The sequence below is a fragment of the Natator depressus genome, chromosome 20 (assembly GCF_965152275.1).
Source record: "Natator depressus isolate rNatDep1 chromosome 20, rNatDep2.hap1, whole genome shotgun sequence".
Classification (NCBI taxonomy): domain Eukaryota; kingdom Metazoa; phylum Chordata; order Testudines; family Cheloniidae; genus Natator; species Natator depressus.
Window position 1 is genome coordinate 26,411,123 of NC_134253.1, and position 136,098 is coordinate 26,547,220.

A 136,098-nucleotide genomic window follows, 5' to 3' on the forward strand; every position below is an offset into this window, starting at 1 on the left:
AGCTCCTTGCCAGCAGGGTGGGCGGATGTGTGGGTGGCTGTGAAAGTCCTTTGCTCTGTTTGGAATGATTCATGGCCCAATTCCAAACTCAAGAGAAGTTGGTCTCTGGGAGATGGGGGAAGAATCACTGAACTGGCAGGAATGTGAAAACTCCCAGAGGCTCTTTCAGAGCCCGAGGCCCTTCTGTCACTTGCTAGCACTAGTGCTTAGCTACACATCTGCTCCTCTAATCCAGCCTTTGGCACGACTCTAGCCTGTCTTTTTGTATTGGGAACGTGGTTCTGAAGAGCATGAATGAACGTATGAACCTGAATTAGTGGGCTTGAGCCTTTACAATATACCTGCCTAGCTTATTGTTCCTTATTTCTATTATTGTATCTAGGGGCGGCCCCCTTCCCCCCCCCCCCCCATGGAGCAGGACCCTGCTGTACAAACACAGAACCAAAGGGGGGGCCCTTTCCCCCAAAAGCGGATGCTCTCAGCATAAGACGAGCCATCAGGTGAGGATAGCGAGGGGTGTACAAGGAAACACTGAGCCGTTGCTGGTCAGCATGACAGGCAGTGCTCTCAACGCACCAGCACAAGACTGATTTATTTTTTTGTCTTCATGCCTACAAACAAAAGCCAGCTCTTAAGGAGGGCTGTGAGGGAGGCCAATGACCTAGTCTGAGGTCGTTCTGCGAGAGCCCGTCCTGCGTAGGAGGGATGGTATGGAAGAAAGCATAAAGGAATTTATTTGCTGCTTGTTCCAGCCTGTCAGTGAACTGTCCCTCTGGCCAGGATGGGCATGTGGGTTGGTGGGGTTTAAGTCCGAGTTACTTTGGTCTCCATCGCTTAAATTATGCACCCCTTCAGTGCAGGAAGGGATGAATAACCCTGTATTCAACTGCTACACCGTGGAGGCCGGGGAGAAAAGAAAGAACATTGCTGTCTTAGCCAAACTGCAATACACGTGGTTCTAACATCCTGCCTCTGCTGAGACTTGGCCTCTGCTGGTCTTGCTGATGAACCATGAGCAGTTGCTGTCGGACAGTCCAGCTGCAGGTGGAGCTGCTGACAGCCAAGATCTGAGGAACGAGTGGCTGCTAATAGATAATGTCCTTCGTCCGAAGCTCGGTGGGAGTTCTGAGAGCTGAGACATTTACGCTTCTCTTGCTCGGACTGAACTTTCCTGCTACTGTGTATAATAGTTGGATTCACATCTCAGCAGAGCTTCATTGTGGGCAAATTAATAAAATCCACCACCTCTTAATGTCAAGTATCAGGGGGGAGTCGTGTTAGTCTGTATCCACAAAAACAACAAGGAGTCTGGCGGCACCTTAAAGACTAACAGATTTATTTGGGCATAAGCCTTTGTGGGTAAAAAACCCACTTCTTCAGATGCAATTTAATGGTGAAGCTATAATCCAGTGCATGACCCTCTCTCTGGGGCTGCTGTAGAATCTCTACTCCTCTCCCTGTAGGTTAAGAGCAGGGCTCACTAGAAACATCTGCTGGCTTAGTTTACCTAACATGTATTTTCCCAGTGATTTTCCGTAAGCGCTCCCACCCATCTACAGTGCTTGAAACCCTGACCCTAGAAATGGTAGCTGCACCTTAACAGCTGATCTCTGGTTGCACTAACTCACTGAGTCAGAACAAAGTGTCTTGTCTCATTCGGTCTGTGGGCCCAAGTGGTCGTTTGCACTGCTATAGTCTCTCTATTGTCAATATGGTAACGGACTGGGGCAGGCCGGGTATAAACTCCTTTCTACTTTCTCCGAGAAACTGCAGAACTGGAATTAATTTGCAAACTGGACACCATCAAATTAGGCCTGAATAAAGACTGGGAGTGGATGGGTCACTACAAAAAGTAATTTTCCCCCTGCTGCTACTCACACCTTTTTGTCAACGGTTGGAAATGGGCTACCTTGATTGCATTGGCCTCGTTAGCATTACAGAAGTAATTCGCCCCTTGTCTACTGTGGAGACTAGGCCACTTCCACCTTAACGGAATTGGCTCATTAGCACTGACCCCCCACCTGGTAAGGCAACGCCCATCTTTTCATGTGCTAGAATATATCTGCTGCTCACTGTATTTTTCACTCCGTGCACCCGATGCAGCGAGCTGTAGCCCCCGAAAGCTTATGCCCCAATAAATGCGTTCGTCTCTAAGGTGCCACGAGGTCTCCTCGCTGTTTTATCTCATGGCTGCGTGCCTCGGTGTTCCCGCCTGTAAAATGGGGACCCGGGACTGCCCGCTGCGGATGGGTTTGCTGACCGCCGAGGTTTGTAAAGTGCTGGGGGGGGCCTTTCCTAAGGGACTGGGCATGAGTCTGCAGCGGGGCGCCCCGGGCCCTGTGCGCCGCGCTCACCGGAGCGGGGATTGCAAGGGGCACCGGCCCGGCCCGCCCCCCCCGCCGCGCAAAGGGCCCCCGGGGCCCCGCTCCCGCCAGGGGCCCCGCCCGGCGGCCATCCAGCGGCGCCGCCCCCTCCAGCTGTGGCCGGGGGCGGGGCCGGCTGCGGCCGCCAATGAGCATCGGCCCCGCGCCTCTTGTGGGCGGGGCGCGCCCGTTGCTCCCGCCCCGCCCGGCCCGGGCCGCTGGGGCGGGCGCCGCCAATGGGAAGGCCGGACGTGGGAGCGGCCAATGGGAGCGGGCGGCTCATGGGCCCAATGGGAGGCGGCCTCACAGCGGGGCTGAGCTGAGCTGAGCTGAAGGCGCTGGCGCGGCGGCCGGGCTCGGGCCGCCTGGGGCGGGGAGCGCGAGCCGGAGCGGGGGTAGGTGGGGGGATGGGAAGGGGGCGGTGGGCAGGAGGGCGAGGGCCCTGGCAAGAGGGGGGATGGGGTGTGGGGAGGTGGCAGGGGGAGGTGAGGTGAGGTGGGGGTCAGGGGGTGTGGGCAGGAGGGGGCTGGGCGGGGGCAGGGGCTGGCTCTGGGAAGAGGGGGGATGGGGTGTGGGGAGGTGGCAGTGGGGTGGGGGGCAGGAGGAGGCTGGCCCTGGGAAGGGGGGGATGGGGTGTGGGGAGGTGGCAGGGGGAGGTGAGGTGAGGTGGGGTGGGGGTCAGGGGGTGTGGGCAGGAGGGGGCTGGGCAGGGGCTGGCTCTGGGAAGAGGGGGGATGGGGTGTGGGGAGGTGGCAGGGGGAGGTGAGGTGAGGTGAGGTGGGGGTCAGGGGGTGTGGGCAGGAGGGGGCTGGGCGGGGGCAGGGGCTGGCTCTGGGAAGAGGGGGGATGGGGTGTGGGGAGGTGGGTAACGGGTGGGGGTGTGGGGAGGTGGCAGTGGGGTGGGGGGCAGGAGGAGGCTGGCCCTGGGAAGGGGGGGATGGGGTGTGGGGAGGTGGCAGGGGGAGGTGGGGTGTGGGCAGGAGGGGGCTGGGTGGGGGCAGGGGCTGGCTCTGGGAAGAGGGGCTGTCTGTAGGGAAGTTGGGGGGACATGGGGAGGTGGGTAGGGAGTGGGGGGGCAGTGGGATGTGGGGGAGGTTGGCTCCCCCTGGGAAGAGGGGGGATGGGGTGTGGGGAGGTGGGTAACGGGTGGGGGTGTGGGGAGGTGGCAGTGGGGTGGGGGGCAGGAGGAGGCTGGCCCTGGGAAGAGGGGGGATGGGGTGTGGGGAGGTGGCAGGAGGGGGCTGGGTGGGGGCAGGGGCTGGCTCTGGGAAGAGGGGCTGTCTGTAGGGAAGTTGGGGGGACATGGGGAGGTGGGTAGGGAGTGGGGGGGGCTGGCTGGCCCTGGGAAGAGGGGGGATGGGGTGTGGGGAGGTGGCAGTGGGAGGTGGGGTGGGGGGCAGGAGGGGGCTGGCCCTGGGAAGAGGGGCTGTCTGTAGGGAAGGGGGAGGGTATGGGGACGGCAGGGATCTGTGGGAGGACTGGGGTGGCGGGAAGTGGGGGAGGATGCTGGGTCGGGGTCAGAGAGGAAGGGCTGATCGGGAGGAAGTGGCAGGAGGGGTACAGGCAGGGGGGCCAGGAGGTGGATGAGGGGTGTCAGGGAGTCGGGGGAAGCGGGCGTAGGTGGCTCTGCTGCTGGAAAGCGTGGGGGAGTGATGGAGATGGGAACGCCTCGTCTATCTCCTTCCTCTGTCAAGTCTAACCCCTCTGGCCCTGGCGAGGCTATCCGCTGCTCTGGGACGGGAGAGGGGCCAGGAGGCTGTGGCGCAGAAGCTGGGAGAAGGGGTGTCCGGCATGAGGAGGAGTCAGGCTGGCTGCAGCAGAAATGGGGTGTTGTGGGGGCAGTGGGGTGTCAGTTGCAGGAAGATGCCAGCTCCCCTCCTGTGCTAGTGGGGAGGGGCACAAGAAATGTGAACCTCCGACAGCTGACTTGCTTGTTGAATGCAAAACAGCTGCCCTCCCCAGGGGCCAGGGCGCTGCCAGCATGCCCTCTGACGCCACCTTTCCCATGGACTTCTTTGAGTTGGGGTGCTCTCTGTCTGACCGTGGGCCCCCCTGCTCCACCCTTCCTGGAGGTGCAGGATTCTCTTGATATCCTGGCTGGTGTGCGTCTTCCCTTTAATTTTTCCTGGGTGAAGCTCTTGGGTTGTGGGAGCATGTGGCTCATCTTGGATCTGTTTTTATTCTTTCCTTAGCCGAGCAGAGAACATGAGCAGCAGTTTCAAATGGTTCCTTGCCCTGAAGCCCTTGTGGGCTTAACCTTTGGGGGGGCTCCTCTAATTTCCAAGGCAAGGGAGAGTACAGAAGGCTGATCCTCTAGGCCTCGTAGTGGGTCCTTGCCTAAGGGAGTAGATAGTCTCCAGGGTAGACTCAGGTGAGACTAGCTGGTCCCAATGGCCCCTTCTGGGGTGAGAATCAATTGAGCTGACTTGACAGGCAAGAGCAAAATAGACCAGATTCACTGGTTCAAAGCCTGGAAGGGACCATTCCCTCTCTCTGGTCTAACCTCCTGCAGAACATGGGCCATGGTACTTCCCCAGATTAATTCCTCGTTTGAACTAGAGCAAAAATCCAATTTTGATTTTAAAATTGCCCATGATGGAGAACCCACCCCAGGCCTTAGTAAGTTGTTCCCATGGCTAATGACCTCCATGGTTAAAACTTTGCCCCTTGTTTCCAGTCTAAATCTATCTAGTTTCAACTTCCAGCCATGGGCTCTTGTAACCTCCGCCGGGAAGAGCCAAAGGGACTTTGTGGTTATTCGGTGTAGGCAATTGTATGTCCAGGAGGTTCCAAGTGTATTAATATAAAGATTAAAGTGTAAGCGCTGGGGGCCGGAACCTCAGCGGGTGTCAGTGGGCCTAGCTTCACTGAAGACAGTGGAGTGGCTGTGTCTATTTACACAAGGTGAGGCTTTGGCCCTCCTTTGGCAGGGTGGTGCTGCAGAGGTGAGTCTCTTAGGGGTGCTTAGGTCGAAGCCAGAGTGAAGGTTTGGTGAATAGAGGATCGCCTACCTGCCCCAACTGCGTTTGTTTGGCTTCAACTGGTTTTAACCAATTGATTAAATCGGTGCAAAAGGCTGAATGGACACTGTTCTGTTGGTTTAAGCTGGGTTCATTTTGATTTATCTTAAGTCCATCAGGAATCCGTTTAACTCAAGCCCAGATGAGCCACTCTTAAACCAAAATAAGAATGTCCACACTGGTAGGCACTGGCTTAACTAAATTGGTTTCAAAAACAGTTTAAGGTAAACCAGTGCAATTTGTGTGTGTAGACAAAGTCTAGGTTCCTGAAGGGGTGTTGCTATGAAGAAGGGAAGTGCCTCCCCTTTGGCTTTGGTGGTCTGCTCTTTAGTTTGTGTCCAGTTCTTCTCCCCTGAGCCTTGAGTTTATGGTTGCTTAAGATTTGTCTGCACTGGAGACATGCCCAGTTGCAGCCATTGGTGTAGATTTACCACTGCAGATCTCTAGCGTAGATGGGCAAAGCCGCCGTAAGCCATGATTTGCAGCCATGCAGCTGTACCCCAGTTGCAAGCAGGGGGGGACTCACCACATTGCAAAGTGTGGTGAACAGCAGTTTTGCCTGTCTGCCCTAGGGGCTTTCTCTGGTGACAGGTCCCCAGGCCTTCATGTGGGTGAAAATAAACCACAGACATTGAGGATGTGTGCTTCTCACATCTTGCCAGCTTTGCTCTTGCCCTAAGGTCCGGAGGCCTGAATCAACAGGATTCCTGCTCTCCAGGAACAGCAAACATTTTGGAGCATTTGTCCCTGTTACAAGGGACAGGAGAGAGGTCACCGGTGAAAATGGGGGAAGCCAAAGGAAAACATTTAGGGCAGTGGCTGTCAATTGCTTCCATTCTGAGACCCCTCCACACTTCTATTTAGCAATATGGGAGGGGCAGTGTGGTCACAACCCTGGGGCACCCCCAGGGTCCTTAAATCAAGAACCCCCAACTTTGCAGACCAGTTTGGGTTTCCCCAGTTCCTGTGCCTCCATACTGTTATGGAACTTAATGAATACGAAACAAACCCCAGACTCCTGTAATTGTCAACGTTTTTCCTGTGTTTTGCTTTGTCAAACTGTTGACGTTGCAACTTGAAAGCTGGAAAAACCCTTTGAGCTCTTCCCCAGAATAATGTACTGCTGAAAACCACCATCTCCGTTGCTGCCAGCGGGTAGCCTGCCTGCAGGGCTGATAAAGGTTCTCATTTTTCAAAGGTGCAGTGCACATGCCCTGTTGGCTTCTGTGGGAGCATGGGGTGCTGGTGCCGAGTGCCCGCAGCTCCTTAGAGTTGGAGGCATTGAGCCCTCCTGCCAACTGAATGCAGGGGCAAAGCCAACACGAGGGAAGCAAATCTTCACATTGCCTGGTTTATAGAAATGAGGAAGCAAGGCTTTTTGAGAGGAGGAACAGCTGTCTGTTTTGGATTCCATTCTGGTCATTGGCAGGGGTGGGGAACTGTGCCACGGTTTAGCGTGAGGATGTCTGAGGGATCCTGTTACGCACTGAGGTTTGAGAGGCTTTGTCCTCTGAGCAGCAGGACAGAATCCAAAGGAACCCGTCTTTCCTCCACTAGGTCCCCCGTCTGGAACCGGGTATGGATGAGGAATCCCTAGAAAACTGCTTCTCACTGTCGTTTTATCCTCTCTTCTCCCCCTTTCCTCTTCCCCAGCAAGAGTAAATCAAACCCGGCAGCCCACGCTCCAGAAAGTGACACTGGTCTATGCTGTGCCGCGTTCCTCTGCTGAGTCAATAGGAGGAACATGACCTGGCAATAATTTAACCTTCCTGCTCCCTGGAGTAACCAGCCATGCAGTAGCAGCTGTGCCGTGGGGGGAAGGAGGGGGACGGACATATCTGATGAGCTCCCCCAGGAGTGAGGGGTGGCTTGAGATAAGCCTACTCACTCAAGCACAACACCCACCCTCCCCCCACAATCTAGCTCCTGCGGCAAGCCACTGAAATGCACAGAGCACTCACAGGGAGCAGACACCTAGCAAGGTCTCTGGTGTATTTGCTTAAAAACCTAAACAGCTGCATTTTCTTCAGCTGTTTTGCTGACAGCCGCCTCCTCCCCCAAACAGAAAAGGATCAGCCAGGCTTTATCCTGGGAACCGGTACTGCGCGGGGCTGTTTGGCCTTCCGGAGTGGCTTAATCCACTCTGGAATGGGGGTGTGTGTTTTACTGTGTGGCTCTGTCTGCTCCCATCTTCAGCACAGGGCGTGTGCGTGCGGATGTCTAGTTTCTGCACATCCAGGCCCTATTGTGGCTCCATGGCGGCATGGCACATGCAGTCTCTGTTGTCACTGGGACTAGCCCATTTTTCTGAGCTCCCCAGGCGTGTCTGAGGTCAAAGTGAGCCCTGCACTTATATCCTGTTCTGTGGTCGCACGTGCTTAATGCTCATTGTGGTATCGCCTGCCAGAGATGCAAAACTACAGACCCAAGAGGTTCGCCTTTCTCCCCCTCCTGAGTTACTCTGGAGACGAGCCCCATAAATCTTGCGGCAAGCTGCTGTTGCACTGGGTGTCTGTGTGATCCGTTGTGTCTCTGGGGAGCAGGATTTTTATCTCTGCAGTTCTTCAGTCTGCTTATCGGCTGCATGGTAGGCAGGACCTCCTCTGTCCCCTCCGGCCCTGTGGTGTTGGCTCTGGTGGGGAATGAATACAGGGGAATGGTAGGATACTGCCTTTCCTATGTGGGAGTTCCCCACTGAACGATGTGTCTAGAGCTGGCAGAGGAAGCCAATAGCTGTATGCTAAGATCGGTCTTTAGTCAGCAAAAGGCACCTGGTGCATGTTTGGCTGAGTATCGAGGCCAAGGCCTGCCTGGTTACAAAGACACAGCTCCCACTGCCTTCTCTAGGGGAAGCACCCGTGTAACTGTGGGCAGAACTGGGCCCTGGCTTAGAGTGTTGTCTCCTGATTAGAACAGGAGAGAAGGGAGTTGGGACTCCTGGGTTCTCCCCAACTCTGGGAGGGGACTGGGATCTAGTGGGTTAGAATGGGGGGTGGGGCTGGGAGCCAGGATTCCTGGGTTCTGTTCCCATTTCTGTCACTGACTTGCTGCACCCCCTTATCTAAGTCCTTCCCTCTCTTGGCTCAGTCGAGAAATGTCTTTGGTCTGTATCTTACGCCGGGTCACGTGGTGTGTTCTGCTGGGCAAAGTGCTGTTAGACTTGGATCCAGCTGTGTTTTGTCTGCTGGGGTTGGGGGGGGCCCTACCTGTGAGGCTGATGGATCCTTTGTTGTGTGAGCAGAGCGGTGGACCCTGGCCCACTGTCTCATCACCCACGAGAGAGAGAGAGCCCCACCAGAGAGTGAGGGGCAGGTGGGGGGCAGGGGGAGGACATCTTTGCTTTTAGGGTTCCGGACGCTGACCCCTTGCTTCCCCCAGTCGTTTAGGTGGGGTGCGGCAAGCTCAGCTATTGCAGAGTAATTGGGTGGTGGAGCGAGGGCCAGAGTATGTCCCTGTTGTAAGGCTTATGGGAGGGTGACTGGGCTTTGGGGGGCTGGTGTTCCTCCACCCTGGGGGAGGGAGTGTCGTAGGGACCCCATCACTCAGAGGCAAATGTTGGGAGCTGGCCCAGGGCATTTGTGGTTCTGTGTTGAAGCTTCACTCCTCACTGGATGGCTGGCTAGTTCCTCTTTCTTCTCCCTGCTGGACTTGCTGCCTTTCTGGGGCCCTCCTAGGACCCCTCCCCTACTGAATGCAGCCATGGCAGGCTTCTTCCAGCTGGCTGGTCCCTGACTGACCCAGAAGGAATCTGGGACACAAGCACCCGCAGCCACATGTCTCACCAGTGAGCTGGAGCAGCAATGTTCCTTTGATGTCGTCAGGCCCAGGGACACTTGCAACACTGCCCTGAGTCCTACCAGAGATCGCCCCACCCTTTTCTTACAAACGCTTCCCTCTCTCCTTTCAGGCATCGGCGAGATGTCTCTGTGCCAGTGCGCGGTGAAGCACAGTGAGTCAGACGTGGAGGGCTGCTGCTTCTCGGTGGGCGGGGGCCTGAAGGTGTACCTGCACTGGAATGGCGAGGAGGAGGAGCGGTGCCAGACCTACACGCAGGGGGTGCTGAGCGCAGAGGAGATCTGCATCAACATTGCCCAGAAAATCGGTGAGCGCTGGCAGCCTGGAGTGTCCCTGGGCTACTGCCTCTCCAGACAAGCCTACGTGAGCCTGCCCCAAAGGCAGGGCTCTGAGCAGTCGCTTGGGCTTAACGCTGCTGGGTCTGCCAGGGAGGGTCACCGCCCAGCGCTGCATTGGGGTGGGAGGTCATGTGGGCTGATTCCTCGCTTCAGACTCAAAGACGAAGGATTCCTCTGCTTCCCTATGATGCTGGCAGCCCGCTGGGCCAGCTGGCAGCGCAGGTGTTACGGCAGAGCCAGTGTCGTTATAACGTTTTCCTCCTGCCCTCCCTGTCTGTTGCTGCCCCGTGGGGTACGATCCAAAGCTGGTTCTTTCCTTTAGCTTCAAGGGGCGGTTGGGGCCAGTGTCCTCCTGAGATACCAAGAACTGTGAACTCGTGTGACCCTGGGTTGCTAGTGTGCAGCCACTCCGCAAGCCACCCTCTGCCCTGTCTATGAAGGCAGCCGCGTGGCCAGCCCGGCCCTGGCACCCTCTACATGTGCCCACTGCGCGTGCAAGGAACCTTGTCCTCTGTGTCACCCTGAGCTCTCGCTGGCCAGTGCTGTCTGCGATGATGTTGCTCTGTCCCCTGGGGATTATGAATCACGTCATTAGGACGATACCAGCAATGGGCTGCTGCTGTAGAGCTGAAAGGGCTGTTACTCCATCCCCTGATCACCTCCCCGCTCTGAGCCAACCAGTCCCTGACCAGAGGCAAAAGGCTCTAATTCCTACCTTCCCCTGTCATCACCGAATCTCCCTGGCTATGTGTTGAGAGTTCACATTGCCCGTAGAAGCTCTGTGTCCATTAGAGCTGTAGCTCTTACTAATCAGGACCATGGGCTCTAGCCTCCTGTGTCTCTGGCATTCCTAGGCATTGGGATGAATCTCCCTCTTCCCCTGTGCTCTGGCTGTCACGCCTTTACTGGAAGGCTGAGGTACGGAGCATGACTAGCTCGAGTGTGGTGACATGGCCTCTGACTCGTTGGCATCCTCGCATGATAAACACTCTGCCGCTCTCCGGGGACTTTCCTTGGTGAGCCGCAGGAGCCGTAGATGTCATTGGAGCCTGGTTCTTAGGCCCCGTCAGAGCCGAGCTGCCAGGGCTGCCCTGACTGTCTGTGCAGGGGTATTTCCCTGTCCGCTGGGAGCAGGAAGGAGCGGTTGAAGTGCCTGTTAACCCCAAGTTTGCTGCAAACCCCCTTTCCTCCTGTGTGAGGCCAGCTGACAAACCAGGCTGAGGTAACATCTCCCATCGTGGTGTTTTCTGCTTGGTGAAGTTTAAAAAAACCCCAACCCCAACCACACAAAACCCGTCATGCTGCTGAGGGGCTTGTCAGGCCAACTGGCTGCCTCTAAGCAACCAGACTGGGGTGTGACGATGTCTCTGGAGGATGCAGTGTGGCCTAGTGCAGAGAGCACTGGACTGGGACTCAGGAGACCTGGATTCTAATCTTGGTTCCACCACTGGCCCGCTGCTGGGTGACCTTGGGCAAGTCACTGTCCCTCCGTGTGTCTGTTTCCCCATCTGCAAAACAGAGTTAATGATACTGACCTGCTTTGTAAAGCCCTTAGAGATCTGCTGCCAAAGTGCTATTTAAAAGCTAGCTATGAGGATTATTGTTAAAAGCAGGCTAGTTTTAATAAGTACCTTTAAATTCATGAGCTGTCGCGTGATATCTGCATGGCTCAGAAAAAGCTAATTCCGTTCTCGCACTGTGGGACTTGGGCCTAGATCTTGAGTCTCAGAGCACAGGCACTACGCCTGCGGCTGGCGCTCAGCGAAGGAGTCTGTTACCAGTAAAACCCTGTAACGGGGAGGAGAGCACTGGGAACAGCTTTCAGGACAAGACAATGAGAGAAGCAGCTTTGCAGCAGCTATAAAACTGTGCAGTTTAAAGCAGGGGCAGAGGGGAAATGAGCCCCTGCCATCACACAGGAATTCTCTTGTCTCCTGCAGGGATCACGCCGCTCTGCTACAGCCTCTTCGCGCTCTGTGATGTGCAGACCAGAGTCTGGCTCCCTCCCAACCATGTGTTTGAAATCAGCAAAGACACCAACCTGAATCTGTTCTTCCGCATGAGGTGAGAATTGCTCCCTGGGGGTCACAGGTGGCTCCCCACACACTCTCTGCTTTTGCCAGCTGCAGTTCCGGGGTGAGGGGCCCCTTGGCCAGATGCTATGGGGTAATGTGCCAGGCATTTGAATAGGAAAGCTCATGCTGGGGAGAGGCATCCCTTGGTGGTTTGCCTGGTTACCTGGGAAGGGAGGCAACAGAAGCAATTAAGAAACCTGGATGAAGGTTGGCGTCCAGTCAAATAGCGACCGGGCAGCATCTCTGGGGAAGTGAGAGGCTGTGCACGCCTTTCTGGGTCTCATTTGGGCCGACTGCATGGCTGAGAGCTGGACGGTGCAGTGGAAATCTGTTCACAGGGTTCTTTGTGCCCCTCAATCCCAACCCACATCCCCTGCTGTTCCAGTCTGTGCTCCCCACAGTCAGCTCTGCTTCTGCTGTTCCAGACTTGGGCTTCTCCTGAGCAGAATCTACCAGTCATGTTATTACATGGTGCTGGCGATGTGGACAAAGGCCCAAAGGGAAATAGGCTAAGACCCACCGAACTCATTCTACCTGTGACTGGGGGGCAGCTTGTTGATCTAGGTCTCCAGGTATGAAGAGAGTAGTGTGTGGGCTCTGCTTATTGGTATCCTCTTGGTGAGGCTTTTACATACCGTGGGAATCCGGCTGCATGACCCAGCATATCCTCCTAGAATGCAGTCACCAGTGATCGGATCAGCAGGGCTTTCAGGCTCATTTTTATAGTGTCTGAGTCCTAATAAAGGCAAAAGTGACCAGCAATTACAGGTCTGGGATTTTATTAGGTCCTGTGAAGCTCCCCTCTGGCAACTTTCCTCCTTGGCATCAGTGCGCTGCTAATTAGAAAGTGGAATGTTTGCTTGTAGGCCTCTCGGATGTCACTGTCCGGTATGCAGGTGCTGAGGACTGCGCTGACCAGTCAGAGACCATCTGACTGGCACCGCGCTGCCAGCCTGTAAATCAGCAGTGGCCAAAGAGTCTGTGTGGGAGGGCTTTGGCCGCGTGCATTGCCATGGTACTGGAGTGTGGATCTTGGGCTTCTAAGAAGCAGCCTGTTGCCAGCCTCCTCTTCAGCGCAGACCACATATCCCAGCATGCTTAGCTGCTCAGCTCAAGATGGGACAAAGCATGCTGGGATATGTAGTTTTTGTGTTGCTCTAAACAACATCGCTTTAGGCCACAATCTCTGCACCAAAGGTGAGGACACACGCAGTCTGAGTGCAGATAGAGCATAGGTCACATTGACAACGGACAGCCTGATGCAACAGCCCCATCCAGCCCCAAGATTACAAATGGCTCATGTTGGATGCTACGATCTCCCGGCAGCCGCGCTCTGTTTCCTTCCCCTCCGAGGCAAAGCTAGGTGCAGCTCTGTTGCTGCTCTGTTCTCAGCCCGGATGGGTGGCTAAGCCGCCCACAGTGGAGTGCGGCTGCAGGAAATTGCGTCTCTGTGTGTGTGAGCGTCAGAATACCTTCGCGCTCGCTACCGCAGACTGAGCTGTGGCTTTGCGGGTTCTGGGGAGGACGCGGGCAGTGGAAACAGAAACTCGCTTTGGCTGCAGTTTGTGCCTCTGCCCCATTTCCATAGCGACTCTCCCATATGGGTGTATGGGGTCCAGCACAGCAGGGTCCTGCTCCGGGCTAGCCCCTCTGGATACAGTCCAAAGAGCAACACGTCCGTGGTGGTCTTTAATAGCGGAGCAGGGTGCTGGGGAGAGGTGCTGAGCAGGGAGACTGGAGGCCTCTAGCCACAGTGCAGGCGCAAGACAGCTGGTGAGCTGACAGTGCTCTGGCTACGAATTGTGTGGCCTGCCAGTCTTTGTACAATGTGCCTTTGTTGCTGTTACCTCCTCCCTCCCCGGCTGCCGCCTCTTGCCTTTCAGACCGTGAGCATTCTGGGGCAGGCACTGTTGCTGTGTCTTCAGCAGCCAGCATGAGGGGCCTCCGGGATGCAAGCGGCAGTGCTGCAAGCTTCCCTCTCCTAACTCATCCAGCTTGGATCAGAGCTTTGCTGTGCGAGATGCTGGACAGTCAATGTGAGATGGTGCACTCTGTGCTTCGAGGAGCCCCTGATTCTACCCACACCTGTGTCCGGAGAGGCCTTTGGCAGGCTTAGGGCCTGTGACAGTAGCTTGCTTGCCGCACTGGTTGTCGTTTGATTCCGTTGCTCTTTAAGGGCTCAGGAGCCTTGCTGTCCGTGCAAGTCTTGCTGCTGAACCATCCTCTTGGCTGAGCATCCCTGTGTTGATTTCTGCTTGACGGGCTCGGGGACCACTTGCGCTGCACATAAGTGACTCCTGTCCTCAGCAGCTCTGGTGCTGCAGTGCCTGCTGGAGCAGGCTTGCCCTGGGGAAGCACTCTTGTTTTGAAGTGCTCGATGGAGAGTCATGTTCTTGCCACTTTATAGGCAGGGAAACTGAGGCCCAGAGAAGCAGCATAGCCTGCCCCAAGGTGACTGAGTCAGTGGCAGCACTGGGCGTAGAACCCAGGAGTCCTTTGCTCTGAGGTATCTCTGCTCTGACTGAGACCTCTGATCCCAGGAGCCTTTGTAACCCCATCTCCTCTCTGCGCCCCGAGAACAATTTGAGTTGGGTGAATGTGGAGCTGGGCACTGAAAGAAGAGGGCACTCTTAGCCAAGTGAGCGCAAGGCAGGTGAACTGCATTCCTTTGGAAGAAGCCAGCTGCACCCCAGAGGTGTGTGTAGTCTGGCGCATTTCCCTGGCCACAAGACCCGGCCCCTGGAAACACAAGCTGGAGATCTGGGTGGGAGGGTCCCTGGATCGGGGTGATGGGCAAAGAGGGTGCAGGGCTGTGATGTGCGGAGAGCCATTCCTGTTTAGTGGCCTGGATGGGGTCTTGGTCCCCGTGGCCAGTGCAGCACTGCCCCCCTCGCTTGCAGCCCGAGTCGGTCTTGTCCCTGCTGAATGGGCCTTGAGGTCTGAACTCCTCCGGCGGGGCCTTGCTGGCAGAATTGGGGAAAACGTCCTGTCGCTGTCGCCCTGCTGTTGCTCCGGCTGAATCTCTGCTGTAATAGAGGCTTTTGGTCCCCAGCTCACTGCATTGACATGGGCGCTGTCTGCCAGATGTAAACCGCCTGCACATTGGGCGAGCGCTGGCTCGTGCCCTTCCTCGCTGGAGCATGGGCAGGCGTTTCTCTGGCTAAGCTCCAGCCCTCGTTCATCTGTACGGAGCGGCCTGTAGTGTGCCGCGGCTCAGGCAGCAGCTGTGGGGTGCCAGTGCAAGGGGCGGAGACCTCAGCCCTGACCAGGAAAGCACTTGCCTGGGTAGGCTGCGCCAAGCTGCACCTGGAGGGTCCGTGTTCCTTTCTACGCTCTCCCTGCAGCAGTGGGGAGGCTAGTGGGGTCAGGTCCTTGCTGGTATAAATCCCTGAAACTACTAGTTTGCACCAACTGAGGAGCTGGCCCTTAACTCTAGCAGGGTGTAGGTCTGCTTGGCTGTATTGCCAGTCTCAGAGGGGTGGCTGTGTGGTTTAGTGGAGGGAGCACTGGACTGGGACCCAGGAGACCTGGGTTCTATTCCCAGCTCTGCCACTGATGTGCTGGGTGACCTTGGGCAAGTCAGTCCACCTTTATGTGCCTCAGTTTCCCCAGTTGTAAACGGTAGTAATGATACTGGCCTCCCTTGGAGATGCACTAGTGAAAAGCTGGCTGCATGACCGTCAGAGCTGAGCCTCACAGCTGTGGCTTTCTGTGCTGCTGTGCTGTGGAGACCAGGCTCTTGCCTGCTGCTCGGGGCAGCTTTGTGGGGACTGACTCGGACAGGAGTGCCAGAAGGAGAAGAGGGAGGATTTTGTAGCCGGGGTCTGGCAGCTGCTGAACCACTGGCTCTGTGTTGATTCCAGCAGGTGCCTGATGGGCTCAGTGGTGCTGTGGCCCTTCCCGCCTCTCTCAGGCTTGTCTGTGTCTGTCTCCCACAGGTACTACTTCCGCAACTGGCATGGGATGAGCGACAAAGAGCCGGCCGTCTATCGCAACGTTCCCCGGCAGAGCGACGTCCCTGAGGACAAGCTGCAGGGCGGTGCGCTTCTGGACAAGTCGTCCTTCGAGTATCTCTTTGAGCAGGTGGGGGCGCCGCTCTATGCGAACCGGAAACCCCGGTGCCGTGACTGGGACGTTCACCTCTGAGAAGGGCTGGCGGCCTGGAGGGTTAGATAGAGACCCTTGACTCCCTAGGGATGAGGGCCACTTTCACCAGCGCTTCTCGCTGGACGCCTCTGATGCTTGGCTATGACCGTGCCGAGTGCAGGATGAGAACCTGTGTAGAATGGAACAGACAAGGATCTGACACCTGCCACAGTGGGGACTTGGACACGGATTCCCAAGTGCGCTGGCACAATGTTTTCTCAGCTTCCCCGTCACCCGAGCTGGCGCTCCGATCTGCTGTGCGTGCATTTCCGAATTCAGTGGTAGGAGGTCACCTTGCCTCCAAGCTGGGGGCTGGGGAAAGGTTTAAACAATGATGTAGAAATGGCCAAACTGCATCAGAGCAGGGGCCCATGTCCCTCTAGTCTGGTATCCTGTCTCCGACAGGGGCCGCACCAGCTGCCTCAGAGGAAGGTGCGGAATATCCTGCCCCTGAAGGAAATTTCCTCCTGAGCCCTGATAACTTGAGGTCAGGGCGCCTGCCCTGAAGCAGGAGGGTCTGCAGCCCTTCCAACACAGAAGAAAGTCTTTAAGGTTTTGCCTCATTTGATTTAAAGATATTCCAAATATGCTACAGGCCGTAGGAGCTGATCAAAGGGCTCCCTCTGTGAGGCTGAGAAGGAAGAAAGCTAAATCTGAGTGGATGCTTTGCGTCCCCTTTTCTCTTTGTATAACACTTTTTTTTTTAATTTTGGTTCCCTTTGCAGGGGAAATATGAGTTCATTAATGACGTTGTGTCTCTGAAAGACCTTCAGAGTGAACAGGAGATCCACCGGTTTAAGAACGAGAGCTTAGGCATGGCTGTCCTTCACCTCTCTCACATGGCTCTCAAACGAGGCGTCTCTCTCGAAGAAGTGGCCAAAAAAACCAGGTGATTCGCGGGGTGGATGGGCATCGGGGCTGTGCTGTCCACCTCCTTCCCAGGCACTGCAGTGCAGCTGGTGTGTGGCCACTGAATGGCAGCCTCTTCTGGGGTGGAGCTTGCCTCACTCCAGTGCTGAAAATAACACTGCTTTCGTGGAGGTTGTTTCTGGAGCACATCATGGTACTCGCCCTGGCAGCCGGTGTTGGAATTGAGTTGACCCCAGAGCACACTTTCACATTGCATTGCTTCTCCTTGAAGGTGGTGTGACAGTGCAAAGGCTGTGCCCTCATCCAGCAGGCCCCCTGCGATCCAGGGGGGCGGTAGGGCCTAAGACGCATCGCACTGCGACGGGTACTAGGGTTCGTGGTGGAACAGCGTTGCGTGACTGCAGCTTCCTTTCTGCATGCTCTGATTTGCCATTTGCTCTCCCTCCTGTGTGACGCCCCTGCTGTGCTAACCTTCCCCTCTCTCTCTCGCAGCTTCAAGGGCTGCATCCCGCGCTCCTTCTGCCGGCAGATCCAGCAGAACAACTACCTGACCAGGTTCCGCATGAGGAACGTCTTCAGGAAGTTCGTGCAGCGCTTCCAGCGGCACACAGTCAGTGCTGGGAAGCTGACGGAGCAGGACGTCATGTACAAGTACCTGGCCACCTTGGAGAACCTGGCCCCCCGCTTCGGGAGCGAGCTCTTCCCGGTCCTTTCCTTGGAGACGGCCTCTGAGGGCGAGAAGGTGCTGCTCTATGTCAATGGAGGGCACACGCAGCTGGAGGGCGGCTGTGTGTCGTCTCCCAGGGACAGGCCCGCCACCCACGAAGTCCTGGTCACTGGCACGGACGGGATTCAGTGGCGGACCGTCCCTGTTGAGGTAGGCTTGTACCCGGCTCCCCTGCCATGGGGGGCCACTGGCTCCTACAAGAACCTGCCCGGCACAACGCAGATAGCACTGGCTCCTCTGCCTTGGGGGTCGCAATGGGCGGTGCTGGCCCTGTTCTAGCTAGGGCTTGACCCCCTCTCGTTCAAAGGCACTGTGGCCTAGTGGATAGAGCCCAGGGCTTGGGCTCAGGAGATCTGGGTTCTATTCCTGGCTCTGCCGCTGGCCTGCTGGGTGAGTCATGGCTCCACTCTGTGCCTCAGTTTCCCCATCAGTAAAATGAGGGTGATGGTCAGTGTTCGGTCCAGGCCTGGGTAGGAGCGCCCCAGCCGTGGCAGGTCTGGCCCAGGGGAGGGGCACCCCTCTCCCCGGCAGGTCCCTGGGCGGGCTCTTCTGCACCGCGCAGGCGCTCACATAAGTGACGGTTCTGACCTCCTGTGAGAGCTGCTGCTGAAAAGTGCTAGGCAAGAGCCAGGGAGCGGCTGCTAATGGTATGCGCCTGGGGAAACCCCCCTCTCCGAAGGCACAGAATACCTGGCCCAATGAAGGAGGGTGGCATCGGGCCAGTGTGTTCAGTGCCACGCAAGTGTTGCTAGCCCCAGGGACTCGCTCCGCTCTGCAAAGCATGTTTCTAGCCCTGGCAAGTGCTGAGAGTTCGCCCTGGAAATGGCACGCTCAGTCTTGCCTCAGCGCTGGCACGAGCCGTGCCTGCTGCTGGAGTTGAAAAGGCTGCCTCTGGAAGAAGGGGCAAGCCCAGCTTCCTGGGGCGTGCAGCATCCGAAACCTCCAGGGACGGCACCTGCTAAGGCCGAGTCAGAACTGATGTGGGACAAAGCGGTGGGGCGGGGGGTGCATGTGGCGGGGTGAAGGGCTAGATGCTCGCTGGCGGGAGCTGACGCCGTGAAGCCTGGAGGAACACTCACCTGTACTCATGCTGTGGGAGAATGCAGGCCAGGTCTGGCCACCGCTTCGCCTGCCCTGTGGATACTGCCCAGCTGCCTGGAAAGCCGGAGCTGTGACCCTGCTTTCTGTCTTCCGCAGAGTGCAGAAAGCCACCCCCACCGGAGTTATTTTGGGAGGAAGACTAGGGCCAAAGAGCTGGACCCCAAAGGGCTGTGTCAGCCAGTGGAGAGGAGCGAGGCCAAGTGGGTGCGCTTCTGTGACTTCCAGGAGATCACGCACATTGTCCTCAAGGACTGCAAAGTCAGCATCAACCGCCAAGACAACAAGTGCCTGGTGAGGGCTCTCCCTGCGTGATGGGTCTCTGGAGCGGGGACTGTCTTCCTCTTGCCGTGGGGGCTAGTGGGTTAGAGCAGGGGGGCTGGGAGCCAGGACTCCCAAGTTCTCTCTCCGGCTCTGGACGGGGTGTGGGGTCTAGTGGTTAGAGCAGGGAAATCCTGATTTCATCCCCAGCTCCACCTTGTGGGCTTGGCCAAGTCAATCCTGCATGGGTCTATTCCCTGGTAACTGGAGGATGTTACCACTGAATGTCTGTCCCGTGCCTTGAGACCCGTGGCTCCGAGACAGTGCGAGTTGGGGGAGTATTTTTCCTTTCCCATCCCCCTGCCCCTTGGCAGCAGGGTCAGTCCGTTGGAGATGGGAGGGGGCTGGCATTAGAGGGCAGACCAAGGAACAGCTACTGGCTCCTGCCATCTCCAGGATGGGGGGGTGCCGGGGAGGGGACCTAAGGGAGCTGTGGGTCGTGTGCAGAGGGGGTGGGGGGTCAATACCAGAATCTTGGGGCTTTCCCATAGTGCATCAGGATTCCACAGGTGTTACTGTTTGTGACCTGCCCAGCGGGGGGGAGTTCCAGCCCATGTGTTGAGTGCTCGGGGCTTGATCCTTGAACCACTGGCTGGCTCAGAAAGCAGAGCTTGGACGGTGAAGGGGGGGATGAGGCCTGGGCAGCCTCTCAGCCAGCCAGTGGTGACACCCTGTGGCTGTTCTCCCCCCCCACCCCCACCCCACCCCAGGAGCTGGTTCTCCCGTCACATGAAACGGCCCTGTCCCTGGTGTCGCTGGTGGATGGCTACTTCAGGCTCACGGCTGACTCCAGCCACTACCTGTGCCATGAGGTGGCCCCGCCACAGCTGGTGATGAGCGTCCTGAATGGCATCCATGGGCCAATGCAGTAAGTGGCGCCTGCTGCCGCGCGGGAGACCTGGGGGCTCTGCAGGGCCTGGGCCTGTCTGACGCCTTTCCCGCCTCCAGGGAGGAGTTCGTCTTCGCCAAGCTGAAGCGGGAGGAGCAGGATGGGCTGTACGTCATCCGCTGGAGCGTCCTCAACTTCAACAGGCTGATCCTGTCAGTGGTGAAGAGGGACCATGGCCAGGTAAGGCAGGCGTGGGGTGAGCAGTGTCCATCCGAGATGGAATCGAATGAGCAAAGGCCCCGTGCGCGTGACAGCTGCTGCGTTGGCTGTACGTTCTTGCGCTGTGCTCAGAGCTCCTGCCAGCATGTGTGGGTTGTGCACTCATCCTCTGCAGAGGGAGGACTGTGTGGGCGGAGGAGTGTCTTGTTTTGGTAGGGTTTGCTGGCGGGGGGAGGAGGCAGGTTAGAGCAGTGCCCTGGCACTTGGAGTGGTGTCGGGGGAGGGTTGGGATGGTCCTTGGTCTCACGGCGTCCCCGGGCGATGCTCTGGAACTGCTCCCTTGGAAGCCAGTCAGGACTCTGGGGAAGTCTCCTCTCTGGGAGCAGCCTGTCTGCAGGACACACAGCTCACCCGGCTCCACCTTCCTGGGTCTGACCTCGGAGCATTCAGCATCCTCTGCCCCTCCCTGCGCTTCCCACAGCGAGTCCGCCCAGGCGGGGTCCTGGGGAAGCCAGAGGGTCCTGCCCCCCAACTCCGCAGTTGGGACTCTCAGCCAGCCAGTAAAACAGAAGGTTTATTAGATGACAGGAACATGGTCTAACACAGAGCTTGTAGGTGCAGAGAACAGGACCCCCTCTGCCGGGTCCATTTTGGGGGGCAGTGAGCCAGACAACCACGTCTGCCCTTCACTCCATGTCCCCAGCCAGCCCAAACTGAAAAACTCTCCAGCCCCTCCTCCTCTGGGCTTTGTCCCTTTCCCGGGCCAGGAGGTCACTGGATTCCTTTGTTCTCCAATGCTTTAGCTCTCACCTTGAAGGGGGAAGGGCCCAGGCCATCAGTGGCCAGGAAACAGGGTGTCGGCCATTCTCAGTGTCCAGACCCCTGCACACACCTGCCCTCTAGGGCTCTGCAACGATCATACACCCTTATCCCACCCCCTAGATACTTAAGAACTGCCTAGGGGAAACTGAGGCACCCCTACAGTATTCAGAGGAAACATTAAGAACAGTCCTGCTTCGTCACACTTGGTTCCCTGGAGAAGTTTGTTCTCCAGTCCAGTCCCGGCCCAGCCCAGCCCTGTCTCCCACCCAGAGACTTGGTCTCGTTCCTGGGACGCCCTGCCAACTGCATGTCAGAGACCTAGTTTTCTGGTCATGAGACCCACTTGTCTTGAACCGCGTCGGAGCCGGCCAGTGGCTTCGGGTGCAACAGGGGTTTGGGAGTGATGTGCTCCAGTTGGGCGCAGTCTGCGGACCCAGCACTGAATGTGGACTCCACGCGTTGGCGTGGCACGCAGCAGAGCCGGTCTCGCTCTGGCTGGTTTTTACTGCTCCCCCTGCATTTGGAGGGGTTGGGCCAACCTGTGTCTGATCCGGGCAGCTCCAGGCATGCCAAAAATATGTGCAGCCACCTTTGGGGTGGAAAGTGTGGCAACTAATGGACACAGAACACAAGAGTGGGGCAAAGGGAGACTTAGAGCAAAGACACTGGGGTGAGCCAAGGGATTTTCCCAGGACCCCGCGGGGCCCAAACAGGCGCAGCAGACGGCATCTTGTCTGAAAGTCTCATTAGTCTCGCTCAAGTACCTGCGTGTCCCAGCATGCAGCTGCCATGAACGCAGGGCTGCTTGGGCATGTGCCCTGCACACTCCCTTTCCCTGGCGCCTCCAAGCCTTGCGTGGCAGGTCCCTAGCGCAACCCTCCACACAATCGCCCTGGGGAACGCAGGCCACGATGCCAGCAGACACAGGGAGCCTGGGGGCGGCCGGTGCCAGAAGGAGCCTTGGGAGGAAGGCTGCAGCTGGTGCAGAATCTGGGCGTGCCGCGTATCCGACGGGAACGTAGGGGCTGCCCTGGTGTCTCACTTGCAGTAAGAGTGAGTGCGTTCTCCTGAGCCGACCCAGTTACTGCAGGAAATGCTGGAGCCGAGCAACAATTTCCTTCCCGGTCTTGGGCGTGCTGGAACGGCCGGCGTAGGGCAGTGGCAGCAGACAGGCTTAATCGAGAGGCAGAGACCTCGCCCAGCCACTGTCGGAAATGGCAGCACTGCCTGGAACCCTGCTGCAGTCTCCTTGGTGAGCCTGGGGTGTGGCCAGCTGGCTGCAGCTCACATGGGAGAGATGCTGCTGGGCTGACTGCTTGGAGAGAGGAGCTGGAAGGAATGCAATGAAATCTAGGCAGCCCGTGGTGGTGAGACGCTGGTTAGCCAAGCGCAGGGGCCTGACCTCAGACCCTGCTGGAGCATGGTACTCTGAACCAGCAAGTGACTAGGGAGAAGCTGCAGGCCCCTGCTGCCCGCTGATGGGTTTTAGTGGCATGGGTGGGTGACAGCAGGGTCCGCGTGCTCAGGCGTAAGACAGTCAATGGGGCATGTGCGTGCTGAGCAGGGGTTCCTGGAGCCATGGACTTTGGGTTGCCCTGTCACAGCAGAGTCTCTTTTCCCCTTCCTCCCCCTGCTCCCGGGCTCCGGGACACAGACCACCCCCATGTATAGGCAGTTCCGGATCCAAAAGAGAGGCGCCTCCTTCGTGCTGGAGGGCTGGGAGCGGGAGTTCTCCACCGTGCGGGAGCTGATGGACGTTCTCAAAGGCTGCACGCTCAAGTCGGGAGAAGAGAGCTTTGCTGTGAGGAGGTGCTGCCCGCCGAAGCCGGGAGGTACGAGCCCCGTCCCAAGCCCCTGGGGAGTGAGATTCTCCCCAGGAGCCTCTGGCAGCAGCCGCGGCTCTGCCCCAGCCCAGAGCTCCCATGTGCAGAGAGCCAGAGCTGAGTCTCCGAAATGGCTTGTGTCAAGGCTGATGGGGTCTCTGACCTCCTCTTCCTGTGGGCCTCTCCCCACAGAGATTTCAGACCTGATCATCGCCCGGAAGGTGAAGGACAGCACCAGGCAGATCCTGAACCTGACCCAGCTCAGCTTCCACCAGATCCGGAAAAATGAGATCACCCAGGTTGGCCTCCCTGACAAGTGCTCGGGGGGAGGCTCCAGGGAGACGGGTCGGTGTCCTGGAGGAGAATCAATGCCCAAGGGAAGCTGAAAGCTGGTGCAATGGGGAGGACTGGGGAGCAGGTACTGGGCCTGGCCCAGCAACCCCATCAGGAGTGGGGGCTCAGCAAAGGCAGCACCTTCAGCCTAGGGCCGGTCTCCCTCTGGACATGGTGGGGGGCAAGCAGGGTTCTCCCTGCGGCACCGAGTGACCCCCTTATTGCTGTCTCCCGTGCAGAGAGCTCACCTGGGCCAGGGCACCCGCACCAACATCTACGAGGGCGTGCTGCATGTTTGCGGGGGCGCTGGCGGGGACGACGAGGCTGAGTACTTCTCCACTGAGCAGAACAACAACAGTCGCGAGATGCACGTGGTGCTCAAGGTGCTGGACCCCAGCCACCGGGACATCGCCCTGGTGAGCAGAGCCCTGGGGATGGCGGAAGGGAGTGCTGGGCACCGGCTGCCTCACGCCGAGGTGCAGAGCCCAGCCTGCTGGCAGCTCAGGGCCCTGCCTGGGAGCCTCCCGATGGTGCCGTAGCCCAGGGGACCGTGGGGCGAGGAGGGGGGTACTCTGAATGCGGGGAGACAGCCCTGGATCTGGATAGGAGCCTGCGGGAGGAGGGGTGAAATGGCCACACGCTGGCTGCAACTGCGGAGCTACCCCCTCTTCCCCACGCTTCGGTTAGCTGGCCCAAGGTGGCTGGCTATCCCAGGGGCTGCACGCCAGTGCCTGACTTCCCCGCTCCTCTCTGCAGGCGTTCTTCGAGACGGCCAGCCTCATGAGCCAGGTCTCGCACATCCACCTGGCCTTCGTGCACGGCGTCTGCGTGCGGGGCTCCGAGAGTGAGTAACGGCTCCCCAGCGCGTGGCCCTCCCCTGCACCATCCCTCCCTAACAGCCTGCCTGGCCCTTTGCCCCTGCTGAGAGGGCAGAAGTCTTCCTGAATGCCTCCCCGCCCCATCCGGCCTGTGCAGGGGGGGTCTCATCCCAGCAACAGTTGATCAGGGTGCAACTTGCCAGCATGTCTGCCCTGAGTGTCCTCACCTGGGCCCCAGCCTGCGGCCCTGCCTGGCCCTCCAGTGCCAAAGAGCTGGGCTGGTAAGGAACGGCCTCTTCTGCCTCTCAGATATCATGGTGGAGGAGTACGTCGAGCACGGCCCCCTGGATGTCTTGCTGCGGAAGGAGAAAGGCCGGGTGACCGTCAGCTGGAAGGTCACTGTCGCGAAGCAGCTCGCCAGTGCCCTGAGTTACTTGGTGAGAAGCTGTGCTTTGGAACTGGGCTCTTTCCCTGGGGCGTGCCCTGGGGCGTTCATGTGAGGCTGCTCTGGAGAGCCCCGGGCTTCTTTAGGCACCTTTTTCCCCTGCTCCAGTCCCCAGGGAGCACCATCTGCCAGCACGCAGCTGGGTGTCCACTTCAGCAATGCAGATAGATCTGGGTAGGTCCTCAAACCCTCTCCCTCGCCGCAGTGTCCCAGCACCTCCCCACCCCTGGGAAGCACCAAGCAGAGGAGCGACTCACCCGAGGTCGCCCAGCAGGACGCTGGCAGAGCTGGGGCTTGAACCGAGGCCTGGCCCAGCCCCCTCGCCAAGGTGCACCGCTCGGTCTGAAACCTTGTGACTCCTCTGGTTACACGTGAACCACGCTCCCTGGTCCGAGCGAGGCCTGGAGGCTGGGGAGAGCCGGGAGTGGACTGCTGCTGCCTCCCTTCCCTGCTAGGAGCGTGGTCAGCGGCTGAGGAGTGCTCCCACGCTCAGCAGCCGCTTGGAAAGGCTGTGGGTGGCGGGACGTAGCCCTGTGCAGAGCTGCACGAAGGCCGGTTCGGCCTGCTCCTGTTCTGCCCCCACGCCTGTTTCGCAGAGGGGGACAGAGGCAGGAAGCGAGTGCCTGCGTGCCGGAGCTGTGGTGAGGACCCAGGAGTCTGGTGCCCTGCTCCTGGCCTTGGGGCCACCTTCCCAGCCTGGTCTTCAGACCCTGCAGAGCACCTGGGAGTACCTAAAGGGTCGGGGCTCCTCAGCTCTCACTGTTTCCTATTTTATTTTTATAGGAGGACAAAAACCTGATGCATGGCAATGTGTGTGCCAAGAACATCCTGCTGGCCAGGAAGGGGTTGGAGGACGGGTTGCTGCCTTTTGTGAAGCTCAGCGACCCTGGAGTCAGCTTCACGGTACTCTCCCGAGAAGGTACCTTCTCCTCCTGCCTAGTTCCCTCCTAGTTCCCAACTAGTTCCTAGTTCACAGGGCCCTCCCTCCAGATGCCCGGCTTGTCGGTGGCTGGGGCTGGGCTGGGCTCCCTGCAGCTCCTGTGCGGGAGGGGAAATCCCAGAGTGCGGTCACCTCCCCGCGGCAGCCTGTGCTTTCTCGCCAGGCTCTGCAGCGGGGATTCCTGTGAGTTATGCATCAGCTGGGCTGAGTGCAATCATCCCAGGTTTCATTGGGAACACGAGCCAGGCTTGGCTCATGTGCTCCTTTCTGACCCTGAGCGGAGCTGCGTGAGTCGCCCGCTCCGGCATGGATCCCATAAGCAAACAAAAGGCCTTTCTCCAGCACCTTCCCACCCAGGGGGTCCTCGAGCAGTTGCCAAACTACTCAAGGATTCGCTGCATCTGCCCCGATGTGCAGCCACCTCTGGGGTCTGCTGTCGCAGCTGTTGGAAAAGCGCACAGCAACGCTACATACCAGCTGAGGACAGGAAGTGGAGGGATCGTTTTCGGTAGAAACAGTCGGGAGAATTGGATGCAGCACGTAATCATCTATGCTAGAATTTGGCCAGGGCCCTGGGGCCAAAAGAGGTGTGGGATTGGCTGTGACCAAGATGTTGCATCTCCACCATCCCCTGAGCACCATGCTGGAGTCCTGAGATCTGAGCCCCACTCCCTGCAGTGCAGGCCCCCGAGCCACACTGGGCTGAGCAATGACGCTTGGGGCAGAGCGCCTCCTACTGAGCCACCCATTCCATTTCCTGTCCCCTACCCCTGTCTCTGAGGAGCACGCCCTCTGCCTACAGCCCGGCTCACCTTTGTGTGAGATGTGACAGGATTGGCACACACAGTGGTGTGGGTTACACGCCCGTGGGTGACTCCGGCCACCAAGCCCTGCTCGTGGGACTTCTGTTTGGTCGGTGTTTGCTTTGTCCTCTCCTAGCCAGGAGCCCGGCCCCTCCTGCTCCCCCAAGCAGGGCTGGGGACTCGGCAGCTCTTCCTGCCAGAGCTGCACATGTGACTGGGCTTGAAACTGCCCTTGAAATGTGACCGGGCCGACTCCTTTGGCGTCTCTGAAATTCCCAGCCTCTGCCCCATTCCTGAGTTGCCGCTGCAAGGGGCTCTCCCCAAACCCGAGTTCTTAGTGGTGTGCATGGTCGCTCAGGCAGTGTCCGTGCAGCAGCTATGAACCCCTCTTGCCTCTTCCCCAAAGAGCGAGTGGACCGGATCCCCTGGATCGCCCCCGAGTGCGTCCAGGATGTCAGCAGCCTCAGCACCGCGGCCGACAAGTGGAGCTTTGGCACCACCCTGCTGGAGATCTGCTTTGATGCGGACGTCCCACTGAAGGAGCGCACCCCCTCCGAGGTAATGCCTGTACCCTCCAGCCTGGAACGCACCTGTCCCATAACCTCAGCTATGCTCACGAGCTGCCCTCCGGCTAGTGACAAGGGTAGCTGTAGCGGCTGGAAACGCTCAGACTCTAGGCTAGCATCTCTTCCGAGGCCGGCGTGGCAGCGGGAATGGGACGTGTTGAGTGGGGTGAGTATCTGGGGCTCTAAACCCCACTGGGAAGAGGCTGGTCTGTTCTGTGGCAGGCCAGTGCTCCTCTGGGCGCCGGGGGGCTGCAGAGGAAACATTCACCGAGTGTCTTGAGAGACAGCAGGAGTGGGGGCCGTGTGCACTGGAGGGCTTGGGGGGGCTGGGGGACACTGTGTGGCTCGCCGCAGCTGGGGTGCGGCTTGCTCAGCCCTGGGAGAGCTCAGTGGGACCCTCCTTTCCCCTTAGAAAGAGCGCTTCTATGAGAAGAAACACCGCCTGCCCGAGCCATCCTGCAAGGAGCTGGCCGCCTTGATCAGCCAGTGTCTGACATACGCCCCCAGCGAGCGGCCCTCTTTCCGGACCATCCTGCGGGACCTCACCCAGCTGCAGCCACACAGTAAGCCCTCCTGCCCCCCGCCAGTTGGCAGAGCCCGTGCGGGGGCTGGAAACAGACTGAGGGAGACTTCCTGACTCCTGGGCGGCTGCTCTGCTCTGTTTCAGGCCAGGCAGGGAGGGTGAGGGGCCCTCAGCAGGGATTGCAGCTCTGCTGGTGTCTGCCCTGCGTCAATACGTGACTCTCCCTCCTGGCCCTCAGTAGAAGGGAGGACCCAGGCAAAACAAACCTGCCACCCCTGGAGCCTAGCCAGGCACGTGCAGCTACCCTCAGCCTAGCCCATGCCTCGCACCTGGTGCCCCGCATCCTTCTGGCCACGAGGGAGCTCCCTTTGCTGCTCCTCGGCTGGCCGGAAGAGGTCGTCACTGAGCAAAGTGTCGCACTGGTGTCGTGTGGCTCGTGCCAGTCCTGTCAGCCACATGGCTCTTCTCCTTGTGTTCCAGACCTCGTCGATGTCACCTCTGTGAGCCCTGACTTCCCTGTCTCGGACCCCACGGTCTTTCAGAAACGCTACCTGAAGAAGATCCGAGAACTGGGGGAGGTAAATTGCATCCAGAGCAACCCTTGGCCCTGGTTCAGTGGCACCATGTTGATGCACTGACAGAGGGAGGTAGAAGTGGCTGCGTTTCCCGAGAGCTTGGCGGGTTTCACAAAAGGATCTGGGATTTTCGCCCCGTCGCTTTAGCGAGGATAGACTGTATGTCAGGGGAGTGAGAGCAAAGCCGCTGGCTGAGGCCCCGCATCAGGAGGACGCTTGCCCTATAGGCAGGTTAGGGCGTGACTGCTGGCTGAGGGCTCTTGCACCACTGTTGGAGAGAGTGCTTGGATAGATGAGCCTCTCGTCTGCTCCAGCCTGGGCCGGCCTGTGTTTTTAGGTCCACTCTGTGCTGCCCTGTCCCTGGGAAGCTGGGATTCCCTGGCTGTTACTGTTCATTTCCAGCCCAGCGTGGGGCCTCCACCCATCTCTGTCTAGCAGTGTTCTTTGGGCACTGCTCCCAACCTGCCACGAGCAGTCCTTGAGCTGGCTTCTGGCAGAGGACATTTCCACTGGAGACCTTTCTGTCTGAGAAGCTTTTCTGCCCCAGCTAGTGCATCCCACTGGGGCCTCTCCCTGCATCAGACAGCTGGAGCCCTGCTCCGTGGCGGGATCTCAAAGCCCCATTTCTGTCTCTCCCAGGGTCACTTCGGCAAAGTGAGCCTGTACTGCTATGACCCCACCAACGACGGCACCGGGGAGATGGTGGCCGTGAAGTCGCTGAAGTCCGGCTGCAGCCAGCAGCTTCTCACCAGCTGGAAGAGGGAGATTGAGATCCTCAAGACGCTCTACCACGAGAACATTGTCAAGTACAAGGGCTGCTGCAGTGAGCAAGGTACAGCCCAGCCTCCCCTGCGGAGTGGGGCTCCTGGGGGAGGATCGCGGCAGAGCGTTGTCTCCTAGTCCTGTGTGTGCTGCGCTGTACATGGCTCCCTCCCTAACAGCCCAGGGCACGTGCTCTATGGATACCCCTCCCTCTGTAGGCTGAGCGTGCTGTGCGGCTCCTATGCTTCCCCCAAGGCAGGGTTAACTATGCATGTGCCCCCCGAGGCTGCGGCTTGGTGCCAGAGGTTACGTCTCGAGTGCGAATCCCCAGGCCAGAGCAGAACAGTTGCACCCCTCAGTCAGCTGGCAGAAGGGAGCCCTAGGCACTCCCTGCAGAGGCTGCCCAGGGGTCACTCTCCAGGAGCGTGGGACGTAAGGCGTGAAGCTGCAGCATTGCAGGAGGGGGCTTAGCCTCTGGTAGGACAGTGATGAGGATTCGGGCCATGGCTGCGTCCCCCTCGGACGTGCCTCTCTGCTCTGCTGCCTGCCGCAGCCCATCCCGCCGAGTGCATCGCTCACATCTGGCTCCTCTTCCAGGGGAGAAGATCGTGCAGCTCATCATGGAGTACGTGCCCCTGGGCAGCCTGCGGGATTACCTGCCCAAACACAACGTCAGCCTGGCCCACATCCTTCTCTTTGCCCAGCAAATCTGTGAGGTAACGACAGGGCCCAAGCCAGGCAGTGCGTGGGGGACTGTGCTGATGCTGCCCCTGCCCAGGCGAGAAGGGGCTACACCGTGTGTCTGCCGCTTCAGAGCTGGGGTGGGGGCTGGGGAAACCAATGATTGTGCAGTGCAATGTCCAGGGGAAGGAGTGGGGTCCAGTGGCTAGAGTAAGGGGTCTGAGTGCTGGGACTTCTGCTGCCAGCTGTGGGAGGGGAATGGGGTCTAGTGGCTAGAGCAGGGGGGAATCTGGGCTTTTGGACTCCTGGGTCCTTTCGCCAGTTCTGTCACAGACTCTCCATGTGACCTTGGGCCAGTCCCCATCTCTCTGGATGCTTCATGTTCCTGGCTGCAGAATGGGGATAATCCGGTGTTTGCTCTCCACAGGGCATGGCTTACCTGCACTCCCTGCACTACATCCACAGGGACCTGGCTGCCAGGAACGTGCTGCTGGAGAACGAGAACGTGGTGAAGATCGGTGATTTTGGACTGGCCAAAGCCATCCCCGAAGGGCACGAATATTACCGCGTCTGCGAGGACGGAGACAGCCCCGTCTTCTGGTAAGTGTTGTGGTGTCCCAAGAGAGCCCTCCCAGGGGTCCCCACCTTTTCCCTCTGAGGGCAACGCCGGTAGCTTGCTAGCCATCCCAGTGCCTTGGTGAATCTGCATTGTGTGGAGCTGACTAGCTGGCCTCCTCTTGTTAATAGAGAGGGTTGGCCTGATGAAAATACAAGGCACAGCACAGCTCGGGTTGGAGCATTGCATGCTGGGACCTGTAGTCTTTGAGAGCCACACACAAGTACGTGCCTGTACACTCCATTGTACATGCCACGTGTGAGCTGTGGTGGAAGCGCAACCTGCAGGCTCAGTGCACGCGGGAACACCTGCAGGCTGTGTGCTCTGAGGGTTGGTCTGAAGCGCAGCCGTGGCAAGGACGATGACGGGTAACCAGTGTCTTCGGCGACTGCCAGAGCAAGTCTGCCCAGAGACTGCGTCAGAACGTGACAGCTTCCGTCTGTCCGTTCTCTGCCATGCCAGAGATGTGCCTAGGAGGCCCTGAGGAATGGGATCCTGCTGTCCGTGCAGGGTCTGGCCTGGGACTCTCTGGGATGCTGTGCAGGGCCATGGTGCAGACTCTCTGTTGTGAGCCCCTTGGAGCTCAAGTGCCGTTTGGAGGGATTCTTGCCACGCTCTGGCTGTGGGTTCCTTGTGCTGATGCCCTGTGGTTGCAGCTATAGCTTGATGGTGCCTGTCTCCCCTGCCCCACCCCGCAGGTACGCCATGGAGTGCCTGAAGGAGTGCAAGTTCTATTACGCCTCCGATGTCTGGTCCTTCGGCGTCACTCTCTACGAGCTCCTGACACGCTGTGACTCCAGCCAGAGCCCCCCGGTGGTGAGTGGAGAGGGACTGATGGGGGGGGTTTCCTGCTCCTGGGGTTCGAGTTTGCTGAACAAGTAACAAGCAGGGCCCACCCCCACCAACCAGCTTTGTTCTCCCTCCCTCTTAGAAATTCATTGAGATGATCGGAGCGACTCAGGGTCAGATGACAGTGCTGAGGCTGATCGAGCTGCTGGACAGGGGGAAGAGGCTCCCAAGCCCGAAGGACTGTCCTTGTGAGGTGAGGCTGTTGTGGTGTAGTCAGCGCTGAGTGGCGCTTGTTAATAACTTCACGTGGTGCTCCAGCCCATTCCATCCCAATGGAACCCCAGGTGCTTCACAGACTGTACAGGGATTGCTTCTTCAGCCCCTGGACTGCAGCCACCTCTCATGTGGGACCTGATGGCTGCTTCCTGCTGCTCAGCAGCCTAGGACAGGAAGTGAAGAATCCACTGACGCGGCAGGGGAACGCAGGGAAGCAGAACTGACTCCCTTTCCCCCATGACGCCAGGGAGAGCACCACAGCTGTACAGGTGCTGGGCTCGGGCAGGCCCTCGATGAGCGGAAATACTCGGTATGTCACAGACTGACATACTGAGGCAGTCTCTCTGCCTGCCCAACGGGGGCTTTGCCTCCAGAGGGCCTGGCTAAGGATTAATTGCTTTCACTCTGATTAGGAATAGAAGCAGTAGGCTGGCCTTTCCCCTACATGCTGCTAAAAGAATGCAGGGTGAAATCTGGCCCCTGCTGAAGTCCAGCGAGAGCTCTCCCTGGGATTCCACTCAGACTGGGCAAGCTTGAAGTCTCACCCGCCAGCCGCCCTGCCCTCGGCAGGGGCTCTGTCCTCCAATGCCCATGGCCACAGGCAGAGAGAACCCTCAGCTAGCGCAGTAAGGGAGCAGTGGTGGCTTCTGTTACTTGGGTTTGGTTTTGACAGGCTTTGGAGCAGGGGAAGGTGTATGTCGGCCAGAGAGCCGTTCCACGGCTGCCTGCTCACAGGCCTGTTCCCAACTGCCTTCTGGCTCGGGGTGGGGGTGGCTGCGTTGTGACGTGGGTTTGAGATGTGCTCCGCCTGCCTTCACCTGCTCTTTCCTTCCTCAGATCTACTGCTTAATGAGAAACTGCTGGGAATCCAAAGCATCCTTCCGCCCAGCGTTCAAAAACCTCGTCCCCATCCTGAAGAGCTTCCACGAGAAATACAAGGCTCAGGCCCCTTCGGTCTTCAGCGTGTGCTGAGTGGGATGCTTGAGAACTTGCTCGGGGAAGGACCACGGCTGCCTTCAGCTGGAAACCCTCTGATGGAGAGGCCCTTCAAAGTGCTGGGGAGGGTTGGGACTTCACCACTTGCTGCCTCGGTGCCTGCTGCTGCATGGAACCGTCCTACGCGATCCGGTTTTCCACCTTGTGCCTTGGAGTCCCGGGAACCCTGTGTAAACAGAGATGGCTGGTGAAGCTTCTGTTGCCACTTCTGAAGTATGGACCTGCTGCTTTGGCCTGGATGCTTAGGCTCTCCAGTCAGGTGGATTTTAATCCCGGAAAGTGATTTCCTTCTAGGCAATGCAGCCAGAGGAAGCTGTGGGGCTGTCTAGCAAAAAGGGCAAACTGCCTTCCTGGCGCATCTCATCTTACCTCTTGGCTTGTGTTGGAGCTGTGCAGCCAGAGCATTGCGTGTGTTGAAAGGGGCAGACGTGTGCAAAAGCCTCCTTGGAGCCTAATGCGCCGCACCCCAGGCCGCTGTCAGGAGCTCCTGAAGCCTTTGCAGGGAGCTGTGGGGGAAGAGGCTGGAGCTTGAGGGGTGGGTACAGGCCTGAATTTAGCCCTGTAATGCCGCATCTGGCGCAAGGGGAGGAGGAGGGTGTATGGTTAAGACGGCTGCCGAGTGAGGGCTTGAAGCATCGTTAAAAAAGATACTCTGGGCCCGCGCCTGCTCCCTCCTCCAGCCGGACGGGTTCCCAGCCTGCCCTGCTCTGTGGTGCTTTTGCAGCTCGGGAACGGGCCTGTGCCCTGCCCGCTCTTCACTGATGCTTTGGTCTTTGAGCTGGGGAAACCTCTGGCCCATCCCCCAGCTGCTTGGGCTCTTGCCTGGTTTGTACCATAAAGCACCACAGTGCCTGCTTCCGCTGGCAACCCCCGAGCCCTGGCAGAGGGGCTCTGCCCCCTGGCCTGTAACCCCCTGTGCAGCTGCCTGTGCCCCCCTCTGCTCCCATCTCTCCTTGGGCGGAGAGACGTTCCCCTGTCAAAAGACCCCTGGGGGCAGGTGCAGGCAGACTGAGGGGGGCTGCCCTCTCCGCATTGCCTGCGGGGCCTGGCTTTCTCCAGCACCGTCCCCTCTTGCTGTACAGCAGCTGACCATGGCCTCTGCTGGCCCTTCAGTCAGAGGCCTTTCTTTGCTCCAGGGTAGCCCTTTGATGCACTCCTGCAGCCTTGGCTGCCACCCAGCGAGCAATGAGGGGAGCTCCTGTGCCCCCCGTAAGGGCTGCTTGGGGTCCACATCTTGGCCACTACCCCCATTCACAGGGAAACCTCCCTGAACAGGCAGCAGCTGTCCCAGCCTGTCCGTCCATGTCTCTCGAACGCCTTGGTGAGCGACGCCCTTCTGTGTCCCCCAGGGCTGCGTGCTCCAAAGGGACGTACCAAGGCCATTCGCTCGGCTGCCGCTGTCCACATGTCAACCAAAGGTTTTTCCCGCCTCTCCCAGGGGCCAAGCACTGTGAATTAGATCATGTGGTTGGGGGAGTGGGCTGGAGTCTGCTGGCCTTAAACCAAATCCAGATCACAAGACACGAACTGCCTTTATCCGCTCACCAAATCACAGTCCCGTCCTGTCCTCTGGCTACCTAACGCCAGTGTTAGCCAAACTGGTCCTGAAAAAGCCAGTATGCCCTGGTTGTGGGGCTGTGTCTAGAGAAGCAGGGCAAACACCATCCAGTTGAATGCCCTCTTGAACAACAGGGACTGCTGGGGTTGCTTGTGTGCTCGTCTTGATGTCTCAGATTCATTCTCCATGCGCTGCAGAGACTGCTGCGTTGCCATCTTCGGTTATGTTGCAAAACCCAGTGGAGGGACAGCTCAAGCCTTGAAAGAACAAGGCCGTAGCTCCATCCACTGCCAACATCCACTCAACCAGCATGCATGTAGCCTCTAGTGTTAGTTGCTCACTCTCTCACCTAAATGCCTGGAATGTATTTTCCTAAGGAAATGGGTGTGGGCTGTACCCAGCCCATCTGACTCTGCAGAACGTTTGGGGTCTGTTGGTTCTCTCTCCTCACCAGGGATGATCACCGGCTTTGAGCAAGTGAACATTTGTGGCACTTTATTACTAAAGAAATGTTAGCAGTTGGGTGTCTCAGTTGGTTGTGATTTCTGGAGTCCCCTATCCCTCAATCTCTTGTAGCCACAGGCTCGAGAGCAGGTGATATGGCCTGGTGCCCAGCCTCAGAGCCAAAGTCAAGATGGTGCCTGCACCAAGGGATATAGTCACTCAAGCGCCAATCCCACTGGCCCTGAGGTGTTTGCAGTCCAGGAAGGACTCTGGCATTGGAGCAGCCAGAGCTGCTCCCACTTCCCTCCCTCCCTCAGCAGCTCCAAGGGCATGTGGCTGTATGTCAAAGCTGCTCCCACGGTCTCCCATAGTAATGGAGCCAATGCTTCAGTTTAAAAATCACAAGACACGGTCAGGGAATGCACTTCCGATTTCATAATCAAAGATGCATTTTCTTAACTTAGTGGCCCTTGAGGGCTACAGATTGGACACCACTGGCCAGCTACCGCATTGGACAGCTGTGGTCACCTGACCTCTCCTCTTCTCGGAGGCTGCTACATGAGGAAATCTTCCTTTAGTATTTGTAACATACCTCTAGTCTTGCCTTTGTATCTTGCCACTGTATTTCCACATACACAGCTCTTCCCCGACCAGTCTCTCTGTCTCCAAAGGCTCGTTATCTCCTGGCCTGGACAATTAGTGAGGAATCTTCTAATGCAACCAATTTGTTGGTTTGGTTCAAAGTAAATAAAAGGCTTGGGAAGAGACGTGTGTGTATAAAAAGTGCAATGTTTTTGTAAAGGATGGAGGGTCATTTTGCCTGAGTTAGCAAAGGTCACTCTTTCTAGAGGGAGGCCTTGGACTTATTCCTAAAATGATGCTGTTAAACTGTATAATGGTTGATTTCCCCACCCCTTATTTATTGTCTGCTATGTAAATGCCATTGAAATAACCTCTGCAGTGAGCCATGTGCCTGGAGTATGGAGCAATGCTGCCTGCCTCATGGGCCCATCCTGCGCCATGGTCTGCGTGTCAACCTTTACGCAAAAATAGACTGCAGCAATGTGCCTTGCATCTTGCCGTTGTGCTGGAGCTATGACTCCCTCTCTCACCAGGGAAGCATGGGTGATTGAACAAGCTGCAGCTTCCTTGCTTCTGGCCAAAGCACCTGTGTGTAGAGACCTTTTTTCTATTGGACAGCGGGAGATGATTATCTAATGTGAACGTCACTGGTTTCAGTGCTAATCTACTACTGGCTAGTGTAACCTGTAGCTGGTAACATCCCTGAACTTTTCTTCAAATAAATTACTCTGTAAAGTACGGTCTCTTTTTTGCTGCTGCTCTGCGCGCGCGGGCTCCTCTGATGGATCTGCTTCCATAACGGATTGCAGAAGGAGGGCAGGCTCTCGCTGGCGTGATTTAACATTTGTCGTCCCTAACTATGGATCTGGGTCCCTCTGTGCTACGTGCTGTGCAGGAACGAAATGAAGGGACAGTCTTTTTAGGGTGACACAAATCCAGGGCTGCTGTTTCACTGCATCCCCTCATAGCAGGCGTGCCACGCAGCACGTCCTGCTGTGTCCTGCATCGCACAGAGCAGAATAAAGCAGAACATTTAGGCAGCCCCTGCAAGAAGCTCTGAGCACTAGTATGTGAGTCTCGCTTTCTTTGCAACTTTCAGCGGCTAGAGAAGTAATCTGATGGCAAACTGGTGTTGTAAGGCCCATACATCCCTATAAACGCTCCGTGCTGCCTCACCAGCTAAGAGCAGCTCAAGCCTCTCAGACCTCAGGAATGTCTTTTGCAAGGGTCCTTAACCCCACAGAACCTGTCCAGGGGTGGAAGGAAGCAGGTTGAGAGGAAATTCATAGATTCCAAAGCTGGAAGCGACTGTTGTGATCATCTAGTCTGACCCCCTGTATAACACAGGCCCGAGATCTTCCCCCAAATAATTCCTAGAGCAGCTCTCTTAGAACAACATCTCATCTTGATTTTAAAAATTCAGTAATGGAGAATCTACCATGACTCCAGTAAAGTGTTCCAATGGTTAATTACTCACCATTAAAAGGTAAGCTTTACTTCTAATCTGAATGTCTAGCTTCAACTTCCAGCCATTGGATCATGTTAGACCTTTCTCTACAAAAATGAAGAGCCCATTCTTAAATGTTTTTTCCCCATGTAGATACTTACACACTGTAATCAAGTCACCCCTTAGCCTTTTCTTTGTTAAATACAAAGAGCTAAACCTATTTATCTTCTCACTCAAAGGCAGGTTTTCTAACCCCTTTAATTATTCTCGTGGCTCTTCTCTGATTTATCAACATCTTTGAATTGTGGGCATCAGCCCTTGACACAATATTCCAGCAGTAGTTGTACCAGTGTCCAATACAGATGTAAAATAGCTTCTCTATTCCTACTCACCATTCCCCTGTTTGTGTCCAGGATCGCATTAGCTCTTTTGGCCACAACATTGCACAGGGACCTAACTCCACCATGACCCCTAAATCTTATTCAGAGTCACTGCTTCCCAAGATAGCCCTCCATCCTGTAAGTATGGACTACATTTTTTGTTTCTAGAGGTAAACATTCACATATAGCTGTCTTAATACTCATTGTTTGCTTAACCAATTTACGAACCAATCCAGAGTGCTCTGAATCAGTGACTGGTCCTCTTAATTTGATTTACCACTCCCCCAAGGTGTGTCTCATCTGTAAACTTTATCAGTGATTTTGTTTTCTTCCAGGTCCTTGATTTTTAAAAAAAAGATCCTCCCTAAAAACTGCTTGATGATGAGTCCCCATTTATAGGTTTTTTTTGTTTGTTTGTTTGTTTTTGGAGACCTATCAGCCAATTTTTAATGCCTTTAATGTGTGCCATGTTAATTTTATATTCTAGTTTAATCAAAATGTGTGGTACCGAGTCTACAGACGTGTAAGTATATTGCATCAATACTGGTTTCAGAGTAACAGGCGTGTTAGTCTGTATTCGCAAAAAGAAAAGGAGTACTTGTGGCACCTTAGAGACTAACCAATTTATTTGAGCATAAGCTTTCGTGAGCTACAAGTGAGCTATAGCTCACGAAAGCTTATGCTCAAATAAATTGGTTAGTCTCTAAGGTGCCACAAGTACTCCTTTTCTTTTTGCATCAATACTGTTACCTTTATCAACCACACTTGCAATCTCATCAAGAAAAAGATATCACATTAGTCTGACAGGATCTATTTTTCATAAACTCATGTTGATTGATGTTAATTGTTACCCTCCTTTAATTCTATATTAATGAGGTGTCATATCAGCCACTCTATTATCTTGCTTGAGAGTGATGTCTGGCTGAAGGCCTATAATTACCCAGGTCACCCTATTTACCTTTTCTAAAAACCAGCACACCACTTGCTTTCTTCCAGTTTTCTGGAACTTCTTCAGTGCTCCCAGACTTACTAGATATCAAGACGGACATTCCACCGAACTACTCAGCCAGCAGTTTTAAAACTTGTGGGTGCAAGTTCTTTGGACCTGATGGTTTAAAAATGTCTGCCTGCAGTAGCTTGTCTTTAATATTCTCCACAGGTACCAGTAGATGGGGAAGAGCTACCACCATATGACGACTTTCTAATTATTTTTCTCCAACTACAGAATAGAAATATTGAACACTTCTGCCTTTTCTGATTTATTATTGAAAATTCTACAATTTCTGTCTAGTAATAGACCAATATCATGGTCAAGATTCTTTTTGTTCCTGATCGATTTTAAAATGACTCAGATCGGTAATGTCATCTGCTGATTTAAGTGATGGGTTACAGACCACAGTTAGCAGTTCTGCAATTTCATACAAGTTCCTTCTGCATTCTTGGATGAATACACTCTGGTCCTGCTGACTTATTACTGTTAAATTAATCAGTTTATTCCAAAACCGCCTCTAATGACACTCAACCTGGGCCAGTTCCTCAGATTTGACACCTAAAAAGAACAGCCCAGGAGTGGGGATTTCCCCCATGTCCTCTGGGGTGAAGACCAATGCAAAGAATTAGCTTTTCCACACCTGCCTTATCTTTATTATGTGCTCCTTTAGCTCGGCCATCAGCTCCTGCCCTCACTTCCTTCTTGGCAGGCTCCTGGGACACTTCACTTTTTTTCCTGTTAGTTTTTGTGCCCTTGGCTTGTTGCTCTTCAAATTTATTCTGGGCCTCACTAAACTTTGATGCTCCATGCGCCGGTTGGTGCCTGTGCTCTCCATGCCGGGGTCTGACAGCCCCTCCTTAAAGGGTCCTGGTTTTTGTCTGTCTCTGGTAGACTTGGGGGTTTTTTGGGGTGAGGGTGGCTCTCACAGGTTTCTGAGTTGGGGGTTGCCGGGTTTTTGAACAATCTGCGGTTTGCAGCCTCCAGCCTGGGCCTCAGTTGCGTTTAGCTCAGTGGAAGGCCCCTGGAGTCAGGGGGGGGGGCTGGCTGTGGCGGGGGGCAGAGGGAGGGGGGCTGGCTGGGGGGGGCTGGATGTGGCGGGCGGCAGAGGGAGGGGGGCGGAGGGAGGGGGCTGGCTGGGGGGGGCTGGATGTGGGGGGGCGGAGGGAGGGGGGCTGGCTGGGGAGCGGGGGGGGCTGGCTGGGGCGGGGGGGTCAGTGGAGGAGGGGGTGGACGTGCGGTACTCGAGTCGTGCGGGGGGGCTTAGTGACGCAATGGGGGACGAGGTCACTGGGGGGCCGGGGAGGCGAGGGGGATGGCAGCTGCAGCGACTGAAGGCTCTTCCTATCCTGGCCAATCAATCGGCCCGATGCTAGTGCGGGTGGGCTCTCCCGACCAATGGAAAGCGCGGATGCTAGCGGGTGGGTTGTGTCGCTGGCCAATGCGCAGACGGGATATTGGGCCTGCGGGCGGGCGGGATGCGGGCGGATGGGCGGGGTTACGATGGCCCAATCGGGAGGCGGGATATTGGCGCCGCTCCTTTCCGACCGTCTCCCGCTCTATGGTCTCAGGAGGCGGAGGGCTCCCAAGATGGCGGTGGTGTCCGTGTCAGGCGCCGCGTCGGTCCCCAGCCCGGAGCCCCCCGGGCTGGAGCCGGGGCCCGGCCCGGACCGAGTCCCCGAGGAGGAGCTGCCGTCGCTGGACCCGGCCGAGGTGCGGAGCCGCCTGGAGCGGAGCTCGCACCAGTTCCGCAACCGCCGCAAGGTCCTGATCCGGGGGCTGCCCGGGGACGTGACCAACCAGGTACCGCGGGGGGGTGGGGGGCGCGACTCGCCGGGTGCCGCGGGGGGGGAGCAGCTGCCGTGTGAGGAGAGATTAATAAGACGGGGACTTTTCAACTTGGAAAAGGGGCGACTCAGGGGGGATGTGACAGAGGTCTGTAAAATCGCGGGTGAGTAAGGACGTGGTATTTACTCCTTCTCATAACACAAGAACGAGGGGCCACCCAATGAAATGAACAGGCAGCAGGTTCAAAACAAACACAAGAAAGTATTTTGTCACACAGCGCACAGTCAACCTGTGGAACTCCTTGCCGGAGGGTGTTGTGAAGGCCAAGACTCCAACGGGGTTAAAAAGGGAGCTAGATAGATTCATGGAAGATAGCCAGGATGGGCAGGGATGGTGTCCCTAGCCTCTGTTTGCCAGAAGCTGGGAATGGGCGACAGGACGGATCACTGGGCGATTCCCTGTTCTTTTCATTCCCTCTGGGGCACCTGCCATTGGCCACTGTCGGTAGACCGGATACTGGGCTTGATGGACCTTTGGTCTGACCCAGTCTGGCTGTTCTTATGTTCTTAACATCACTACTCTGGCCCTGGGACGGGGGAGGCTGAACCACACTTTGTTGAGTTTGGGGGCCTTGTATTCAGCTGGACTGGGCTAGGAATGTGATCGAGCAGGGGATGGGTGGGGGTAGGGGGAGAAAGAGCTGTTGGGTCCCAGGGGTGTGTCAATCTGGGGGAGTGTGGGAGGTGGGCTGCAAGTGTGACCACTCAGGGAAAATTAGGGATGTGGGGGAGACTGATTGTGGGCTGTGATCATGCAGATGTGGAGGGAAGAGTTAGAGTCAAGAAGCAGGGGTAGTAACAGCATGAAATTGGTGAAGTTTTATCTTATCCCTAGCTCATGGAACAGCCCCTCAGCTGTAACGGAAGGTCAGCTACTTTCTGAAGTTGAGGGGTGTGACGAGGGTCTCCCTTCCCCAGCCCTTCTGGTGTCTGGCTCTGATCCCTGACTCCTCACTAGGGTCACCTGGATGTTCAGGTGGCTGTCACCTGCTTCCTTGTTGATTTAACTTCTCAAACTTCAGCTGATGTCTCAGGCAGTGATTAGAATCTTTCCTCTAAACAGCTCCTGGATGACGCAACGGTAGAGTTGAACAGGCCATTTATGCTATTTGCTGGTCTCGTGCTGGTTGGTTTGTGTCTTGTAATCTTTGGTCCCTGGCTGAGACATGAGCTGACGTCCTCCTCCCTCCACACCCACAAAAGTTGGACTTTCCAGCATCAAAGCACTTTACAAACATCAACTAACCCTCTCGATCCCCGAATTCGCCGCAGGCTGTTTTCCTGTTTTGCAAATGGGATGCAGAGAGGGAAAGTGACTTGCCCAGTGCTCCTGGGAAAGTTAGCCAGCCTGCATTTTGAGTCTTCAGATGTCTCAGGGTAGCTAAAGGGTTACAATTGCTGCTAAAGTTAAATAGTTTGGGAGGAGGCACCACAATAGAAATGGATTTTTATACTGTGTACACAAGTCTGTTTGCTTCTGATCTGGTGGCAGGCTTCTTTTCTGTAGTTCACTCTTGTCTCCCCAAATTATACTCTCCTTTTTTTCCTCACTTTATTGGACAAGAAATTAAATCTATATTGCAGGCAATGCTTGTGAGGCACAAAGTATTTCTTTTTAGACAAGTGTGTTTCTCGTAATTTAGTTGCTGCTTAGTTTTGATTTGTTAAACTGACTCCCAAAAACTCTGGAGGAGGAGCAGGTCTCCTCTAATAAGACTGATTTTTTTCTCAAATCCTGCTTAGGGAGTAGGACATCTGATTTTTGCTTCTCAGAGGTTTGTGCAAACAACTAGAGTTCATGAGGTCTCATCACCTGAGTATCTGGTTCAAGTGAACCCTCAAACACCAAGAGAAACATAGTCAATAGCGCCTCATTTCATCGTGAAACTGGAAACGTTGCATTACTCAAGGTGCAAAACAGTAAATTTCCACAATCTTCAATCTTTTACTGGAATTGGTCTGTTTCAAGTTTCAAAACCCAGAACTCGGTGAATTTTTACATTTGCTCCAAAATCTAATGCAGCTTTAGTCTTTGGTCTTCGGTAGACCATCTTCTGCATAAGAAGCAACACAGGGCCCTGTGCATAAAAGCACCTGGCTTTCTTGTCCTTTCTTCAGCATGGCTAAGGTTTCTATTCAGCTCTCTGTATGGGAGCTTGGATGAGGTGACCTGGCTGTTAGAAAGGACAATGGGACTTTGCAGGAAATCCTTGTGAACACATTTCTATTGTCGTTCCACAGAATCAGCTCATCAGGCCAGCAGGTAATGGTGTGATCCCATGACCTACTGTCATTGTTCAGCTGGATCACAGGACTTCCTAATGCTGTCCATTGCCTCCAGAGTGTTGCCGCCTGGCTTTCCAGAAGCACATGTAATCTGTATCACAAGAGACTGAACAAGGAGCAGTCCATCCCGGAGGGCAGCAGGCTCGCATTGGAAAGGCAGTGTAGGGCTTTTTCTGGAATGTCTCCGGCAGCTTAGGTCTCCTTTGTCGTTGCACACAGAATCACGCTCATCCACTTTGGCGGGTGGGTTTTCTTGAAGGTAGTCACATTCCTGGATGAAGCAGGGAGCCAGGGTCAGGATTTCTGGGCTTTGTTTCTAACTCTACCGTGGACTTGCAATGTTGTTGAGGGCAAGTTATGTCATCTCTCTCCGTACATCCATCTCTTAATCTGTAAAACACAGAGAACCACCTGCTGGTGGGGAATGAAAGGTTCAAAGTTTATAAGTCACTTGCGCTGCTTAGCTGAGAGCTGCTAGAGAAGGGCAAAGTCTTGCATAAAGCATTACGTGAAATTGCTGCCGGGGGCAGCTGTAACATGGAGATGTTAACTCACTGGTTTGAAGATCCTTATCTGAAAGGAGAAGTGTGTAACTTCAGGGTAGCACTCTGGCAAAACGCCCAACATTCTTGTTGGGAAATAGGCTGCCTGTTGCTTGGGTTGATGGGATTGTGCCACTCGGATGATACATACGCTATATAGTTGGAATGGGATGTTTCTCTGAGGCAGACAAAACAGCAACATTCAGTGCTCACTACGCATCAGCCACCCTCAAAACCCTGTGGCTGTTAAAAGGATTGGCATCAGTAGCAGGATGTCCCACAGTTTGTGCATCTTGTTTTCACTTGATGGGTCAGATTGGTTTTTTTTGTCCCACTAAGTGACTTAGGTCCACTGTAGCAACTTGCTGTACAGACATCTTACAGCCTAATGCCAGCCACTCCTTCCACAACAAAACCCAGCTCCCAGGGTTGGCCCTTGCTCTCACAGCTGGAGAATTCCACTGCACTCCTACCCATTTCATAACCCTGCCCTTGGTGTGACATGGGGTGTGAGTGTTCAATCAGGGGAGGGCATCTAAATACTACAGCAGAGGCATGGATTGCACGCCCCATGAGCATGCAGCAGTGTCGAACCTGCCTTCCGATGCTATGAAGATGGAGAAAAGCCTCCTTGGTTTGCAAGGCCAGTCATTGCTGTGATGGAAGCTAGTCATGTCTGAGGGTTAACCCTGGGAACCAGGTAGTGCGTGGGAGCAGCTGAACTCCGAACGAGTGTAATCACTTTTCTGCGGGCTCAAAGCTGGTTGGGACTCGAAGCGGTGTCTCACGAGGTAGAAATGAATCTAATACGCAGAGTGGGCGATTTCTTGTGTCCAGACTGAACTCTGTGACTTTTAAACCCAAGGACTGAAGTAGCAGCAGCTTTGTGGCGTTCTGTGGAGCTCCCAATTCAAACTGCCAGCCACAGGTCTTGCCTTAGCTTCAGTCGTCCCATGAAACCAGAGGGACCTGTTAAAAACTAGCTCTGTGAAAAGCTGTCTAGCTGGAGCAGTTTGAGGTATGCTCTGTTGGGCCTTGTTTATTCAGGCATGTGCCCCAGACCTGCCCAAGTGCAGGTAAGTACTTCTGAGGCAGGAAATGCCCAAGACCTTCAGCTCTGCTGGAGTGTGGCGGTGAGAACCAGCCCTGCTTGTTTTTGTGGTCAGCCCTGCTGCTGATGGACTCTTCTCCCTGGCTGTGCTGGGGGGTGGGGACGACATGCTGCCCTTTCCCACTAGCTAATTAGGGTCCTGGAGAATCCTGCCATGAGGAGCACAGTCCTGACTGGCTCCAGATACTCTGCTTGGGAGCTTGGGAATGGAGGGCAGGTAATGCTCTTCTCTGGGGCTGTTAAATGCAAGAGGTAATGTCACTCTCTCCTCGGGAGCTGATTTCTCTTTGACTTTGTTTATGCAGGAAGTTCATGATCTGCTGAACGACTATGAACTGAAGTACTGCTTTGTGGACAAATACAAAGGGACTGGTGAGTAAGCGTCTGTTGCAGAGAGCAAGTCTCCCACGAAGGGGACATTCTGTTTAAATGTTGAATCTTCTCAGATTCAGGCTAATCTATGCCAGGATGCAGCTATCGGGCAGCCCACTCACAGGGTGCTGTGTGAGAGTGAATGGGTCCTTTTCCCAACTCCAAGACCTCAGGACAGCGTCTCTGGTGCCTGGTGCCCTGGAAGGGGGTGTGGTGCCTGCACTTTGTTAAAATGTGGTTTCGCTTTATCCGAGTGCTAATCTACCTCAGTAAACACACAGCTTGCCGGGTTGTTCTCTGGCAGGGCTGGGAACTGTTTTTCTTACTGTTCTTTGGGTAGGTCTTCCTTCAGTTGTACACATCGGATCCTATTAGCAAGGGGGCTAGTAGCATCTGTCAGGAAACTTGGGGCTTACGGCCCCAGCAGATGATGTGGGGCTGTAATGTGCCTGCAGTGTGGGGTTGCATTTACTTTATGGAACCCACAGGACTGCTTCTCCTGTGCGGTGCTGACCTGAGGGATTTTCAGTCAAGCCAGCCCCTGACTCTCCTTGCAGATTTTTCACGGCAGCACTTTGCTCTGCCTCTCTAACACTCGTACAATCTGTGTGGCTAAAGGTTCCCGTGGACGGGAAAAGCTTGTGGGGTTGCATGAGGTTACTGTGATGCTGGGCCATTCACTGTCCGTCTGAGTGCCAAGGTGGAGGTTGGGATGCGAATGGCTTGAGCCTCTAGCTGCCATTATGTCTTGGGCATTGCTAGCAATCACTGGATGCTCCCAATCTCCTCCCTGTTGGGCCATTAGCCCAGAGAGTTAGGAGCATGGTGTGCTAGTGTCGGGGACCGTAGGACACCTGCGGACTGATCTTCTGTTAATATTGATTACAATGTTCCAGTGCTTAGACCAAGACTTCTGCCTTGTCCTGAAGGCTGATAGAAAGCATGAGTGCATGATACGTCTTCTAAGCAAGATGTCTACTGTGCCAGCACATGCTGTTAGCCGACAGTCTGAGTGACTGCCTCATGGGGACTTGAGCCCTTTCTTGTAATCTAGAGCTGCTAACACTGCAGTTTATCCCTCTCCTCTCAGTGGCTCTGTGACTTTGGATGTGTGGGTGTGGACAATGTGGTGTGACTCTGGAGTTGGTGTGGGAATGGCACTGAAGGTGTGATGCGCTAGCTAGGTGCTTGCTGCTGGGTTGCAGGGTTTCTTGTCATAACTTCTCTGCTTGCAGCGTTTGTCACCTTGCTGAATGGGGAACAGGCCGAGTCGGCCATCAAGAAATTCCACCTGAGCAAGCTCCGGGACAAGGAGATCTCTGTGCAGCTGCAGCCCACGGATGCCCTCTTGTGCATTGCCAACCTCCCCCAGCTCTATACGCAACAGCAGTTTGAGGAGCTGGTTCGACCTTTTGGAAACCTGGAGCGCTGCTTCTTGGTGTATAGTGAGAAGACGGGCCACTCTAAAGGCTACGGTTTCGTCGAGTACATGAAAAAGGACTCGGCAGCCAGGGCAAAGTCCGAGCTGCTGGGCAAGCAGCTGGGGACGCGGACTCTGTATGTTCACTGGACCGACGTCAACCAGCTGACCGTAGACCTGGTTCATTCCAGGTGCTTGAGTGTGGGCAAATTACCCCCAAACTACCATGACCTGGAGGAGCTGAGGCAGGTCTTCTCAGCAATTTCTGCCCCGACCTTCTGCCAGGTGCGGAGCTCAGCCCCAGGGGTGGGTTTCCTGTGTGTCTGCGATGCTATATCTGTCTGGTGTTGCAGAGACCTGGCCCCATACACCATGTAGGGTGCGCTGACGCCTAGTCTGCACTAGAAAAGCCTCGCCGGAGTGGTCATCCAGCAAAACCTCTTGGCATAGACACGGCTTATGCCCGCAATGGAGCGCTGGCTGGTCCAGCTTATGTTGGTTTGCCGGGATAGCCGACTTCACTCGGGGAGCGCCCTTTTTCTGGTGTAACTGCGTCTGCGCTAGGGCTTTTGCTGGAATAAAAAAATCATAAAACAATCCCACCCCAATGGACAGCCAGAGCTTTTCAGTGCAGGCCTGGCCTAGATGGAAGACGTGGTCTGTACCCCAAATGCCTTAGTGCTGCCTCTGAAAGGCTTCCCCTAGGCTGGCAGGGCCAGTGTCAATGGGAGAGGTTGGATCTTGCCCTGGGGCAGTTCCTGGCTGGGTAAGCTAGCCAAGGTTAAGGAAGGCAGTGAGGTTAGGGGATTCCCTCCCTAGCTAGGCTCTTTCAGTGATGTAAAGGTTCAGGCCCTTGCCTTTCACTAGGAAAACGACAAGTGTAAATTTGCATCTCTGGGTAGGTCCTGGAAGTGACCTGTGGGCTGTCCCACTGGAAAGTGCCATCTGGCTCCATGACACCCGTGTGGAAATGACTTGTCCTTGTGCCATCAGTCTAGTGTCTGTTCAGTCATCTTGAATGTACCTGCTCCCATGTGCTGGGACGCTACCATCCGGCTCACAGCCTCTAGCTCCCTCCTTCGAAGAAAGGGAGGGGAAATGATCTGAGGCTCCCTGCGTTAAGGAACAAAAAGATCGTGAAGCTAAATGCTTTGCAGTTAAACAGTCTGGCGAAGCACAGCTCTGTGAGGCAGGCATGGCCTTTAAAGCAGGGATTTCCAAAGCATCCTAAAGCAGTTGGGTACCCAGATTCCTTTGACTATCCCACCCTAAACCACTGAGTTCCTGGATGATGTGGCGTCTCCTCCTGCCTGCGGATGGTGGTGACGTGTTGGCACGCTCCCCTGCTCAGCCCAGGGCTATGAGCTCCATTAGAGCCCATTGTAAGGTTTCAATGCCCAGGCCTGAGATCCAGGCATGTTACATTTCCAATTGTGTGGATGTGGATTGGAAAAATTCATCGCCTGAAGGGTCTGAAAGCCCCTGGTCCTGTTAGCCCCGGCCAGCACACGGCTCCTCTGGCCTTCATGCGCTAGCAGCCAGTGTCCTCTCCCTATTGTGCTAAACCTCCTTTTCACTGCCTTGTTTTTGTGTAGCTGGCGTACGGTCAGGATGGCCAGCTGAAAGGCTTTGCAGTCCTGGAGTATGAGTCAGCAGAGATAGCAGAACTGGTCCAGCAGGCCACAGATGGCCTGCCACTCGCTGGGAGCCACATCCGCGTCTCCTTCTGTGCCCCGGGCCCTCCTGGGCGCAGCATGCTGGCTGCGCTTACAGCTGCACAGGTGACGGTAAGGCTCACTTATACAACTCTGCTCAGGCACCCTGTGGTGTTACCTCCCCCTTCCCCCGCATTTGCCCTGCAATCTGTTCACAGCTCTGTCCGGAGACCCCAGGGGCTTCTCCTTGCACCTTTCCAAGGCCAGATCTCCAGCCTAGAACAGGCTGTCTTAGTTCAGACCACTGGCACGGTGCCTGTTCCAACAGCTCTCTGCCCGCAGAGCTTCCTTCTGTAGCCTGTAGCTATTGCTTGTGGGCATCCAGTGTTTGTTACAAGGGTCAGTTTGTGGGCAAAGCCAGTACAGATACTGCTAGCATTCAGCTGGACTGAAGGGAACGGGAGGTGAATTAACTTACTGCTAAAGTGGGAGTTATTGTTCACAGTAGCAAAATCTAATGTGGCAGTGTTGTCACGACAGAAACCGACAGGCTGTTCTGCATGAAGAGCCTTGATGCTCGCCTTCCATGCTCAGAGGGGACGGGGCATCTGCCCTGTCTCTCTGCACCTAAGACGTGGACTGTAAAATGTACCGAGCTCTGGAATTTCAGTTCCTTTCTAGCAATTGGAATGTCCCACCTTCCCTGCAGGCCAGTGTCCTGCAGCTTCCATGTTATAAATACTCACTTCCTGTGCAAGTTAAGATACTGAAAGACCCATGAGGTTTTGCAGAGAGGGGAGGCTGGGTAGTGAAAGCTGTTAGCTCTGTGTTACTGCTCCTGTACCGCAGGGTTTCTGTCTGCGCTAACAATGTTAGCAACCTGGCTCCATGCTGGGGTTGTTAACCCTCTCCCGGTGCTCCCCCGAACACCAGGATGAAATGCTCCTGCTGAATGCACTGCTTCAGCTCCCAGGTGATCGGGAGTGGCCAGGGATGTCAGGTTGGTGGTTGTGATGGAATAGTTCAGTGCTGGAGTCATAAAGCAAATATACGCTGCTCTTTTTGAGAGCTGGATCATGGCTTTAGATTGAGGAAGAAATTGGGCTAGTAATGATTGTGACCGAACTGGGTCACTGGGACAGCAGAGGGTCTGGTTTTTGGGATGTGCTGCCTGTATTCAGAGCGTAGAGTGGCCCTCGATTTGTCGCAGATGCTGGCTTGCCCAGTCACCACCAGGTATCCGTTTCATTGTGAAGTACAACTGTGTAATTCAGACTCCTCTTAGCCTCAGCTGAAGTTCTCGGTTAGTCAGTACCTCCCCCCCACCCCGGCTCCTTCAAATCGTGTTCCAGAACAAATGTCAAACCCTCATGAGCTAGGCTGACAAAGGTATTTAGGCCCCTGGAGCTGCGGGGGGCTTTGCCAGGGCACGACTCCGGATTTCCAGTGGAAAGTCAATAGGCTCAGGTGCATAACTCGCTCAGGTGCATAACTCGCTCAGGTGTACTGTAATCCCATTCGGCACCTGTCTGCATCTTTAGGTGCCTAAATATCTGTGTCAGTCTGGCACTGTGTGTACAGCCCTCGGCATGACCCTGCCTGGGCTCTCTGGACACTGCCGTAATGAAATAGAGAGATTCAGACTCTGACATCTGCAACGTTTTTTAAGGCACTTAATCGTGGGAAAGGGCTCCTTCCAGAGCCAAATATCCTCCAGATTCTGAACAGCCTGGGGAACCCCGCCTCGATCCAGCTCTTACTCAACCCCCTACTTCACGGAGCCGTCGGTGGAAAACAGGGTAAGAATGAGTAATGGGTTTTCTTACGTGGTGCTACGGCCCTGGTGTAGCTGTTGGAGGGAACAGGACCCCGGCAGGCCCTGTGCCCGTGAGGTACTGTGGGAGCTGCCCAAAGCTCCCCAGACAGCTAGATTTGCTGACTCTTCTCTAGCAGCAGGAGCAGATGGCGTCCTGTACCCACAGTCACTCTTTAGCTGGATGATCACGCTACTCCTTCATAATAAGGAAAATGACCGACAGTGGCTGGGAGCAGAGAATGGGATCGAGGCTGAGCCTGTTCAGCTAGTCCGTAGCAAGCCCAGGCTTGTAGTCCTCTAGGCTGGCCAGCAGCCAGCCACAGAGCCCAGCGTTCTCCTATTGAGCTAAGCGTACGCTGCGTAGGAACCCAGGTACCTGACACTTCCAGGCTTGTTCCTGTTTTGTCAGCGTATCAGCCCCAGTCCGACCTGCTCCAGTTCTCTGCTCTGCTGGCAGTGCTGACACGGTGCACAGATGACTTCCTGTTTGAATTTGCATGGTGCTAGCCCAGGGTCTCGTGTCACTGGGGGGAGCCATGCACACCAAGGCAGAGGTCTGAGCGCACACAGGCAGAGGTGCCGAGTGGTGGGACAGAGCCTGGGAACCAGATATTCTGTTCCACTGTGAACAATGCCTAGTTGCTAGAGGGTCTGTGCCATGCCACCTCCATGCGAGAGTCTGCACTGTCAGTGTGTCAGCAGCCAGTATCAAAATGGTCTTGCCCTTTTCCTTTGCAGGAATCCTGGGCGCTCCCCCGTCCATGCCGCTCATGACCAATCCAGCCCTCTCCACAGCGCTGCTTCAGCTAGCTCTGCAGAACCAAACTCAAGCACAGCAGGTACTCACACAAGACGCTCCTGGAACGTCCTAGAAGCTGCTCTGCTTCAGAGTTAAGAACGTCCTGTGCTTGTCTCTGTATTGATATTGCTCCCGTCGCTGGAGCAACTGGGCACCTCAGGAACCCTAGCGAATCTGTCCTCACGGCACCCCAGGAGGTGGTAGGCTGGGGAACGCAGACACAAACTGTCTTCCTTAGCACCGCCCCCCGAGTCTGCTGCCGCCAGGAGTAGAACCAAGCTCTTCTGCAGCCGAGCAGTGCTCTAACCGTGAGGCTGCCCTTCCTCTTCTAGCTTCATCCCGCTTCAGGGGGAGTGGGGTGAGCCCCCCTAGCCCCAGTTATAAACAGGCCCCTCTGTCAGGGTGGAAGCTGAATAACAACCAGACTTTCAGAAGTGGCCACTGAATCCATGTGCCTCACTTCTTGTGTGTCCAGCTTGAGATGCCCTGGGCCTGACTCTTCCCGTAGCTCTGATTGGGTACACAAATCACACACAGAGACATGTTCAGTGACCTCTTCTGGAGTGGTTGGCCTTGAGCCCTTGCCCGCCAAACCTACAGCTGGAGGACTGAATCTGCACTCTTTGCCATCTCAGTCAGTGGCGCTCTGCATTGCACCTGTTACACTCCGCTGTCTCTGTTTGCCTCGCTCTCTTTCACCCTGATGTAACTGGGTTTGCTCCTAACGGAGTTCCCCACCTCCCCAGAGCGGCTGGTGTAAATCTGAGCATTTGGAGGCTGGCTTAATGCTGACTCTAGCTGTTGTTAGCTAACATCTGCTCCTTTAGCCTCCCTGGTTCATGAAGTGATCTGTCTTTCTGGTCTGTCTTGCTTTGCTTTCTGCCCCAGAAGGCATTGCTTGGGAACTCCCTGTTACTGCAGAACCAAGTCTGGACGCAGCTGCTGCAGAACAAGGAGAACCAAGCCATATTCCATGTGAGTGGTAGGGGGCTTCCTCTGTGTGTGTGGTGTGGAGACGCAGCGCCAGATGCGCTCTCCGACCTTGTCCGAATTCCACTTGTGCGCTGCCCTTTGGGGCTGGATTGTGACACGCGGTGCAAGGAGCAGTGTGTACGCTGCACTGTCCTGGGGGGGTGACGCCGCCACCTGTGACAGTTTCTCCTGTCACCTCCTTGCTCCTGGGCGGTCACAACTTACCGCTGGTCTAGGGGCTTGACCCTGCTGCCATGGAAGTCAATGGGTGCCTTGCCACTGCACTTCCACAGGAGCAGGATCCAGACTGTACCAGCAGTGGATTGCTTCAGCCCTGCCGGTGGCTTTAGGGGGCAGTAAGGTCTCCAGCCATCCCCTCCCTCCCACTTGCAGGGGTGTGGCCCCTGGATCCAGGGACCTGTGTAGGGCTGTAAGGGGGTTCTGGGGTGGGCATGTCGCAGGTCACAGCCTAGCCCCTAATGAACTGAGCATCTCTTTGAGCTTGGTAGTACCCCCAGAGAGCCTGTCTGAGTGGAGCCCCCCCCGCATCATGGGTAAGGCTCAGTTAGCTGGATTTCAGGCAGATGTGCTGGGCTTCTGCCAGTGGACGAGCATGTGCTGACCAGGCCCATGGCCGCGTTCAGCTGCGGCCTTGTGAGCTCCATGCTGTGGAATAAGTGGCACAAGCGGATCCTGTGGCTGGCGTGTTTGGGCCTCTCCACGCTGGGTCTGTTGGACTGTGTTAACATCTCCGTTTGTTAGTAACCCAGGACCCGGGGTGGGCTGAGCTGGCCCCTTGGTTCTAGTGAAGCAAGCAGTCTGGACAGAGGGGAGGGCGCTGTGTGGGAGTAGCCTGGTTTCTATTTTCAGTGGTTTGTCTGTTTAAAGAGCCAAGAAATTGCTGCAGTCCCCCCCAGAGAGCTTTGAAATGCAAATTGTGCTCTGGAAAGACAAGCTGCGGCTGTGGTGTGGCCCTCTCCAGGGAAGGGAGATCCAGTGAGCGCTTGCACTGAGCTTACGCTAACAAGTTGTGCCCTGCTGTGTTTAGATCACTCCAGTGCCGGCCGAGCTTCCAAACCTGTTTCCTTGGGAAGCGCTGGCTAGACCTGCTCTCTGCAACAGCACGTTGGGTCCTTGAGCATGCAAAGATCGCCAGCTCTTCTGTCTTCTCTTCCCTTCCTGGGAAGCTCCAACCTCCCCTCCCCATCTGAAAATGTGCACAGCCGCCTCCCTCCTGTGTCCGACCCCTCCTTATCTGGGAGGGGCGTGCTTGGACAGCCATAGCAGCAGTTCCTTAGCACAAGGTCACCCGGGTGCAACCGGACATCAGGTATTTGGCCCGGCCTCCCCACCTGCTGGTGAGGGTGACGGGCCAACGTCCTGCCCATGATAACATAGGACCCAATTATTTCAATGCACATCAAGGGGATTTTTTTTTAGCTGAACAGATAGTGAGTCGCAAGCTGGGGCGTAACTGCAGGGCACTACCTGTCCGTGTGGTACGGTGCTCTTGGATTGACTCTATTTTGAAACAGTATGCCAAAGGGCTCTAGGCCAGCGGCTCTCAACCTTTCCAGACGACCATGCCCCTTTCAGGAGTCTGATTTGTCTTGTGTACCCCCAAGTTTCACCTCACTTTAACACTACTTGCTTACAAAATCAGACCTAAAAATACCAGTGTCCCAGCCCACTATGACTGAAAAATGGCTGTCTTCCTCATTTTAACCATGTAATTATCAAACAAATTAATTGGAATACAAGTATCGTATTGACCTTTCAGTGTATAGCACGCAGAGCAGTATAAACAAGTCATTGTATGAAATTTTCATGTGTACTGACTGGGCTAGTGCTTTTTATGCCACCTACTGTAGAACTAGGCAAATCTCTAGATGAGTTGATGTACCCCCTACATGTGCTCCTGGTTGAGAACCACTGCTCTAGGGAACTCTTCATGTGCACAGGGCAGGCTAGTACGCTGCAGGTTCCGCCCCTGCATGCCGTGCACGAACTGCTCATGTAGGCGCTGATTTGCTTGGGCTGGCTTCTTGCAGCGCTCTCACCGCTTGGCTGCACCGCTCGCATTTCATACTAACCGAGTTTCCCGCTGTGCCTTCTGCCTGGCCTTAACCTGCCTCTTGTTTGCAGAAACCCGGGATCTTGGGGGACTCTCCTCTCAGTTCTCTACAGCACGGCACCTTGGGGTTGGCAACTGCCCCGGCTCAGCCCGGAAGCTCGCTGCTGGGAGAACTCGCCTCAGGTAACGCTGTGGGTTTGTGGCACGAGGCGATTGCTCAGGAGTCGTGATTCCTGCAGCATGTGCTGGATGCCGGGCAGAGCTGCAGCAGCTCACGTGAGTGCAGCTTCTGTTCTCTGTGCAGTGCCCCATTCCAGACGCTGGGGTTTGCGGTTCCACCGCGTCCGCCTGCCATCCTGGGTGCTGCCAGTTCACCATGCCACCTCGCGCATGGAGAAATAGCTGCCACGCGCGTCCCTGGAGATTACTGTGCTGGCATTGACTTTGGGGGCCCGGGAAGCACTTGGGGGTCTAAAGCACGGGCATGTTGGTCTGCAGATAACCCTGGAGGAGGGCAGAGCCCTTTAGGGAACCTTGGGGCATGTTCAGATGTCTTGGGTTTTTGTGTTAGAGCCCTTTGCCCTCTCTGGAGTAGAACCGTTGGCGTGGGTCTGCAGAGGAGGCTGACCCAACCCTAGCAGCAGGTGTCTGGGTGCCGACCTAGCTGTTCTCGGGCTCAGTTGCAGGCCTGTGTGGGTGAAGGGGAGGGTGGAAGATGTTGCTGAGTGACTGTCTGTAAAGTGGTGGCATCGCCTCTCCCCAGGGGGGCCTCTGCCTGCTGACATGACGCAGGGGCACGTGAAGTCACCAATCTTGCCTTCGGGGGGCATGCCCCTGGCATCCTTTCTGGGACCAGTGGGGACAGATAGAGAGAACTCGACAATGGGGACGCAGGTGTCCCAGCTGAACCCATCTCCTGGGACCCCATCAACCCTGCCGGGCCTCACCACCTCCATCCTGGGATCAGTGATCAGTGGACTTCAGAAACCAAAGCAGGTGGAGAATGGGGTAAGAAGAGCAGCTGTGTTCAAAGTTTACCTAGATCCATGTGCCGCCTACTCTCCAGTCTGTTCGGTGCATCCTTGAAAGTCTGTAACGCTTCCAACCTCTTGTCCCCTGGCAAAGCAGCTTAGGAGTCTGAGCGGCTTGTGCGTTTTCCTGTCCTCCTGACGCTCCTCTGCGCGGCCTGCCTCGGGGCATACCCTCCAGCAGCACTAATCCCCGGGACTCCTTCTCTCCTAGGCCTCGCTGCTGGGAGAACCGCCCAAAGACTTCAAGATTCCTCTCAACCCTTATTTAAACCTGCACAGCCTTCTTCCTGCAAATCACCTGGGAGGTGAGCTGGCGGGGGGTGCCCCATAAACCGACAGTAGGAAAGGTTGGACGTCGGCATGGCTCCTCAACAAACTATGCCCTGAAAGGCGCAAACAAGGCCAGAACTGAACCTGAGCCGGGCAGGGATCTGTCCATGCTGGGACCAGAGCTGGGCTGCAGACTGGACCGTGTCTCTGCCTGCAAACCTGGGGGAGTAGGGCTAGACTCCTCTTGCTTCAGCTTAGTGCCTTGTTTGCACAGTGGAGAGGGATTGTCACTCCAGCGGGGTAACGTTCGGAGTCTGCCAACAAGCGCCCGGGAGTGCATCTCCAGTGCTACCACCAGGTCAGCCTGGGACCTAGCACTTGGCTTGTTCAGGTGCAGGCCTGCCGGGAGACTCCGTTTGAATGGGGGTGGGGAGGGAAGACTTCACTTATTGACCTCCTGCCACGGGGTTGGGGATCCCCACTTGAGAAGCGAAGTCACTTGCCATGGGGCAGTTGGTGTCAGAGCCAAGAGCAGGAGCAGCTGTCAGTTCACCATGCTGCCCTGACTCAGGTAGCGCAGAGATCCAGCTGTGTTCCCACCATGGGGGACTCCTGAGCTGAGGGATTAAAATCAATGGATGGCAGGGCAGAGGGACAAATGACTTTAGTTTTGCCTTGCGTGCGTTACCAAAGCGAGGCCAGGCTCTGTCTCCAGCGCAGTGCTAATGCCCCACAGGGTGACAGTACTCTCTGGGACTGTCCCTCTAGCAGGCATGGGGTGTCCGGAGAAAGGGAATCCCTAGGGCTGCGAGTTTCCAAGGAGAGCTGCCTCTCCCTGGGGGCAAAGGGCCAGGCTGAATGGTGCAGTTGGGTAATGGGACAGCCTGCAGTAATTACCCTTGAAAGGGAGCCAGTGCAGCTGGGCCCTTGGCTATCTGCCCAGCTGCTGTGGTGCTAATGAGTAATGCTCTTCTGCAGGTGGGGCCAATAAAGCATTTAATCTTAAGACTGGAGTGCTCGGCAACGTTTCCAATCCCAGAATCCCACAGCCTGCCATGGCTGACCCGCCACTGCCCTCTTCTGGGCTGGCAGGAGATAACTATGCTTTTGACTATCAGCCGGTAAGTACCTTGGGTCAAGACAGAGCATTAGCCCAGACTTCAGCTTGGATAAGTGGAGTCCTCTGAGTATAAAAGCAGCAGAGCTGGGAACAGAACCCAGGGGTCCTGCCTGCTATTGTCCTGTTTTCTCACTCCCTGGTCAGACACACTCTTGAGTCACCTGATCTTGTGTTGTGGCCTCTGGAAATGCCTATGTAAGAGTCTTGTTTACTCTTTTTTTTTTTTTTTCTCCTGGAAGGACTTGGGATCCCGAATGTATGCCCAGTCGAGGGACCATGCTGGGCCCATCCTGGGCGGATTTGGACACAGCAGGCATAAGGTAACTTCTGCTGGTATTCAGCTAGGAAGGAGCTGAGCCATGGGGCTGTTCTGAACGTGACCAGCTGGGTTCTGAGCCTCCCTCTTTATAGGCTACAATGCACTGGACTGGCAGCTCTCTGAGACTCTGCTCTCCCCCGGCCCCCCATGTGCTCCTTCTGTCTCTGCCTTCCCAGTTCTCCCATTCTTCACCCCTGTGGCTTACGGGGTTAACGTCTGCTATCTGGGGGTGTGGCCTGCAGCTGTTGGGGCTCCCTGGTTTGGCTGGTTTTGGGGTGTGGGAGGAGCATTCCACCCTAAGCGCCTCCCTGGGTCACTAGTGGCGTGCATCAGGTTATGTGGAGTTGTGCCCTGCGTGAGCCCTGCAGCTCTGTACAGCTTTCTGGCTTCTCCTCCCAGCACCATTGCCACAGAGGCGCCAGGCAGTTGCCTGTCCCAGGTGTCCATGGCTGCTCATGAGGGTATCGATAACGAGGACCTGATTTGTGGATCTCCTCGGGGCAAGCTGCCAAGTGGAGAAACAATTCCCAGGCTGGCTAGAAAATCTGTGATGTGTCTGGTTGCTGCTCAGAGAACTGTTGTTCGCCTTGCCCAGAGCAGGATCGGGAGGGAAGTGGGGGGGCTGTTAGGTCGTGTTGGCCAGTGTCTTCCAGCTAACATGCTGGAAAGTCCAGTGCAGACGGGACATACTGTTTCTATAGCGGGGTCTAGTTAGAGCTGGGGTGGGGGGGTGTTAACTTCACTATCTTCATGGTTAAAGTACCGTCTACCTTGTCTATGTTCGATTTCCAGTGTGTTAGACCACACTAGCCAATCCCTAGCCTCTTGCCTTTCTATACTCAGCTAGCCCTGGCCTTCGGGGTCCACGGTGGCGTGGTCTCACTTTTCCACGAGTCCTGTGGGCCTGCTTCAAGGGGGATCCTGCCCAGCAGCCCCCTTTCCCTGAGCAAGAGGGGGTATTGTGTCCTGTGTGCCAAAGAGAATTTGGTCTCATTGGGTGTGTCTACACTGCAATGAAACCCGTGGCACCAAGCCTGAGTCCAGGTCAATTGACTCCGGCTGCGGGGTGAAAATTGTGGTGTAGACATTTGGGCTCGGGCTGGGGCCCTGGCTCTGAGACCCTCCCCACGGCAGGGTTTCGGACCCCCAGCCCAAATGCCTATGCTGCAATTTTCAGTCCTGCAGCCCGAGCCCAAGTCAGCTGACCCAGGCCTGCCGTGGGTCTTTGATCGCGACGTAGACATGCCCGTTGATCTATTTCCATGCTGCAGAGCACGGAGGCACGGCCTGCAGTTCTGCCTCCGGGGGGCTGAACCGAGCCTTGATCCAGCTTGTGATGCGGAGCCGCTTCTCTTCCAGATGTCTTCATCTCCTGGATTTGAGCGGAGCAGCTTGGGGCCACCCCTGCCGCCCTTCTACTCAGGATCCCCAACCTCCTACTTCACCAGTGGCCTTCAAGCTGGGCTTAAACAAAGCCACCTGAACAAAGTGAGACGTCACTTGTGTGTGTGCCAGGAAGGGAGCGTCTGGGCTTCCGGCTGCCAAGGGTGCAGATGGGCGTGGGTCAGCTCGCTCCCACTCAAGCTTCCGCTAGTCAAAGATCCAGCCAGGCGGGCTTGGTGATTCCTGGCAGGGACTGTGGGCTGGGAGGCCAGCCTAGGTCCCAGCCTGTGCTGGCTCCTGCACAACCTGGGTTTTACAATGGCTGTGGGGTCTCCGCTTTTAATCGAAAAGTCCAGGCCTCTGCCTTGCTCTTGTGCTGTCGTGAAATGGAACCGCCTGGCAGCTGAGCAAGCCGGCCAGTTGTAGGCTCTCGAGGCAGAGGGGTGGCTCTGAGAGACGCACACTCAGCTAAGGCAGAGGCAGAGCGCTGAGATGTGACCTGGGGGCCGGTACCTTCCCTCTGGGGTCAGCCAATAGTGATTTAGAAATGGCCTGATATTTGAAGCCCAACCCTTCCTGTAAGACTCCCTGGGCCGGCTCCCAAAGGGAGCTGCTCTCCCTGGAGGAGAATGGGCGCATTTCCTGCTGTCTTGATGTGCCATTCAGTGGCATAAAATCTGTCACTAGGGTCATAGGCCAGGAGATGCGGCTGCAGCCCTGTTCCCGAGATGGAGGGGAGAGGTGTTTGCGCAGGATGCTAGCCCCCTTGAGGTGGGAATAGGCCTTTGATGGGTCCCTTGAATGGAAGGTGGCTGTGTTGGGACAGTGGGACTGCAGGGCGCTTGCGGGCTGCACACAGTGCTGTTAAACAGGGACATCAGTGGTGACTCCTCTCTTCCAGGCAGTTGGGATGCCACCTGTGGGCACTGGGGACAATATCCTGGGCATGGGACCAAACAGCCATTCCCACGGCTCCCACTCCAAGGTGAGTAGCTCTGGGGACGAGGGCAGAGCTTTGCTACTGACCTGCAAACCCCCGCCCCGGTGCTTTGCCAGTCCCCCTGATGCTCAGTGCCCCGCTGTCTCTTCCAGACTCCGATCGGGGGCCAGAAACGGGCCTTCTCCCACCTGCTGCCATCCCCGGAGCCCAGCCCGGAGGGCGGCTATGTCGGACAGCATTCTCAGGGCCTGGGAGGGCACTATGCAGACTCCTACCTGAAGCGGAAGAGGATATTTTAACCCCTTCCCTGCTGAAGCACTATTGTCCCCTCCACGTGTAAATCTGTACAAACTTTTTTTAACGTTAGTCTTGATTTTGAGGTTTTTACATGTGTGTGTGAAAGACTTGGCTTCTCTGAGTGGGGTGGGAAGCCCCACGGGCTTCCTGCCGGAGGATGGGCCCTTCCAGTTACCCCCTGCTCCAGAACCAGCACCTCTCTGCATCATGGGCAGCCAGAGCAGAGGCAAGCGCTCGGAAAACATACTGTACGGGATAAGGACAAAGCTCACCCCTGTGGCCCCTGTCACTGCTGCTCTCGGGGCCTCCCTGTGTTTCGTGGCCCACAAGGCAGAACCTGTTGGAGTCATGCTGTAGTCTGATTGCAGTAACTGGGAATCTACACACAGTCCTGAGTGAGGACAGTAAGTCCTAGGGAGATGCATGTTCCCTGCCTTAAACTGCTGCTTCAGAGACAGGAATGGAACCGACTCCAGCAGGTGCCCTCTGCTCACCGTAACGTGAGCATGGAAGTTCTGGTAGCGCAGAGGTGGCGATCTAGGGGGTGGCGATTCGGATACACGTACAGAGTTCTAGTTACGCCGTGGGACTCCGGATCTGCCTGGTTCCTGGTCCCACCCTGCGCAAAGCCTTCGGAGCTGCATCTGGGATGCAGCGCTCCCTGGAGGCTCATGCTGAGCTTGAGGTCTCGGGCCCTGCCTGCCTCTCCAAATTCCTGTTCTGTTTTGTTTTTTTTTTTTAAACCCTTCAGATGCTGACATTTTACACTTTTCTTTGGTAATGAGATTTGTAAGTTGCCTTTTTAATTCATGCTTTGGTTTTTATTTCCTTTTTTAACTAGCTAGGAGCAGGAATCTTGGTCCATTGTAAAGTTGCTGAGCCTGGTCATTCCTTTTTTTAGTTTCTCCCTCCTGGGCATGAACTTTTGTTCTAGAAGTTTCTTTTGGGGTGCAGGGAGTCAAACGTTTTCCTTGATTTCTGTTTTGCTGAGCCTTTCAATAGGAGCCAGCTGCAGCGTGGCAAACAGACCTGCTTTCCCTGCAGCCAGGCAGCCTCCGGACACTGCTTCCCAGGAAGCCGATCTGCCTTTCCCCTCCTGTTGACCAAGCTTGGAGGGTGATTGTGGTTTCGCAATGTCCAACACAAGGCCGCCCTTGTGTTCTGTGTGGAACTAGATGCTCAGCCCTTTGCACCCTTTCTCCAGCTCCATTTGTAATATCACATTAAATGCAGCTGAGCCGATGTAGTAGGATGCTGGCAGCTTTGGGTATCAAGCCCTTAAGTGTGTGCTGCTGAGAACGGGACTGTTTAATGCCTTGGGACCGAGCCACTAGCCAGCTGAGATAGTCATGCCGGACGTAGAGTTGCAAAGCAAGCCGGTGTCCAGTGATTGAGAACGGTGCCCTGCTGGCCTCTGTTGAGGGGAGGGTGAGAAGCTGCTTTCTCTGGGGAGGATTTGCAGGTCTTTTTATGTAGACTCCCCACACTCTTTTGATTTGAGGTTTATAAAATTGCTACCATGTTTCTACTATAGATGCTGTCTGGCTTGCTGTATTTGTGGGGCTTCCAAGCCCTCGAGAGCTGGACATTGCCTTTCCAAAGTAAAGAGAGATTTATATCGAGCCTTGTCCCCTTTCTCTACTTGCTGTAAAAATGTGTCATTTTCTGAACACTTACACTTCCCCTGGAGCCGGGAGCCATTGGCCAGAGGGTGGTCTGGGAGCCAGGCAGACTGGATTTAATCATGTTTCTCTTTGCCATGGCTAAGTCCATGGACACCAGTGCCTAGTCCTACAGACACTGGTATGTGTGTCCATCCAGCTACACATTGGACCCTTCAGCTTTCTGTCCCCAGGGAGACCTCACTGAGCTAACAGTCCTGGTGATTCACAAGCCCCATCACTCCAATACTGCACCCTACAACCTCATGGCAGCATCCAGACACCCCCTTTGCTACACTGAGCTGCATCCCCTCTTGCTTACACATGAAGGCCTGGGGTAAGCATAGCACATGTCCAGGGTGCTCTATATTGGTAACTGCAGCTGTGCTGGGCTTCTGTCAGACCCAGTTCCCTTCCTGCCACTCGGCTTGGGATTTGGATTCTGCTCCTGGTGCAGCTGCTGCGCCTGGCTTTCACATCTCTGCTGTCGTGTTTGCTGGGGATTTTGTTCTCATTTTTACTTCATCTCTGCCCTTTTCTGCTCATTGCTTGCTGCTGTTGAGAGGCGGGAATGCTGCAGGTAGCACCTCTCGTGCTCTGGCCTGAGTCTGCGTTGAGCTGGGAACGTGGCTCCATGTGAGCCTTCTGGTTGCTGAATTGAAAAAAGAAAAAAACATGTAATGAACTCCCTGTGGCTGACTTTATCCTGATTAACGTTTAGTAGGGCAGGGCATAGGCCTGACCCACGCGGTCTCCTGGGCGACTAGCCCCTGCCTGGAGAGTGAGCTTGCGCTCTCCATTGACAAGCCCCGGGGGAGGGGGAGAGAAAGGGTGTAACCCCCAAGGGGAGGGAGTACCCGGCAGTCCCCTTCCATGATGGTGGGGGTGGATTTAATTAGAAGGGGAGCAGTGGCCCAAGACGACAAGGTGAGGGTGGCAGACACCAGGGGAGAAGCAGGAGGGGATCTCCCGCACTGGAATAGGGGGAACTTCTCAGTGGATTCCGTCAGCTGCTCCCTGCCCTGTGGGTTCTTCGGGGACCCCAGGACTAGGACTGCGGGGAAGTCTGTCCCTTGCAGCTTGCACATACAGAGCCCCTGGGATGGCTGTGGTGGGAAGTAGCCGCAAGACCCATCTCACCTTAACTGCTACACGCTGAGGGGGCTGATGAGGCTTGTCCCTGCTTTCAGCTAGTGGAGACAACTGGCTGAGAAGGGTCTGTCAGCTGGTTACATGGCTGCCGTCGGCGCATTTCCACTGAGCTTGTCTCCACCCTGTGCTACTCTGCAGGCACAGGGCCGGTGCACCTTCAGCCTAGGCCATGACGTCCTCACACAGGGACAGCGCCATGTCAGCGCAATGAATGCAAAACAGACTTGAACCTGTGCAAACTGCAGCACTAAGCTGGGGGCGAGCAGGGGTGAGGGCCCTGAGCCCTTCTCTGAGTTCCCAGCTCTGCTGCAGCCTCCTTGGCCCAGTTCCTCATCTGTCAAAGGGAGAGGGCACGTCCCAGCTCTTAGCAGGTGCCTTTCGGGGGCAGATCTCAAAGCACATTACGCAGCAGGTTGGTAATGTTCAGCTTCCGCCTCTGGAAATGAGGGCAGAGCAGGGATGTGCTGTGCCCAAGGTCGGGCAGCGAGCCCTGCCGCCAAAACCCAGCTCTGCTGCATGCCACGCTAGCGTGTGATCCGCTGGGGCTCCTGGCCCAGGCGCCCGATCGATCAGGCGCTCAGCTCCTGGGGTGCTGGTGAGACCCACGTGCCTTCTGGGTGTGGGGTTCTGTCTCGGCTAGTGGCCCTGAGACCACTTAGAGAGAGAGAGAGAGAGAACGAGTCTGCTCTACAGCCTTAGCTAGCAGCCCGTTGGGTTTTAGCTCATGCAGTGGTTCTTAACCTGGGGTGCACTCACCCCCTGAGGGGGCGAGATGCCCTTTCTGGGGGTGTGAGACAGGCCAGATTTTTTTAGAAGGTAAATCATCGAAAACACAAATTAAGCACAGGCACGTAAGTACAAATACTTTGTTTCATCAAACCTGTGTGTGTATTAACACGGGACCTTTTTTAACAATTACTGTACCATACAAACAAAAAATACAGGTTTAAAGAACTGACCTATTTCAGTGATTTTTGATGAGGGGGGTGAGAACACAGCTGGTGAACCAAAGGGGTGCAGGCTGCAGTAAAGGTCAAGGACCACTGCTGTAGAGGTTCATGCACGAAGCTCCAGAGGTCCCAGGTCCGATCCCGCCCGAAGAGGAGCGGGGTCTGTCGGGGTTACGCTGGGCAGAGGGACCCAGGGAGGCTTGGTCTGATTCCACTGAAACGGGAACAAGGCAAGTCCCTTTGGCCCCATCGGTGGTGCCCCCGCAGCAGGGGGCAGTGCGGGGGGGGCAGAACGAGATTCTCGGCTGTGCTGTGGCTGCTGCCCCCACAGCACGGCGGGCACCAGCCCGAGATCCTGCATCCGCCTCCCAGGGCCTCGGCTGGGCTAGGGCACAGCTGTGCCGAAGGGCCGGGGTTCAGCATGGCCCCAGCCCCCCTGCGCCCCTCTGGGTCCCAGCCCCTCACCCCCCAGCAGGGCCCTGCCCCCCACCACCTCCTTCCTGGTCCCAGCCGCTCACCCCCCAGCAGGGCCCTGCCCCCCACCACCTCCCCCCTGGTCCCAGCCACTCACCCCTCAGCAGGGCCCTGCCCCCCACCGCCTCCCTCCTGGTCCCAGCCCCTCACCCCCCAGCAGGGCCTTGCCCCCCACCGCCTCCCTCCTGGTCCCAGGCCCTCACCCCCCAGCAGGGCCTTGCCCCCCACCGCCTCCCTCCTGGTCCCAGCCCCTCACCCCCCAGCAGGGCCCTGCCCCCCACCGCCTCCCTCCTGGTCCCAGCCCCTCACCCCCCAGCAGGGCCTTGCCCCCCACCGCCTCCCTCCTGGTCCCAGCCCCTCACCCCCCAGCAGGGCCCTGCCCCCCACCGCCTCCCTCCTGGTCCCAGCCCCTCACCCCCCAGCAGGGCCTTGCCCCCCACCGCCTCCCTCCTGGTCCCAGCCCCTCCCCCCGGGCTCAGCAGCCGCCCCGTGACCTCTGACTCCGGCCTGGATCACGTGACGTGTGTCATGGCGGCCCCCGTGGCCGGCGGTGGCGGGTCGGTGACTCGGCTGATGCTGGGGGCGGCCGGGGGGCTCCGGCTCCGCCTGGGGCGGGGCTTCCGCACGGCAGGTGGGGCGGGGCGGGGCGGGGCCGGGCCGGGCCGGGGGGCCGGGGGGGGCGAGCCCTGGGGGGGGCTGGAAACCGGGGGGGGCGAGCCCCGGGGGGGGGGCTGGGAACCGGGAGGCCAGGCCGCGGGGGGGTGGCTGGGAACCGGGAGGCTGCCCCGCTCCCCCCTGTCTCCATGGGGTGGGGGCGTTGGGGGCCCAGGCAGTAGAGGGGGGGCCGGCCCCCCCGAGCGGGACCACCCCCCGTTGGTGGTTCCCAGCCGCGGGCGGGCGGAGGCCTGGGGGGAAGCTGGCTCAGCCTCTGGCCGGCCCCGCCTTGGGCCTCCCTGCTGAAGCTGCCATGGGGCGGGGGGGAGGGGCTTGGGCCCCTGTGAACTGGGCTGAGACCCCCCCAGACTCCTGTCACCTGGGGAGCCACCAAAGGGACCCAAATTCTCATCGTCACCCTGGTGGGCCGTGATCGCAACCCGGCCTGACCCTCCTCCGTGCCAGTCGCACAGGGCTGGCGCCAATGGGCCTGCACGGGTGCCGATCCCGGCTGGGGACAAGGCTGCGGTTTCCAGCCGGACTTGTTGGCGGGAGCCTGCGTGAAATGCGTTGGGTGCCTACAGGACGCACCCCCCTCCCCGCTGCCGGTCACTGTGAATCGGGCTTCTAATGCCCTTAGGTCTCAGTCCAGTTGGGATTAATGGTCCCGCCGTATATATGGGCTTGAGACTGACGCTCATTCCGTCCATTGCCTATTTGAACTGGGCCCCGTGTGCTTTCAAGCTCCTGCCCTGCTCAGGTGGGGCTGAAGGCCCCGGGGGGGTGTGATGCGACCTGGGCTGCAATGTGTTTTCCCCAGGGGTGTTCCAGGCGGAAGACGAGAGCTGCACAGCGGAGCCCACGGGCGACGTGTGAGTACCAGGAGCCGCGGATGGGACTAAGCTCAGGCCCTCTTCACAGCCATTGTGTTGGAGGATTTACACTGCTTCCTCAGCCAGGATGGTCTCTGTTTTCAGAGGCTGCCAGACATGGTCCAGAAGGATGTGGGACAGTAGTGGGCTGAGCACAACACTGGGGTGCAGGATGCCTGGGTTCTAATCACCAACTCCCTGTGTGACCTCTGGCAACTCACTTCCCCTCTTTGTCCCTGGTCAGTAAAACGAGGATCATATCTGCCTCCCTCACCAGGTGGATGTGAACACTGATGTATCCAAATGATATTTCCAGATCCTGCCCCTGACCCTCTGTAGGGGTGCTCAGAGAATGGGGTCCTGGGGGACTCTATAGCCCCACAAGAATGGCAGCATGGCCATGTGGGTGCAGTGCTGGACTGGGATTCGGGAGGCCAGGGTTCCGTTCCCAGCTCTGCTGCTGACCTTGGGCGAGTCTCTGGCTTGCTCTGTGCCTCAGTTTCCCCACCTGTCACATGACTAGGATGACCCTGACCTTGCTCTGTAATGCACTGTGCAATCTGTGGCTGGGAGGTGCGTGGCTAATGCCTGTCAATCGCCCTGGCGGAAGGGAGAAGCACCAGGATTGCCTTGTGGTGCCATTCCAGCTGGCTCACAGGCTTCCCTGACATTTGCTGTGTGTGCCCCGAGAACTGATCCCCACCCACCCGTCAGCAGCCCTGGCTCCAGTCACTCTGTATAATCCTGCTAGCCCCCATCTTCCAGTGGCTGCAGGTTCCAGGAGGTCGCTGGATCTCATTGTGTTTCCCCAACACCCCCCCTTCCCTCCTCTAGAGTGAACGTGGTTTTCATTGACCGTTCCGGGCGCCGGATCCCCGTGCAGGGGCATGTGGGGGAGGATGTGCTGCGCCTGGCCCAGAGGCACAACATCGAACTGGAAGGTCTGTGCCGCTCTGCCCTCCCCTCCCCCATGCTGGGTGGCAGATAATAGGGGACGCAGACAGCTCTGTGGGTCCGCTATGGCCACGGGAGCACTGGAATCTCTTCATTGCTGCTCCCTGCGTTTCAGGGGATTTGCCAAGTCCCCAGAGGGTGGCATGGTGCAGGGAGGTGGGAAGGGGCAGGGCGGGGTCAAGGCTGTAGCTTCTATCTCACCTCCCCCCAGGGCTCTTCCAGCTCATGGTCCCTGCACATCCCTCCCTGTAGCCGGACTCCTCTTCCCCATAGGAGCCGGCAGGAGCTGAGGCCGAGGACAAGAGGGAGGCCCAAGAATCCAGAGTGGGTCCGTTTGGAGCAGGGGCACTGAGGTGGCAGGCAGGCTGGCTGCTGGAGGGTGTCCCAGAGCCGGGCCCGGGGACAGGAGGGGGGAGCTGCCAGCGGGAGGGGTCAGAGGTGAGGGACTCAAGTAGGATCCTGTTTGTTCCATGGGGAAGTCTGCCCTCACTGTGCAGACACACAGCTGGGCTCCCCCTACTCCCTGGGGGCAGCTCAGGCCCACCCCCCGCTTTCCACTGCAGGGGCCTTGTCTTCACCCTGACCTTCCACTCTTGTGTTCCCAGGCGCCTGCGAAGCCTCCCTGGCTTGCTCCACCTGCCACGTCTACGTGAGCCAGGAGTTGGTGGACAAGCTGCCTGTCCCTGACGAAAGGTAACAGCCTCTGGGTGCCTGGGCCCTGCTGCCCCCCCCCCGCCCCCACCAGGAGGGCAGGGCTCTGCAAGAGCCAAACACTGTATTCCTCCCCCAGTAGTGCCGAGTGAGCGAGAGCGGCCCCCCTGTGTGCTGGCTGCAGCAGTGGCGTCCCTGCCCCTCATAGTCTGAACAGACCAATGAAGAACTATCTCCATTTTACAAGTGAGGGAAACTGAGGCCCAGAGCCAGTCAGTGCCTCCCCCCCGGGTCACCGCGGGGATTGCCGAAGCTGTGACTCGAACCCAGGGCTCCTGGGGCCCAATGTTTTAGCCCCAAGCCTGTTCTTTCCCTTTGCAATCCTGCAGGGCGGCTGCCCTCCCCCACAGCAGCAGCTGCTGCATTTCAGGGAAACAGTCCCTTGCAGTCAGCCTGGAGAATGCTGCCAGCCAGCGAACGCCCCCCTGCCCTGCAGGCTCACCCTTGACTCTTCGGCTTTCCTAGGGAGGAAGACATGCTGGACCTGGCCCCACAGCTGCAGGAGAACTCCCGGCTCGGCTGTCAGATCATCCTCACCAAAGAGCTGGAGGGGGTGGAGTTCACCCTGCCCAAAATCACCAGGAACTTCTACGTGGATGGCCATGTTCCCAAGCCCCACTGAAGGCTGGAGGAGTCTCTGGGCTGCCCGTGGCTCTGGGGCTGGGCCTTATAGAGCCCAAAGCAAGGGGGGCTGGTTGGAGGAGGCTCCCCCTGGGGGCCTGCAGCACTGCTGGTGACATGGAGAGGTGCGGGGAGGGGTTAGTTTTATAGGCCCAGGATGAAGCGCTGAGCTTCCTACAGGCCGAGGTGGGGAGGGGATGTCAGCAGCAAAGATGCTAGAATAGCCCCCTCCCATCCATCCCAGCTCTGCCACCCCCCCACAGCACCTGTGCTCACAGCCCCAGAGGCGACGTGGGGCTATACAACAGCCCTATCTTTTCTGTTCAGGGAATCTGCATTTTTTGGTGTTGGTTACCAAACCCTGCAGCTCATCCCAAGGAGCAGGAGGAGGGCAGGTTTTGGGGGGCCAGCAGGGGGTGCTCTGCATTCTTCCTGTCTGGAGGTCACCGTTTCTCATGGCGTGCTTTAATATGCATTAGGGGCCTTGGTGCTTTCTCTGTGCCGTTTGACATGGGACGGCAGGGACCAAAGCAGCACGTTCTCTGGGCTGGTCACTGTGGATCACCCGGTGTCACACTGTAACCTCGGGATCAGGGCCAACGCCCCTCCCGCAGCCACATTTTATTATTAAAGCTCACATTTGTATGACGCGCTGCCTGCTCTCTTCCCCGGCCCGCAGGCCTGGGACTGGCCACAGGGGCGCAGCAGGGAGCAGAGAGCCCCGCGCTTTCCAGCAGGAGCCAAGCACTAGCTACAGCTGGGCTGAGGGTCAGTGGCACGAGATTTACCCCTTGTTGGTGCCAGCACTGCAGACTGAGGCTTCAGCGCTTCACAGGCAGCTGCAGAACCCAGACCCTTCTGCAGCCCCCCATGGAGCACAGGGCGGTGGGCAAACATCAGCCAGGGAAGACGAGGGGGCTGCCAGATTGCGCACACACGGCTAGCAGGCGTCTTAGTGGGACACGCAGGCGCTGGCTGGGCTGGTGCTGGGGGGAGCCCCAGGACAGCTGGCTGCTGCTGCGCTCCTCCCCTGGAATCGGTGCTTAAGGGGAGCTGAGCTGCCAGACGCCCCAGATCCCCTTGAAAGCCAGGAACCAGCTTTGCAAGCCAAACGCCCATCCAGGTGCTGACTATTTTAGCTTCCTGCAAAGAGAGGATACTGCATCTGCCCCCAGCCGCACCCCCCCTCTCTGCTAAACTGTTGCAGTCTGGTTGACAAACAGCTGTTGTGTCCCGCCCCAGAGGTGGCTCCATTGTAGTGGTGGGGGCAGTGCCCCTGCCCTTTGGAACGGCCTCCACCCTCCCATGAGATGTGCACAAGTGGTAGAGTTGGTTTCTGCTGCACCATCTCGCCACCCAGCCCCCACTGCGGGGAAGAGCTGGGAAGCTGGTTGGTCTAGAGGGCTGTGAACAGCCACAGCAGCTTAGCAAGTCACTGGGGGGTCTGACCTGAAGCCTTTTAGCTTTGGTGGCATTTGCAGGGTCACTTTGTCTCCTGCCTGAGGCAGTGGGAATGTTCGAGCCCCCGGGTAGGGCAGTGAGCACCCTGCATGGATTGGCACTGGTAGGACAGCTGAGGGCAGGTGGTCTGAGACCCGGCAGACTCAGTCCATGGACAGTCTGGATTCCTGAGCCCAAGGTCATTCACCCCACAGGAACCAAGCTGAGTCCCCAGGAGCTGCTCGGCCTCCTAGGGCTCCCCCGCATGGGGTGGGATGCCAGAGCCAGCCCTGTGGGATTCATCTTGCCCAGCTCTGCCAAGCCAGGCACCCAGAGCCTGCAGGAGACCTGAAACCCACGCACCTGCCCGTGGGGACAGGAATTCAGATCAGCCCCACGCACTGCCCCAGGGCAGCTCTTCCCCCAGGCTTGTTCATTGCGCGTATTATGGTAGGTCTGATGGGCCCCATCGTGCTGGGTACAGCACAGACCCAGTCCCAGAGAGCTCCCCCCGAGCCAGGACAGAGGGAATGGGGACCCAGACACACCAGGACTTGCCAGAGCCACCCAGGGCAGCCATGGCACAGCCAGGGATTGAACCAAGCCCCAGCTCCCTTGCTGTGGCCTCTGGCCCATCCAGCCGCTCTGCCACGCGCAGCACCAAGTGCCCGAGGGGCTCCCAGGCCCAGCAGGGCCCAGCTGTATGCACAGGCCCCCAGGCCAGAAGGGACCCTTGGGAGCACCTAGTTGGACCCCCTGCAAAGCACAGGCCAGAGTGGCAGGGGAGGGGCAGCAAATGCACCCTTGGCATTACTACAGCAGTACCCAGGGGGAGTCCCCACCCCCACCCCATCCAGCACTCACAGCTGGGGGTCACACACAGCACTCACTCACCTGCCAGGTTGCATCTGGGGCTGCCCCACTGACTGGGGGGCAGGGAACAGCAGAGGCAGGGGCAGGGGCTGTGTTGTTAGGCGGGTGGCGCTCACCATCCACAGCCAGGGCAAGGGGGAGACCAGGTCTGGACACTGGGGGCAGGGGGGGTCTGTGTCTCCCCCAGCTAGACAGGGCTGAGAGCACCTGCCCCTGGTATTGGGGGAGCAGCTCTGGGGTCCTCAGCAGGTTCAGGGTTTGGCAGAGCTAGACAGGGGCCCTGCCCCTCCCCAGCTACAAACCCACTGCAGCCCCTGGGGGGCAGGTGGACATTAACCCCCCAGGGCAGCACCCCCGGTACCAGCACAAATAGACACGGGCTCCCCTCCTGTCCCCATACACCAGCCAGACCCATTCCACCTCCCCCTGAGTCCTCCTGCTGCAGCCAGCCCCGGCCCTCCGGGCTTTTATAGGGCGAGGCCCCCGCTGCCCAGGTGTGTCCGGTTAAGTCCCCCCAGCTGGGGCTGCTCCTTGCACCGGCCGCTCCCCGCAGCGAGGCTCCCGGCCCGCGCATGGAGGGGGAGCTGTTCCTGGACGGGCACCCCCCCGACTTCTCCCTCCTGCAGCAGCTGCTCTCCCCGCCCTGCCTGGAGCCAGAGCCCGGCAGCCCGGCCCGGGGCCCGGCCAGCCCGGGACGGGGAGCCAGGTCAGCCCTGGGCGCCCACCTCTCCCCTCGCGCGGGGGGAATCCGGATCAGCCCCATGGACCCGTCCCCTGGGGGAGTGGGGGAAGAGACGAGGAATCGGGATAAGTTCCTTGGACATGCCTCCCAGGAGGGAGGGGAGATCCGATTTCTCCCCAGGCACCTGCCCGTAGGGACAGGAATTCGGATCGGCCCCACGCACTTGCCCCGTGGGGAGGGGGGGATCCGGATCGGCCCCACGCACTTGCCCCGTGGGGAGGGGGGGATCCGGATCGGCCCCACGCACTTGCCCCGTGGGGAGGGCGGATTCGGATCGGCCCCACGCACTTGCCCCGCGGGAGGGGGGGATCCGGATCGGCCCCACGCACTTGCCCCGGGGGGAGGGGGGGGTCCGGATCGGCCCCACGCACTTGCCCCGTGGGGAGGGCGGGTCCGGATCGGCCCCACGCACTTGCCCCGTGGGGAGGGCGGATCCGGATCGGCCCCACGCACTTGCCCCGGGGGGAGGGGGGATCCGGATCGGCCCCACGCACTTGCCCCGTGGGGAGGGCGGATCCGGATCGGCCCCACGCACTTGCCCCGGGGGGAGGGGGGATCCGGATCGGCCCCACGCACTTGCCCCGGGGGGAGGGGGGATCCGGATCGGCCCCACGCACTTGCCCCGCGGGAGGGGGGGATCCGGATCGGCCCCACGCACTTGCCCCGCGGGAGGGGAGGGTCCGGATCGGCCCCACGCACTTGCCCCGCGGGAGGGGAGGGTCCGGATCGGCCCCACGCACTTGCCCCGTGGGGAGGGCGGATCCGGATCGGCCCCACGCACTTGCCCCGTGGGGAGGGGGGATCCGGATCGGCCCCGCGCACTTGCCCCGTGGGGAGGGGGGATCCGGATCGGCCCCACGCACTTGCCCCGCGGGAGGGGAGGGTCCGGATCGGCCCCACGCTCTTGCTCTCGAGCTGGGCGCGAGCTCCGGGGCTGTTTTGGGCGGGCAGCTCGCGAGCCGCAGCCTCCAGCTGCCATTGGCCGGGGCTGCGGGCGGGATCCCGAGGCCGGCAGCGCCCAGGCGGGGGAGGGGGCAGGTCGATGGGGGACCTGAGCCTGGGGGCTGGGAGGGCCCAGTGGGGGGCTGAGGGGGGGCCGCCCCTGGGGAGGGGGGCTGCCGGGGGGAGAAGGAGGGGGAGCTGCCCCGGGGGAGGGGGAGGGTGATCAGACCCCGGGGGGGGGAGCTGCCCACGGGGGGGGGGGTGAGTGGGGAGCTGCCCGGGGCGGGGGGCTGAGTGGGGAGCTGCCGAGGGGGAGGGTGATCAGACCCCAGGGGGAGGGGGACCTGCCCTGTGGGGCTGAGTGGGGAGCTGCCGAGGGGGACGGGGAGGGTGATCAGGCTTCAGTGGGGGGGAGCTGACCCTGGGGGGGCTGAGTGGGGAGCTGCCCCGGGCGATGGGGAGGGTGATCAGGCTCCGGGGGGGGGGGACCTGCCCGGGGGAGGCTGAGTGGGGGGCTGCCCCTGTCCCCTGTCCCCCCTCCCGCGGGCCCCTGGGTGCCCCGCTCCCCCTAACGCCCTTGTTCTCCCCCCCAGGCCCGCGGGGCGCCCCCGCCCGGAGCCCCTGCCCAGCATGGCCTGTTGCCTGCAGGTCCCCGACAGCAGCGCCCTGAGCTTCCTGCAGGAGTCCGCCCAGCGGCTGCCCCAGGCGCCGGGGGGCCAGGAGGAGCCGAGCCGTGCGCCCAGGGCGCAGCCGCCGCCGCCGCCGGGGCCAGCCGTGCGCCCAGGGCGCAGCGCCCCGCAGCCCCAGGCCGGCGCCAGCCCCCTCGCTTCCCTGGGCACCTGCAGCCCCATGGACACCCTGAGTCTCATCAGCCTGCATTGTTCTCATCTGGTGTCCGGCGCGGCGGCCCCCGCCAGCCGCCCCGAGACGAGGGCAGGGCCCCAAACGATGTCCCCCTGCCTCCTCCCCATAGACTGCAATGGCAACCCCTCCAGAGAGGCCGGGGCGGCCGGGCAGGAGGGGCGGAGCTGGGAGCCAGGGGCCGGCAGCCCCAGCCAGCCTGAGCCCGGCTGCACGAGGAGAAATCCCCGCAAGCAGCCCGCACCCAGCCGGAGCGCTGAGGCCCGAGACCCCTCTTTCCAGGGGGTGACCCTCTGCATGCGCCTGTGTCTTTGCCAAGGCAGCTCCGATGAGTACCAGCTTCTCATCCGCCCACGGTACAGCAGGTACAGGGCTCCTGCCACAGCGCGGGCACTGATCACTGGCTCTCTGCTAAGGGAGACATGGCTTTTCTGTCTGTCTAAAGGACCCACATAGGCACCCAGAGCTAGCTTGCTAGCTACCCCTGTACACACCCAGGATTTATCCATCCATCCACTTGCCAAACAGGCCCATGATCTATCGATCGATCTATCCCCATCATCCCCCTCTATCTATCTATCTATCTATCTATCTATCTATCTATCTATCTATCTATCTATCTATCTATCTATCTATCCCCATCCACCCCCCATCCCCATTCACCCCATCTATCTAATCTATCTATCCCCATCCACCACCTCTATCCCCATCCACCCCATCTATCTATCTATACCCATCCACCCGCCCTCTATCCCCATTCTATCTATCTATCTGTCCCTCCCCATACACACCCATTATTTAGCCATCCCTCCCCATGCACACACCCTTTCTATGGAGCTCTCTCCAATCACGTGTTGTGACATGCCAGTCACTGTGGTATCTAGGTACTGAAAGCAACAGGAAGGCGTGTCACACCAAAGAGGGCAGGTTCCTTGATTTATGATTGTTTATTGTGTATGTGTCTGTGTCTTCTCCAGGTGCTCGAGGAACTCCAGCCCCAACTCCTGCCACCTCTCCTCCAAGCTTCCCCCTCCCCCCCCAGCCTTTGGATACTGGGGACCTGTACAGAGCTCTGTGTAGGGATCCCCTTTCTGCGGGGGGAGGGGGTCAGAGATACTGAGCTGGGATTTGTCCTGACACTCTGACAGTGTGTAATCATAACACAAATGATGTCATTTCCCCATCCCAGCCGAGGAAAGGCTCCACTGTCTCTCCTCTAGCGCTTTCCGCTTACATAGTGATCTGATTTTTGGGGGTGGGAAATCGTCTGTTCTCTGGCACTTTAAACTGCAGCCAGTGGAAACTGACTTAGGACCAGAGGCGTTGCCAGACCTGCTCAGCCCCAACACCCATCTAGTCCAGGATCCAGTCTCTGCCAGTGGCCACCACCAGCTGTCTCAAGGGCAGGTGTAAGAGCCCTGCAGTAGTAGCTGTGGGATAATCTGCTCCCCACTTTAAGTCTCTATCAGAGAGAGGTGGTTTAAGCCCTGGAGCATGAGGTTTACTGTCTCTTCCAGTAATATCTCGTACGACAGTCTGGTCTTCTCCCACTTCCTAAAGTGTCTGTCAAAATACAACCACCAAACTTCCTTTTAAAGTTTTTTGAAGCAGAAGAAAAGAGACTTCACTCTGGTTCTGTTTTCAGCCTCCTTTAGCCTGTAGAGATACGGGGAAATGTTGAAAATCCACATTTGGACAGGTATTGAGGGAGAGGTGTTTTTTAGCCACCCAAGTGTTTTAGGAGCACAAGTTCCATTGACTTTTGAAAGGGACTTTTGTGCCTAAATCCTTTCAGGCATTTTTGAGCAGCTCCCCCTCAGTCCTTAGACAGCTGGGGCCTGATTTGCCATTGCCACATTCGAGGAAAACAGAAATTGGCAAATTCAAACAGAGAATAGGAAATACTTTTTCAAATGCAATATGTAACTAGGCCATGGAACACATTGCAATGGGAGGTCACAGAGGCCAAGAATTTAGCAAGATTCAAGAGGGATTGGACACTATATCGATAATAAGGATCTCCGGAGTACTAACCGCTAGTGCTAATAACCATTTTGGAAGGGACATTAAACTTCCTGCCTTAGGTTTTATATCAATCCCTAATTACTAGGGGTTAGGATGAGACCCACATAGGGGGCAGATTACCCCACATCTGCCATAATCTATGACTATTGTGCTGTCCCCTTACTAGGCAGCCTGTAGGTCAGATCCATCATGGCAGTTCCTCTGTCCTGCACCTTGAACTGTCATTGACACCAGTGGAAAGAGGTTGTAAAACACAACAGGCTGATCTGGGGGCGTTCTGTGCCACTTTGCTGGGTATCCGTGATTGCCCAACAAGCAGATGGAAAATCTGACCCTCGGTAGCTAATTTTTGTTGGTTTGGGAGGAAGATTTTTTTTTAATGATGTTCCACTGGTTTTTGCTCTTTGGTTTGTTTGTTTGAAAGTAATGTCACAACCTGGTAAAATTTGTCTCATCTAATCTGTCCGCAGTGCAATGTATGGGAAAAGAAGCCGTAACCCAAATCCAAGGCAAATCTCTTTAACAAGAGAATTCTGCAGAGCCAGCAGTTCTGAGGAGGATCAAGGCTCCCTCTCTGTCCAGAGTATGTTGCTTTTCAGAAACAGAAACCTTTACTATCAAATGGTAACACTCTGAAATGATTGCGGCAGCTATAAATACCGATACTGGGTCTGATTCTCCTATTGCAGGGAGAAATTCAGTCCTGTGCAGAGACCAGCTTAAGATGTATACTCCACTTAAATCCCTGTCTAGCCAGATCCTAGCTGGTGGAAGTCAGACATAACTCCAAGGAGCAGCCATAGACTCACAGAACCACAGGGTTAGAAGGGACCACAAGGGTCACCTAGTCTAACCCCCTGCCAAGATGCAGGATTTGTTCTGTCTAAACCATCCGAGATGGCTATCCAGCCTCCCTTTGAAAACCTTCAGTGAAGGCATTTCCACAACCTTCTGAGGCGTCTGCTGCTGATTTACACCAGCGGAGGATCTGGGCTTTTATAACTGAAGTGCCTCCTCTCATATGTACTTACTCCCAGGTGTAGAACTTACTGCTGTGAGCAGTCCCCTTAATTTTCAGTAGGCAATGCTCCATGGTTGTAAGCACAATAAGTACTTGTATGACTGGACACTGGTTTTGTAGCTGTGTTATTTAACTATAGGCTTAGTTCTGGAGATACAGTTGATAGGAAAAGCTATGACAAAATGAAGTTGCAACGGTACTGTACCTATTGTGACTTTCTTTTCCTTTTCTTCTGCCACACCACAAACTAAAACCATATTTATCCACCAGAAAATAAATAGATCTCTAAGCCCTTTCACTTGTTTTCCAGTACCTGGGGATTGTGGTTTTAATACACCCAGAGCTGTTGCTTTGTCTTGCTGTGACATAAGGCACATCAGAAATTAGGCACAAATTTTTAACAGGGAGGGTGACTCACCATTGGAAAAACGCTACCAAGGGAAGTGGTGGGTTCTTCATCTCATGAGGTCTTTATATCCAGACTGGGGAGGTGTTTTAGCAAAACACAAGTTATTGGGCTCAATATAGGGGTAAATAAACGGGTGAAATGTAATGGCCTGTGGCAGGTAGGAGGTCAGGCTAGATGATCTAATCATAGGGTAGGGCTGGAAGGGATGTCAATAGGTCATGGTGCAGTCCCCTGCACTCAATGCATGATGCCTTCTGGCCTTAAACTCCATGAAACTACGCAATAGAGCCACCACGCAGCCCACGCCTGACGCTTTGTCTGTTCCTTAGGTAGTAAGTGTTGCGCGTCCTGCCAGACGAGGAAAACTCCCCTGTGGAGGATTGCTGAGGATGGCACCCCACTCTGCAACGCTTGTGGCATCAGGTACCTGTGACATTGTGCTGCTGGTGTTGCTTTCTGAAACTGTGCACAAAAGGGCCAGGCCAGGGTCTGTGCAAAATTAACTATGTGGGTAAGTGTTTGCAGGACTGAGGTTAGATTCCTGTATTCAGGCACCTAAACGAGCAGCTTGTTTCCACGTTCTGAGCACCCAGCAGTTCCCACTGATGCAGCAGTTTGGGTTAAAACTGGGTAGGTGCCTGGCGTAAGATGGCAGTGACGCCATGCTCTTATTTAGGTGCCTAAATCAATATTGCCGTGTCATAAATAGAAAGGGAAGGGTAAACCCCTTTAAAATCCCTCCTGGCCAGAGGAAATCTCCTCTCACCTGTAAAGGGTTAAGAAGCTAAAGGTAACCTCGCTGGCACCTGACCAAAATGACCAATGAGGAGACAAGATACTTTCAAAAGCTGGGAGGAGGGAGAGAAACAAAGGGTTTGTGTGTCTGTCTACATTTTGTCTTTGCCGGAGATAGACCAGGAATGAAGCCTTAGAACTTTTAGTAAGTAATCTAGCTAGGTATGTGTTAGATTATGATTTCTTTAAATGGCTGAGAAAAGAATTGTGCTGAATAGAATAACTATTTCTGTCTGTGTATCTTTTTTGTAACTTAAGGTTTTTGCCTAGAGGGGTTCTCTATGTTTTGAATCTAATTACCCTGTAAGGTATTTACCATCCTGATTTTACAGGGGGGATTTCTTATTTCTAATTACTTCTATTTTTATTAAAAGTCTTCTTGTAAGAAAACTGAATGCTTTTTTCATTGTTCTCAGATCCAGGGGTTTGGGTCTGTGGTCACCTATGCAAATTGGTGAGGCTTTTTATCCAACATTTCCCAGGAAAGGGAGGGTGCAAGTGTTGGGAGGATTGTTCATTGTTCTTAAGATCCAAGGGTCTGGGTCTGTAGTCACCTAGGCAAATTGGTGAGGCTTTTTACCAAACCTTGTCCAGGAAGTGGGGTGCAAGGTTTTGGGAAGTATTTTGGGGGGAAAGACGTGTCCAAACAGCTCTTCCCCAGTAACCAGTATTTGTTTGGTGGTGGTAGCGGCCAATCCAAGGACAAAAGGGTGGAATATTTTGTACCTTGGGGAAGTTTTGACCTAAGCTGGTAAAGATAAGCTTAGGAGGTTTTTCATGCAGGTCCCCACATCTGTACCCTAGAGTTCAGAGTGGGGGAGGAACCTTGACATGGTGGCATAGTGGTGGGATTAACCTGAAATCATTTTGAGATCCAGTTGAGATTTTTTTGAACTAGAAATACAGATTTTAAAAAAAAAGGAAGTCCAGAAGCTGCTGAAACTGAAAGCAGCTTGTTTTTCTCTGCTTTGTGGCCAAGCAGAGACAAAAGGGGATTATCTTTGTGAATTGCAGGTTTTCTTTGCCTGGAGGCAGGGTACTTAACTCCTGCAGGGAAATTCACAGTCTTCCAACCCAGAGTTTTTTGTTTCCCTAAAAGTAAATAGAAGGAGGGGTGTTCTACCCATTTGCCTGGAGACAAAAGTGGCAGGGGTTTTTTTTTGGATTTTGATTTTTTACAAGGAGCACAAGTTTAAAAAGGAAACTTGTTTTTTCTTTGGGCTGGGTAAACAGGTTTCAAAGTAGTTGGAAGTTTTTGCTTTGATTTGGGCCCAGAGCAGAGACAAGGGAATTGTCTTTTTCTGTAGGCTGACAATCACTATCAGAGAATAGGTATTCTATTCCAGCACAGCAAAATTTTACAGCCAAGTTTTGTTTGTTTATTTCTAAGCCTCGGGTGTAAAGTTAGTTAAAAACAGAGAGGTTAGGATGACAGAATCCACAGCACAACAAAAGATGGAATTAGCCAGATTTCAGGCTGAGGAAAAACAAAAGGAACATGAAAGACAGATAGAACTCATGCAGCTGGAAAAGGAGGTACAGGAGGCTGCCCACAGGAGGGAAATGGAGGCAAGGAAGCATGTGGAGGAGGAGAAGGAAAAAGAGAGGAAGCATGTGGAGGAGGAGAAGGAAAAAGAGAGGAAGCATGTGGAGGAGGAGAAGGAAAAAGAGAGGAAGCATGTGGAGGAGGAGAAGGAAAAAGAGAGGAAGCATGCACTGGAGATGGAGAAGGTAAAGGCTCAGCAGAATATACCAACAAACCCTAGCAATCCTTCTCCAGGTACCACTCCCCATCCCAGAAAGTTCCCCACCTACAAGGCAGGTGATGATACTGAGGCCTTCTTAGAAAACTTCGAAAGGGCCTGCCTTGGGTACAACATCTCTACTGACCAATACATGGTAGAGCTGAGGCCGCAGCTCAGTGGACCCTTAGCTGAGGTGGCAGCTGAAATGCCTAAAGAACACATGAACAAGTATGAACTGTTTAAATCCAAGGCGAGAGTCAGAATGGGGATAACACCCGAGCAGTCTCGTCGGAGGTTCAGAGCCCTAAGGTGGAAACCAGACGTGTCATTTACCCGACATGCCTACCACATTGTGAAACATTGGGATGCCTGGATATCCGGAGCAAGTGTTGAATCTCCAGTAAATTTGCCCTTCCTAATGCAAATGGAACAATTCTTAGAGGGTGTTCCTGAAGAAATAGAAAGGTACATCCTAGATGGGAAGCCCAAAACTGTAATCGAGGCAGGAGAGATTGGAGCCAGATGGGTGGAGGTGGCAGAGAAGAAAAAAACTGGTCGCAGTTGGAGCGGAGACCAGAAGGGACAACCCCAGGCCACACCCTATTACCGGGGGCCGCCCAAAGCCCCACCTACCTCCCAAAGAACCCTCCAGACCCCTTATCGTCCCACCACCCCGTTCTCCAGCAACCCTCCTCGCCCCAGTGACCCGTCAGCTGGACGATGTTTTAAATGTAACGAGCTGGGGCATGTAAAGGCCAACTGCCCCAAGAACCCCAACAGATTACAGTTCATTGCACCGGAATCGCACCAGAGGTCCACAGGCCCAGATACCTCCCAGATACCCTTGGAGCGGAGGGAAACTGTGAGTGTGGGCGGGAAGAAGGTCACCGCGTGGAGGGACACCGGAGCACAAGTGTCAGCTATCCATGCTTCCTTAGTGGACCCCAAGTTAATCAACCCAGAGATCCAAGTGACGATTCAACCCTTCAAGTCCAACTCTTTCGATTTGCCTACAGCCAAGTTGCCTGTCCAGTACAAGGGCTGGTCAGGAATGTGGACTTTTGCAGTCTATGATGATTATCCCATCCCCATGCTGTTGGGGGAAGACTTGGCCAATCATGTGAAGCAGGCCAAGAGGGTGGGAACGGTCACCCGCAGCCAGGCTAAACAAGCCGTGAGGCCTAGCTCTGTTCCGGAAACTTCTATCAGGACCCGGTCAGAGGTGATGGACCCGGACCCCAGGCCAATGTCTGCAACAGCAGTAGTGGATCCAGTCCCAGAGACCCAGATGGAACCAGTCCCAGAACCGGAACCAGCCGAACAACCAACACCAGACCCATTGTCAGCACTGAATCCAGTACTTGCAACCTCAACACCAGAGGGCCCCACCGAACCTGAACTGGCAGCAGCCGATAACCCGACACAAGAGGCTCAGCCGGAGCCTGAATCCCAACATAGTGCACCAGCGGAGAGCGGTTCACAGTCAACAGAAACAGCTCCATCCCCTATATCGCTTCCAGAGGGACCAAGCCTAGGTCCACAATCCAATGAGGAACTGATGTCTCCAGCATCAAGGGAACAGTTCCAGACCGAACAGGAAGCAGATGAAAGCCTCCAGAGAGCTTGGACGGCGGCACGGAGCAACCCACCGCCTCTCAGCTCTTCTAATCGATCCAGGTTTGTTGTAGAAAGAGGACTTTTATACAAGGAAACTCTTTCTGGTGGACACCAGGAAGACTGGCATCCTCAGAGACAGTTGGTAGTTCCAACTAAATACCGGGCCAAGCTCTTGAGCTTAGCCCATGATCACCCTAGTGGCCATGCTGGGGTGAACAGGACCAAAGACCGTTTGGGGGGGTCATTCCACTGGGAGGGAATGGGCAAGGATGTTTCTACCTATGTCCAGTCTTGTGAGGTGTGCCAAAGAGTGGGAAAGCCCCAAGACCAGGTCAAAGCCCCTCTCCAGCCACTCCCCATCATTGAAGTTCCATTTCAGCGAGTAGCTGTGGATATTCTGGGTCCTTTTCTGAAAAAGACACCCAGAGGAAAGCGGTACATACTGACTTTCATGGATTTTGCCACCCGATGGCCGGAAGCAGTAGCTCTAAGCAACACCAGGGCTAACAGTGTGTGCCAGGCACTAGCAGACATTTTTGCCAGGGTAGGTTGGCCCTCCGACATCCTCACAGATGCAGGGACTAATTTCCTGGCAGGAACTATGAAAAACCTTTGGGAAGCTCATGGGGTAAATCACTTGGTTGCCACTCCTTACCACCATCAAACAAATGGCATGGTGGAGAAGTTTAATGGAACTTTGGGGGCCATGATACGTAAATTCGTAAATGAGCACTCCAATGATTGGGACCTAGTGTTGCAGCAGTTGCTCTTTGCCTACAGAGCTGTACCACACCCCAGTTTAGGGTTTTCCCCATTTGAACTTGTATATGGCCGTGAGGTTAAGGGGCCATTGCAGTTGGTGAAGCAGCAATGGGAGGGATTTACACCTTCTCCAGGAACTAACATTCTGGACTTTGTAACCAACCTACAAAACACCCTCCGAACCTCTTTAGCCCTTGCTAAAGAAAACTTACAGGATGCTCAAAAAGAGCAAAAAGCCTGGTATGATAAACATGCCAGAGAGCGTTCCTTCAAAGTAGGGGACCAGGTCATGGTCTTAAAGGCGCTCCAGGCCCATAAAATGGAAGCATCGTGGGAAGGGCCATTCACGGTCCAGGAGCGCCTGGGAGCTGTTAATTATCTCATAGCATTCCCCACCTTCAACCGAAAGCCTAAGGTGTACCATATTAATTCTCTAAAGCCCTTTTATTCCAGAGAATTAAAGGTTTGTCAGTTTACAGCCCAGGGAGGAGACGACGCTGAGTGGCCTGAAGGTGTCTACTACGAAGGGAAATGTGCTGGTGGTGTGGAAGAGGTGAACCTCTCCATGACCCTTGGGCGTATGCAGCGACAGCAGATCCAGGAGCTGTGCACTAGCTACGCGCCAACGTTCTCAGCCACCCCAGGACTGACTGAACGGGCATACCACTCCATTGACACAGGTAATGCTCGCCCAATTAGAGTCCAACCTTACCGAGTGTCTCCTCAAGCTAAAACTGACGGGAGATCCAGGATATGTTACAGATGGGTGTAATCCGCCCCTCTGAAAGTGCATGGGCATCTCCAGTGGTTCTAGTTCCCAAACCAGATGGGGAAATACGTTTTTGCGTGGACTACCGTAAGCTAAATGCTGTAACTCGCCCAGACAACTATCCAATGCCACGCACAGATGAACTATTAGAGAAACTGGGACGGGCCCAGTTCATCTCTACCTTGGACTTAACCAAGGGGTACTGGCAGGTACCGCTAGATGAATCTGCCAAGGAAAGGTCAGCCTTCACCACACATCTCGGGCTGTATGAATTTAATGTACTCCCTTTCGGGCTGCGAAATGCACCCGCCACCTTCCAAAGACTTGTAGATGGTCTCCTAGCGGGATTAGGAGAATATGCAGTCGCCTACCTTGACGATGTGGCCATATTTTCGGATTCCTGGGCAGACCACCTGGAACATCTACAAAAAGTCCTTGAGCGCATAAGGGAGGCAGGACTAACTGTTAAGGCTAAGAAGTGTCAAATAGGCCTAAACAAAGTGACTTACCTTGGACACCAGGTGGGTCAAGGAACTATCAGCCCCCTACAGGCCAAAGTGGATGCTATCCAAAAGTGGCCTGTCCCAAAGTCAAAGAAACAGGTTCAATCCTTTTTAGGCTTGGCCGGTTATTACAGACGATTTGTACCGCACTACAGCCAAATCGCCGCCCCACTGACAGACCTAACCAAAAAGAAACAGCCAAATGCTGTGCAGTGGACCGAAAAGTGTCAGAAGGCCTTTAACAAGCTTAAAGCGACACTCATGTCTGACCCTGTACTAAGGGCCCCAGACTTTGACAAACCGTTCCTAGTAACCACAGATGCGTCCGAGCGTGGTGTGGGAGCAGTTTTAATGCAGAAAGGACCTGATCAAGAATTCCACCCTGTAGTGTTTCTCAGCAAAAAACTGTCTGAGAGGGAAAGCAACTGGTCAATCACTGAAAAAGAATGTTACGCCATTGTCTACGCTCTGGAAAAGCTACGCCCATATGTTTGGGGACGGCGTTTCCACCTGCAAACCGACCATGCTGCACTGAAGTGGCTTCACACCGTCAAAGAAACTAACAAAAAACTTCTTCGGTGGAGTTTAGCTCTCCAAGATTTTGATTTCGACATCCAACACATCTCAGGAGCTTCTAACAAAGTGGCTGATGCACTCTCACGTGAAAGTTTCCCAGAATCAACTGGTTAAAATCGTCCTTGAGATGTGGAAAATATTGTTAGTCTTTATGTACTTGGTGGTATATTTAGAGATGCATGTGTCTTATTAACTCTGTTTTCCTAGAGCTCCAGGAAGAAATCCCAGCCAGTGTTTCACCCTAGCTGAGATTTGGGGGGCGTGTCATAAATAGAAAGGGAAGGGTAAACCCCTTTAAAATCCCTCCTGGCCAGAGGAAATCTCCTCTCACCTGTAAAGGGTTAAGAAGCTAAAGGTAACCTCGCTGGCACCTGACCAAAATGACCAATGAGGAGACAAGATACTTTCAAAAGCTGGGAGGAGGGAGAGAAACAAAGGGTTTGTGTGTCTGTCTACATTTTGTCTTTGCCGGAGATAGACCAGGAATGAAGCCTTAGAACTTTTAGTAAGTAATCTAGCTAGGTATGTGTTAGATTATGATTTCTTTAAATGGCTGAGAAAAGAATTGTGCTGAATAGAATAACTATTTCTGTCTGTGTATCTTTTTTGTAACTTAAGGTTTTTGCCTAGAGGGGTTCTCTATGTTTTGAATCTAATTACCCTGTAAGGTATTTACCATCCTGATTTTACAGGGGGGATTTCTTATTTCTAATTACTTCTATTTTTATTAAAAGTCTTCTTGTAAGAAAACTGAATGCTTTTTCATTGTTCTCAGATCCAGGGGTTTGGGTCTGTGGTCACCTATGCAAATTGGTGAGGCTTTTTATCCAACATTTCCCAGGAAAGGGAGGGTGCAAGTGTTGGGAGGATTGTTCATTGTTCTTAAGATCCAAGGGTCTGGGTCTGTAGTCACCTAGGCAAATTGGTGAGGCTTTTTACCAAACCTTGTCCAGGAAGTGGGGTGCAAGGTTTTGGGAAGTATTTTGGGGGGAAAGACGTGTCCAAACAGCTCTTCCCCAGTAACCAGTATTTGTTTGGTGGTGGTAGCGGCCAATCCAAGGACAAAAGGGTGGAATATTTTGTACCTTGGGGAAGTTTTGACCTAAGCTGGTAAAGATAAGCTTAGGAGGTTTTTCATGCAGGTCCCCACATCTGTACCCTAGAGTTCAGAGTGGGGGAGGAACCTTGACATGCCGGCTCCCATGATCTTATTGGGAATCTTGCCACAATTGGTATTTTGCTGGAAGCTCCATCTCCCAGAGTCATGTGAGTACCCAAAACACTAAGCTTTAATTTTTGAAAAACGGTTCAGAAAAAAAGCTTTAAACTTTGAAAAATGATGACAGAGCTGAAAACATGACCCTAGTCTACCATATAAAGGCTCTGAAGCCTGACTGCAATTACCAAAAAAATCAACATTTTATTTTTTGTTTGTTTGATTTTTAAGCTAACCCCTTGATTTTTTTGAGGGTCTGCTGACTCGTAGGTTTTGGACACTTGGGGCTGGCAAGGCCCCTAAATATGGATTTAAGAGCTGAACCCAGGCCCAGATTCTCAAAAGTTGCCTAACTCCTCTTGATTTCAAGGCACCTAAAGACCTTTGAGAATCTGGGCCCCATTTCCAAAAAACTTGGCCCAAGGCATTTTCCTAAATAAATTCCACCCTAAATATCCCCCTTCTAAGCAGAGGGAACATTTCAAAAGACTAAGGGGAAATAAAATGATTATTCCACTTTTGGCTAAAAATGTAATTATCTGAACGAACTGATTTTCCCCCCCCTTCCCCCCCCAGGTACAAAAAATACAGGGTACGATGTTTCCGCTGCTGGAATATCCCGAAGAAAAGTGGAAAACCTTACTCCCGTTGCTCTAACTGTGGAGACAGACTGCGCGTGGCCGTGGCCCAGCAGAGAACCGTGAAAAGGTCATTCCCATTTTATTTATTTATGTTTAAAAAAGGAACAGCTTTGGCTGAATTGCAACATCCTTATTTTAAAATTAACCCTTACTCCCCTTCCAGAGCCTTTGATCAGACAAGTTGGGCCGTGGAAGCCACAGATCTGATCTAGTGAAATTGTTTACCCTAGTGAAGGGGAATGGAAGGTGTGAATGGTTTAAATGTGTCCATGGAGGCAGCTCTTGGTTACAGTGAAGTTAGTTTGTGCTTAGAAGGTGAAATTTACCCTTTTGCAGGGAGTCAGAACAAAATCTAGGGACTTTTGTTCCATTTAAGCAGGGAGCCTTGTACTGGCTCTTCCCACATGTTAAGTTTCACTTATTGGAGATATTTTTCCCCTAGAAAATAGATATTATTTTGCTACAAGAAGTTATTTTCCAGTAGAAACATTCTCATCCTCTCTGTACTCTGGGAGTGTGTGCACGCGTGTGTGTGTCCCTCCTTCCCTGGCCCTGCTGGAAGAGATGAGTCCTGCCCTCTATGTGTGTTGTGAGGCAGGAAGGAATTGCCTCCAAGTAGAAACAACGCACACCTGACACAGCTGGACATGTCTGCAGCCAGAAGTTGGCTTATGCACCAGGTATTTAAACATGTTACCAGCCTCCTTCCTTTGTCACATGTCTTTCGCTGGCTTTTCTCTCTGTTGCATTTGTTTTCTGCTGCAGCGTTTGCCTGCATTAGTTTAGCAAAGTGACAGAGCTGAAAAGAGACGGGGCAGGCTGGGGGCTCAGATTAGCAAGAGGGAAGTGGCTGATTGTAGTTAAGTGCAACAAGCTCTCCCAGTAGCACTGGTTCTAGAGTGGTTTGTCGTCCCTCCCTCTCCCAGCTCCCTACTCTGGCCTGGTCTCAAATATTTTGGAGGCTGAACACTCTGAAATGTGTCCATCCTGCACCTCTGTCTCTCTCTGCACTCTCAGTGCATCTTTAACAAGAGTCAGCTGGGTGCTGGGTGGTCCAGTGGCCGGCGAGTCAGGAGCTCTGGGTTCCAGTCCTGGCTCTGTACTGACCTCCGCTGAGTTGCCTCTCAAGGCCTCTGTTTCCTGCTCTTTGGGGCTGGGAGTGTCTCTTGCACTACGTTTGTACAGCACCCGGCCCAACAGGGCCCCAGTCTCACTTGGGGTCTTCTCATGCTGCTATAATGCACACCCTTCCCCATGACGATGGATGCCTGCCTCAGATCCAGCCCTTTTCATCCCTAGAGCTCGAACGGGGAACAATCATAGTAACTGTAGGGTTAAAGGACATAATTGAATTAGGCTCCTTTTGTTTCAATTTCTAGAAAATGCGACGACTTCCTTAAATCTCAAGCAAGGACTCTTTGCTATTAGCCGGACAGCAGGCTGCGTAGCAGAGGGCGCTGGTATCTGCTGGAGTGAGCAGGAGGCCAACGCTGCCCTGCAGTCTGAGCGGAGGGATGCAAGAAGCGTTGGCTCAGTCCAGTTGCCTTTAAGACCAGTTGTTGCTTTTTTCCCTTCCTCTCATGCTGTTGTGTTCTGTAAAAGGAATGTTTGATCCTGCCTTTGGTTTGCGCGAGCAACTCGGGAAGTGGACGAGAAAATGAACCCATGTTTTTGCACAGGTGAAGTTGTTAGAGATTGAATGAGGGGTGGGAAAATAAGAGTTTGAATCTTAAGCTTGCTCCTGACTAGCCATGTTTGTGAGTGTGGGTGGCTGCTTGTTCGGACCCCAGGGTACCCTGGCCAGCAGTGATACGCCCTGGGTCTAACCTGTCTTGACTGTAGAATAGATCACTGCCGCGTGGCTCTTTCTGTCAGGCCTTTTTATGGGGCAAATGTAGAATCCAGAAAAAATTGAGATCACTCTGGATGTTAAAGAAAAAACAAAAGACGTTAAGGAGAATAAAATATTAGCTCCCTTCAGATAGTAACGTGCACCTGTGCCAGCAACCTGTGGCAGTAGATTCTGGCAATGCTTAAAAAAACCCGCTCAAAATGAAATGAAGCCTTGTTAAGGGTTTAAGAATGTTTTAGATCAATATTCATTCACAGACCCCAAAGAAGAGCTTTCCTGTTAACGTGCTAATGTCTTTCCAAGGAGAGACACTAAGACTTGTAAACTTAGTGAACTCAGGGCTCAGACTTCAAAGCTTTTATATTTGCTAATTTAAAAAACTAAACAACAAGAAGTTAGTTGGGGATAATTAATATGAACCTCATTTGTTTTGTTGCACTAAACTTAGTAAGGGTTGCACTTTTTGAATAGATATTATCTCCTTCATTAGCTTGTTATGTATTTCAGAAATTTATGTCAATTCTCAATTAGTTTGTTACGTAAAATAGTTCCTATGGGGCATTCTTGTACAAAATGATTATCTAGATATATTTATATGTGTAAATAATATATTTATTTTTGCAGTGTGACACTGTACACACACACACACACTTTATGTGCCAAGTTGTAAATATGGATGAAAATTGCCATGTTTTCTCCTTTCTGGTACAAATGTTCAAGCACTTCAATGTGGTGACAATGCGGGGAAGAGATCTGGTGTAAGATGATCAAGCGTTGTTGGGTTTTTGGCTTTCGTTCAGAAGTCTAATGGTTGCACTTTAGAATAAAACTGGTTTCTTGTAGCTGTGTATGGAAAGACTCCTACTCCCTGCATCCCTTTTGAGTTTCGATGTGACATGTTGGTTTCTCCTGGGAGATATAAAGCCAGGCCTCCCCTATTCACAGCTGGTTCAATCCATTCAAGGCGCTGTCTCAGTGGTTTACAAGCGGCAAAAAGAGTCTTGAAATCAATGGGTGTTAGATGCCTAAACACCTTAGAGGAGCTAGGCCTAAGTGACTTAGAGGCTTAGCTGCTTCTGAGAACGTTACCCATGAGCAATCCCATCCCTATTCAACACAGCACTTAAGCATGTGCTTAAAGTCAAGGTCTTTGCCGAGTCAGGGCCTTAATAGGAAGCCAAGAGGCAGTGAATTCAGATGTTCCTTGGCTGGGTGCATTAGCTATTACTAGAGAAACTCATCTCAGGGGCATTATCTTCCTGTCTCTGGACAGTGACTATGGGCTCGGTTTATCCTGCCAATGAACTTCTCAAAACAATGAAAACCCTGAGAACGGACTGGTCCCTGCTTTGGCATGGAAAAGACCCGTTATGAAAAGAGAGTGGAAAGCTTAGAAGTGTTGACCTCGGAAAGGCGATGAAGTGAGGTCGGTACATAAAATAAAGAGTGGGGCAGAGAAAGGAGAGCGGGAGTTTCTGTTCTCCCACGTCTTATCACGCAAGGGCCAGGGGGATGTTCAGTTAAAAGAAGCCCACTTCAAAACAGATGGAAGCAAATGCTTTTTTATACTGTGTGATTAGTCTGTGGAACTCACTGCCACTGGAAGTCACGGAAGGCAAAAAAATTAGCAAGATTCAAAGGGGAATTGGAAATTTATATGGATAGCAAGAGTACCCAGAGTTCTCCTAATTAGCTACACAGATTTTGAGAGGGATTTTGAACCTTGTGCTTCAGGGTTTAAGCCAATCTAACTAGTAGACACCAGGAGCAGCTTATCTCACATCTGCTACTGTGGGGGGGTGGGGGTGGGGCGGTTCTTATATCTTCCTATACAGCACCTGGACTGGGCACTCTAGGAGATGAGACAGTGGTCGAGAGGGACCTTGGATCTGATCCAGCCTTGGGATTCCTGTTTACGCTGTTTCTTGTTTAAGCTGCTCGGTGGTGCTGCTCCTGCTCGCTATTAAGGCTCTGGTTCAGCGAAGCATTTGAGCGTGTGGCTGACTTTACTGATGGGTTTAACTCCACTGAAGTCAAAATTAAAACCGAATGAATGCCCAAGTGCTGGGCTGAATTGACTGAAAAGCTTCTGACATGCAGTGCATGAGACCAATGCGGGATTCAGAGTCCGGGGTTTCAGGATTTACTATGGGATGAGTTATGATGTTGTATAATAAACACAGTGGAACCCCCGGGCAAATGCGTGTCACAGGTCAGGCCCCCTTGCTCCCAAGCCGCAGGGGATGGGGGAGCCCTGATTGCTTAGGTCAAGCTCCAGTAGCTGATGCTTTTGGTCCTGCAGGTCCCTGGGCAGTGCCCGGTGGGTTGGCCTTTCCGTTACCGTATTGTAGGGCAGTTGTCATGGTATGGGAGCACACCTTGTTAGCAGCCAACTAGTAAATAATAATAATCCTGCTTGGATTGTGGAGGATCGGAATAACCGTGAACCTCACAAATCTTTCCCTGGTTCTAATTCCCACGATTCTGTTAGCCCAGATGCCAAAGGCTTTGGATACATCCATGTGTGGGCACGGTGGTTTTTCCCATGTTTCTCCCTTGCACCGACATTGCCGGTGCTTCCTGGGAGCTCGGCTAGTCTGTGCTTGAGGACCAAAGTTTGCAGAGCTCAGGACCAGATTGACAAGGGCCCAGCACCCACCATTATCGGTGAAGCTCTGGAGGCTGTGGAATCTCCACCATTGGGGATTTTTAAGAGCAGGTTGGACAAACCCCTGTCAGGGATGGTCTAGATAATACTTAGTCCTGCCATGAGTGCAGGGGACTGGACTAGATGCCTCTTGAGGTCCCTTCCAGTCCTACGATTCTGTGATCGGGGCTGAATTTTCAAGAGAACTTGTCTCCTGTTTCGGCACCAAAACAAGGGGTTAGGTGTCCAAAAGTGCTCAGCACATGGGAGTGGAACTCTGGAAAACCTGGCCGCAGATGGACTTGGAAATGAGGCTCCGAGCTCTTCAGAGAATTTGGTCCCATCTGTCTACATTGTACATTTCCCAGCAAGTCCTCCGCCCACACGTGTGTGCTAGTAATGCTCTTTTGCTAGCTGAGCCCAGGGGAGGGAAGGACAAGGGTGCACGCTAGACCCAGCTGGTCAAACCCTGACTGGCAAGCCCAGAACGATGCTCCGGCTGAGGAGGAGCTCACCAGAATGGTGCAGTCCTGGGCGTTCTTACGAGAAGTGTTGCAAAGTGGAAGGAAATGAGAGGGCTGCAAGGACTGGCTCATGTGAGGATAGTAAAATTAAAGAAACTCTACATCAAACGCTGCGTATGGAGGTCTTGGTGCCCAAGGGGAAAGTCCCCATGGGCCCCGGGCACTTTTCTGTGGGATTCACAGGTAAGGGTCAGGTTCTCGGGGTGCAAACGGGGGTGGCACTGTTGATTTTGATGGAGCGACATTTAGTTTCCCTGGGCCCGAATCCAGCTGTCCCCTCTGCCGCGGCTGCGATGGTGACGCTTGCCCACTGGCAGCTATCTTGAGCTGAGAGTGGGCTGGGAGGTCACCCCCCCCCCATGCAAAATTGAAACGATTGATTTTTTTTTTCCGTTTAAAAATCAGAAAATTGGAACGTTTTTGGTTTTCCATTTTTCACTGAAACCCTGAAAATTTTGACAGAGAACATTGTCCTACGAAGAGTCACATTCTTGTCAAACAGCCATTTGCCTCCCCCGCCCCAGCTATTTGATGGAAACGTTTCCACTGTCCCGTAGCCTGTGACGTTTCCCGAACAGCTGGTGGATGGGAGGGGCTTTTTGTCACCCCCCAGGCTAGTGTTGAACCCAAGGTTGGGTCCTTGGTGTTTTCCCATCCCACGGCTGGGAGCCCTGAGAGATCACTTCATAACGACCCCCTGACTCTGCACTCGGGCTGTTTCTTCTGCAGCGGCGATTTTAGCTCCGTAGACCGGAGCCCCAAGGTCTGTGCATTTGGGGCTGAGCACAGCCCAGGTCGGGGGGCTGGTCAAGGGCCGTGTTCCAGAGCTGGTGAGCGGTGCCGAGGCCTTGCATGGAGTCTCTGTGCAAGGCAGGGATTTGAGGCTGGGAGGCTGTTAACGTTTAGGATCCCCTGGTGGCAATTGGTCTTGCGCTGCTGACTTTGATGGAGGGACATCTCCTTACCCCAGCTGAGACTCTGGCCCCGACAGCCAGGGGAGCTGGTTCCGAAAGAGGAGATGACATCAGCTCAGGCCTTTAAAAGAGAATCAGCCTGCAAAAGGATGAATGCAAACGGCCCGATTAGCCGTGGAACCAAACTCCCAGTGCAGCCGTTGGGTTGCTGACCTGACAAGGCAGGGGAGGGAATATCTTGCATTGGCCCAACTTTGGTGCTGACACAGAGTGCTTCGCCTTGGCCAGTCTCTCTGTGCCTGTTTCCCATCTCTACAGTGGGGTTTACATTTCTTGGGGCATTGTGAGGTTAAACACAGAGAAGGCTGCAGCGCTCGGAGACGGTGGGGTGGGAGACGGGATACTGGAGTCAGGCCATTCCAGCTTTCCAGCCCAGGCTGTGGGGAATCGATTTGGTGCATGTGCTGGCTTGGGTGCAGGCCATGCCGGGACGGGAGCTGGCACTTGTTAAAATGCAACCGTTTTTTATTTGGCTCTCCCCAGAGCAAAACACAGGAATGTTTCCTGGACAGTCAGAAGGATCACATGGTCCCGGAAGCAGGACACTGCGAGCTCCGAGGCGAGTGGGAGCGACTGGAGGCGGGGGGCCGGAAGAGGGGGTGTAGCGGACAGGCTCGAGCAGCCCCTGAGATGGATCCAGCCGTGGGGAGCAGGTGGGACTCTCTGGCCCACTGTCCAGTGAGGAAGGGGCAGGAGCCTGTTACCACCACCAGGATGGGATGGGGGGTCAGCAGGGCACCTGCTGCTGCCAGTGGGGGGAGAGCAGGGCTCTGGGCACCACCCGTAGAGGAACGGACACAGGAGCAGCTTTAGGAACAACTGGAAAGCTCCTTCCCAGCCCGGGGCTGCTGGCCCCCTGGCCAGTCTCAGTACCGATGTGACGAAGTGGGACTGTTCTTAATGGTTCCTCTGAATATTGTGGGGGTGCCTCAATTTCCCCTATGCAGTTCTTAAGTATCTAGGTGGTGGGGTAAGGGTGTATGATCACTGCAGAGCCCTAGAGGGCAGGTGTGTGCAGGGGTCTGGACACAGAGAATGGCCGACACCCTGTTTCCTGGCAGCTGATGGCCTGGGCCCTTCCCCCCTGCAAGGTGAGAGCTAAAGGGTTGGAGAACAAAGGGATCCGGTGACCTCCTGGCCCAGGAAAGGAACAAAGCCCAGAGGAGGAGGGGCTGGAGGGAGTTTCAGTTTGGGGCTGGCTAGGACATGGAGTGAAGTGCAGACGTGGTTGTCTGGCTCACTGCCCTCCAAAATGGACCCAGCTGAGGGGTCCTGTTCTCTGCACCTACAAGCTCTGTGTTAGACCATGTTCCTGTCGTCTAATAAACCTTCTGTGTTACTGGCTGGCTGAGAGTCACGTCTGACTGCGAAGTTGGGGTGCAGGACCCTCTGGCTTCCCCAGGAGCCCCGCCTGAGCGGACTCGCTGTGGGAAGCGCACAGAGGGGCAGAGGATGCTGAATGCTCCGAGGTCAGACCCAGGAAGGTGGAAGCCGTGTGAGCTGTTTGCCCTGCGGACAGGCTGCTCACCGGAAGGCGACTGCCCCAGAGTCCTGACTGGCTTCATGGGAAGCAGTTCCAGAGCATCGCCCGGGCACTCCGTGACAACTGGTGGCAGCAGTGGGATCTACTGCACCCCGTGGATGGCACTTCCTGCAGTAAGTGACTGGGGAGCAGTAAAACAAAGGGGGATTGATGGGGACCAGGCGTGCTGAAGATTCAGAGAGAGACGGTTTCAGGGGGCGGTTAACCCCTAGGATTGTGTGACCAGAGAAAAGGACTTTTGCAGTAACAGGGTCCCCCGGGGGACTGCAGCGAGCGGTCCCAGGGGCGGAGGAGTCTGCAGCTCGACCCTGGCAAAGAGGTGGTGACCTTGAGAAGGGCTGGCACACTAGGGGTTCTCCCTGGAAACCGTGGGGAGCTGCGAGCACACGGGCCTGTGAGTCCACAACAACTTGGGAAGAGTGGAGTGATGGCCTGTCACCATCTCCTTAAGAAGGACATTGTAACCCTGTGCAGAAGGAGAGGGTTGCGCATTGGAAAGTTCACCAAAGCACAGTTAATCGTGCAGCTGGAGGAGGATGACCGCTCTAAGGAACAGATTCTTGACCCAGATGGGGCTACAGCAGGATCTGGGAGCAGCTGGAGTGGGTGCCAGGCATCCCTAAGACTCCTGTCCCCGACCAGATGGGGGTCTTCACGATCGGGTTCCCCGTCGGGGGATCGGAGACGGACGGGATTGGAGCTGAGTCCGAGAGAGCAAGAGGACTGTGAGAGACGCGAGAGCCCGAGAAAGAGCTGCAGAAGCAGCAGCAGCATGAACTGGCGGTGGTGGGGCGGAGAGGCCTAGGGGACCTCCCCGGGGTGAGTGGGGATAGACCCCGGGGGGCCAGTTCCGCAGGGAACCTCGAGACTAAATTGCTGCCCCTGGTTAAGGAGGGGAGGATGTGGATGCCCACCTCACTGCCTTTGAGCAGGCTGGCGATGTGAACCAGGGGGACCCTGCGGAAAAGCTCCCGGTGTCTAGCTCCCTTGCTGGGTCCCCAGGCCACAGACTCCGTCAGCCAGATGGGTGGGGAGGTGGACAGGCTCCCACTCCTGACCCCAACCTATATGTCTGTGTGGAGTTTCCTGGGGCCAGGCCCCTCGGACCCCCAGTGGGAGCGGAAGGTGATGGTCAATGGGGAGACATTCCTGGGGTGGCGAGATCCTGGGACAGAGAGAACTGTTGTCAGGCCCTGGGTGGTGCAGCCTCAGAGGTTGAGGGGCTGTGTGAGCTGGGTGAGGGTCCCAGGGACGAAGCCCCTCGCCCTGCCTATGGCCCAGATCCCTGTGCAGACCCAGGAGGGGTGGGGCTGGCTGGTCTTTGGGGTGCTCCAGGACACCAGCTGCGAGACCCTGTTGTGGGGCAACTGTGTCTCTTTGGGACAGGATCCAGGCCCTGCTCCTGTAACGGCCAAGGGTTTGAATTTGAATCCAGGGAACCAATCAGTGGAGAGGGAAACGGTCAGTGAAAATGCAGATGACCTGGCTGGCAGCAGGGAGGAGCCGCTAGGCTCAGGCTACCTGCCTGCCTGTAAGCAGACCCCTGGGGCTGGGTGGGACAGAGAGATGCTCCCTGCGCCCTTGCACTCCGGAGAGGGGGCTCACGCTGGCTCTGATGCAGTGAGGAAAGCAGCGAGCTCGCTGCCTACCCCCACTGGGACAGCAAGGGCAGCGCTGAGCACAGTGGGAGCTGAGACCCCAGCTGAGTGGGGGAGACACAGGCAGGGGAGGGGATCTGTGGGGAGTGGCAAGGTGCTGGGTAAGGAAAGTTTGGATGAGCCTAGGCAGCCTTGTGAGCTGATGGCTGTGTCTAGTCAGCAGGGTGGGAAGGAGAGGAGAGTGGAAGATGAGTGTCCCTGGACCTTACCTGTTAGCTGGGTGGAGAAGTGGGACAGTGAAGGAAACGTGCCTGTGCCTGTCAGAGGTATTGACTTGCCTATGGAGGGAGCTACCCTGATCTCCAAGCAGTTGTCTGTGATCAGCCTTGTGTGCTGGGACAAGGGGAAAGAGATCCCAAGCTGTGTGTCTGGGAAAGGAGAAAGTGTGTCCGGCTCTTCTTTGTCTGTGGAGCAGACGGAAGGGGCCTTTCAGCCTGTGATGGTTGAGGGTAGTGCAGTTGTCTCAGAGTTGGTTCTGGATTCAGCTAAAGCCCAGGAAGGGAATGGCCCTAAGTTTGTGTCTGCTCAGGAGAATGGCCCTGTAACTAGGTCGCATCCAGTTAGTGTCTATGTAAAATCCCAGAGACCAGACAATTCTGGTGCTTGTATTTTGCCTGTTGCTCGTGTGTGGTTGGGAAAGGGTGTCGCAACTCTGTCTAATCAGGGTGAGATCCTAGCCAGGGCACAAGGAGAGCATGAAGGTGATGTGATTGTGTTACCTATGGAGGGTGTGGAAACCTGTAGCAAGAAGGAAAAGATTCCTGAACTTGTGTGTGGCAAAGGGAAGGAGAATGCTTCTGACCTTTTATCTAGGAAGTCTGTCAGTTTGCCTGAAAGGGGATTCTGTAGGAATCCGCCGGATGGGCCAGAGGTAAATCTGGATGTAAGGGAGACCCAGAAAGAGTCTGTTGTTGCTCAGGAACGTGTTCCTCTAGAGCAAGCCCTAGGTGAAGAGGGTAAGAGCAGAATTTCTGGGAGGGGTGAATTGTTGCATAGAAAAGCCCTAGGGAAAGGAATCCTCATGGAGTCTTTGCAAGCAGTTTACTGCAACTGAAGGGTGTGAAAGTGATTTAATCAAGAAAGTTTCAGTTCCTAACAGCCAGAAATTTTCTGTTGTGAATGGATTCACTGACTGTCCTGTTGAAAGACCCAGTGTGGATAGCTTTGAGAAGGTCTCAGATGGAGTGAAAGCTGTTAAGAAACTTAAACAGTCCTATAACCAAGTGGCTGTGTTTGGCCAGCTTGTTGGGGAGAAGACCCAATCCAAGTTTGACCCCCTGGGGTTTTGGGGTGGCCAAAGGGCACGGGCCGCAGAAACCTTCCCACATGCGGCCTGCGAGTGCTATCGACCACCCCCGACCTAAGGGAGGGCGTGAAACTGGAAGGGCCTGGTGTAACTCCTACCAAGGAATGGCAGAGACGCTGGGGCATCCATGGGAACGTTGGTGGCTTCGAACTTCCCCAGGTCACCGGCTAAAGTGACCCCGCTCAGTTCGATCTCGAAGGGGGGAGAGATGTGACGAAGTGGGACTGTTCTTAATGGTTCCTCCGAATATTGTGGGGGTGCCTCAATTTCCCCTATGCAGTTCTTAAGTATCTAGGTGGTGGGGTAAGGGTGTATGATCACTGCAGAGCCCTAGAGGGCAGGTGTGTGCAGGGGTCTGGACACAGAGAAGGGCCGACACCCTGTTTCCTGGCAACTGATGGCCTGGGCCCTTCCCCCCTGCAAGGTGAGAGCTAAAGGGTTGGAGAACAAAGGAACCAGGTGACCTCCTGGCCCGGGAAAGAGACAAAGCCCAGAGGAGGGGGGGCTGGAGGGAGTTTCAGTTTGGGGCTGGCTAGGACATGGAGTGAAAAGCAGACGTGGTTGTCTGGCTCACTGCCCTCCAAAATGGACCCAGCTGAGGGGTCCTGTTCTCTGCACCTGCAAGCTCTGTGTTAGACCATGTTCCTGTCGTCTAATAAACCTGTTTTACTGGCTGGCTGAGAGTCCCGTCTGACTGCGGAGTTGGGGTGCAGGACCCTCTGGCTTCCCCAGGAGCCCCGCCTGAACGGTCTCGCTGTGGGAAGCGCAGGGAGGGGCAGAGGATGCTGAATGCTCCGAGGTCAGACCCAGGAAGGTGGAAGCCGTGTGAGCTGTTTGCCCTGCGGACAGGCTGCTCACAGAAAGGAGACTGCCCCAGAGTCCTGACTGGCTTCATGGGAAGCAGTTCCAGAGCATCGCCTGGGCACTCCGTGACAACCTCCCCCTCCTATCTGCAGGGAGCTTCCACTCCCTGTGCCGCCCCCCGCACTTAACAGTCAGCACACGAGGAGGCCGACAGATGCCACTCGTGCCGGTGATGCAGCAAAGCGCAATTAGCACATCTCCTCCACAGAGCATTTTGCACAGGAGGGCAACGGCATTAGCCTCATTTTACAGGTGGGGAAACCGAGGCACAGCAAGGACACCCTGCAGGCCAGTGTCAGAGCCCAGGAACCCCGACTCCCAGGCCCCTGCTCCATCCATTAGGCAATGCTGCCGCCCTCGTGTATGCACGTCCCTTCGACTACGTACTGAGAATTTAAGTACGTGGTTTGTGGGTCATTGCCCGGGTCCAGCTCTCCCCGCAGGTGGAGCTGGACTCGTCCCAGGGCCCTAGGGGCCCAGGCCGACGTGCGCACCCACGAGACGTGCGCTCCTACGGGCTGCTCCGCACAGTTTCCGTAGCAGCAGAACTGTGTCAGCGGGGGGTGTGCGTGTGATTTTTGGCCAACATTAGATCTATCAGTGAGCGTGGCCCTGTTCTACCAGTCGGGCTTGGTCCCCGTCCGCGGCAGAGCTGTCCTGGTATAAACGCCTTTACGCTGGTGTAAGCGACTCCCCAGGACGGGCGGCGCGGGCTGCTTTAACGAGACAGGTACTGCTAAAGTGCGACAGCGGCTGGGGGTAGCCAAGCCCTCAGGCACTGAGGCCTGGTTGACGCTGACCTCGACCTCGCTGCACGGCCAAGGGCTGGGAAAAACGTTGTGTTTTGAGACCAGCTAACCCCCCCCCCCCCACACACACACACACACCCACGCACGCACACACACACCCTGTAACTGCAGCTGGGGCGATGAAAGAATCGTTCCCTCGACCCAGCTCCAGCCCCTCAGCGAGGTGGATGAACCACGGTGCTGGAAACCCCTCTCCGGGGAGGTAGGAAACGCCCGTGCCACGGCACAACAGCTGCGGCCCCAGAGCCGTGCCCCACGAGCGGAGACTTGCCCAGAACTACGGCGGTTGGGGTGTGAAGAAAGCCATGGAGCTCTGCCACCCTGACGCTTGGTGTAGACAGAACTCCGGGGTGGCCGAAGGCTTCCGGCGGCCTCGCTACCCCTGCGTGGGGACGGGGTGTTCCTGTGCCGGGGGCCAAACCCCTTTCGTTGGTATAGGCTGCATCTCCACCAGCCCAGCTGCCCTCGGGGCGAGAGACGGCCTCAGGCGAGTCTGAGGCTCCAAAATGTCACCCGTTACCCAGCTGCCGATCCTGGCGAGGCAGGACGACTTGCTGGCCATGCCCTCGGCAATAAGACCCTGACGTCAGCATGGTGGCTGGGGCCAGGGGGAAGAGGCCAGGGTTCCAGCTGCTCGATAACTGGCACGGAAACTCGCCCCAGGGAGAGCACTGGGCCTCCACGGCTTCTTAACGCGGCCCCAGAACCCACGCTCACACGTGCAGAGGCGCCTAGCGAAGACAAGGGCAAGTCCACATCCAACCTCGCACGCAGAAACTACCCTCGCTCACTGTCGCTCTCGCCCCCCTGCTGTGACGCCCACTGAGCTCCTGGTTTCCTGTCGTTTATGTGCCATTTTAGTCCATAAAATTAAACACGCTGCAACCTTAGCTAACAGAATGAATATCTGAGCACGTGGCTATTGATATTTACCTTGTAGCAAAGTCTGTGTAGCCCTCGGGTATGACAGCCACCGCGGAGCGCCGCCAGGGGATTTCAGGGGGCTTTTGAGCCATAGTGGGGGAGCGCTGGATGACTCATTTCTGCCGCGCTGTGAGCACTCGGGCACAGCGGGGGGGCGGAGGGGGCATTATGGAACTATTATCAAGGCTTTTTTTGCCCTTTTTTTTTAAACCCAGCTTTACAGCCTTGCCCTTTCTTATCCCTCGGGGAAGCACATTTTAAAACCATTCCCAAGCTGAGGCCAGCACAGCAGGGAGTGCGCGGGGGGCTGTCGTCCTGCGCGGGAAGGAAACCTCCCACTCCATATTGCACATTCAGGGGCGGGGGACACGAAGTCCTCACTGAACATTAATTACAGTGCAGTGAGGCTGCCGGCTTGCAGTGACGCAGGCCCGCTCCTGAAGCCGGTGCTGTGGGGGAGCTAGACAAAACATACAAAAGCAATTAAAAACTCGACTTGAAAATAGCCCTTTTACCCAGCGGAGCTGGCTGTGCGAAGTGCCAGCTTCTCCACCAATGCAATGAGCCCCTTGAAAAGTTTGCAGCTGAGTCAGCTGCGCTCAGAGACGGGCCCATTTTCATTACCGAAACTCGCCCCAGACGAACCCCTTCATTATTTACATTCCAGTTGTCGCTTGCGGTTGAACAGGGATCTTTAGGCCTGTGTAAACCCTCTGCAAAGTGCCACCTGGGGGAGGGGAAGCTCAGATGACCCACAGCCTGATTCTCGGGGACGCGCAGGCCACCGCACAAAGGGGCCTTATGGGGGGTGGAAGCAGCCCTTTAGCAATCCCCTGAGGGGCAGGGGTGCCCCGGCAGGTGCAGAGATGGCAGAAGGGCTCGACCCCGTGCCTGCCCCTGGTGGCGGGGACAGACGGAGCGTATGGCCGTAGCAGCGTGGGCCCCACAGCGATTCTCAGCGTGCCAGGTAGGCATGGGAAGCAGGGCGTCACTTACACCAAGGGGCGGGGGGGTGGAAAACAGGGAGTGCAAAGGTGGCTTCGAGCTCCCTGCATTCTCCTTCCCCTCGCTGCTTCACATGCAGGCGCAACGTGGGTTTGAACCAGAGCCAGATCTGCTGCTGCGTCTCCGGCCACCTGCTGCTGGAAATGTCCCCGGAAGTGGCTCCCTGGCGAACGCGGTGGGTTAGCTCCGGCTCAGGTCAGCACCACGCTCCTTAGCCCAGGAGCCCAGCTGGTGACGAGACCAGCCTGGCTGTCTGCAGCTCCAACGCCAGGCTTGGCTGGGAGCCGGCCCCGCTGAATGCTCTAGCGGAAACGTCCTCAGCAGGGAAGCTGGGGTTCCTCGAACCCAGGGTGGGCAGGGAGAGAATTCGCCAGTAGCAGAATAGCCCATCGCTGGCCCCTCCTGGGAATCCCACGGCCTGGGTGGGCTGAGCCAGGACGGGCTGGATGGACCCCCCCGTCTGAGCTGCTCTGGCCAGTCCAAAAAATAAACTCAGACATTCCGCTCATGTAACAGGATGAAAAACGAGCCCTGGGGCCTCGAAAAACCGATAAAACCTGCCTCGAAAGTGAAAGACAATCACAAGCGTTTGAAGGGCCGAGAGGCTGGTTATGTTTACGGGCCAGATTGTCCGCTGGCGCAAAGCGGCGTGGCGCCAGGATTTAACACGGCAGGTCCGTGTCTGTGCAGCACTTAGTGCAGGGTGTCCTGGCACAGGAGCGACGGTATCACAACACCCCTGGTAAATAACGTACAGCGCCTTGCACAATAGGGCCTTGGGCCGTGACTGGGGATCCCACCGTAACCCATTCGTGATGCTGACTGGCTCCAGTGGCGGGTTGGCTTGTCGTACCTAGCCGATTGGCCAGACCACCACACGGCTTTGCTGAGCACGCGGCAACATTAAGTCCCACAGCCCCTGAGGCCGGCAGCGTGGCATCCTGCAGCCCGCTACCCTACAAGCTGCTTTTCCCACCTGCTTCGCGTATCCCCTGCCAGGCGTGCGCCGAGGGGGAGCGGCTTTTCTCTGCAGCTCAGCCGTGGGGCTGCCGCTGATGTGCTAAATTTGTCAGTTGCTAGAGAACAAAGTCTGTGCTGGTAATTAGCACTGCCTGGAGAGAAGCACAAGACCGACATCCACAGCGGCGCTTCCGGTACCATCCTGCGATAAGCCTGCAGATGCAGACTTTTTTTCTGGCCATTGCAGGTTTCCTTTGGCATCCTGCCCTGGGAAGTGAGAGATGGGGGTGGCCAGGGGGGGGAGGTGTGTTGCTGTTTTAATTCTGCCCCACAACCATCATACAAAACGCGCTGGGGCGTTACTTTGCCTCTAAAGGACAGCTCGACGGGCCCAGGACATTGGCGTGAGTGACAGCGCCACCCGGCAAACTCGACTCGTGCTGGAGTCAGAGCTTGGGTCACCGGAGCGATGCTGATTTGCACCAGCTGGGGCTCTAGCCCCGTTGGCTCCAGTGAAGCTATGGTTGATTTCCACCATCCGAGGGCCCATAAACAGCAAGCCAGCCAAGTGCTAGAATTCACTAACCTCTGCGAGCTGGGGGCAAATGTCGGGGGGGGGAGGGTCTCCTGGCTGTCTCTGAGAGAGGTGTGAGGAAGTGGGACTGTTCTTAACGTTCCCTCTGAATAGTGTGGGGGTGCCTCGGTTTCCCCTAGGCAGTTCTTAAGTCTCTAGGGGGTGGGATAAGGGTGTATGGTCGTTGCAGAGCCCTAGAGGGCAGGTGTGTACAGGGGTCTGGACACAGAGAATGGCTGACACCCTGTTTCCTGGCAACTGATGGCCTGGGCCCTTCCCCCCTGCAAGGTGAGAGCTAAAGGGTTGGAGAACAAAGGAATCCAGTGACCTCCTGGCCTGGGAAAGGGACAAAGCCCAGAGGAGGAGGGGCTGGAGGGAGTTTCAGTTTGGGGCTGGCTGGGGACGTGGAGTGAAGTGCAGACGTGGTTGTCTGGCTCACTGCCCCCCAAAATGGACCCGGCTGAGGGGTCCTGTTCTCTGCACCTACAAGCTCTGTGTTAGACCATGTTCCTGTCGTCTAATAAACCTTCTGTTTACTGGCTGGCTGAGAGTCCCGTCTGACTGTGGAATTGGGGGGCAGGACCCTCTGGCTTCCCCAGGAGCCCCGCCTGAGCGGACTTGCTGTGGGAAGCGCACGGAGGGGCAGAGGAGGCTGAATGCTCCGGGGTCAGACCCAGGAAGGTGGAAGCTGTGTGAGCTGTGTGTCCTGCAGACAGGCTGCTCCCCGAGAGGAGACTTCCCCAGAGTCCTGCCTGGCTTCAGTTCCAGAGCATCGCCCGGGAACTTCGTGACAACAGGAAGGGAAGTTTAACAGGCCATGGCTGTAGTAACCCGGGAGCAGGAGCAGCCTGGGTGAGCCGCACCCAAACGCTGACTGACAGGGGTAACGGGGCGCTCAGACCATAAACTTAGTGGCCTGAGATGAAACGAGTTTGCTGGGTCTCAGCGCAGTTCCTGGCAAGACACATGAACCGTGCCGGTCCCCAGCTGTTCTGTCTGTTCCAAAAAGAACTAGAAAAGTTCCTGGAGGACAGGTCCATCAATGGCTATCAGCCACGATGGGCAGGGACGGTGTTTCTAGCCTCTGTTTGCCAGAAGCTGGGAATGGGCGACAGGGGATGGATCACTGGGTGATTCCCTGTTCTCGTCATTCCCTCAGGGACCCCTGGCACTGGCCACTGTCAGCAGACAGGACACTGGGCTGGATGGACCCTTGCTCTGACCCAGTCTGGCCGGTCGTATGTTCTTATATCTGAGGACAGACTGGCCCATTCCTGCTAGCCAGGGGACGGAGACCCAGCACATTCGTTTCCCCGCAGGCCCGATTGTGTTTGGTGGCTCCTGCCTCCCCCCGGGTGGGAATCTGGGACCTAGACGTTCAGATCCCAGCAGGCCACGTACCCATTCTCCCCTGCACACGCCGTCCAGCCAGGCGCTGGGTTAGGCAACACCCCTGACCTCGCGTGCTTCAGTACAATCATTGCCGGGCCGGGGCCAGCTCATGACCCATTTCCCAAAGCCGGAGAACGGATATTTAAGGCAAGACACCAGCTTTCTGGAGCGGAGACAAACCGGGAGTTCCAGGGCGGGGCTGGGGAAGGGAAAAGGCAGGAGCAGATCCGAGCCAGGAAGCCCAGGGACAGGAGCTGCCCGCGGAGGTGGCTGTATGGAGACAGGCCAGGGCTGGCCAGAGAACACAGTTTGGCAGGAGCTTCTGAAGTGGCCCGAGGACGGATGCAACAACAAACAAACAAACCAGCCAGCCCGGCCAGCGCCCCAGCCGCAGGGACGCACCGTCGGGTTCCCCTCCAGCAGCCCCTGCGCTCGCGGCTCCGGCCGCCGGCCGGCTCAGGTCTGCGTGAGCTGTATCCCGTAGACGGCACTGTCGCGGCCGAGGCAGGTGGCTTTGGAGGAGCTCTCGGCGTCCTGCACGTTGTACTCGCCCTTCTTGCAGGCGGTGGATTTGAGGTAATAGACGAGCCCAGCCGTCCCACCCAGCAGCAGGACGGCCACCCCCGCGATCAGGGCGGCAACAATGAGTCTGTTATCTGGCGGGGGGGAGGGACACGCAGCTTAGGCTCCAGGAGGAAAGACAGTCCCTGCCCCAGAGAGCTTCCAGGCTAGACAGAGGCATCAAGCGGGGAAGGGACATGCCCAAGGTCACATGGCAGGGCAGAGGTGGGGAAGGGAAACCGAGGCACAGAGTGGGGCTGCAGCTTGCCCAGGGTCGCTCAGCAGGCCAGTAGTGGAGCTGGGAATAGACGGCAGGTTGCCTGGGTCCCAGCACAGAGCCCCAGCCCCCCCACTGCCAGGCAGCTTCTGTTACGAAGCCAGCAGAGACTCGCCCCGGGGCATGGTGCCACCGAATCAGGCTGGCCTCGCGTCCTGCCTCCTCGCCCACCGCGCGGCAGGGAACGTGGCCCCCCAGGGCTGCCGCAGAACACTGAGGAACCGCAGAGGGGGTCTGTCCCCCCCCACACACTTTGCCCTTCCCTGGCGTCCTCGCCCTCCGGTCCCTACCTGTCACCTGGATTTGGAGCCGGCCCAGGTGCTGCCCGTGGGCGTTGGAGACCCTGCAGACGTAGACGCCACGGTTGTGCCTGTCGGCGCCGGCCACGCTCACGGTGCTGTTATCGGCCGAGCAGTGGACATTGGGGGCGGGGGGCACGGTCCAGCGGTAGGCGGGCGCCGGGGAGCCCTCAGCACGGCAGCTAATGTTGAAGTTGGCGCCGCGTGGGATGGTGGCGGAAGGGCTGACGTCCAGGAGCAAGACGACGGGCCTGTCTGGAGAGAGAGAGGTCACACACTGAGCAGCCATGTGGCCCCGGGTCCCTCTGCGGCCCCTGCTCGCCCACATACCGCCCCATACTGCGGGGGAGCACCCCTTTCCCCCCCATTCTACAGCGGGGCACCGAGAGATGCCCTAGGCCGTGCAAGGATGGCACTGAGGTCTCCCAAGTCCCAGGTTAGTGCACTAACCACTGCGCCATCCTACCTCTCTCTCAGCTCCCTTTGCTCAGCCAACCCTGGACCCCCCCCTTCACTGCCATTTCTCCATCTGTGAGCAGGAGCTTTCTCCTCTGAGCTCTGGTAAAGCCTCCCTGTGTTCAGCAGCAGGGCAGACCCCTGGGGTCAAACCCTGGCTCTGCCACAGACGCCCCACGTGAGCTTATAGCCCGTCACCCTATTTGCCTCAATTTCCCCAGCCATAAAATGGGGCTAACACTGGCTGAGCAGCTGGCCAGGAGCGCCCGGTGCGATGCTGTGACGGTCGGGGCTGACGGCCCCTCGGCTGTGCAAACAGGCGCAGGGAGGCGATTTGACCCCGGCGAGACCGAGCCGGGAACGCTGTGGCCGGTTCTGGCTTGATGAGGGAAGTGGGAAGAGCGGCTCCAGCGCAGGTGAGAGCCGCACGGGTTCGAGGGGGGAGGAAACGCCTGACCGGCAGCAAGGAGCGTACCGTGCTTCGCTGCTCAGACAGAACCCTGCGAGGGGAGCCGGTCCCAGCTGCCAGGCGCCGTCCCGGGCGGAAATCCCGGGGACGGGCCCCGTCACCTCGCTGAGGGAGGCAGAAGAGGCCCCGCTGGCTGGCAGGTGAAATGGCCCCTGGCCGCGTGCAGCGCCGAGTGCCGGGGCCCAGGGAACGTCTGCGGGGCTAGGGACGGGCTCGTGCTGCGGCCCCAGAAACGGCCGTGTAGACACTGCGGCTCCGGCTGGAGCTCCGAGAGCTGCAGTGGGGAGCAGCCTTCAGACACCGGCTCCGGGGCCCTGCGGCCATTTGTACAGCGCTGGCGCGGCGACTGATAACCCAGCGCCCCCCCAGCTCCTCCGCCCCAGACCCCAGCTCGCGTCTCCCCGGCCCGTTGGGTTCTCCCTCTGGCTGCGATTGGTTTTAGCTCTCTCTTTGAGAAGCATTTCGGGCGGAGCTGGTGTGACGGACGCCGGGCGAGCGGGAGGGGAATCGGCCGCAATCGCGCCGTCTTGGGAGCATCCCGGTGGCGCTCGCCCTCCTGCCTTGCCCCGGGCAGCGAGGAGCTCAGCACTTTGCAGCCGGGCCCGACACCCGGGGGACCCCCTGGCTAGTGTTCGCGAGCCAGGCCCGGCGCAGGGGAATCAGGTGGGGAGCAGACGAGGGGGCCAGTAAATGGAGCCAGCAGCGGCAAGTACACGAGACTCTGAACTTTCTTTCGCGGTCAGTAATTTCCGGTGCAGTTAGTAACACGGGGCCGGGTGCGGAGGCTGGGCTCGTTTAGGAATGTCCAGGGTCAGCTTCCCCCTGCTGTGCTTGGCCCAGCCCAAAATCAGAGCAGCTGCACTTTACACGCGCTGGGCCGGAGTCCCAGCTGCTCCGTTCCCGCGCTTCTGGCAGGGGCTGGCTGAGACTGAGCTCGCTGGGGCAGGGGCTGTTACTCCATTCTGTGTCTGTGCAGCCCCTAGCGCCATGGGGCCCTGGGCACTGCCGTAATTCACCTAACAAATAATGTACAGCTCCCTGCACTCAGGAGTCCTGCTCCATGGCTGGGGCCCGTAGGCTCTGCCGTAATAGTGTGGCAATAGCAACAGGAGCCATTTGTGCTGCCCGTCTTCTGGGGTCATGCAGGGCTCTCTCCCAGCCCACAGGGTGAATCAGAGCAGCCTTGGGGCTGCTCTAACTCACACTCTGCACCCTGTGGCCCCTGGGGAGCAGCAGATACTGCACGGCCGTGTGCTCCAGCCACGCGCCAGATTCACAGATTCCAAGGCCAGACGGGATCACCTAGTCTGACCTCCTGCGGAGCACAGGCCAGAGACCTGCCCCAATGCCATATGCCGGGGGCTGGGAGCAGGTCTTTATGCCAGCTGGGCACCTGTCTGGGAGGGGGATTCTCGGGGAGCCGTTCCCACCCCCTATGCTGACTGCGCAGCCTGAGGGTCACACGTAGGGCGAGCCAGGCCCGGGCAGTCTTGTGCCACGCTGGCGCACGATCGGGACTCACATTCCACCCGCACGGTGACCGCCCTCCTCGCCGACCCGTAGCGGTTGACGGCCGTGCACCAGTAGGTGCCAGAGTCATTCCGGCTCACGTTCCGCTCGCCGCCAAACTCCTCAGCTGCTCCCTCCTTGGCGCATGAGACGCGGGGGACGGGGATCCCGTCCGCCTCACAGGCCAGGGTGTGCAGGGTCCCCTCCAGCCACGCCCGGGTACTGGGGCAGCTGGACTCGTCCATGGTGGGCTTGTCTGGAAGGCAGAGAACAAGGGCCCGCTATTCAGTACCACAAAGAAGCTCCCCCAGCCCGCGGCTCCGTTTTCTGTTAGGTGAACCCCGGCCGAGCGCTCCTCTGGGCCACTTTTCCGACCGCCAGGTTCCTAGTCCAAGCAGGGGCAGGGTAACCGGGGAGCGGCCATGCTGCAGCCGAAAGAGACGCTGTCGCTGGGGCAGCGCCTCGCCCTCAGAGCCGAGCTCCCCGACACAACGGCTGTTGTAACAGAGGGGCCCCGGGCCTCTCTGCTCTCAGACGAGCTGTGAGGGAGCCGGGGGGTTTCTCGTTGTTTTCAATGGTTTGCAGGCAGAGGGGGTGGGACTCAGTTTCCTTGGGGGTTACTGGTTTTACGAGGTGGTGGGAGAGGGGGTTTGTGGGGACATAGGGCCAGCGACTGGCCTGGCGAATGGAGACCCCATTGACAGGTGACCGGGAGGCCCAGCTCGGGAGGCCCAGCCGGGTCTGGCCAGTGGGGGGACAATGGGTGCGGAGAGGGGACCCCAGTGACCTGACCAGCCGGTCCCAGCCAGAGGGGCCAGAGGACAGAAGAGGGGAGAGGGGGCCCAGGCGACCCTGTTCACCTGGAGAGAAGACAATGGGCAGAGGGGGGGCTTGGGGCCGGGGATCTCAGAGGCCCAGCAGGGAAGCAGGGGGGCTCGGGGCTGGAGAGAGGGGGCAGGCAGAGCCCCCCTGGGTGCAGGAGAGACTGGGATGTGCTGTGTTGAGGGAGGCCAGGCCTGAGGCCGGAGAGTTTCCTGTGCTGGGTTCAACGCTCAATAAACCTCCTGTGTTACCCTGGCTGAGCGTTGCTCCGGTCTAGAGAACGGGGGGGTGGGGGCATTATTCCCTCTGGGAGTGGAGGCCCCGGGGGTCCAGAGCGAGGGGACTCCCTGAGGGGGCCCACGGCAGAGACAGGCGGGCTAAGGCTCCGAGAGGTGCAGCTCCAGGAGACAGAGAGGCCTATGGCTTAACCCCGAGAGAGGTGGCCCCCCGAGAAGGGCAGTCACACCGAAGGGGGTTCCTTCCGGTCCTGGGAGTCCGTGACACAAGCACCTGCTGGATGAGGCAAGCGGACAATTGTACGTGGCTGCCGGGAGGGCCAGGGCAGAGCTGGAATTAACTGGGCGCACGGGCTGCGCTGTTGTGTACGTGCTGGGAAAGTGCAAAGAGAAACTCCTCGCAAACCGCCCCGGAGCCCGTGGGCAGGGCCCCGGTACAGTAACCCACAGACCGGCCAGGGAGAGTGCCAACGGAGACCAGCCCAGCCCTGGGTGGAGCTTGGGGGGCAGCGGTGGGACTGGCCCAGGGATGGGGGTTGATGCAGGCACTAGCCTGGCCTGCGAGGGCAGTTCTACCTGCCAGGCTGTAAACTCACATTCGAGAGTGATGGTGACCGTCTTCGTAGCCGAGCCGTGAGGATTTGTGGCATTGCACTGGTAGGTGCCCATGGGGTCCGTGAGGCCCTGCCTCTGGCCCAGGCGGTACGAGACCCCGTCCTTGGTGCACACGACCTCTGGGGCTGGGATGCCATCGGCGTCACAGGAGAACGCCTGCGGCATCCCCTTGACCCAGGTCCAGGCACTTGGGCAGCTGAGCTCGTCCATTGATGGCTTATCTGGAAGGCAGATGGGCCGGAGGTTAGGTTCGGGGTCTGGAGTCATGGAGAGAAACCTCCAACCCCCAAGCTGGACTGGGATTGATGAATTAATTAGGAGCGTGGTGCACAGCAGAAAGGCACGGATGTTACCGGGTGTGCGAGAACCGACCCCGACAGCCTATGACAAGCGTAACCAGCCGTTTTCCGTGCTTGCCCGTTTACAGCATCTCACACTCAGACCCCTACTTCCCGAGGGCATCTGCAGCGCCGGTCCCTAGTCATAGAATCATAGAAGATCAGGGTCGGAAGGGACCTCAGGAGGTATCTAGTCCAACCCCCTGCTCAAAGCAGGGACCAATCCCCACCTAAATCATCCCAGCCAGGGCTTTGTCAAGCCTGACCTTAAAAACTTCTAAGGAAGGAGATTCCACCACCTCCCTAGGTAACGCATTCCAGTGCTTCACCACCCTCCTAGTGAAAAAGTTTTTCCTAATATCCAACCTAAACCTCCCCCACTGCAACTTGAGACCATTACTCCTCGTTCTGTCATCTGCTACCATTGAGAACAGTCTAGAGCCATCCTCTTTGGAACCCCCTTTCAGGTAGTTGAAAGCAGCTATCAAATCCCCCCTCATTCTTCTCTTCTGCAGACTAAACAATCCCAGCTCCCTCAGCCTCTCTTCATAAGTCATGTGCTCTAGACCCCTAATCATTTTTGTTGCCCTTCGCTGGACTCTCTCCAATTTATCCACATCCTTCTTGTAGTGGGGGGCCCAAAACTGGACACAGTACTCCAGATGAGGCCTCACCAATGTCGAATAGAGGGGAACGATCACGTCCCTCGATCTGCTGGCAATGCCCCTACTTATACATCCCAAAATGCCATTGGCCTTCTTGGCAAGAACGGCACACTGCTGACTCATATCCAGCTTCTCATCTGCTGTAACCCCTAGGCCCTTTTCTGCAGAACTGCTGCCTAGCCATTCAGTCCCTAGTCTGTAGCAGTGCATGGGATTCCTCCGTCCTAAGTGCAGGACTCTGCACTTGTCCTTGTTGAACCTCATCAGATTTATTTTGGCCCAATCCTCTAATTTCCCTAGGTCACTCTGGACCCCATCCCTCCCCTCCGGCATATCTACTTCTCCCCCCAGCTTAGTCAGTCCCTTTCTCTGACTCCAGCCGAGCTGGGCTTTCAGCACAGTCCCAGACTGTGTCACATTTCAGACATTCCTTAGCTGCCTAATTAACCCCTGCTGCTGACGAGGTGTTTGCCCTGGGCACGCTGTATTTATACGTCCTCCTGGCTGGGCTGCTGCTCAGTCCCACTCGCCGGGCGCTGTGTCAAAGGTCACTGTCTCTTTCCTAATGAGTTTTGCGCGCTTGTACTTTTCCCTTCCTCGCATGGCCCTGGAGGACGACGGGAGCCTGGTTCTCAGCTCCACCGAACAGAGGCGCTGCCAGACTGGCTCAGCCCAGGGGCCCGTCTAACCCGGTGTCCCGTCTCCAACGGGGCCCAGCCCCTGCTGCTTCAAAGGGAAGTGCAAGACACCCTGAGGAGGCAGCGAAGGGTTAACTTTCCCGGAGGGACAGTTCCCTCCTGATCCCCATCAGATCTCAGTCGGGGTCTGGGCAGCGCCCGCCCGGCACAACGGGGCCCCTGATCTTATCGGGAGCTTCCAACCAACCAACCAAGTGAGACCAGCTGCAGGGCATCAGTTTAACTCAGCCGACTGCTCTACCCACGGCAGAACAAGACCAGGGGTTAGGACAAGGGCAGGGGGGTCTAGGGCAAGTGACTAACTCGGGCATAGCTGGGGCCCTCCCGGGCTCTGCAGGGATCCAGTCTTTGCTGACTTACATTCCACCCGGACGGTCACCTCCCGGCGGGCTGAGCCATGGGTGTTGGTGGCAGTGCAGTGGTAAGTCCCAGCGTGCTCTCTCGCCACCCGACGCTGCACCCCCATGCCGTAGGATGCCCCATCCTTTGTGCACGCTACCGCCGGGGCCGGGTTCCCCCACGCCAGGCAGGCCAAGGTTTGCTCCGTCTCCTCCACCCAGGTCCGGGTCCTGGCACAGCCGGCATCGTCCATTTCAGGCCCATCTGGAAGAGACGGAACCAGGACCCGTTTTTAAAGGGGAAGCTACGGCATGAGAGCAGGGCTGGTTCCCCTGCCATGCGCTTTGGCCCCGCCCCGCTCCGGAGGGGGGGCTGGGACTCGGGGGCTGTCACGGTGTCCCCGGGCGATCCTCTGGAGCTGCTCCCCATGAAGCCAGGCAGGACTCTGGGGAGTCTCCTCTCTGGGAGCAGCCTGTCTGCAGGACACACAGCTCACCCAGCTCCACCTTCCTGGGTCTGACCTCGGAGCCTTCAGCCTCCTCTGCCCCTCCCTGCGCTTCCCACAGCCAGTCCGCCCAGTTGGGTCCTGGGGAAGCCAGAGGGTCCTGCCCCCCAACTCTGCAGTCAGACGGGACTCTCAGCCAGCCAGTAGAACAGAGGTTTATTAGACGACAGGAACATGGTCTAACACAGAGCTCGTAGGTGCAGAGAACAGGACCCCTCAGCTGGGTCCATTCTGGGGGGCAGTGAGCCAGACAACCCCGTCTGCCCTTCACTCCATGTCCCCAGCCAGCCTCAAACTGAAACTCTCTCCACCCCTCCTCCTCTGGGCTTTGTCCCTTTCCCGGGCCAGGAGGTCACCAGATTCCTTTGTTCTCCAACCCTTTAACTCTCACCTTGCAGGGGGGAAGGGCCCAGGCCATCAGTGGCCAGGAAAGAGGGTGTCAGCCATTGTCTGAGGTCCAGACCCCTGCACACACCTGCCCTCTAGGACTCTGCAATGATCATACACCCTTACCCCAGCACCTAGAGACTTAAGAACTGCATAGGGGAAACTGAGGCACCGCCACACTATTCAGAGGAAACATTAGGAACAGTCCCACTTCGTCACAGGGGCCCATTCAGAACTTGGCCCCTCTGACAAGGTTACTGCCTGGGGGGTGGGGTGGGGGCAAACTCATCTCATGCAGGGCCCAGGGAGAAGCTGTCGGAGGGGGATACTCTTCAGTCGCTGTCAGTCTGGGGACGATAGAGGAGGAGAACTCCGCCTCTCCATCTGAACATCCCACTCAGTCCCCCTCCACCTAGGGCCAGATTGGAGACGGGCCCCCTAGGGGGGAAAGGCCCCTTGTCCCATTCCCTGTCCTGAGCCATGTCCTGGGGTAGGTTGGGGCCGGCACCCCCTGGAGGGGAAAGGCCCCATCCCCCATTCTCCATACCCCAAGCCAGCCAGTCCCCCAAGCAAAGGGGAATCTTGGCAATCACACACTCCCCCTTCGTCTGACCCGTCTTGCGTTTGCTGGGACTGCGTCACTTCTAGCCAGGCACTGGAAGCCGCGAGCACTCGACACTGGGGAGCCCAGCTGTGTGGGGCCATCAGCTCCCCGGGGCCCCCATAGGCTGCGATCCCTGCCCTTACATTCGACATGGATTGTCACGTTCCTGCCGGCCGTCCCGTGCGCATTGGTGGCACTGCAGCGATAGACCCCCGCGTGGCCTCTCGTGACGTTCTGCACGCTGCCGGTATCGTACACCTGGCTGCCCTTGTGGCAGGAGACCTCCGGCGTCGGGTTTCCGTCGGCTTCACAGGCCAGCTGCTGCTGGGTCCCCTCGAGCCACGTCTGGTGACCTGGGCAGCCGGACTCGTCCAGCGTAGGCTTGTCTGGAAGAGAGAGAAGAGTAAGGCTGGCGTGGGAAGGATTGATGAACATGACGCCTTCGCTCCGTCTGAACGCCCTGATCTGTCCACTCCCCTCTCGACGCGGGGCCGGCGTCCCCTGCAGGGGAAAGGCCCCGTGTCCCATTCGCACACCACAGCTCGGGCTGGGCTCCCGCCAGCCCTGCAGATCAGGGTTCGCAGCGTCCCCTCGAGCCACGTCCGGGGACTCGGGCACCCAACTCATCCATTTCGGGCTCATCCGAAAGTGCAGAGAGACAGAACTCGAGTCGCTGCCCATCACGCTCTGCTCTCTCCCGGGGTGGCAGGAGGATCAACGACCTGGGTCACTGGACTTTTTGCGCCCCGAGGGCCCCAGCGGCAGGGCAGTGGGTGCGTGGAGGGGCGAGAGGTCTCCTGGTGGGAGCTCTGGGACTCGGACTGCAGCCCCCACACAGCACAGCCCCGGAGCACGTGCCGAACATCGAGCACGTCAGTCCCGCCGGCGTGTGCTGAGAAAGTGAAGCACGGGCTCAAGTGCTGTGCCAAACAGGGACGGACGTCAGCGTCCACCCATCTGGGCACCTGCCCTGGGCCATGGGACCTGCTCACACGCTAAAGCTTTAGGCACGCCCTTAAGTGCTTCGCAGAGACAAAGGCCTCGCACACTGCAAGGCTACTGGGTTGTGGCCAATAATAACCCCAGCTGCGAGTCCTCGTGCCACAGCTCCCACCTTCCAGCCAGGGGCTTTCTGCATGAGGTGCCAAGCACAAGCCTGCTCAATGACTGCAGTCGACACAGGGAAACTGAGGCACAGAAAGGGGACGAGACATGCCCAAGGCCACGCAGTGTGTCTGTAGCAGAGCTGGGAACATAGGCTAGGAATCCTGGCTCCCAGCCTCCTTCCTCTAACCCACCAGATCCCAATCTCTCCTTGAACTAGACATAGAACCCAGGAGTCCTGACTCCCAGCCCCGCCCCCCCCCCCACATTCCAACCAATAGACTCCCCTCCTTCGGCTCGCTCTCAACTCCATTCTGTATCATCAGACACTTGTGCAGCCTCTCCCTCCTCACTGGCCGATGGGGAGTGCAAATGGGTTTGTCTGGCAGCATCTCTCTCTGTGTCCCTATTAATTTCTGTTAAGGAGGGTTTGTAAGGAAGCCCGGGCGGTGCGACAGCAATGTGGGTTCCACTGCTGAGGCTGCCAGTCAGACAGAGCAGAGATGGGCAGACAACCAGGCGGCTGGATGGCACAATGGTTAGGGACCCAACTCTCCTCTGCCAGGCTTCCCGTGCCTCAGTTTCCCCACCTACCCCGTGGGGATAATGGCATGGCCCTGCCTCAGAGGGGTGCACGAGGATAAAGGCACTGAAGGTTTTGAGATGCTCCAGTGTTACCATCCCAGGGGCCCCAGCGGGAGGGCGTAAGATGCCACCCGCTCAGGCTTTGCCCTGGTGTCAGTAACCGCGGGACGTGCAGGGGCAGGAACACGGGCACTCCAGCCCCCGTGGTGAAGAAGAGGTGGGGTCTGTGCGCAAACCGGCACCGCTCCCGACTCACAGAGGACGATGAGCTGGGCGGACGTGTTCTTTACGAAGGAATGGCTGCCCAGGGCGAGGTTCCCTTCGCACGTGAACTGCCTCCCGTTGTCTCCCTTGCGGGCCGTCAGCATGAGCTGCAGGCAGGGCTGGTGCCCGGACGCCAGGGTTCGCTCAGAGTCTCTGAGCTGTAGCGTAGTGCCGGGGGGCTGGGAGGCAGGGGAACAGCACGTGAGGCTCACGTTCCTGTTCACGAGGGCCCGTGGCTGGTCGATCTCCAGGACAGGCTGAGGGAAACCTGCAGGGGACCGAGGCAAAGCTGCTGTGAAATAATCAGGGTGATTTTTAACATGTGACTGACGTCACCGCTGCAAAGAAACCCCATTTCCACTAATCTGGGGAGCCCTGGGTTATAGCGCCAGGCTGGTGTGGTGTGAGCAGGGGCTGGAAACCTGGACTCCTGGGTTCTCTCGCCAGGAGAGAGAGTAGGGTCTAGCAGGGGAGCTGGGAACCCCGCCCATTGGACTCATTCAGCTTGCCAGAGGCGGGGCTGGGCCTCCGTCTCTCGCCACCAGGTCCTCCAGGAAGGGGGGCAGTATTACTGCCAGGGCTGGGCGAACCCCAGCTGGTTGTGTGGGTTGGAGCTTTGTGGGCATTATCAGTGGTTCTAATAAAAATCACCAAGGCTTGGCTTTGCCCTCGGCGTGAGTGTGCGTGGCGGGCATCACGCGGGTCCCTACAAGAGACGGAGCCTGCTGGTTCTGGGACAAGAGCCCTGCTACTCCCAGCTCATTCATCGGGATCAATTAGCAATCAATGCAATTATGATTAACCAGGGAACACGCCCAGGGAAAAGTCCCGCGCGTGGTGGGCAGGGAGAGCGACTGCTTCCCTCTGCAGAACAGAGCCCTGGCTTGGTGCAGCTCAGCTCTGCTCCTTCCTTGGAACTGGACAAGGGCCTGATGTCACGGCTCGTCTGCAGAGAGGGGGCAGAGGAGGGCCAGGGCCGCCCAGCACGCAGCTCTTTGCAGGATCAGCCCCAGCAGTGCCCACGCCCCGGGGGAATAATCCAGAGACTCACTGTAAACGAGAACGCTCTGCCCTGCGGATCTGGACACGGGCCCCACGGACACGGTGCAGGTCAGCCGGCGCTCGCCTGCGGACAGGGACCGAACCTCGCCCTGGGCTGTGGCCGTGTCATTCGATGTGGTGACGGTGAAGTTCAGGCTCTGACCCCCAAAGGACAGGGTGAACCGGGCCTCTCCAGCGGCAGGGAAGACCTGGGTCACTTCACAGCGGGCAGTCGCCTTGGTGCCCACCTCTATATGGTGGAAGATTTGGAGCTGGGGCTCCTCTGGGAGAGCTGCAGCAGGTGAGAAAAACCATCGCGGGGCATCAGGGAAATGTTCAGAGGCATGTAGCCGAGTAGACAGACCAGCAGCCTGGGACTCAGGACACCTGGGTTCCATTCCCGGCTTGGCCACCGGCCTCGGGCAAATCCTTCCCTTTTCTCTGCCTCTGTTTCCCCTGCCACCCTCTGTCTAGTTAGACTGTGAAATCCTTGGGGTAAGGGCTCTCCAGGTTTGGGAAGCACCTGCCCCCGTGGGGGCCCCGATCTTGATGGAGGTCTGGGCCGCGCCCACCCCCGTGGGGGCCCGATCGCGGTCGGGGTCTCCAGGCACTACCGTAATACACCCAGTAGTAACGCAGCCAATGTCTGTTGGGAGAGCGTCTCACTTCCTCCCAGGCTCCAGTTCCTAATCCGGACACAATGACACAGGGCCCCACCATGTTTTACAAACCTTCTGCCATTCTCACCTCGCCCCTGCCCCTGCCCCTGGAGGCGGGTGCGGAAATGGGAGGTGCAGAGAGGGGAAATGACCTACCCCAGGTCACACAGTCAGCGAGTTGCAAAGCAGGGAACTGAACCCAGGAGTCCCGATACCCAGTTCCTGCCCTGCTTTAACCTCTAGCCTCCACTCACCTCCTAGAGAGAGCCCAGGAGTCCTGACTCCCCCCACTCTAACCCCACTGCCCTCCACAGAGCCAGGGATAGGACCCAGGAGTCCTGGCTCCCAGACGCCCCCCTCCCACCCCGCCACCGCTGCCTCACTTTCACATTAAGGCCAAGCTTTTCAAACACCACTAGTGATTTTGGGAGGCCACCCAGGGGCCCGACAGTCACAGAACAGCTGAGGATCTGCCCTTAGATCTGCAGTGGGATCAGGACCGAGGCCTGAGAGCTTCCAATTCCAGCACCGTCCCATTGAGAAAACCTGATCCCTCCTCTAAAGCCGGCTGTCTCGAGAGCTCCCAGCCTGTCACGTAACACACGAGCCAGGGGCCACCCAATGACATTACTAGGCAGCAGGATTAAAAACAAACATAGGGAAGTTCCACTTGGCACAGCGCACAGGCAATCTGTGGAACTCACTGCCAGGGGATGTTGTGAAGGCCAAGAGAATAACAGGATTCAAAAGAAAATTAGGTAATTCCTGGGGGATGGGTCCAACAGTGACTGTTAGCTAGGATGGGCAGGTATGCAATCCCATGCTCTGGGTGTCCCTAAACCTCCAGCTGCCAGAAGCTGGGACGGGATGACGGGGGGGATCATTTGATAATTGCCCTGTTCTGTTCATTCCCTCTGAAGCACCTGGCACCGGCCCCTGTCAGAGACAGGACCCTGGGCTGGATGGACCCTTGCTCTGACCCAGCGTGGCCATTCTCGTCAGCACTGCACCCCTGAGCAGGGCAGAGGGTGGTTAATGACACCTCCTGTGACCGCCTTGTCCTGCCCACGGGCTGGCACTGGCGTTTCCTCTCTCCCCTGAGAGGAGGGTTTGTAGCAGATTGAAAACACCCAGGTGAGCTCACAGATCGCTCGCCCCAGCAGCAGGAGAAAAGCGGCGAGTCAAGCAGCCACTGCAGCTCCACCAGAGCCCAGAGCTCGGAGACAAAGGCAGGGAGCCGGCTGGGGGATTCATCACAGAGTTATTAATAGACTCCCGCTAACGGGATTATAATTCCCGCAGACCCGGCAGCTGTCAGAGCATGAACGGGTGGCTCAGACAAGAGGCAGGCGAGCCAAGGGTCTGGTTCTTGTTTCCCTGCGGTTTGGGCCTCATTCCTGATCAGAGCGTCGGCACTGGGCACCCGCTCTGCACCCGTGGAAGGGCCTGCCCGAGAGGCTGGGGCTAGTGAATCGGCACTCACCAAAAACCCTGAGCTCCACCGCAGGGGAGGAGTTTTGGAAGAGCTGCCCGAGTGGTCTCAGGTCCAGCGCTGAGTGGCAGGTGACCTCCTGCCCGTGGTCCCGTCGCTGAGGGATGATCTTGTGGGTCACCGTGACGTTGTCGGCTGCGGCCCTGGTGCGGTTCTGGAAGGTCTCCGTGTGCAGGGTCCGTCCCCCCTGGCGGAGGGTCACGGTGAGGTGCCTGACGGGCGCCACGTTCAGAACCCGGCACGTCAGGTTATGAGCCCGGCCCAGCTCCAGCTCCGGGAGCCGCTCCAGCACCACCCGCTCCGGCGCCCCTGGAGTGACACAAAGACACAGACAGCCTTTCACCAGGGAGCTGCAAGTGGACAGGGAATCCACCATGGTGGCTGCGCTGGGATCCTCCAGGGCGTGGCCGAATTCTGCAGCCTGTCCCACTGCATTGCCTGCACTGCTCAAGAGACAGCACCTGCAGCTGGCTGCATGCCCCTGCCCTGATCCCACCCCCAGGCCAGCTGATGGAGATAGGCTCTTTGTGCTGGCCCCACAGGGCACTCCAGCAGCAGGGGAAAGGTGGGACTGTGTGGGTTCCCAACTGAACGGGTCCCCACGTCGCAAAACAACATCTTCATGCCAGGCACAATGCAGGCATCTCATCGGCAACCTCTCCAGAGAGGCTGAGGGCAGCATGAGCCTCTGAGACCAACCCTGGTGGTGGGGGGGGTCCCATCAGTGCAGGGCAAGCCCCTGGGTAGGGATGGTGTTTGTGGACTCAGGGGAAGTTTGTGCTGCTATGAGGCTAAACTGAGTCCGGACTCTCTGGAGAAGCCGATCCAGCTTCTTTCCCCAGAAGTACACAATGATCCCGTCTGCTCCGGGGTGGGGGGTCTCTACTCTGATGGCTCATCTCCTGCCTCCCCAGGAAACAACCTGGGATTCCCCACACAAGAATGGGTCAACCCCACAGAGCCCCCGTTACCAGCCCCCAGCAGCCTCCTTTCGTGAGTCGCTTACGGTAAGTGGTGATGTGGGCAGATGCCCGAGTTACTTCTCCGTAGCAGAAGAAATAGCACTGAGGGGCCGACACCCACTCCCAGATATTAACCAGCTCTCTGGCCTCCCATCGGGGACCTCGTTTTTCTTGGGCTTTGGTGAGCGAGGTCTCCAGGCCGCCCCTGGCACCAGGGTCCTGGCACGTGGTGCTGCAGTTTATCCAGATGGAGCCGCCGTGCTCCACCACGGAGTCTTCCGGCCAAACGCTCACGTTAAAGGGTCGTTCTGCAGCCCCTGAAATGGCAAACGGGCCCGTCGCGCTGAGCCTCGGAGGAAGGGGCAGAAGCTCCCGGGTGCCGGAGGACACCAGGGTCAGGGCAGCGTCTCCCGGTGTTTAGAATCCACGCTCAGCCCTGGGACAGTGACGGTGCCGTGGGTGTCCAACGCCCTCCACCCGAAGATCCCAAAGCACTTTGCAAACATTATTGTTCCCATTTCCCCAGCGGGGAAACTGAGGCATGGAGAAGTGAAGGGACTTGCCTGAAGTTCTAGGGTAGCTCAGAGTCCTGACTCCCAGTGACCCCATCACTAGCCCCCACCTGCCTCCCAGAGCCGGAGCTACAACCCAGGGGTCCCCCCGCCCAACTACTAGACCCCACTTCCCTTCCCGAGCTGGGGAGAGAACCCAGGAGTCCTGGCTCCCAGACCCTGCCCCCTCTAACCACTGGTGCCCACCGCCTCCCGCACAACCTGTCGGGAGAAGCCTTTTCTTAACAAGCCACACGCCGAACCAGCCCCCCCGATCCTCCCCGGCGGCCGGACTGGCTCCCTCTCGGGGCCCCCGCCGGCCAGGCACGGACGGCGGGGTGGGGGGAAGAGGCCGTGGCGGGGACCCCGCCCGTCGGCCGGTCCCGACCCCGCCCGGCTGCCCGGCGCTCGCAGCCCCTCCCCGCCGGCCTCGCGCCGGGCCCCGATCCGGGGACGTACCTGGGAGCGCCAGGAGCAGCAGCAGGGGCAGGCAGCGCCCGGGAGCCGGGGGCCGGAGCTGCCGGGGCCGCATGGCTGAGGACGCGCCGCGCCGGGCTCGGGATTGGCGGCGCTGGGGCTTGGTCTCGGGCGGAGGAGGGAGCGCGGCGCGGCGCGGCGCAGGAGCCCGGGCGCCCGTTCCCGAGACCTGGCCGGCGCCTGAGTCCGGGTTTCCTCCGCTTCCTGCAGCCAGCGGCGGGCGGAACGCCCCTGATAAGAGCTGGGCACCTCTGGAGTCAGGGCCCTGGGCTCCAAGTGAAACCGGACCCCGTCGCGCCGGGCGCTGCCCAGAGCCCACCCGAGACCAGGGCCCCGTCGAGCCAAGCGCTGCCCAGACCCTGGCCAAGACCAGGGCCCCGTCGCGCCGGGCGCTGCCCAGACCCTGGCCAAGACCAGGGCCCCGTCGTGCCGGGCGCTGCCCAGACCCCACCCGAGATCAGGGCCCCATCGCGCCGGGCGCTGCCCAGACCCCACCCGAGACCAGGGCCCCATCGCGCCGGGCGCTGCCCAGACCCCGGCCAAGACCAGGGCCCCGTCGTGCCGGGCGCTGCCCAGACCCCACCCGAGATCAGGGCCCCATCGCGCCGGGCAGACCCCGGCCGAGACCAGGGCCCTGTTGTGCTGGCTCTCCCTGCCCCACTGTGCTAGCCCACCCCAGGACCCTCCTCGGAGTCAGTGGAACAGGGGCCAGCTGGGTCGCCCAAGGAGGCAGCTCCCATTCGGGTTGTTGGGAGCCGACAGCTGCTTGCAAAGGATGGAACGGGGCCTGTCTCAGCACCGCCTGCCCCCGGCTGAGCTCCTAGGACGGGGATTCTCAAGCTGGGGTTCGGGACCCCTCAGGGGGTCGTGAGGTTATTACATGGGGGGTCGCGAGCGATCAGCCTCCCCACCAATCCCCGCTTCGCCTCCAGCATTTATAATGGTGTTAAATATAAAAAAGTGTTTTTCACGTGCAAGGGGGGTCGCACTCAGGGGCTTGCTGTGTGAAAGGGTCACCAGGGCAAAAGTCTGAGAACTGCTGCCCTAGGACCAGTCCTGGCCGAGTGCTGGTCCCTGACCCTAGTGCGGAGCCCATCAGCAAATGGGGCTCCCCGGGCCAGTCCCACGGGAACCCCAGCCCCTCCACAAGGCACCAGCTCTGACTCCAGCATGAGGATGCTCAGGGAAAGCTGGGCCGGGTGTTCCCAGAGCCCTGCTCGATGGAGGCTCCGGGCTGCTCTGGCACCAGGTGGCCTCCTCCAGCATGGGCAGGGGGGTGCTGGGATGGGAAAGCTCCTGTCCCCGGCTGGCAGGGGGGGTCACTCTGGCGTGCAGGTTTCTGTGGGCAATGGGCAGGGAGGGAAGTGGAAGAGGGCGGGGTGGGGTGTGCAGCACTGAGAGCTAAGCTAATTGGTCAGTCCTTGTTCAGCCCAACCTAGCCACCCTGACACCCCCCTCGGTCCCCTGACGGCCCTGTCTGTCCCCCTACACCCCATTTGTCCATCTGTCCATCCCCCTACACCCGCCCTCTGGCCGTCCGTCCGTCCCCCTATTCCCCTAAGAACATAAGAGGGGCCATACTGGGTCAGACCAAAGGTCCATCCAGCCCAGTATCCTGTCTACCGACAGCGGCCAATGCCAGGTGCCCCAGAGGGAGTGAACCTAACAGGTAATGATCAGTGATCTCTCTCCTGCCATCCATCTCCACCCTCTGACAAACAGGGGCTAGGGACACCATTCCTTACCCATCCTGGCTAATAGCCATTAATGGACTTAACCTCCATGAATTTATCCAGTTCTCTTTTAAACCCTGTTATAGTCCTAGCCGTCACAACCTCCTCAGGCAAGGAGTTCCATAGGTTGACTGTGCGCTGTGTGAAGGAGAACTTCCTTTTATTTGTTTTAAACCTGCTGCCCATTAATTTCATTTGGTGGCCCCTAGTTCTTATATTATGGGAACAAGTAAATAACTTTTCCTTATTCACTTTCTCCACACCACTCATGATTTTATAGACCTCTATCATACCCCCCTTAGTCTCCTCTTTTCCAAGCTGAAAAGCCCTAGCCTCTTTAATCTCTCCTCATATGGGACCCGTTCCAAACCCCGAATCATTTTAGTTGCCCTTTTCTGAACCTTTTCTAATGCCAGTCTATCTTTTCTGAGACGAGGGGACCACATCTGTACGCAGTATTCAAGATGTGGGCGTACCATGGATTTATATAAGGGCAATAAGATATTCTCTGTCTTATTCTCTATCCCTTTTTTAATGATTCCTAACATCCCGTTTGCTTTTTTGACGGCTGCTGCACACTGCATGGACGTCTTCAGAGAACGATCCACGATGACTCCAAGATCTTTCTCCTGATTAGTTGTCGCTAAATTAGCCCCCATCGTATTGTATGTATAGTTGGGGTTATTTTTTCCAGTGTGCATTACTTGACATTTATCCACATTAAATTTCATTTGCCATGTTGTTGCCCAATCAGTTAGTTTTGTGACAGGTTTCAGAGGAGCAGCCGTGTGAGTCTGTATCCGCAAAAAGAAAAGGAGGACTTGTGGCACCTTAGAGACTAACCAATTTATTTGAGCATAAGCTTTCGTGAGCTACAGCTCACTTCATCGGATGCATTCAGTGGAAGCTTATGCTCAAATAAATTTCTTAGTCTCTAAGGTGCCACAAGTCCTGCTTTTTTAGTTTTGTGAGATCTTTTTGAAGTTCTTCACAGTCTGCTTTGGTCTTAACTATCTTGAGCAGTTTAGTATCATCTGCAAACTTTGCCACCTCACTGTTTACCCCTTTCTCCAGATCATTTATGAATAGGTTGAATAGGATTGGTCCTAGGACTGGCCCTTGGGGAACACCACTAGTTATCCCTCTCCATTCTGAAAATTTACCATTTATTCCTACCCTTTGTTCCCTGTCTTTTAACCAGTTCTCAATCCATGACAGGATCTTCCCTCTTATCCCATGACAACTTAATTTACCTAAGAGCCTTTGGTGAGGGACCTTGTCAAAGGCTTTCTGGAAATCTAAGTACACTATGTCCACTGGATCCCCCTTGTCCACATGTTTATTGACCCCCTCAAAGAACTCTCTATCCATCCCCCTACGCTCCCCTCTGTCCACCCATCCCCCTATGCACTGGATTGTCTGTCCATCCCCCTCTCTGTCTGTCTGTCCCTCTGCATGACTGTCCATCTGTGACGAAGTGGGACTGTTCTTAATGTTTCCTCTGAATAGTGTGGGGGTGCCTCACTTTCCCCTAGGCAGTTCTTAAGTATCTAGGGGGTGGGATAAGGGTGTATGATCATTGCAGAGCCCTAGAGGGCAGGTGTGTGCTGGGGTCTGGACACAGAGAATGGCCGACACCCTCTTTCCTGGCCACTGATGGCCTGGGCCCTTCCCCCCTGCAAGGTGAGAGCTAAAGGGTTGGAGAACAAAGGAATCTGGTGACCTCCTGGCCCGGGAAAGGGACAAAGCCCAAAGGAGGAGGGGTGGAGAGAGTTTCAGTTTGGGGCTGGCTGGGGACATGGAGTGAAGGGCAGACGGGGTTGTCTGGCTCACTGCCCCCCAAAATGGACCCAGCTGAGGGGTCCTGTTCTCTGCACCTACAAGCTCTGTGTTAGACCATGTTCCTGTTGTCTAATAAACCTCTGTTTTACTGGCTGGCTGAGAGTCCTGTCTGACTGTGGAGTTGGGGGGCAGGACCCTCTGGCTTCACCAGGACCCCGCCTGGGCGGACTCGCTGTGGGAAGCGCACGGAGGGGCAGAGGATGCTGAATGCTCCGAGGTCAAACCCAGGAAGGTGGAGCCAGGTGAGCTGTGTGTCCTGCAGACAGGCTGCTCACAGGAAGGCGACTGCCCCAGAGTCCTGCCTGGCTTCATGGGGAGCAGTTCCCGAGCATCGCCCGGGGACTCCGTGACACCATCCATCTACCTACACACCTGTCTGTCCGTCCTTCCCCCTACACACCTGGCTGTCTGCCTATCCCCCTATGCGCCCCTCTGTCTGTCCGTCCACCCCCTACACACTTCTCTGTCTGATTCTCTCTCGTGTTGGTTCATGCAGCTTTCGCGCGGGCCCCTTGCCGTGCCAGTGCAGACGGAAGCACAATTTGGAAACTGTGACAGTTTTCGTGAAATGGAATTCTTGTTTCTGGCCAGCCCCAGTGGCGGCCGTTGGGAGTCGGGCCCTGAGCGGCCTAAGCTGGGAAGTGTCCATGGCACCACTGGGCGTGTGCCTTGGTCCCCAGATCCCGTCTGGCTGAGGCCAGGAGTGCTGTCCCTCGAGCGAGCCTGGCGAAGGTTCCTGGAGTTTCCATCTTCCTGATGTTTGCAGACAACATGGCTGCATCGCTTGTCCTCCCAAGAGGCTCAGCCACGATGCGCCCCCTCCCTGAGTAGCTGGCTTCAGCCCTGAACCTCTAATCAGCCACGGGAAGGGCTGGGCTCTGCTTTGGCTGCCTGTGCTGGGCTGTTCCTTCCCAGACTTATGGACAATGAGGGGCAAGGGAGGAAGTTCACTGAATGGATCAGCTGGGAAGACAGCCAAGGGGCACGGGAAAGCAACTGGCACGGGAGTATACGCTGCCAGCCCTGCTCCGTGCCAGGGTCCTCTACAGACACAGAGCGAGACGAGACAGCCCCTGCCCCAAAGAGCTCCCAGGCTAAACAGCCCATGGGTGGGCAGGGACGTGCCTTGCCTGAGGTCCCCCAGCAGGCCTGGGACCAAGCCAGGACTATGCCATGGCTCTCGAGTCCCAGCCCAGCTCCGCACCGACTAGGCCAAGCTGCCTCCTGTGTGAGCCCTGGCTATGGCCCTGGCATGGAACGAGCTGAGTTCCCTCAAGTGTCCCCCGGTGGATGCCGCCCTCTACCCACAGCTGTCCTGGCAGAAGGGCAGGTGCTCCAGGGCCGCCGTGATGCCAGCTCTCCCCAATGCCCCTTCCAGGCGTCCGCCAGCCTTTCTCCCCCACAATGGATGACATGCTGACTCGGTGCCCTGGGACATTCCTCACCATGAGCCATGCCAGGTGCCATCCTCTGCCAGAGCAGCCGCCCATGCTCGGCCAGCCAGAGCCGCTCCCCGGTCATGGGAAATTCACCTGAACCAACACCACTGCCCAGAGCCACTGGATCCCCTTCAGCTCCTCACCAGGCGTTAGATCCCCAACGCCCATGGCCTGCCCGTTGAGGCTGTGACAGGAGCCGCATGAGCCCCCAGCGCCCTGCTGAGCGTGTGCGCGGCGGCTCCGAACCAGGCCAGACGTGGGTGGTTTTTCACAGCCACAGCACAAGGTCCATCCCGAGGGCGAGCGCTTCTCCACTGAATAGCTGCAAGAAGGTTTTTTAGCACAGCCCAAGCGATGTATTTCTGCCTAGTCTCCCTTTCAAACATTTCTACAGAGACTTTCAACACAAAGCCCAGCCCGGAGCAGACCCGGCCTGGCACATTTCAGCCTGAAAGGTTGAAGTCTGGCAAAGGTAGGCACATGGGAAACTGGGGAGCACCTGGCAACATGAACTAGAAACACGCGACCTGCCCTGCGCAGCACGTGGCCCCGTCCCACCGTCTCTGTGCTCTCCCGTGTGAGCGACATCGCTTGGCACCGCACAACGCCCACTGCCTGGCTGAGCTCCGCCGTCTACTCTATGGGGAAGCGTCCTCAGCAGAATTCAAGCTGCCTCCCTCGGCTGGGGCATCTTCTGCGCTGGCCTGGGCCATCTCGAAATCTGTCCGGCTTGGCGCTGCTTCCCCGGGCTCCGGCCCTGCCTCTCTCCGGGTCCTGCCCCGCCGAGCCAAGCCCCAGGCCACAATTCCCAGCAGCATGGCCAGTACGGTGGCGATGGCAGTGATTGCGATGATTTTAGCCTTGGGGCTCTCTGGAAAAGGAGACAGAAAAGGGTTAAATTCCTTCTCCGCAAAACACCCCTGAATGTCCCTCGTGGGGTCGGTAAACGATGTTGGTAAAAGAAACAAAATGAAAATAGGGCCCCAGTGTTTTCACTGCGGCCTCCGAGTCGGGCCCGAGACCAAGCCCAGGGATTCAGGAGGAGTCTGGCTGCCACCAGGCTGCCAGGGAAGATCCTGGGCCATGCGGAGGCAACATGGAGCTTGTCCCCATCTAGCAGCCAGTCCAGCTCTGAGCACCCAGCCTGCCTCGCTCCAATGGATTTAGGGCTGGCTTGTAAAGATATTTCCGTACCTACAGATGCAGATAGGCACCTAGTAGGTGCACAATGCCCAACCTTCCCAGAGAGCCAATGGGAGTTAGGAGCCTCCCTGTTCTGGCAATTTTCAAAATCCCACTAGGCACCTGTCTGGATCTTTAGGTGCCCAAATGCTTTTGAAAACCTGACCCTTCCTCCTGTCATGCAGGGGGTTTCGCCCGGCACGAGGGGGGCCCCGATCTCGGCCGGGGCTGTTCGGCGTTCCCACAAGCCAGCTGTGAGACCGTGCAGAGAGGCGGCGGGGCCTCGGGCACGTTCAGCCAAAACCCGCTCTCAGAGACGGAACTTCTTCCGTTTGCGTTGTTTTTAAACACACATTTCGATGAAAATAAAACCAAACTAACCCTGAATTTTTCCCACATTTCCTGTGACAAACACCTGGCTTTGTGCAACCAGCTGCAGCAGACCTGTAAACTTCTATATATGCCGCACCCCCTGGACGGGGACACCGCCGCAGGGCACTAGCGTGGGTTACGTAGCCTTCTCCCGGGGGCCACCCGGGGCCGTGCCAGATGAGACCAGCCTGGCCCTGGCTTTAGAGCGGGATTCCCTGCCTGGCTCCTTCCCTCAGTTCAGTGTTCTGAGGTTGGGGGAGAGGAGCAATTGACCCACATCCCGTTAAATGTGCGACTTGAGCTGCCAGCACCGGGTTGGTCCCCACGGCCCAGCGTGAGCCTGAACTCACCAGCCTCCTGGAGCTCCACCGCGGAGGAGCTGCTTTGCAAGAGTGGCCCACGTGGTCTCAGGTCCAGGGCTGCGTGGCAGGTGGCCTCCTGCCCGTGGTCCCATCGCCGAGGGGTGATCTCCTGGGTCACTGTGACGTCATCGGGTCCGGCCCTGGTGCGGTTCTGGAAGGTCTCCGTGTGCAGGGTCCGACCCCCCTTGCGGAGGGTCACGTTGAGGTGCCTGACGGGCGCCACGCTCAGAACCCGGCACGTCAGGCTATAGGCCCGGCCCAGCTCCAGCTCCGGGAGCCGCTCCAGCACCACCCGCTCCGGCGCCCCTGGAACGACAGACGTGGAGTCACGGGCAGCCTGAGGGCAGGAATCCAACACGGGGACCGTCCCTGCCCTATCCCCAGGGGGACAAGAGCCCAGCTCCCAGCCCCCTCGGCCCCTGGCTTCGGGCTGTGGCTCCTCCCGATTTCGGTAGCTGCTCCCGGCTGGGCTGCATTTCAAACTGCCCTCGGGCTCTCCCCTTCAGGCAGCTCTTATCTCCCTCCTCCAGACAGGAGCCGCCCAGCTCCCCTGCGGGGCTGCCATCCGCTGGGCCCCCTTCGAGGCACTACAGCAGCACCGCCCGGAGACACGCAGCCGGGACCGTCGCATGGCGAGGTGCAGCCCAGGCCCGGAGGGTGCAGCCGCTGCCTGCCCTGCTGCGAGGGAGGAGGCAGCTGAAAGCCGTCTGCCAAACGCTGCTTGTCCCTGGGTCTGCTTGTTCCCTAGGCCTTGGCAGAACCTCCCGCCCACGCCCCCGGGGGGGCTGATCTCTCCCACCACACCCCTCCGGGGGTCGCCTGCCTCTTTCGGGGGGTGGCCGGAGCCCTGTGTCACCGGCACCTTTCCCTGGGCACCAGTCGCCACATTGGACCCGAGCTGGGGACGGCCTGGCAGGGGCGATTCACCAACCACTGGGGGTCAGAGGGTGGCCTCTCCCATAAGAGACCCCAGGACTCCCTACAGAGCAGGGGATGCACCCCGTGAAAGCTTCCCCCAAAGCCCGGCCAGGAGCCCCGTTCTGTGAGTCACTTATGATAAACCGACACCTTCACGGCTGCCCTTTGCAGGGGAAGTAGCATATAGAGGGGCGGACGCCCACTCCTGGATATTGACAAGGTGAAAACCAAGCCCAGTCTCGCTGACCGGCCAGCAGGAGCTCTAAGTGGGGCAGGGGGCTGGGATGTGGATTCCTGCCCTGCCAGGAGCCGGACTAAGACCCACCAACTCATTCCACCCAACGGCCGCCAGAGGGTAACTACACGCCAGTGCTGCCTGGCTTAATGGAGCGGAGCCAGTGGCCCCAGAGGGGAAAGGCCCGTGTCCCATTCTCTGCCCCCCGAGCCAGCCAGTCCCCTGCCCTAGGGTCAGATCACAGCTTTGTACCCTATTTTCTGCCAGCGAGTTTCCCCTTCCTCTGGCACAACCCTGCACCCAGAAAGTCTCTGTGGCACAAAAGCCGCCTGACCCCTGCAGTGGCACTTACGGAAAGTGGAGATGTTTGCAAACGCCACCTTCACACGTCCACGGCAGGTGAACTGGCACTGGGGGGCCGACACCCACTCCGTGATATTTTTGAGGAGAAAGGCCACCCACCCGGGTCCAGTTTTTTCGTTGGTTTTGGTGAGCGAGGTCTCCAGGTTGCCCCTGGCATCAGGATCCGGGCACGTGGTGCTGCAGTTTATCCAGACGGCCCCCCCGTACGCCACCACGGGAGCTGCCGGCGAAACACTCACCTCGAACGAGCCCTGTGCGGCTCCTGAAATGGTAAGCAGGTCTGTCACGCTGTGGCTACGCCTCTGGGGTACACAGCCCAGTGGAACTGAGAAAGCAGAACATCAAACCGCACTCCCTTCCCAGAGCCAGGGAGAGAACCCAGGAGTCCTAGCTCCTAGCCCCTCTGCTCTACCCAATGGTCTCCATTCCCCTCCCAAAGCTGGGGAGAGAACCCAGGAGTCCTGGCTCCTAGCCCCTCTGTCTGCTCTAACCACTAGGCCCCACTCCTCTCCTAGTGATTCTGTAAGAAGGCACCTTCATTTACAAAGAGTAAAACAAATCGATGTCAGCACCTCTGCCAGTGGGGCGCTCCCAGCCCAGCCCGGTCCCACTAGCATTTTCCTGGGGAGACACAGCCTGAGCCGGGGGGTGCAGGGGGGCACTTACCTGGCAGCACCAGGAGAAGCAGCAGCCACGTCAGGGAGCCCCCGGGAGAGGGATGCTTGAGCCACTGGGGTCTCATAGCTGAGGAGAGAGGGACAGAGAGAGCAGGAGCTGGGGGAGCTGGGCTTGGGTTTTCCGTCAGCACCGTGGGGCCTGGGCCAAGCCCACTGAAGCCAACGGGAGTCTTGCCGGGGCGCCCTGGGCTCCGAGGAGGGGCGGGGCGGTGGGGACTGAGCCGCTGTAGCTGGAAATGCGGAGACGGTGCACAGGCACTGCCAGGCCAGCTCAGCCCAGGGCCCATCTAGCCCAGTGTCTGGTCTGCAGCAGAGCCCAGCCTCAGCAGCTCCAGCCCCAGCTGCGAGACCGGCTGCAGGAGGCCGTGATGGGAACCCTGTGGGGACAGGCCCCTCCTGATCCCGCTCGTTAGAGATCAGCCCAGCCCCCACCCCCCAGCTCTAACCACTAGACCCCACTCCCCTCCCAGAGCCGGGGCGAGAACCCGGGAGCCTTACCCCCAGCGATGGTGGTGCTGGCTGGAATGGAGGGCTGAGGCTGCAGCCACCGCGGGGGGAGCGTGTGCGTAGCCGTCTGCTGGGTGAGATAAGGGACATCTCAGGGAGTCCTCAGCCAGCGGACCGCCCTGGGCGCGGTGCTCCCTCGCCGTCCCTTGCGGCCGCCCCAGCCGCCCTGCCACCGGCTCGGGGAAAGCCCGCCCGGGACGTGTGCCCACACCGCACTGGACCTCTGGCTGCCGCAGACATCACGGGGCAGTGCCCTTGGGAGGGCCCTGGGGGCTCCCACCAACCGGCTGCGCTGTGGCCCCAGCCAGGGCAAACGCCTGGGGGCAGGGGGGACGCACCGGTGGTTGGCACTATGTGGCCGTGCGACAGCATGGAGCTCCCCAGACTGAGTCTCCCCAACTCCATTCCCCGCCCCCCGAGTTCTGACCGACCAGATACTCAGACCGTCGCCCTCTGGGTCGTCCCCCCAATGCGTGAAACCAGCCCCCTGTTACCAGCTCACCCCGGCCTCCCCAGTGGGTGCCCCAGAGCCCTGCCCGGGGTAAAACCAACTCAAACTTTAGTTACTAGCCGAGCCAGAGCCAGAGCCAGAGCCGAACCAGCGAGGGGGAGCCACACAGGCCAGTGACAGAGACTAACCCTCCTGCCACCCCGTGGGCTGTACCCCTCTAGCGTGGATAAAAGCCCTTTTCTAAGACAAGTTACCCATGGCCTTGGAGGAGCTCCCAGCCTGCCCCCTGCTGTGGGGGGCTCCGGCCTTCACGGCCAGCTGGGCCCCACCAGCTTTTGCTCCAGTTGGCTCTGTGAAAGGCTGGTTCTCCGAGCACGCTGGCTCCTGGCTCTGCAGAGTTGGGACCGCCTGTGACGTTACACCCCGTATTCTTCATCGAAATATGGTTATGAGATGCATAAGGCATAACAGAGAGATACTTTATGCAGGATGGGTCTGGTGAGATGTCATGGGAAAGGTTACGATTTACTGACTGTGTTTATCCAAAGGGTGTGCATGGAGCATTTTCGTAGGTGGAGCTGGGAGTATTGACCATGTCTCTGTATTTCCAATGTGCTACGCTGGATGAGGCCAAACGATGTTGGTGGCTGATTGAGGAAATGCACCAAGCACAAGGGTCACCCCAGGACCTGTGTGCAATAGAGACCTCGCCGAGACAGCTCTAGACTGGGGGGACTGTTTAACCCAGGTCATGGCAAAAGAGCTTTCCAGCAAGTGGGGGGAAGATATAAAAGAGGGACAATGACAACATGTGAGGGCCTCACTCTCCTGACAACAACACACCTGAAAACACCTGAGGAACAAGGACTGAACTGTGGGAAGTGCTGGCCCCAGGCTAAGATCTTTAGCCTGTGTCTGAAAACCTGGGAAAGCCAAGGCAGCTTGTGCCTTAAGACTCTGCCAGCCTGTTTATCACTCAGGGTGAGAATTTGCTAATTTGTACCCTACCTATCAAGTGTGTTAAGCTCAGCTTGCGTGTTTTGTTTCACTTGCTCGGTGATTTGCGTTGTTCTGTTTGCTATCCCTTGAACCACTTAAAATCTGCCTCTTGCAGTTAATACACTGGTTTTGTTTATTATTAAACCCAGTTGATGTGATTTCTACCTGGCGGGGCAAGAAGGCGTGCGCATCTCTCGTCACCTTGAGGAAGAGGCTGGATTTTCATGAGCTGGTGTAACCCACACACCTCCTGGGGGTGGGGTTCTGGCCCACCCAGTGGCACCAAGACCGCTTAGCGAGAGAGATGAATGAATTTCCTTAATGGGCAGCTGGCTTTTAGCTCATGCATAGAGGCTCCTGCACTAAGCTCCAGAGGTCCCAGGTTCAACTCCCTGGCTGGGGTCTGTGGGTGTTACACTTGCGCTGTGCCAATTTTTCTATACAGCACAAGACAGAATTATTTTGGGTTTGTCTCCCAAAAGGAGTGTGCATGTGTGTGATAAATGAAGGGTGGGTGAGCTCCCTTATGGATACTAGCCAGCCAGTTAGCTGGAAAATCCCACTCGGTCTGTTGTCTGCTTGCTTTAGCAGCCAAGGGTTAGCAAGCCCCCAGGTAAAAGAAAAGGGAGTGGGCCCCTGACCAAAAGAGCCAATGGGAAGGTAGAACTTTTTACATTGGGAAAGAAACTTCCCTTTGTCTGTTGTTCTCTGGGCTGCAGGGACACGGAGCAGCAGTGCTATAAGCAGAAATGCCGTGTAAGGGTTGAACCAGGTATGAACAAGTATTTTCCATACCTAAAAGAAAAAAATTGGGACAGGGAATGTTTAGTTAGACGCTATCAGGTTTATTTCTTATTTTGGCTTGTGGACTCCTCTGTGCTAAGCCCAGATGCTTCTGTTTGCTTGTAACTTTTAAGCTGAACCCCCAAGAAAGCTACTTTGGGTGCTTGATTTTTGGAATTGCTCTTTAAAATCTAGCAAAAGCCTCAGTTCCAGATGGATTTTCTTTCTTTTTGTTTTTAATAAAATTTAACTGTTTTAAGACCAGGACCGGGGCTCTTGGTGTCCTGCGAGGCGTGTGCAGCTTGTTTGATTAGCTGGTGGCCACAGCTGATTTCCTTTGTTTTCGTTCTCAGCTCTTCCCCGGAGGGGGGTGAAAGGGCTTGAGGGTGCCCCCCAGGGAGGAATTCCCAAGTGCGCCTTCCTGGGCTCAAAGGGGTTTTTTTGCATTTGGGTGGTGGCAGCATTTACCAAGCCAAGGTCAGAGAGAAGCTGGAAGCTTGCGGGCCCCCACTTCCTGCACTCAGAGTGACAGAGCGGGGATTCAGCCTTGACAACGTGAGTGCTGGGGGAGTCCTCTCACCCAGAGCGGACTTCAGTCTGTGTCTGTGTGACGATGTGACGCAGCAGGGAGGGGGGAGTGTTGACCTGGGAATGTGCCCTGGGGGTGGGAGACCTGAGAGCCTGTCACCTGAGCCTGGAGGGGGAGGGGGAGGTAACACCTCTGCCCAGGAATGTGGACGGAAGCTGCAGCAGGGAACCGGCTGGGTGGGTTTAGTTTCAGTTTGGGGCTGGGTGGAGGAACGCAGGGAACCCCAGGGCTGGGGTCTAAGCTCCCTGCTCCCCCAGAAGGACTTGACTGAGGGGTCCTGGGTGTCCCCACAAGCTCTGTTTTGGACTGTGTTCCTGTTGTCCAATAAACCTTCTGTTTTACTGGCTGGCTGAGAGTCTCAGTGAATCCCAGGAAGAGGGGTGCAGGGCCTGGACTCCCCCACACTCCGTGACAACTGGTGGCAGCGGTGGGATCTACTGCACCCCGTGAATGGCGCTTCCTGCAGTAAGTGACTGGGGAACAGTAAAACGAAGGGGGATTGACGGGGACCAGGCATGCTGAAGATTCAGAGAGAGACGGTTTCAGGGGGCGGTTAACCCCTGGGAGTGTGTGACCAGAGAGAAGGACTTTTGCAGTAACAGGGTCCCCCGGGGGATTGCAGCGAGCGGTCCCAGGGGCGGAGGAGTCTGCAGCTCGACCCTGGCAAAGAGGTGGTGACCTCAAGAAGGACTGGCACACTAGGGGCTTTTCCTGGAAACCGTGGACAGCTGCCCGGCCTGCGAGTGGCCAGCCGGGAGATGGACGCTAAACGCCTTAAGAGTGACCTGGTGGAGCTGTGCAGGCAGAGGGGGCTGTGCATTGGGAGGTCCACCAAGGAACAGCTGATTGCCCAGTTGGAGGAGAGGGATCGCTTGGATGACCCGATCCCTGTCCCTGAGGGAAGCCGCCCGGCGGACGCAGCGTGGGCCCTGGGGCCTGACCAGGCTGGGAGGGGTCAGACTGCTGCCGAGGACATCCCGAGACCCTTCCTACCTATGCCTGGGGGAGGGGTTGTGGGAAGCCCAGCGAATACCGAGGGCCCCCTGACCCCAGCAGCCAGCAGGGGATCCTCCTGGCGGAGCTCCCCATCCCTGGAGCGGATGCGGCTGGAATGGGAGAGGGAGATGAAAATGAGGGAGCTGGAGGATCATGAAAAACAACGTCAACATGAGGAGAAACAATGTCAACATGAGCAGGAGGAGAAGGAGAGGGAGCGTCAGGAGAAGGAGAAACAAAGACAGCATGAGCTGGAGCTGGCCAGGCTGAGGAGCAGTGGGGCCCCGGCTGCGGTGAGTGCGGGGGGACCCAAGACTGCAAGGAGCTTTGATAAGTGCTTCCTGGCCCAGCGGAAGGAGGGGGAGGACATAGATAGCTTCCTGACGGCCTTTGAGAATGCCTGCGAGATGCACAGGGTTGACCCTGCAGACAGGCTCCAGTTCCTCACCCCCTTACTGGACCCCAAAGCCGTGGAGGTCTACAGCCGGATGACAGGGGCGGAGGCAGGGGACTATGAACTGTTCAAACAGGCCCTGCTCCGTGAGTTTGGGCTGACCCCCGAGATGTACCGGAGAAGGTTCCGGAGTCAGCGTAAAACGCCTGAGGTCACCTACTTACAACGGGTCAACAGGATGCAGGGATATGCCCGCAAGTGGCCAGCTGGGGCCCAAGCTAAAGAGGACCTGCTTGACCTGTTTGTACTGGAGCACCTGTATGAACAGTGCCCTTCCGACCTGAGGCTGTGGCTGGTGGACAAAAAGCTCGCGAACCCCCAGCACGCAGGGCAGCTGGCCGACGAGTTTGTGAACAGTCGGTCAGGGGGTAGCCGGGAGGACTCCCAAAAGAACAGGCCCCCCCCGATGCAGAGAGAGAGTCACCATGGGGCCTCCCAGCGGGGAAATAGGGAGAACCCCCTCCAAAGGGGAACGCCTGGCATCGGGCCCCTCCGACCCGCTCGAGGGGACCAACGTGACCTGAGCTGCTATCACTGTGGCCAGAGAGGCCACGTACGGACCCAGTGCCCCGGGCTCAGGGACAAACTGAGCAGACCCAACCTACCCAGGGTTAACTGGGTAGGGACTCAGCTGGACGAGGGGCAGGCGACCCAGGAAAGGGGGGCTACCAGTTTACCACCTGCTCAGGAGGGGAGAGTACCCCCGGCCAGCCCCGCCAGAGGGCTGGAGGCTCCGGACTCAGGGTGCTCAGTTTACAGGGTGGGTGCGGGGCTGTTCCTCCGGAGAGAGTGCCTTGTTCCCCTGGAGGTGGATGGGAGGAAGGTCAATGGATACTGGGATACGGGGGCGGAGGTGACGCTGGCCCGGCCCGAGGTGGTGGCCCCAGATCGGGTGGTGCCCAACACCTACCTGACCCTGACGGGGGTGGGCGGGACCCCATTTAAGGTGCCCGTGGCAAGGTTACACCTGAAATGGGGGGCCAAGGAGGGCCCCAAGGATGTGGGGGTACACCACCATTTGCCCACTGAAGTTTTGATGGGGGGAGACCTAGAGGACTGGCCAAGCAACCCCCAGACCGCCCTGGTTGTGATCCGTAGCCAGAGCCGGCGAGGGCACTGCGCCCTGACCTTGGGGAGGGTACCACACCGGAGGCACAGGACCCTACTCTGGTGGGGAGGGAGCACCGAGGGGCACGGCTCAGAGAGGCTGAGGCCTCAGACCTGACCACTGAGGGGGAACCGGGCCCCATCCCTTCCCCAGCCACTGAGTTCCAGGCCAAGTTGAGGAAAGATCCCTCCTTGCGGAAGCTCAGGGACCTGGCCGACCTCAGGGTGGGACGGACCATGAGGAGAGGCTGCCAGGAGAGGTTCCTGTGGGAGAAGGGGTTCCTGTACCGGGAATGGGCTCCCCCAGGGGAAGGGGAGTCCTGTGGGATCAGGAGGCAGCTGGTGGTCCCCCAGAAGTACCGCCGCAAGCTCCTGTACCTGGCCCATGACATCCCCCTCGCAGGGCACCAGGGAATCCGGCGCACCCGGCAGAGGTTGCTACAGAACTTTTACTGGCCCGGGGTCTTTACCACCGTCCGGCAGTATTGCCGATCCTGTGACCCCTGTCAGAGGGTGGGGAAGGCCCGGGACAAGGGGAAAGCGGCGTTGAGACCTTTGCCCATCATAGAGGAGCCTTTCCAGAAGGTGGCCATGGACATCGTGGGGCCTCTCAGCAAGACGACCCGGTCGGGGAAGAAATACATTCTGGTGGTGGTAGATTTCGCCACCCGCTACCCCGAGGCAGTGCCCTTAGCTTCCATTGAAGCAGACACCGTGGCAGATGCGCTCCTGACCATTTTCAGCCGAGTGGGGTTCCCCAGGGAAGTCTTGACAGACCAAGGCTCCAACTTCATGTCGGCCCTGCTCCGGTGCTTGTGGGAGAAATGTGGGGTCCGGCATGACGGGGCCTCAGCGTATCACCCCCAGTCCAATGGGCTGGTGGAGAGGTTTAACGGGACGCTAAAGATGATGCTGAAAACCTTTATGAACCAGCACCCGCAGGATTGGGACAAGTACTTACCTCACCTGCTGTTCGCGTACAGGGAGGTGCCCCAGGAGTCTACCGGATTTTCGCCTTTCGAACTGTTATATGGAAGGAGGGTGAGGGGCCCCCTGGACCTGATGAGAGACGAGTGGGAGGGGAAGGCCACTCCCGATGGAGAGTCAGTGGTGGAGTATGTCCTGATCTTCCGAGAGAGACTGGCTGAACTCATGGGCCTGGCCAGGGAGAATCTGGCCAGAGCCCAGAGGAAGCAGAAGGTCTGGTATGACCGCACGGCGCGGGCCCGTGCCTACGCCACCGGGGATCAGGTGATGGTTCTCATCCCCGTGAGAAAGAACAAACTACAGGCCGCCTGGGAGGGCCCTTTCAAGGATGTCAAGCAGCTCAATGAGGTAAACTATGTGGTGGAGCTGTCGAACCGGGCGCACCACCGCCGGGTGTACCATGTGAATATGATGAAGCCATATTATGCCAGGGGGAATGTGGTGTTGGCCGTGTGTGGACAGTGGGAGGAGCAGGGAGATGACCCTTTAGTAGATCTATTCCCTGGGACCAGAGCTGGTTCCCCCCTGGAAACAATTCCCCTCTCGGATCAGCTAACCCCTGCCCAGCAAGCTGAGGTCAAGGGGGTGCTGCATCCGTCCCGACAGCAGTTTTCCAACCAGCCTGGACGCACTAATCTGACTGTCCACTGGGTGCAGACGGGGTCGCACCCACCGATAAGATGCTCCCCCTTCTGAGTCACAGGGAAAACTGCTCAGGACCTGGAAAGAGAGGTCCGGGACATGCTGGCTTTGGGGGTGATCCAGCCATCGGCCAGCCCTTGGGCCTCGCCGGTGGTGCTGGTCCCCAAAAAGGACGGGTCGGTCCGGTTCTGTGTGGACTATCGGAAGCTCAATGCCATCACTGTATCGGATGCCTACCCCATGCCCAGGCCGGACGAGCTCCTAGACAAGCTGGGAGGAGCTCGGTACCTTACCACCATGGACCTTACAAAGGGCTACTGGCAAGTGCCGCTGGATGCAGATGCTCGGCTGAAATCGGCCTTTATCACCCCTCTGGGGCTCTATGAGTTTCTGACCCTGCCTTTCGGCCTCAAGGGAGCGCCGGCCACCTTCCAGCGCCTGGTGGACCAGCTCCTGAGGGGGATGGAGAGTTTTGCCGTGGCGTATATTGACGACATCTGTGTCTTTAGCCAGACCTGGGAGGACCACGTGTCCCAGGTTAGACAAGTGCTGGACCGACTCCAGGGGGCTGGGCTGACTGTCAAAGCGGAGAAGTGCAAGGTGGGGATGGCTGAAGTATCTTACCTGGGCCATCGGGTGGGGAGCGGCCGCCTAAAGCCGGAACCGGCCAAGGTGGAGGTGATCAGAGACTGGCCCGCTCCCCACACCAAAAAGCAGGTCCAAGCCTTTATTGGGATGGCAGGATACTACCGACGATTTGTGCCCCACTTTAGCGCCATAGCCACCCCCATCACTGAGCTATGCAAGAAGGGGAAGCCAGACAAGGTGGTCTGGACCGAGCAGTGCCAGGAGGCTTTCCGGGCGCTGAAGGAGGCTCTGGTCAGTGGCCCAGTTCTAGCAAACCCAGACTTTGACAAGCCCTTTGTGGTGTTCACCGACGCCTCCGACACGGGACTGGGGGCGGTGTTAATGCAGGAGGATGAAAAGGGGGAGAGACACCCCATCGTGTACCTGAGCAAGAAGTTGCTACCCCGGGAGCAACACTACGCGGCCATCGAGAAGGAGTGCCTGGCCATGGTGTGGGCCCTCAAGAAACTAGAGCCCTATCTCTTCGGGCGACACTTCACCGTCTACACCGACCACTCTCCCCTGACCTGGCTGCACCAGATGAAAGGAGCCAACGCCAAGCTCCTGAGGTGGAGCCTGCTCCTGCAGGATTACGACATGGACGTGGTCCACGTGAAGGGAAGTGCCAACCTGATAGCGGATGCGCTGTCCCGGAGAGGGGGCCCCGAACTTCCCCAGGTCACTGGTCACAGTGACCCCGCTCAGTTCAGTCTCGAAGGGGGGAGAGATGTGAGGATGTGACGCAGCAGGGAGGGGGGAGTGTTGACCTGGGAATGTGCCCTGGGGACGGGAGACCTGAGAGCCTGTCACCTGAGCCGGGAGGGGGAGGGGGAGGTGACACCTCTGCCCAGGAATGTGGACGGAGGCTGCAGGAGGGAGCCTGCTCGGTGGGGTTAGTTTCAGTTTGGGGCTGGGTGGAGGAACACAGGGAACCCCAGGGCTGGGGTCTAAGCTCCCTGCTCCCCCAGAAGGACTTGACTGAGGGGTCCTGGGTGTCCCCACAAGCTCTGTTTTGGACTGTGTTCCTGTTGTCCAATAAACCTTCTGTTTTACTGGCTCACTGAGAGTCTCAGTGAATCCCAGGAAGAGGGGTGCAGGGCCCGGACTCCCCCACACTCCGTGACAGTCTGCAGCGGGCTGTGGCCGTACCTCTGTGTGTGCTACAAGGGGCCAGAGAGCCTAATTCCCAAAGCAGGGAGAGGGAACCGAGGCTGGTGGAGCAGGAGGGGCTCTGTGAAACCCCAGTACGCAAGGTGACATCCCACAAGGGGGGGTCCAACCCGTCACACCCTCCCTCTGCCTGGTCCAGCCTTGCCTTCTCCTGGCCGCTGGCCGTCTGGCTTGGGAGGGGCCTCTCCCCACGTAACTGCTCAGCGCCCGGCTGCGAGGGGGGAGCGGCCAGATCTGAGCCCAGTTTTCTGTACACGCCAGGGCGTAAACCCATCCCCACGGCCTGGCTGCACAGGCGCCAGGCCCCCACGCTCAGCGCGCCACACGCCTTCCTGCAAACCCCTCGCCCGATGTTTTCCTGGCGCAACGATGGCTGGTTTAACTGCTCGGCTGCGGGGGTTAAACCTTCTGCTCCCCCCTGGGGGGCCTGGCTCCTAATTGTCCCTGCCCAGAGCCCATTCCCCTCCCCTTTGCCCCCCCCAGGGCTCGGATGTCCTAGGCATGTCCTAGCTCTGCTAGGCTCAGGGCTGGCTGTGCTGGCAAGCGTGTGTCTCATGGCCCAGACCCCCCCCCCCCACTTTCCTGGCTCGGCCCCCCCAGGGCTCCGGCTGGCGGAGCAGGCAGGCAACACGCCTTTCACTTTCATTTCTTCCCCAGCTGCTGCTTCCTCCCCACAACGGCTGCGTGTGTGTGCACGTGTGTGTGTGTGCAGACACGTGTGTGCTGGGACCAGCTCCCTGCTAGCCCGGGAGGGAGTGTGCTGGTGAACGCTCTGCGTGGCTCTGGATCTCACCCAAGCCGCTGGATGCCTTGACGTTTAGCACCTTCATGGCAATGCCCCTGGATGCTCAGTTTGGGCTCGGAGCTCCCGCCCTGCTCTGGCCCCCATTGCCCGGGGATCCAGGCAGCTCCCCCTCCCTCCCTGCAGAGCACCCCCAGGAGCCAGGGCAGGGCTGTTAGCCCACTACTGCCCATGCGGAGACTGAAGCACACAGAGACTTGGCCCAGACCACCCAGGTAGCTATGGCAGAGACAGGAACTGAACCTGTCCTGAGGCCCAGGCTAGTGCTCTAACCACTAGGTCATTCCTCTAGACAACCCTTCCTGGGTGGAGAGACTTCACCCACCACTGAGATGCATCCACCTCTGAGCTGGAACGTGGCAGCTGTTTGCAAGCAGCATGGTGACGCTGCCCAGTGGTGCAGGGAAGGGGGTGAAACATGCTGGCGTGAATCCACTCCTGCTGCAGTGGCCAGATGCAGCCCTCTGCCTGTCGTGAGCCCTCTTGTCCCCTGCTGGGCAGCGACCGCTTTCTCCACTAGTCATGCTGGGGTCTCGCCAGACTCCCAGGGCAGGTGCCAGACCCCCCTAGAGGAAGGGGCAGCGCGGGTAGAGCGGGAGGGATGGAGTGGGGCTGTGGGCAGCCGTACCGTGAGCCATGGGCACCGTGCGTTCAGTCTAACGGGCTCCGGGCAGGGCAGGAGCCACACAAGGGGCACCCGATGCAGGGGGCTGTAGCCCACGAAAGCTTATGCTCTACGAAATGTGTTCATCTCCAAGGTGCCACAAGGCCTCCTGTTCTTTCTGCGGACACAGACTCACACGGCGGCTGCTCTGAAACAAGGGGGCGATTGAGTTTCACAGTCTCTCAGGCATGGGGTGCAGCTCCCCATGCCACCACTAGGGGGGGCTGCGGGTGCGGACAATGCGGTTTGGTGGTGGAAAGCCGAGTGAGCGAGGAGCGGGGGTCTATTCCGGGCTCTGCCGGTGACCTCCGGGGGACTCTCCATGCCTCAGTTTCCCCTCCTGCCCCTTCCTCAGTTAGCTTGTGAGTCCCGTGAAGCAGGGACTGTCCCGCGCTGTGTGTCTCTGCAGCGCCCAGCACAATATGACCCTGGTCCTGGTTGGGGTCAGTGAGGAACTGGGCACGATCGACCCTCAATATAAGCCAGGGTCTGGGCGGCGCCCGGTGCGACGGGGCCCCAATCTTGGTTGGGGTCTGGGCGGCACCCGGCGCGACGGGGCCCTGGTCTCGGCTGGGGTCTGGGCGGCGTCCGGCGCGACGGGGCCCTGGTCTCGGCTGGGGTCTGGGAGGCGCCCGGCGCGACGGGGCCCTGTTCTCGGCCGGGGTCCGGGCGGCACCCGGCGTGACGGGGCCCTGGTCTTGGCCGGGGTCTGGGCAGCGCCCGGCTTGACGGGGCCCTTGGCTGAGGGCTCTGTGTAACGTGAACAATTAAGGATCACTCTTGCACGGTTGCTAGGAGTACTGTTCTGATCAGCTCCGGCCACCCGCCCCAGTAACGGCACGGAGAGCTGGCGGGTCACACTGACAATATTTACATCCTTTATTTGCACCAGCAGGACCAGCCCCGTTGGTGCTTTACAGCCTCGTTCTCGTTAGCCGGCCCACGCTTGGGACTCCGTGATTTTAGCTCCTGGCTCAACCCGGGTGGACAATCTTCCCTGTCGACAAAGCTCCCGTCGCCCCAGGCCTCTGGGCTGCTTCTC

At 57.1% G+C, this 136,098-nt stretch overlaps 6 protein-coding genes and 1 long non-coding RNA gene across 12 annotated transcripts in view; 4 read left to right on the plus strand and 3 right to left on the minus strand.

Annotated features, from left to right (window-relative positions):
• Positions 1-2,689: 2,689 nt before the first annotated feature.
• TYK2 (tyrosine kinase 2) lies at positions 2,690-34,834 on the plus strand. The gene is made up of 24 exons (XM_074934758.1): positions 2,690-2,758; positions 9,291-9,485; positions 11,457-11,580; positions 15,530-15,674; positions 16,463-16,626; positions 17,100-17,484; positions 18,532-18,726; positions 19,464-19,621; positions 19,702-19,822; positions 22,278-22,455; positions 22,639-22,745; positions 23,019-23,195; positions 23,536-23,623; positions 23,907-24,034; positions 24,826-24,961; positions 26,192-26,343; positions 26,764-26,914; positions 27,355-27,452; positions 28,089-28,281; positions 28,809-28,927; positions 29,320-29,492; positions 30,207-30,324; positions 30,440-30,550; positions 31,411-34,834. Exons 2-24 carry the CDS (start codon positions 9,302-9,304, stop codon positions 31,543-31,545), a joined length of 3,540 nt encoding a protein of 1,179 aa, XP_074790859.1. The 5' UTR covers positions 2,690-2,758; positions 9,291-9,301; the 3' UTR covers positions 31,546-34,834.
• Positions 34,835-38,537: 3,703 nt separating this feature from the next.
• RAVER1 (ribonucleoprotein, PTB binding 1) lies at positions 38,538-59,319 on the plus strand. Of its 4 annotated transcripts, none has more exons than XM_074935748.1 (15): positions 38,538-38,771; positions 43,060-43,126; positions 44,362-44,852; positions 46,142-46,333; positions 47,871-48,000; positions 48,756-48,856; positions 49,708-49,791; positions 51,934-52,045; positions 52,626-52,870; positions 53,105-53,198; positions 54,142-54,284; positions 54,523-54,603; positions 55,962-56,090; positions 56,887-56,970; positions 57,078-59,319. In XM_074935748.1, the coding sequence occupies exons 1-15, from the start codon at positions 38,559-38,561 to the stop codon at positions 57,222-57,224; spliced, it is 2,313 nt and encodes a 770-aa protein (XP_074791849.1). In that variant the 5' UTR covers positions 38,538-38,558; the 3' UTR covers positions 57,225-59,319. The 4 variants fall into 4 exon arrangements, with proteins under 4 accessions (XP_074791849.1, XP_074791850.1, XP_074791851.1 ...); XM_074935749.1 differs by having other exon boundaries at positions 44,362-44,831; positions 49,705-49,791; positions 57,078-59,299; XM_074935750.1 differs by lacking the exon at positions 49,708-49,791 and having other exon boundaries at positions 57,078-59,303.
• Positions 59,320-59,370: 51 nt separating this feature from the next.
• LOC141975406 (uncharacterized) lies at positions 59,371-62,078 on the minus strand. Of its 2 annotated transcripts, XR_012635912.1 has the most exons (3): positions 61,954-62,078; positions 60,995-61,199; positions 59,371-59,535 (listed from the first exon to the last, which is right to left on the minus strand). It is a non-coding gene; the product is annotated as an uncharacterized LOC141975406 (long non-coding RNA). The 2 variants fall into 2 exon arrangements; XR_012635911.1 differs by lacking the exon at positions 61,954-62,078 and having other exon boundaries at positions 60,995-61,424.
• On the plus strand, positions 61,964-66,336 carry FDX2 (ferredoxin 2). The gene is made up of 5 exons (XM_074935752.1): positions 61,964-62,090; positions 62,934-62,985; positions 63,820-63,926; positions 64,545-64,632; positions 65,116-66,336. The coding sequence occupies exons 1-5, from the start codon at positions 61,988-61,990 to the stop codon at positions 65,270-65,272; spliced, it is 507 nt and encodes a 168-aa protein (XP_074791853.1). The 5' UTR covers positions 61,964-61,987; the 3' UTR covers positions 65,273-66,336.
• A 1,820-nt stretch (positions 66,337-68,156) lies between these two features.
• ZGLP1 (zinc finger GATA like protein 1) lies at positions 68,157-84,811 on the plus strand. The gene is made up of 6 exons (XM_074935508.1): positions 68,157-68,290; positions 69,862-70,494; positions 72,625-72,737; positions 73,914-74,007; positions 82,144-82,275; positions 83,588-84,811. Exons 1-6 carry the CDS (start codon positions 68,157-68,159, stop codon positions 83,634-83,636), a joined length of 1,155 nt encoding a protein of 384 aa, XP_074791609.1. The 3' UTR covers positions 83,637-84,811.
• Positions 84,812-94,899: 10,088 nt separating this feature from the next.
• ICAM5 (intercellular adhesion molecule 5) overlaps positions 94,900-136,098 on the minus strand; it is a 51,446-nt gene continuing 10,247 nt past the window's right edge. The window contains exons 8-18 of the mRNA XM_074935639.1: positions 115,138-115,420; positions 114,172-114,444; positions 113,157-113,474; positions 111,025-111,306; positions 109,966-110,241; positions 108,164-108,406; positions 106,546-106,788; positions 104,466-104,705; positions 102,825-103,067; positions 100,369-100,632; positions 94,900-99,896 (exon numbers count right to left, since the gene is read on the minus strand). Coding sequence (XP_074791740.1) covers positions 99,697-99,896; positions 100,369-100,632; positions 102,825-103,067; positions 104,466-104,705; positions 106,546-106,788; positions 108,164-108,406; positions 109,966-110,241; positions 111,025-111,306; positions 113,157-113,474; positions 114,172-114,444; positions 115,138-115,420 — 2,865 coding nt within the window. The 3' untranslated portion in view covers positions 94,900-99,696. The remainder of the gene's footprint in view (positions 99,897-100,368; positions 100,633-102,824; positions 103,068-104,465; positions 104,706-106,545; positions 106,789-108,163; positions 108,407-109,965; positions 110,242-111,024; positions 111,307-113,156; positions 113,475-114,171; positions 114,445-115,137; positions 115,421-136,098) is intronic.
• On the minus strand, positions 120,503-135,561 carry LOC141975220 (intercellular adhesion molecule 4-like). Of its 2 annotated transcripts, none has more exons than XM_074935509.1 (5): positions 134,718-135,561; positions 124,268-124,345; positions 123,591-123,863; positions 122,074-122,391; positions 120,503-121,040 (listed from the first exon to the last, which is right to left on the minus strand). In XM_074935509.1, exons 1-5 carry the CDS (start codon positions 134,914-134,916, stop codon positions 120,808-120,810), a joined length of 1,101 nt encoding a protein of 366 aa, XP_074791610.1. In that variant the 5' UTR covers positions 134,917-135,561; the 3' UTR covers positions 120,503-120,807. The 2 variants fall into 2 exon arrangements, with proteins under 2 accessions (XP_074791610.1, XP_074791611.1); XM_074935510.1 differs by lacking the exon at positions 134,718-135,561 and adding an exon at positions 124,777-124,834 and having other exon boundaries at positions 120,505-121,040.

Coding starts and splice junctions, on each gene's coding strand:
- TYK2 (XM_074934758.1), top strand. CDS start 9,302: ATGTCTCTGTGCCAGTGCGCGGTGAAGCACAGTGAGTCAGACGTGGAG. Junction 22,746..23,018: donor GGAAAAATGAGATCACCCAG/GTTGGCCTCCCT, acceptor TCTCCCGTGCAG/AGAGCTCACCTGGGCCAGGG. Junction 23,196..23,535: donor GCCACCGGGACATCGCCCTG/GTGAGCAGAGCC, acceptor TCCTCTCTGCAG/GCGTTCTTCGAGACGGCCAG.
- RAVER1 (XM_074935748.1), top strand. CDS start 38,559: ATGGCGGTGGTGTCCGTGTCAGGCGCCGCGTCGGTCCCCAGCCCGGAG. Junction 43,127..44,361: donor GGACAAATACAAAGGGACTG/GTGAGTAAGCGT, acceptor CTCTGCTTGCAG/CGTTTGTCACCTTGCTGAAT. Junction 54,285..54,522: donor ATGCTTTTGACTATCAGCCG/GTAAGTACCTTG, acceptor TTCTCCTGGAAG/GACTTGGGATCCCGAATGTA.
- FDX2 (XM_074935752.1), top strand. CDS start 61,988: ATGGCGGCCCCCGTGGCCGGCGGTGGCGGGTCGGTGACTCGGCTGATG. Junction 62,091..62,933: donor GCGGGGCTTCCGCACGGCAG/GTGGGGCGGGGC, acceptor TGTTTTCCCCAG/GGGTGTTCCAGGCGGAAGAC. Junction 62,986..63,819: donor GCGGAGCCCACGGGCGACGT/GTGAGTACCAGG, acceptor TCCCTCCTCTAG/AGTGAACGTGGTTTTCATTG.
- ZGLP1 (XM_074935508.1), top strand. CDS start 68,157: ATGGAGGGGGAGCTGTTCCTGGACGGGCACCCCCCCGACTTCTCCCTC. Junction 70,495..72,624: donor ATCCGCCCACGGTACAGCAG/GTACAGGGCTCC, acceptor ATCTGTCCGCAG/TGCAATGTATGGGAAAAGAA. Junction 74,008..82,143: donor TGCAACGCTTGTGGCATCAG/GTACCTGTGACA, acceptor TTCCCCCCCCAG/GTACAAAAAATACAGGGTAC.
- LOC141975220 (XM_074935509.1), bottom strand. CDS start 134,916: ATGACTAGTGGAGAAAGCGGTCGCTGCCCAGCAGGGGACAAGAGGGCT. Junction 124,346..134,717: donor GAGGTGGATGCATCTCAGTG/GTGGGTGAAGTC, acceptor CTCTCTCCTCAG/CTATGAGACCCCAGTGGCTC. Junction 121,041..122,073: donor GGTGGAGCTCCAGGAGGCTG/GTGAGTTCAGGC, acceptor CTCCTTTTCCAG/AGAGCCCCAAGGCTAAAATC.